Here is a 118,580-nt window from a genome sequence, read left to right on the forward strand (position 1 = left end):
CAGCATATCGCTTAAGCGATCAGTAAATGGCATAAGATCGCTTAAGCGATCATGCTTATTTATACATGATATCGCTTAAGCGATCCAATAAACGATATACCAGACCACTTAAGCAATACACCAGATTTGTCAAGCGACTGTGCAAATGCTTTTTAAAATATTTCAACCCTTAGCACATCAGTTAAGAATAGTTTTTTTCTTGCATTATAGGTAGTTGGCTATTATGAGACATGAGACAAGTTGTTTTGGGTGTTGAATATTTTGGTGAGTGGGTGGAGGAAGAAAGTAGCTGGAAGTGGATTGGGAAGAGCAAAGAAGTTATACCAATTGTTGTGAGCAAAGAGGTTAGTTTTGATGAGTTGATTGATGAAATAATTAGAACAGGTGAATTGAGTTGCTCACGTAGTGATATAGTTGTGAGGTGTGTTTTAAGAAGAGTTCCTCAACATTATAAGGTACCTTCTGCTATATTAAAGTCGAATGAAAGTGTGAAGTTATATATGATTGATGTAGCCGATAATGGTTCGAGGCTGATTTTAAGGGTTTCTTTTGTAGAAAAACCGTTGGAAGTTGGTTCAAAGGAAAGGGATAACGAGGAAGTTGGCGGAGATTTGCCTGGTCTTAATTTGAACTACAAGGGCGACAATGATTTGTTAGTTGAAAAATCAAGAGTAGACGGTGAATTGGGTGGTGAGGAGGACATCGTAGAAGAGGTTGGTCATGGGGGGCAGAATGAAAATATTGAGGAGAAGGACCCCGTACATATGCCCGCGGATGTAGAGATTCCTTTAAATACAAATTATACAGAAGGTGTAGTTTATAAGGAAGAGAACACATTGGCCATTTATGTAGGTTCAGAGGGGGCAATTGCAGGTAGTAGTGAATCAGCTCATGTTTTTACGGATGGATCGGAGTTGCGCATAGGGTATTTATTTGACAACAAAGATGAAGTGGTGAGGAAGCTAAAACTTGTTGCCGAGAGAGGTAATTGTAAGTTCATCACCAAAAAGTCAAATTCATTGGCTGTGACGGTTGCATGTCGTGACTGAAAATGCAAGTGGCGGGTTTATTGTAGAAGGTTAGCGGAGTCGGAAAATTTTATTCTTAGCACATATACTCGTGAGCACACATGGGGTTTGGGACATATTTCAGGTGAGCATCGACAAGCCTCCGTTGATGTTATTGGACAATTTGTCAAAAGTCAGTTCGTTGAAGGGAAAGGTCCATCTCCTAAAGAGATTCAGAGACTTATGCGCACAGAGTTGGGATGTGCTTTTAGTTACTGGAAATGTTAGAAACAGAGACAACATGCACAAGATTTTTTGAGGGGCACGCCAAAGCACGGGTACGCAGTATTAGAAGCGTACCGTTATATGCTTAAGATGACAAACCAAGGTAGCAAGACAGCTTTGAAGTGGGATAAGAATATGATGTTTAAATATTTTTTTGTTACTTACAGTTCTGCTATAAGGGTTTTGTAAACATGAGAAAGGTGTTGGCTGTTGATGGTTGCTTTCTGACGAGAAAGTATGGAGGTACATTGTTGGTGGCCACTGCACAAACAGCGAGAATCACACATATCCTGTTGCATGGTGTGTGGTTGACTCTGAAAATGACAAGTCGTGGACTTGGTTTTTTCAGCAATTACGTATGATAGTGCCTAACAGTGACGAGTTGTGCATAATATCCAATAGGCATAACTCTATAAAGAAAAGGATTGCCACTATTTATCGTGAAGCATATTACGGATTCTGTATGAGGCACCTTGGTGAGAACCTAAAAAAAAAGTTTAAGTGTGCTGGCCTCCTTCAGACATACTACATGGCAGCAAAAGTTTATCGGGTTGATGAGTTCGAGGAGCACTTCCAGCAAATTCGAATTAAGGATGATAGAGTTGCTAAGTATGTTGAGCACGATGTTGGTTTCCAGCGATGGAGTAGAGCTTACTTTCCTGGAAGAAGGTTTGATGTTAACACCACGAACATAGCCGAATCCATAAATTCAAAGTTGTTAATGGAAAGAGAGTTTCTAATAGTTGCACTTTTTGATGCATCCAGAGGACATTGTCACAGTGGTTCCATGAGCGTCGTACGGAGTCAAATAATTTTACTACAACCCTTGTTCCGCCAGCTGAAAAATTATTGCGAGAACGTATGGAACTGTCAAATGCACTGTTTGCTTATCCTCTTAATGCTCAAGAGTTCACTGTTCGCGGCTATGGTCCGGATGCCCTAGTTAACCTTATTAGTAAAACTTGCAGTTGTAAAGTACTTGACATTCAATGTTTACCTTGTCCTCATGCACTAGCAGCATTGAAACACCAATGGAAGCCAGATTTTGGTTCAAGAATTTACATGGAACTTTGCTCCCCTCTTTATATGGCAAATCACTACATGTTAGATTATTCAGAAACGATATATCCAATGCCTCCAGAAGAGCAGTGGGTAGTGCCGCCAGAGTTTGCTGACATTATCATTTATCCGCCATTCAAGAAGACAGCAAAGGGGAGAAAAAGAGTTAAGCGTATTCCATCAGCCTTTGAGGTTCCCCGAAAGATGAATAAGTGCTTAATTTGCAAGCAACCTGACCACAAGAGAAGTAGTTGCCAGAAGCAATCACATGCAGATCCAGAAAATTAGGTTCAAAGAAGGATGAAATTCAGGGAGTTGCCAAGGCCAACCGTTGATGAGTTATTTTTTTCAATTATTGATGTTTTAAATTTTATTGTTACTAATAAATCATTCTTTATATTTCGTATTCTTGTTACATGGCGTAAATATTTGTTGGTGATTTTAGTTTGGAATTAGATTGTCAAATTGAGGAGAAAGTATGGAATTAATATGTGTTGGTAATTTTAGTTTGCCAAAATTCAGGAGAAAAGATGGAAAAGTATGTATTGCCCATGATCGCTTAAGCAACTAAGTATATCGCTTAAGCGACAAAAGGTTTTTCGTACAGGATCGCTTAAGCGATATCATGGATTGTTTAGGCGATCGTGCACCTGGGTAGATATTGATTCTGCCCATCATATGATCGCTTAATTGACTAAGCGAAAAAGAGAAGAATCGCTTAAGCAATATCACGGATCGCTTAAGCGATCATGCACCTGGACAGATATTGATTCTGCCCATCACATGATCGCTATGATCGCTTAAGCGACCCTGTGTAAACGAAGTTCTTTTGACTATTAAACAGATTTTTTGTTCAAATGGTTTTGCAGAGTTACAACTTCGTACATAAAATTGTTAGTTGTTGGCAATAAAGTATTCTTTATTGAACGAATAGTATGGAGCTATAACTGTACAAAACTATCTGCACAAAGAATCCGTTAATTAGTCTTTCAAACTTCGTTTACTCCTTAAGATAATAACTCTTTTAAAATCAGACCGAGAAGAATCTCAAAAGAGTGTAATATTTATCAATGCTCTAAAAATTTCACCGTCTTCTTCTTTATCCATATCTCAACTGTGAAGCCATTTTATTGCTTGAACTCTTAACATATAGGGTTTACGATTCGTTCAGTGGACCATGACCGTTATTATATTTTTATTAAACATATAGTTCTTGTAAGTCTATATCAAACATATATGGTGTAGAATGTTTACGTCTATGTTAAACATATAGGGTTTACGATTCGTTCAGTGGACCATGACCGTTATTATATTTTTATTAAACATATAGTTCTTGTAAGTCTATATCAAACATATATGGTATAGAATGTTTACGTCTATATTAAATATATAGGGTGATCGCTTAAGCGATCGTAAATCTCTTAAGCGACCAAGTGTAAAAAGTTAGAATCGATTAAGCGATATCATAAATACCACCGGATCTCTTAAGCGGCTAAGTGTAAATACACGTGATCGCTGAGAAAATTGACAACAAGAAAAAAAAATACATTTTGTTTTGCATAAACAAAGAAAGAGCGAGAAGTACCTCATGAAGTTTGAAGGGTTGAAGAGAACTAGGTAACCATGCAAACTTAGTGAACATACATTCTTCTTCTTTTCTCGGAACATAAAGATGTTAAGAGTTCGAGTAAGAAAATGACTTGAGAGTTGAGATATGGACGAAGAAGAAGACAATGAATTTTTCAGGGCATTTAATAAATATTATACTCTTTTGAAATTCTTCTCGGTCTGATTGTAAAAGAAAGGAGTAAACTAGGTTTAAAATTTGAATGATTGGTTGTGCAGATGGTTTTGCCGAGTTACAACTGTCTTCCATGTATATTTTTTATTTTGCTATTTGGTACAGTCAAAAAGTGAATTAATTACACTTTTCTTTTGGTGTTGAAATTTCGATAGGTCCAATAGAATGTGAAAATAACACTTGGTCTTTGTTAGTTCGATAGGGGCATTTTATTAAAAGGCCATATGAAGTTCAAATTTAATTAAAAGCCCATGTAGTTTAAAAGTGTTAAGTAAATAGCCTTGTTTTTTTATTAAGGTTTATATATAGGGTTTACGATTTGTTCAGTAGACCATGACCGTTATTATATTTTTATTAAACATATAGTTTTTGTACGTCTATATCAAACATATATGGTGTATAATATTTATGTCTATATTAAATGTATAGTGTGTACGATTCGTTCAATGGAACATGACCGTTATTATATTTTAATTAAACATATAGTTCTTTTACGTCTATATCAAACATATATGGTATAGAATGTTTACGTCTATATCAAACATAAGCCATGATTTGCTTAAGTGATATCTCGCATCTCTTAAGCGATCATGCCTAATTTCCTTTGTATTGTACAATAATCATTCTCAAACTCAAGGGTAGAGATTTAGGTCGAAGAGAACTAGATAACCATGCGAGCTTAGTGAACGTATCTTCTTCTTCTTTCTTCAGAACATAAAGGGTGCGTTTGGTTGAATATTCTTATCCATATTCCCAAAATATTTGTTTGTTTAATTATTTAGTAAATATTAGTTTATATTTTTAATTACTTTTAGACCCCTTAAGTTTATTAATATCATAAATACCCCCAAGAAAAATTTTAAAATTTAACAAATACACCCACACCTACCCACGGTGCCAGATTTCGGCCACCACTGTCGGAATCTAGCCGAAAAAGGGCATTATGACGTAGACCGGTTGGATCTGGTGGGTAGGGTGACGATATTGCCTTTTCCAGCCACATCGACCACGGATCTTATCGGAAAATACCAGATCTACGGCCAGATTTGGCCGTCGACGGCCGTAAAAGTCCAGATCTGGCTGACGTTGTCGATCAACGATGACCATTTCTTTGGCGATCCATGACGGCCACATCTGGCCTTTTCTGGCGAGATCCACTGCGAATCTTGCCAAAAAAGGCCACATCGGCGAGAGTCTGCCTCGGACATGATCTCTTAAGCAATCATTTCCGAGGCAGAATCAAATCTGCCCAGATCTATGATCGCTTAAGCGATCACTTGGTATCACTTAAGCGATTTTTCATTTTTACTCTTGGTCGCTTAAGCGATTTCAGATCGCTTAAGCAATCATTTACGAGGTAGAATCAACATCTACCCAGATCTATGATCGCTTTGATTGCTTAAGTGATTCTTTGCTTTTACTCTTGGTCGCTTAAGCGATTTTAGATCGCTTAAGTGATTTCAGATCGCTTAAGTGATCATTTGAGGAAAATTCTTGGTCGCTTAAGAGATATATGTGGTCGCTCATATATCACTTAAGCGATCATAGGCAAAACAGATTTTTCCTACATTTCTCCTTAATTTTGAAATAATTGTGATTGTGATACATTTCGACCTCACTCATTTTCCTCCCAAATCCGAAAAGAATAAGCAGCAAAATGAAGCCATTTATATCAATCGAATCAATCACAGATCAAAATATAAGTGACATCAATGTAATTGAAAGTTTAAACTTAAAATCATCCATAATAGTGCCAAAACACAATAAATCCTAAGACATTTAACTCCAGTTCTGATTGTAATAAAATTTCCTCCACCTAGACAATTGCAAATAAAAATCCAATTCCAAGTACCATTTTTCCTCTCATTTCCCTTCCATACAATATCATTAACCTCAAATGAAAGAACCTCCCACTTAGAGAAGTTTTCAAATTCTGTATAATCACTGTCTGAGATCATTGTTTGGTACCATGACTTACCAGCAGTCTTGATTGCAGATGCCACCACTTTGAGAAGTTTTTGAATTCTGTATAATCATTGTCTGAGATCATTGTTTGGTACCATGTCTTGCCAACAGTCTTGATTGCAGATGCCGCCACTTCGAGAAGTTTTCGAATTCTGTATAATCACTATCTGAGATCATTATTTGGTACAATGCCTTGCTAGTAGCTTTGATTGCAGATGCCTCCTTCTGGCCACCAGCCTTGATTGTAGATGCCTTACCGGCAGCCTACTCTAACATCCCAAGCCAGTTTGAGAAGTTCATTCTCATTGTTTGCCAGCAACCTGCAAAGTTATTCTGCACACCTGCAGCCACGTCAGCTTTTCTAAATAAATAAAAAAATAAAAAGTTTTTTAAGGCCAATTTGTTAAATGGAAACTTGGGATGTCCGGGGAGTAAAATTTTCTCTCTTCACAAACCCAAGTTATGGAGTGCAAGATTGAGAAGTTCACTGAGTCTGTCTCTTTCGGTAAAGCTTTGTATAAGCATGACACCTACAGCATCAGCACCACAACCCAAGTATCAACATCAACATCAACATCACATAAACTACAAAATTCAAAGTCCAACTTCCATAGCTTTTGATTGGGTTCTGGTCACTCAAAACAGATCCATATGCCCTTGGAAGCACTCAACAGCCCAACGGTCCCGACAGTTGCTCATTGTTTCGTCATTCAAGCCGTCCATCGGGGTGTTGGTCATGTCTAACTGAATAAATTTCAGGGCATATGCCCCACAATCAGCACTACAATAGGAAGAAGACATTAGCATTAGAATCAACTTATAAAACAATTGTATTATGTAAGTTAGTTTTATACAAAATTTACCTTGAATCATTTGTTGGGATGGGAGAGCGCTTGACTGGCCATTTTTCGGTCAGTACTTGATCACCAAAGTGCTCAAACATCCCACTGTCACGCAACAGTCGCAGGAACAACATGGACAGTGGCTCCAACTCGATTTCCAACTGCCTATCTCGACAAATAGTTGGGTTGCAGTCCAGGATCTTCAGCAACCCCTCATCTAGAAGCGTGACGACTTCTATCCAGTGCATTTCCTTGATGTTAATGATGCAGTAAACTCTTTTAACCTTTGCCCAACTGTGGCCATATTTGGGCCTTTTCCCCCGTACATATTGCATCATCCTGTCATCAAACTTAAAATCATCAGAGACGAAGTCCAAGTCTTCTCTGGCCAATCTTTTTCGCTTGGCTCATTTTGTTACACCTCTACCAATGACCTTTTTCATTAAACTGCGATATGTTGTTACTAGCGTTTGGCCAAAGGCCACATCAATAATGACACAATCGGGATACATTAGATCACCATTACTGGTCTGTCGTAGCCGCATCAGTGCCAATACCTCATCAATGTGTTGTATCAAATAAAAACAACATGATAAGTATATAATAGCTCATGGAAAACATAAGCAAAAATAAAGAAAATTAAGTGAAAATAACTCACCGAGTCATCAAGCCAACTGCCCATCGTCAAAATCTTTTCAAACCAATCCCGTGGATAATCCCCAGTCTTACACTTTACATGGGCATCACTTCCAGATTCATTATAATAGGCATAGAAGAGTTTTTTCTTTTCCTCCTCATTGGCCTATACAAATCGACATTTGACTCCATTTTTGCTTACCCACTTCCTCCATTTGTACATCCCTGCTTCCTTAGCCTCCCGCCTCACCCTCCTCTATTATAACTGCCCCACTTCCTCTAGCAACCTCCTTAACCTCCTCCATTTTGGCTTCTTCCTCAATTTGTTTCTTTAGTTTCCTCTTCATTCCATGTGTTACTACGGTGTAAGGCGATTTCACAAACTTGCTCTTTCGGCTCTCTCTCTTTTCAGCCTAGGTTGCACTTCAACCGCCTTCAATACTCCACCAACTTCCTCCTCCACCCTACCAACTTTCTCTACCACCTTATCCATTTTCTCCTTCACATTTTCATCTGCTCTTTCATCTTCTCAAACCTGCCATAAACAGCTGTTGTAAAACTCTCAAACAAACTGTTTATAAGGTCAACCACCTCATTCTCCCGACCCCGATGCCTCGGCAAAGTGGTACTTGTTGTACCGATTTGCTGAGGCATGGAAACCTCTTCCTCCCTTTCCTCCTCCTCCCTCCCGTCGATTGCAGCTTCATCCTCATTGGCGTCAACCATATTCTCAAACAGTGGCCCTGCAACCGCCCTCACATGCGTGACCCCTTCTAGGTCCCACATCAGGCGGTCTATCCCTTTATTGCTTTCATCCTCCAATGGTTGGAAAGATGTGACATAATATTGTTCCGCTTCACCCCCAGTAGCGGTGAGGAAGGGACGGACGACCCCTTGCAATAAGAAACAAAATCAATCAGATTTAAGCGACATTTTAAAGCAAGTGCATATTCAAAAGCTTAATCCTTTAATCTTACTCGATCCGATTGAATTTCAATGTCTATTTGGTCTAATCCCAATGGGTACACTTCTGGACATGCCACCGCAACATCCTAGGAAATGTTTGTCGCACACCTGAAGTCTTCATCCTCCCCCTTGCCTTAGCCAGGACAGGGATGGCCTCATACATCAAAGCCTACATTGTAAAAAAACAATCCATATCATAATTCAAACACATATATTACAAAAAATATAACAAATATCTATTAATATTTACCTGCATTGCCCATGGGAAGCCAAACAAATTGTATGTGCTCGGTCTATTCTTCTCGGCCCATTGGGAGTGTTTTAACACCATGTCTTTTTGTTGCAGGGAGTCCATGGTTCGCTAAAATGATACCTGTCCCCACGGATAAGCATTAAAGAAGTTCAAGTTGCTTGCAAACATCACCGAATCAATATCAACGGCTTTTGTTGAGTCACCAGTCATTAGGATCGAATGTAAGAACAATACCAAGCACAGTTTGAACGTCTCTGAATTTGTAAACTCACCTTCTTCTAACCTGTCCTCTAATTTGTGTCCCTTAATAGACGCTTGCCCCGTCAAAACCTTCTTAGCCAACCTTTTGGCTGCCCAACTCTCCTTTATTCTTTTTTGCTCAACCTCATTTGGCAATTTCCCATATCTTAAGCCAGTCACCAATGCATATTCCATCATCCCGAAACGTAGTGGCTTTCCATCCACCACGAACCACATTTCGTTCTTTTTTTGCTTTTTATTGAGTACAGCAACATATAATGCACTCCCTGCCCCCAGAATGTCTTTTTCCATTTTGTTTCGATATAAAAAAAATGACCGAAACAAGTCTCTTTAAATCTTTCTTCACCATTCCTCACTGCCTTTAAAATCCCCATTATTCTCGTCAAAACTTCCCAACTTGATCTCACTGTCACCCTTACAGGGAAGTACGGTACTGTCTCGCTTACAATCTCCAACCCGTACTCTTTATAGTTTACGCTCCCGAAAATCTACACAATCGATATAAACAAAATCTCAGCAAAAAAATTAAACCAAATCAAATAATAGGCTGCCAACAGACTTTGTAAACAAATAAAAAGTATCATACAATCAATTTAGAAATTAGCTCTGTAAAGAGAGATTATTACATAATTCAGGGGAAAAATAGGAAAAATCTTTTTTGACCGTGATCGCTTAAAGGACATATGAGCGACCACATATATCGCTTAAGTGACCAACAGTTTTCCAAAAATGATCGCTTAAGTGATCACCTTAATCTCGAAAGTGGCCAACAGTAAAAGCGAAGAATCGATTAAGCGATATTAAAGATTGCTTAAGCGATCTTAGATATGGGCAGATGATTTTGCCTCATACAAGATCTCTTAAGCGATCTGAAATCGCTTAAGAGTAAAAGTCATGAATCGCTTAAGCGATATAGAAGATCACTTAAGCGATCTTATATCTGGTCAAATGTTGATTATGCATCGTACAAGATCTCTTAAGCGATCTGAAATCGCTTAAGCAACCAAGAGTAAAAGCGATGAATCGCTTTGGATTGTACGAGGCAGAATAAACATCTGTCCATATCTAAGATCGCTTAAGCAATCTTTTGTATTGCTTAAGCGATTCATCGCTTTTACTCTTAAGCGATCTGAAATCGCTTAAGCGACGAAGAGTAAAAGCTATTAATCTCTTAAGCGATACAAAAGATCGCTTAAGCGATCTTAGATCTGGACAAATGTTCATTATGCCTCAGACATGATCGCTTAAGCGATCCTAAATTGCTTAAGCGACAGTACAGAGCAAACGGATGTTATTTCATGGACTATATCATGCTGGTTATACTCAAATGAGCCAATATACAAAGAAGCATTAATGTTATTTCGGCAAATGCTACGATAAGATGTACAGCCTAATTTCTCATCCAATTGAAAAAAAAACAAGTACAAATACCATTTCTTCAACGGCCTCCTCCTCCTCGCCAGAACTCTCGCCGGACTCCTCCTCGCCTGAACTCTCGCCAGACTCCTCCTCTTGGCCTGAATTCTCGCCGGCCTCCTCCTCCTCTTCAGAACCGTTTTGTGATTGTTCTCTCTTTTGTTGTGCTGCCGTCGTCTCCTCTGCTGGAACACCTTCACTGATCGGATGATCCACTGAAGTAGCCATTGAACTGCTTGAGCCGCCAGACTCTACGATTCGAAATGGCGTTGGATTTTCCTCCTCATTGTGAATGTCAGCCATGGTTTTAAGAAAGTAAGAAGCTTTAGGATTGAATTTGGTGTGAAAATTTGCAGGAATGTGGACTGTAGTCGTCGGAAATTGCACAGAATGCGTTTAGGGTTCAAGAAATAGATTTTTCCTTTAATCAGTTTCGATTAAGCGATTTGAATGGGTGGGGCTCATTTTTTATTTTCAAATTTTAAATAAGTTTCATTAATTATGAGTTGGCCCAGATTTGTTTAAATGTTTTCATTTTCGCCTATTTTACTTGTTTAATCAATATTAACTGCGCCACGTAAGCTTCTCTAAATTAAAAAAAAAAATTAAAAACATTTTCAAGACCATTTTGTTAAATTGAAACTTGGGATGACCGGGGAGTTAAATTTTCTCGCCAGAGTGCCAGTGCCAGTCTTCATCTGTCGATCCGTTTGTGTTCCAAACGCCAGGAATACTATGATCTCAGCCGAAGAGGCTCTTCAAACTGTTCTTAGAGTGGGTCAGCGTCTGCCACCCATTTCTTTGCCACTCCATGAAGCTCCAGGCAAGGTTTTGGCCCAGGATATTCGAGCTCCTGACCCTTTACCTCCTGACCCAGCTTCAGTTAAGGTCGAATCATCTCTTGAATCAACTATTGCCCATTTTTATTTTTGTATAAATCATTAGACATTGATATGCTTATATATTAATGTATTCTTTGTTCAATTCTGAAATTAATATACTTTTTCATCTTTATCTCGGATTTTAATTTTATGCTTTTTATGTTTATATTCTCTGAGTTTGAACATGAACTTTTGATTTTTAGAGCATGAGGGCTATTGGGGAAAGTTGAGTTGAATGGTATTGATTGGATAAAAAATGGTTGTTGCAGGATGGTTATGCAGTAGTTGCGTCAGATGGGCCGGATGAATATCCTGTAATAACTGAATCTAGAGCTGGAAATGATGGAGTTGGTGTGATTGTCACTCCAGGAACTGTTGCATATGTCACAACTGGAGGTTAATATAATACCTATATTTATGATTATAAAATTTTGATCTCTTTTGCTGATTTATAGATGCTACTTCTGTCAATTACAGCCGTGTTGTTTGGGTAATGTCTAGAGTTTGAATAGTGCAATTGAATGTACATCAGTGGTGTTAGTAAGATTTTTAAGAAAATTCGGAGCTTAGCAACTTGTGTAATGACTTCCAACTTTTCATTGCTATTTGTTAGATGCTTGCGATCATTTACAATTGGCTCTTACTAAAGGGCAAGGATACATACTGTAATATGAACTGAGGAAACAAGAAAAATTTAACTGCACTGGGCGTTGAAACTCACCTTTTACGTCTGGATAAGAGGAAGTAATATAAACTGCGTAGAACTATTTTATTTTCACCTTTTTGTGTGTGAACCCAGTGTTAGTCCTAGGGCAACAGAAAACATGGAACTAGTTGTAGTAGCTTTATGTTTTCCCGTCTTTTAATCATTTTTTCAAAGAAGGAAAGGTCTATTAAATGCTTATTTAACTGGCAATAGCTCTCTTTTGTTATTTTTTGGTCACAATTTATTGGATTATTGATTATGTCTCAAATTAGTTATGCCTTTTCCTGTATGGTTCGGTCTTAAGGAGTAAGGTGTTGCAACATGTTATAAGAGCATATTTGACCTATAGTCTTGTATTTGATTGGTAAGTTGTTCTATTTATTCAGTTACAGGTTTGTACACATGTGTTTGGATAGACATTTTGTGTTTGTGTGAATCTGTGTCACAAATCCTGTAATCAAGTTCAGCCATGCAAGCGAGGGGTGTGTTAGAGTTTAGAGACTGTCTTTGGACCCTTCCCAATAATCTTAGGCTTTTTGAGTGAACTGTGTTTTGATATTTGAGAGTTTATATATTTTTCACCCTTTAATTATTTGTTCCTCAAGATGGTATTAGAGTCAAATTAACCAAGAAGTTTTGTATTTGTATTTTTATTTTTACTTTTCCTGATAAGAAACAAAGAAGAGTCCCAATAATGAGAAAATAGCAAAGGAGCCATAAGACATGCATTTTTCACCCATTTTAAGGTTAATTAAGGTTATCTCAATTAAGAAAGCCATTGCTTCCTAACAATTGGAAAGCTTGTATTCTCTTTTAAGGTTAATTTTATTATGCACGTTGATTTTTTTCCCCATTTTTCACCTTTTTTTTTTTCTTACCTTTAGGACCAATTCCTGATGGTGCTGATGCAGTTGTTCAAGTTGAGGACACCGAAGAAATCAAAGATGGTAATGTCAAATTTAGGCGAGTAAGGATATTGGCTAAAACTAGCAAAGGTTTTGATATTCGTCCAGTGGTATGATTCCACTGTTTGATTTTTGTTTTGACATTTATGTTCAGATATTTATGATTTTTTTGCTATTCAATAATAGGCTCATGGCACAAGTAATTGAATTTATATTATTATCATCGATATGTAGAGCATTGTTTATCATTTCCCTTTTCCCATGGTACTAGTAATTGCATTGTTTAAGGCTAAAAGCAATTAATTTGATGCTGGTTATGTTGTCCCTTCTAAGCCATCATAGTCATAAGTTTTTGCTAACAAATAATTCTCAAGTATATGTTGGTAAGAAATATAGTTTTCTAGAATCTGCATATCAGATTTGCAATAATTAATTTGTACAGATATCGTGCCACATCACAAACAATTATCCTTTGGAGTTGGGAAATTTTCTTTTCATGGTTTATCAAGGATTCGATTGCAATCACTAAATAAAATTTAGAGGGAATCACTTGGAAGTGTTTGAGAAGGAAAATGGGGAAGATAAACATCCTTAAAGCCACCTCAAACCTTGTAGATCTAACGTCTCTTAATAGGTTTGTCATTTCTTGGCTTTTAGATGGATTGAAAAGTTATTATAGAATCATTGTTCTAATAAATTCTTGCATTGGCTCAATTTGAGAAGTGCTGAGTGGAAAAAGCTTTTGTCATTGTATCTGGGAACCTTCAATAATCATGATCTTAGGAAGACAATTTGTTTAATGGTTCTTAATAACTTAGAGATAGAAACACAGAAATTGAGGATGGTTTATGCTGTTTTTAGTCCACTATAACGCTTTTTCATTGAGTTTTTGACTTTACCATGTTTAATTTAGATTAGTTAAAGATTCACTATTTTCTATTCCATAATACTTTTTAATTTAAAAGCTCATAACTATTTATTTTGAAGGGATGTGACATTGAGAAAGATGAGATAGTATTACAATCTGGACAAAGAATAGGTGCTTCTGAAATTGGGTTACTTGCTACAGTGGGCGTGACAAATGTGAAGGTATTAAAATATTTCTCTCTTTGTGTTTGATAGATTTGTAATAAACTGAGGGCTAATAATGTCATGCAGGTATATAGAACACCTACTATTGCAGTACTTTCTACAGGAGAAGAACTTGTACATCCAAAGGTTCAGTGTCTAAACCGTGGCCAGGTACCTTTTGTCTCCAATGAACTTTAATGTGTACGTTTTCAGAAGCCTTCTTTTCCTTGGTAAATTCTCAAGTAAGTTCCTCTTCCAATTATTTACGATTGACTATGCTTTTGTTCAGTTTTTGGAGTCTTGACCTTAAGGAGGTCTAAACTAGTGACTATGGTATGTGGCAAATACACATTGGAAGACAAAGGGCTCCTATTTATTTATTTGGTGGGAAAGGAGTTTGGGGGGAGGGATATGTAGGATAATAAATTGCTGGTTGTTTTTTAGGCAAAAGCTGAATATTTGTCAATGTTGAAACCATTCAACATTAAGGTGAAGGCATATGATGTTCCCTTGGCTGTCAATGTCCTCTCCTTTCTCCTCTCTCTTTTATTTATTTATTTTTTTTTCTCTCTCTCTCAAAGCTCGTGCATGGGATGGGGGGTTCTGATTTAAATTTTTTCCCAAGAGTCCTCTTTAAGGAAAACCATTGAAGAAAAATTTACAAGAAAATAGCCTTAAAATTTAGGATTCCAAATCCTGAGATCTTTCAAAAATCAATAACAACATTCTCAAACTAATGAAAGAAGAGAGAATACTCATTAGCTTCCTCATCCTTTGGATTTCTAACTAAGTGAAGACTCCATCCAAAAGAATGCTTATCATATTTAATGCCATCCAATTTATGGATTTTAGCTTTGATTTGGGTCAAGGTTGGCTCATTTCTCTCCTTTGGTTTGTACAGTTTATAATATTTGCATACACACAAATATGACTCTACAATGGTTTATCATTTCTGCAGATTAGGGATTCAAACCATGCAATGATACTGGCAGCAGCAGTGCAAAGTTATTGATCTTGGTATTGCTAGAGACGATGAGGAAGAACTTGAAAAGATCTTGGATAATGCCTTTTCTGCTGGGATTGATATTCTAGTAACTTCTGGTGGTGTTTCCGTGGGAGACAAGGATTTTGTCAAGCCATTGCTTGAAAAGAGAGGGACAGTACATTTCAGCAAGGTGAGATTTGTCCTGTTAATGTTTTCTTCAATCTTTAGAATTTTGACTGAATTCCTAGGCTCAGGACAGGAGAAGCAATTTGTAGTTGGAAGTAGGAGCAAGAAATGTATGATCATGTGCTGAGCTTTAGTAATTGATTCAACTTTACTAGTTTTAGTTGGTATAGACAAAATTTGTGATCATTGTTTGGTGTGGATTGCCTTATCAGGTTTGTATGAAGCCAGGGAAGCCTTTGACATTTGCTGAGATCAGTTTAAAGCCAGTAGAGAATATAATGGTGAATAAAACACTTGCATTTGGTTTAACTGGAAACCCAGTGAGCTGTCTTATATGTTTTCATTCTTCATAGTCCCCACCATTCGCCATCTTTCTGGATGGGAAAACCCTCATCTTTTGAGGTTGTTGAAACTTCCATAATATTATTCTCCTCTCTCTTTCTGCATTTGTACTATCTTAAACTATTATTTATCCATTAATAAATGAAATTCAAAGCAAAATTACAGTTTGAGTGAATACTGTCCTCTTTTTTCTGTACCATGTACAGGGTGCAGGCTCATCTTCTCCAGCCTGTGAAGACAGATAGAGTACGACCAGAATTTCATCGTGCTATTATTAGATGGAAATCCAATGATGGATCAGGCAATCCTGGGTAAGTTGTTTAGCCATGTTTTCCAGCGGCTTGGGATCTGGGTTCCAGGATTGGGATTCAATTGCAACCACCAAGGACCTAAATTCTTCTGTGTTATCTGGGGTGTGAGAGTTGGACCATTTTCACTTTCCTGGTGCATAAACATTACCAATAAAATGTTCTTTAATGTGTTTCAGATTTGTTGCTGAAAGTACTGGCCATCAGATGAGCAGCCGGCTTTTAAGTATGAAATCAGCCAATGCCTTGTTGGAGTTGCCAGCAGGTGGCAGTTTAATTTCTGCTGGAACTTCTGTGTCAGCCATCACAATTTCAGATTTTAGTAGTACTGGTATTATTGAGACTGGCTTAGGATCAGTTTTGGCTTCTACAATGAAAGGAAGCACAACCAAAGAGGCAAGTACAAATGCTTCTGAGGACACTTTCAAAGTAGCTATTCTCACAGTAAGTGATACAGTTGCATCAGGAACTGGGCCTGATCAAAGGTACTAAATCTTTGTGTATGCATGCTCTCTCTCTCCTTTATATCCCTTTTTAATGCTTCCTGTGTATATATATTTATTCATCCATCCAGTTTAGATATGTTATTAAAAAAAAAAAAAAAAAAAAAAAAAGGCATCTGTGTACACCTTTTTGACTCAGTAGGTTTAAAAATCTTTATGGATGCTACAGTGATAGAGCAGAGCTGATGTTCTGCATTATATGAGTTAGATATGGAACAGTATATAGCAAACAGTGGATGATTAGTATCTTTATGTCCTAGGATGACTCAATCTTTCGGATCATCTTCTCTAAGTTGTCCTTAACTGGGAATGCGAAGATCATTACCTAAACTTAATAGCATCTGGATACTCCTTTCTGAATCATTGTTTCAGAAGGGTCACATACTCGATGCCATAGTAAAAAGCCAAGCTGATATTACTCCTTGTTAAAGTGAAACATGGAAAGTACTAAATACTATGCAACAGTATTCTGGAAATAGTATGGCAATCATCAAGTCATCTTGGTGGTGTTCTTTCTTATTTTTGCTTCTATTGTGCTTGTATTACAACTTCTTTGTGAGCATTGGACTATAAATAAACTGACAACACTCTAAAACTATCCCTTTTTGTAATGCTTGACTATTTGAAGAATTGACCAAACTTGAAATCTTTTTGACAGCATTAATGACCATTTTGCTAAAGGCCTTTGGTTGTGTGAGCCATGACCGATTAATTGATTCATGAAAAATGTTGTACACTTCTTAAATTTAATATGCTAGACATGCATAGTTGAACGATGCAAAAACTTTGGTTTAGTTCTGAGTGAACAATGGATTTCCATTTAGTTCAAATTATTAGAAAAATAAGGAAAGTGTCTTCTACTTTTATCTTTCTGTTTCTGCATTTTTTTTTTTTTTTTTTTTTGGGTAAGTAAGCTTTTATAGAAAGGGGGAAAGAATGTACAAAAGGCTTAAAAGATGGTCAACCTACCTCAGGACAAGCCCTGGGTTAGGAGCAAAAGCATGATACTATCTAAGTCTACCCCTAATCTACTTTTTTTCCCATTCTTCTTGTCAAAGAAATGGACCCAAGCGGAGATTAAAGAATACACTGAATCCCACCTACCACAGGACAGGCCCTGGGTTAAGTTCAAAAATATCAAAATACAAAAACCATAGATTGACAAGAAGAATTCCATGACTAAGGATATTAACAAGGTATGGCCCGTTAATGACACAAAGATAAGGCACTAGATCAATACCCCAAGTTTTCCAATTACCAAAGTAGCCTTGTTTAGCATAATCAACCATCGGGATGTCATATAACCAAATCTTACACCACTGAAAACCCATCACATAACAACAAATCATAAAATTAGCTCACATGGGATGTTTTAAAAATAGACATGGGGAGACCCCATTTCTCGGCAAGTCTTCTATTGTAGGTATTCTTTTGATAGTAAATGATATTGAACACATTTAATTTTCAGTGGGCCTAGAGCTGTTTCTGTTGTAAATTCCTCATCAGAAAGGTTAGGTGGAGCAAGGGTAATTGCAACAGCTGTAGTCCCAAATGATGTAGGGAAAATCAAAGATGTTATCCAGAGATGGTCTGATATTGACAGAATGGATCTCATTCTTACCCTCGGTAAGTTTCAGATTGTATTCAGCTAGTTAAATTCTATGGGTGAATTTGTTTTTTGGGTTATCCTGACCTTTTCCTTCTCTTTTTTGAATATATTTTTAACAAGGTGGCACTGGCTTCACCCCAAGAGACGTTACCCCTGAAGCTACAAAAGAGCTGATTCAGAGGGAAACACCTGGTCTTTTGTATGTAATGATGCAAGAGAGTTTAAAGGTACCAACAATATTTTTTGGAAGTTATTAATTTATATTAATACATCATAGCTTGTTGTGTAACAATTTGAAAGTAAAGTCATATATTTGAATTCCAAGTATGGTGCATCATCTATTAGGTTCATCTTTCTAGCCCTTAATGTTTAAACTTTTCTTAAAAAAATTTCAATGCCATTTTTTTTTTCCATTATCTCGAATTGTGATCATTCAATCAGTTTTCCATGAAAGTTTCTTGGCTTCTATGTGTGCAAATCACTGGTCGTTACATCCTGACAGTATGCCTATTTTATTTATGTTGATTTAACCACTTTCTTGGAAGATTTTCTGCATTCTAATAAATCTTCTTCTATTGGTGTATTTTGAGCAGGGCCTTTAGCTAAACCCCTTCATTGTACATTCATTTTAGGCACTGTGCTGCACACCCCTCATTAATTCATGGTCGCTTTCCTCTTTGTTATCATTGTTGAATATATATTTTCTACACTGTTTATTTGGGCTTTTACTGAATGGCGCTCTCATGAGTAAGAATTCTTTCTTCCTTTCTGTTGTCTTAAACAGGTGACACCATTTGCTATGCTCTCGCGCTCTGCTGCAGGGATAAGAGGGTCAACATTGGTAAGCTGCGATATTGTTATGCTATTGTTACCCATAGATATTGTAGTGTGAAGGATGCTCATCATGAGGTCTTCTTTTTTTCCCTCTTTTTTCTGAAAGGCTTTTATAATTGCATTCTATCAGTGACCTGCCATCATTATCTTTTGCCATGTTGTGTATGGTAATTAATTCTAATAAATATTCTGGTCACTGTAGTGAAAGATTATGAAGTTCATGCTGTTGGGGAATTTGTTTGAAGCGCTTTGTTAATAAAGTGAGACTGGTGATTTGAAGGAAATTTAACTTCGAAACCATACTCTGGTGCCTAAAACTTTTCACTATGCCTCAATAACAGCGGCGAACCTTTTTTCTCAAAAGATAGCTATGCAAATACCAGAAAGTAATTTGACCTTATTTTGTCTCTAGCATGGTAAACATCTAGAGCCTTATATATTTGGCTCCTGAGTTTGCTGAATTGATTTCTGAATTTGGTCATGTGGAGTTTTGCTAGAATCATTTTCTGGGAATTAAAATTCCTGTAAAAGCTACATGTGATGCTTTTGTAATGTTACTGTACATATAATCAACATCAATTCTTTAATGTTGCTAATCTGAACATTTTACAATGGCATTCTGCTTATTTTGTGTACTCAGATCATTAACATGCCTGGGAATCCGAATGCGGTTGCTGAATGCATGGAGGCTTTGTTGCCGGCCCTTAAGCATGCATTGAAGCAGATAAAAGGTGACAAGAGAGAGAAACATCCTCGTCATGTCCCGCACGCACAAGCGGCACCAGTGGATACATGGGAGCACAGTTACAAGGTGGCTTCTGGTGGTAACACAGAACATAGTTGTTCTTGTTCCCATTAGCATTTTCTTTGGGAGAAGAAATTCAAATTCTGTAACATTATGTGTAATTTTGGTTCACTTCATATCGTGTGTGATTAAGGATAAGTACTCCATTTTACACATGGGAATTGTAATTTTTCTGTTTTATTATTTTCATTTTCCCCAAAAGTAACAAAAGAATAATAAATTAATAATAATAAATCATGGGTAATTTGTTTAGCCTTTTTTCTTATGTGATTAGAATGTCTTGACACAAGATATGAATAATTTTGAAACTAGATCTGTGATAAATGAATTATTTCAGAGTACTATTAGGCTCCCATATTTTATCTCTTTTGATCCCAATTATTGTTAAATTTTTAAGTACAATTTTATGTTTTATTAAAACTACTTAAAAAGACATAAAGGAATTATACGTATTTAAAAGTTTTATAAGTGAAATGGAGATGAAATTTATGATTTGTAATTGTAAGTTGTTTTGTTAATTTTTCTTTCCTTTTTTATTCTTTTGTACTTTTCTAAAATTTATAAGTTAGTTTGATGTATTCAAATTCTTATACTATTATTTTTTGAATCTTGAAAGTAATATTCATGTGAACGAATTTTATTTTTGAATATCTTTTAATCCGCCTGCTTGAGAATTAGATTAAATGATACATTCAAAACAGGAAGCATAAAAAATATTAAAAATATAAATAAAATAGTATATTTAGAAGTAAATGGAGTTTATAAAAACATTCCATGTGTCAAAACATTTTTATGGGGTAAACTTTTGAAAGATCATATATGAGGGACTAAATACTACACAAAAATGACGTAATTATAAGATTAAGGACCAAAATCATATGATTATTTAATAAGTCCTCCAAAAAATTCATGCCATCTTCGCATAAATATGATCATCACAATAAAAAAATATCATACACTCTAAAGTATTTAATTTTATATGCTTGTGGCATAAAAGACGAACAAATAAATAAAAATAATACTTCTGAGTTTGGGTTGTCCATATATTTTTGGACTGGGCCTAATTTGGCCTTCAGAAATCACCTTGAATCAAATCGTTGCCAATATTCCACAGCGTACCATCTCCAGTTTGCCATATTTGTACTTTCTTAAAAAAATGCAAAAGTTTAATACTTATATAGGAAACGTGAAAACAAGCTTTTATCCGTTCGATAGAATTTGAGATGAGTTTGATTCCTCACCCAATAAGGCCTTATTGAATGGAAGGATTGTTATCTCTTATAAACTAGTAGGCTTGAGCGTGCCTAGTCAGTATGGGACTCCAACATTCTCTCTCACGGTCAAGCCCATATATTGGGTCATGCCTATTGACGAAGGTAGTTATTGGTTCTAACTCCTCACCCGCTGGTCAAACACTCAGCTTAATTGAACTTGGGCTCTGATACCATGATAAAATTTGAGATGGGTCTGACTCCTCACCCAATAAGACTTTATTGGGTGAGGAGTTAGGCCCACATCAAATTCTAACATGGTATCAAAGCCTAGGCTCGGTTGAGTTGAGTGCTTGACCAGCAGGTGAGGAGTTAGAGTCAGCAACTACCTCCATCAACAGGTATGATCTAACATATGGGCTTGACCATGAGGGGGAATATTGGAGTCTCACACCGACTACGCACGCTCAAGCCTATTGGGTTATAAGAGGGGATAATCCTCCCATTCAACAAGGCCTTATTGGGTGAGGAGTCAAGCCCACCTCAAATTCTATCATGGTATCAGAGCCTAGGCTTAGTTGAGCTGAGTGCTTGACCAGCGGGTGAGGAGTTAGAGCCAACAACTACCTCCATCAACAGGCATGACCCAACATATGGGCTTGACCGTGAGGGGGAGTGTTGGAGTCCCACATCGACTAGGCACGCTCAAGCTTATTGGGTTATAAGAGGGGGTAATCCTCCCATTCAACAAGGCCTTATTGGGTGAGGAGTCAGACCCACATCAAATTCTAACATGGTATCAGAACCCAAGTTCAGTTGAGTTGAGCGCTTCACTAGTGGGTGAGGAGTTAGAGCCAGTAACTACCTCCAATAATAGGTATGACTCAACATATGGGCTTGACCGTGAGGGGGAGTGTTAGAGTTCCACATCGACTAGGCACGCTCAAGCCTATTGGGTTATAAGAAGGGGTAATCCTCCCATTCAACAAGGCCTTATTGGTGAGGAGTCAAGCCCACCTCAAATTCTATCATGGTATCAGAGCCTAGGCTCAGTTGAGCCGCGTGCTTGACCAGCAGGTGAGGAGTTAGAGCCAACAACTACCTCCATCAATAGGCATGACCCAACATATGGGCTTAACGTGAAGGGGAGTGTTGGAGTCCCACACCGACTAGGCACGCTCAAGCCTATTGGGTTAAGAGGAGGTAATCCTCCCATTCAATAAGGTCTTATTGGGTGAGGAGTCAGACCCACCTCAAATTCTATCATGGTATCAGAGCCCAGGTTCACTCGCTGGTCAAGAACTCAGCTCAACTGAACCTGGGCTCTGATTCCATGATAGAATTTGATGTGGGCCTGACTCCTCACCCAATAAGGTCTTGTTGAATGGGAGGATTACACCTCTTATAACCCAATAGGCTTGAGCGTGCCTAGTCGATGTGGGACTCCAACATTCTCCCTCACGGTCAAGCCCATATGTTGGGTCATACCTGTTATTGGAGGTAGTTGCTGGCTCTAATTCCTCACTCACTGGTCAAGCGCTTAGTTCAACTGAACCTAGGCTCTGATACCATGATAAAGTGTACTTGAGTAGAACTCACTCCCAAAAGCTAGCTCAAGGGAGGAGGGAGCCCAATCATTTATATACACCATAACAACCTATTATTGGAGCGATGTGGGACAAATTCAACTTCTAACACCCTCCCTCATGCTCGGCGTGCAAAGTCAGGGTCCAAACCCATCATCGCCCCAACCAAGAGGGAAGAGAAACAAATGTGGCTCTGATACCATGATAGAATTTGACAATGGCTTGACTCCTCACCCAATAAGACCTTGTTGAATGGGATGATTGTCCTCTCTTATAAACTAGTAGGCTTGAGCGTGCCTAATTGGTGTGTGACTCCAACACCCTTATTTATTTATCTATTTATTGTATGAATATTAAATTCTTTCCATATATGTTTAGAAAAATACGCAAGAGATTTTTTAACTATGTGTTTGTAGAAATGTCTACCAGTATTAATACAATATAACAGAATAATTCTATTTTATTTTATCTGTACAACTTGACTCTGCCTCTTCATATGACCATTTAATGCACTCACAAGTCACAATATACCATTAATAATACCAGAATAATTCTATTAATTAATAAAAATAAAAACAGAATAATTCTTCAACTATATAAATTGATAGAAAGAATCCATTCTTTACTTTTATCTATTAGTAAACCGTGTTTTTCCTCTGTTTTCTCTGCACTTTTTCAAACTTTCTCCTCCAACAGCTCTTTTGCTCCCAAGATCTCCAACGTCTCTTTCTGATCATTAGGTTTTTTGATCCCAAAGATCCAATCTTATTATACGATATTTTTTTCGCTTAATTTAGAATTTCTTTAGAATTTTTTTTTTTTTTTTTTTTTTTTTTTTTTTTTTTTTTTTTTTTTTTTTTTTTTAATTTGTGCAGGTGAAGCTGTTGTGCGCGTCTGAAGATGACGAATGTTGTGGTGGTAATTTTTATTTGTCAAGTGTTATTTGCTTTGCCTTTATTGAGAAATTGGATAGTTTGCTTTTGTTGGGATTTTAAATATGAAAATTTTATTGTATGTAGGGTGATTCTTTTGGTGATGCCCAGAAAAATGTGTTTGATTTAGGCGCATTTGTGTGGGACTTGACTTTTGAGGAAGATGCAAGTGGGTAAGTTAAGAATTGAGGAAGATGCAAGTGGGCAAGTTAATGCACTCACAATTTAACGGAATAATTCTATTAATTATTAAAAATAAAAACAGAATAATTCTTCAACTAAATAAATTGATAGAAAAGAATTCATTCTTTGCTTTTATTTATTAGTAAACCATGTTTTTCCTCTGTTTTCCCTGCACTCTTTCAAACTTTCTCCTGAGCCTCCAACGGTTCTTTCTAATCTTTGGGTTTTTTGATCCCAAGATCTTTGAGTTTTTTAGTTTTATTTTGGAAGGTTAAGAGTTGTTCAGTTTCGTATTTACGGTTTTGGCTGTGTTATATAATTTTTTTACAGTGAATTAAAATTAGGATGTTAATGAGATGATGAATCAAGGAGGCAATACTCAAACCGTGGCTTCACTTGACCCTAATTTGGTTGAGGTAATTATTTTCTTTTTATATTTATTTCATGGTTTTAATTTGAATGGATGAATTGTGTTGTATAAACCAGTAGAAATCTTGTTTATGTTATTGTTAAATTGATAGCTGGAATATGTTTTGTAGAATTTGTAGCTTTTTATTACGGTTTATATGATCAAAAATAAAATTTGTTGATCATGCAGATAAATCAATTAGAATTAGATTATAATGCATTGTTTCTGCGATTATATGCTTTTCTTAGAATGTAGAATGTAGGGTTTGAATGGGGCACAGGTTTTGAATTGAAGTTTGTTGAGCATTTCTGGGTTATAATAAAGAAGAAGAAAAGCAGTGTGTGGTTATCTTAGCTAGAAGTAAATAGTAGTGGATGTCGATGTAGTAATTTGGTTTTGAGGTTATGATGTTCTTTAGCAAATTTGTAGCATTGTGTAGTAGGAAGGAAAAATTGTTGATTTAGTTGTCTGATTGATTTATAATAGAATTGCAACTCACTCTATCAATGTACTGAAGTTCATAACCTTACTTTTAAATGTTCATCCCTTGTATTTTCGGTTTTTTATTCTAGTGGAGGTGAGCAATAATTATTTGGTTCAGAACTTTAGCCGAATTCAGTTTCTTCTTGGATCCAAGTTGGATATATGAAAAAGGTCGCCTATTTTACATATCTTCAGGTTTCATTTTTCTTAGACTATGTCAAGTTAAAGAGTTCTTGCTTCTGTCTCATGTCTAAGTGAACTCTGCTTATGGATGTAATGCTGTATGAAAATGAGTATAGCTATTTGTTTTCATCGTAAAGGGAGTGGAGCATAATGGAATAAGATGAGTTGTTAACTAAATTAATCCTTGAAAACTACCCGAAACCACTATAAATAGTTACATCCACTCTTCCAACCTAGTAGATTACTTGTATGGATGTTACTGCCCCTCTACCTGATAATTAGCTCCAATAAGTAAACTTATTAAATCTGATTTGCAATTTTTACATTCTTACCAATTTACATGACGACCGCACACTACCTATTTGGTTTAAAAATAGATAATATATGATTAGGCTATTATAACACACAACATTCTTGGTGTATTAATCTTTAAGTAGGACCCTTTTCATTGAGCGCTGTAGGTGGCTTGTTAATATATAATTTGTACTTATTGCATCTTGTTATTAATTTAGTGTTTGTATCCTTATATTCACAGTACATACAAAGCCCTTATATATCTCCAGCTGAGTGACTTTCTTCAGCTTTTGCTATATTTTGTTTGGCTATTATGCTTTCATGTAAATAACATTTTCTTTTATTTTTTTCAGAACCGATATGTTGTTGACGCTAGCCAATCACAGACATCATATCTTCCCTCAACAACTTCATCTGGAGCTGTGTCATGGAATACGCATTGTGTGGATAATCGCTCCATAGAGAATGGGATTCTTCCAAATTCCACTTATCACCATGAGCAGCACACAGAACCACTTGTAAGGAATGTTCAAGATGGAGTAAATTCGACATCTGTAGCAAGTTCATCAAGTTTAGGAGCAATTGTTGTATCACAAGATTACAGTGGCTATACACCGTACCCAAATTCTAGTGATCCATATAGTTATGGAAACACAGGATCCCCAGGTTACTATAGCAACTATCAACAGCAACCTAATGATAAGAGCTTGAAAATACATATTTAGTTAGTGGTTTTTGGGGGATTAATTGTGGGAAATTAGGCTTAATTTGGTAAAATTGCTTAATATTTTCATAATTGCCTTTTACGGGATCACGGGTGTTTTTGAGTGTTTTTTAGTTTACTAGTGCTTAAATGTTATGCTCGAATGAAGAATTATGCTGGCAATGGAATGAGTGACAAGTGGAAACAAACGGATCAAGAATCGGAGTTGAATTGAAGAAGTTATGGAAGTTGAAGTAAAGAGAAAATTCTAGATTACGTTCCAGCTTGCGCATGCTTCGGTATTTTGAGAATATCTTGAGCTGTAGAACTCGGATTAAGATGATTCTTGGACCGTTGGAAAGCTGATTCAAAGGGCTACATTTCATATGTTTACAACTTTTCCAAATTCCATCGTTATCGAGTTCAAAAATCAACATCTTTGAAGAACAGTGGAATGATGCGGGAAGAAGGGCAGCAGCTACTGTGCCGCGGCACACTTTTTCCAGTAGCTACTGTGCCGCGGCACAGTCACAGAAGTTACTAACTTGTTATTCGTTTTTAGGTAAGAGAATAAGGTTAAGGGTTCTAAATCAAATAGAATTAAGGAAAAACAAACCCTAACTCTTGTGGGATATAAATAGAAGTCTTTTAGCATTATTTAAGGGATTCTTTGGTGAGAAGAAAGGGAGAGAAATCTGGAGAGAAGAGAAGTGACAGAAATTCTGGAGCTTTGATTCACAACATAGAGAAGTTTTCCTTATTCTTTTCTTGTAAACTCATGATGAATGTTTTAATAAAGATGATTGTTTCTTTCATGTTTATTATGAACTAAATTTATTCTCGAGGGCTAAGATGTAGCCCAATCTCTTAATTATGTATTGAACTTTGATTGTTAATTTGTATTAATAATTCATTCTAAGTTTTACTATTATTCCTAATGCTTTTGGTTCTTAAGGGCCCAAGAATTGAATGAACCAATGGACTAAGTTGAGATCGAGAGATGATACTTAGTTGGTCTACGGTAGTAAAACCATAGGTTGAGCGAACGCTAGAGATATGTTACTGCGACTTGTGAGGCTTTTGTAAACTCCATAGAGCGTAATGATCCCCAATTGCTTAAATCTGATTAGAGATAATTCGGGTTAGTAATTAGGGGTTAATTTGATAATTGTTCGAGAGAAAGTTATTGGAAATTTAAGGAGTTTGAACTATAAGAAGAGATAAATAAAATTAGCATAAGAGATTGATACATATGAATAAGAGTTGGTGTGAAGTCTATGCCCTAGGTCTAGTCATCTTGTTTTTTACCCAAAGGTTTATTTTAATTGTTCTCTTTTCAGTTTTCTTTTTAAAATTTAATTGTTAATTTAATTTAGGTTTTTCTTGATAAAATTTGGATTGATCAAATAGTGATAGGATAGTTTCATTGGTAATTAATAATAGTAATTCCCTTAGGTTCGATATCCGTAATTTTACACTTTATTACTTGCACGATTTGGTACACTTGCGAAAATCTTCAACACCTAACCATTCATACTCCCAGCCCGTCGGAGCATGTCAAAACACAGGTGCTCCTTATCAGCCAATTTCTTCGTTTCTGAATTCAGGGTCTTATCCTGGTCCTGCAAATTATTCAGGCATTTACTACCATCTTGGTGATTATCAAAAGCTGGAAGTTATCCAAGTAGCGCTTACAATAATCAGACAAACTCATGGAATGAAGACAATTATGAAAATTATAGTTCTCATCAATACTCAAACTACCCTGCAGAGGCAATTGCCAACTTACAATTATGGTACTACAGCTGCGCCTTCACTGCAATATCCACAACAGTACAAGCAATGGAAAGATTTTGAACACGAATCCATTTCGATTCTAGGTAAACAAGCAATTAAACGAATATCCAATCTTATTATACGATTTTTTTTTTTCACTTAATTTTAAAGTTCTTTTGAATTTTTTTTAAAATTTGTGTAGGTGAAGCTGTTGTGCGCGTCTGAAGATGGCGAATGTTGTGGCAAACCAAGTGGTAATTTTTATTTGTGAAGTGTTAATTTCTTTGCCCTTATTGAGAAATTGGATAGTTTGCTTTTGTTGGGATTTTAAATATGAAAAATTTTTTTGTATGTAGGGTGGTTCTTTTGGTGATGCAAATGATGCCCAGAAAAATGTGTTTGATTTGTGTGAGACTTGACTTTTGAGGAAGATGCAAGTGGGTAAGTTAAGAATTGTGGAAGCTTTTTGTATAATTTATGTAGAACTTTGCTCATTGATTTGTTTAAGGTGTGATCTGTGTTTTAGAGAATTTGACTATTCTCAAGTTTTCTTGAATATTTGTGTAAAATTAGTTGGTAAAGTAACTTAAAATAAAGAAATAAATGGTGGGTGATTGTAAGTTCTCTGAGTGAGTTGATTGAGGTGCTAAAATCTTGGAAATAGCTGGAAACTTGAGAGGGTCACCTTTGGAAGCCTTTGTCGGTGACCAAAAGTGTCACTCTCTTTCCATCATGTAGTGATGCTGACTGAATTTAATTTGTAAACCTGGAAAAGAAATAAATTTTCTTTCGTTTTTAGAGATTATTGCTTAGAAGATTCTTACGAAAAAGTTTGTGGGATAGGTCATGGAGAGTGCTTTTAACTGTAAGAGAAGAGTTGTAAACTGTCTTGTATTTTTGTTCAGATCTCTAGGTATTTTATTGTGAAGATGTTTATTGCTGTTGCTATTTTTTGCAGTCCTTGAGTTGACATGGTGTAAGTTTGTACAATAGGCTACATAGATTAGATCTATGAGTTCATATTGCTTCTTGGCTTTTGTCATGATGATTATTGTGTTGAAAACACTCTTGGAAAATTGTGATATCTTGATGTATGATAGAGATAATCTCTGATGTTTGTTAAATCAAGGTTGTCTTGTTCCTCAGAGGTGAAATTTTGCCTTAGTGTCTGAGTATTTGCAGAACAAAGTGATTCAGATGTTAGTATAAAATTAAATTGTTAAATGAGTAACACAGGAAGCGACAGATTGCACTATCTAGTTAATTTTTTTAAGCAATTTGAGAGTACTTATCTGTAAAAAGGAATAAAGTGTCTGGATTACATTTCTGATTATCTGGTAGCTTGGTTTGGAGTCTGCATTCTATATGATCTTCTTGTACTTGCGACATGAAGTTTGTGCACTGCCCTGTCCTTAATATTTTATATTTGTTTCCATAATTTTTCTGCTATACTTCATATTTTATACCTTAATGTTTGTGTCTATGTGTTCATATAGGTAGTTGAAAACATTTTGTCTAAAGGTACAACACTAAGGGAGTACATGAAGGAGGTTGAGACTGATCTACGCCAAGTTGAGTTGGACTCTATTCAGGTTCGTGGTTATTTTTCTTTGCTGAGATGCTTTGTATGTAATGTTGTGGTGTCAATTAATAAGGTCAAGTACTTCAGTTGTTTTATTTTTATTTTTTTAAACAAAAGTACTTCAGTTGTTTTATCTTATGTTTTTATAAAAAATTGTATTGAATCAATTCATGCCTTTGTGCCTTATCTTCGATTTATGTGTTGTCCTATCACTCAGTGAGGGTTATATATAGCTGAGATGCTCTTGAATCATCTTCTTGTATCTTACTTTTATTGTTTTTTCATTTATGAATTATTATTGATTGATGCTAGAACTTTTTCAATGCTGCAGGATTATATTAAAGAAAGTGATAACTTGGTGTCCCTTCATGATCAAATTCATGATGACGATGCCATTTTGTCACAGATGGAGACTCTTCTCAGCGGTTTTCAGGTATGTTAATTCTTGCTGGGCAAGCCAGAAAAAACTTGCATTCGTCTGTCTTGAGATAACATCTTTTATTTGTTCTGTTGATAAAAGGTATTACAATTACACTTTTAAGGAATGTTTAGTATTTACTAGTTGCTAGTTCAATGAATAGTAAAGTTCTGAAGTTCAAGAATTATATTTGTCTGATAACATTATGTATTGTTCCCAATGTTGTGATTTAAAGCTCCTGTTTGACCTTTAGTTCGTAAGTGCTGTATGGAACACTCTCATGTAGTAGTTGATGCTTATTTATATAACTTTGCAACTGAAAAAGTGATAATTATGTTGTGCAATACAGTTAACTATTTTTAGTAGTAGAACCTGTCATGGATTGCAAATTGTTATCAAGTTGAGGAGGAAAGGAGCAAGCGAAAATTTTCTTTGTTGAGTTCTTGACAGGAATCTGTATAACAACGAATGCTGGATGCTAAATTACTTATTGCTGTCATAGCTGTTGAATCATTCCATACAATAAAATTTGGAGGTTAGGGACTCTGTAGGACACACAAAGACATCAGCAATGAGATGCTATTTCTAGAATTGCTTGGTATAAGCTGACAGATCTACTAGCTTCATATTTGCTGCTGCTTTTAAAAATATGGTCTTACTTTCTGTTTATATCACAATGCCCATGACCGGTGGTAAAAGCCTGTTGCAATAGCAAAGGTCACTGCTAAATGTCACATACATGGTTCAAGTTCTGAGAGCATCCACTTACAAAAAAATGCTGAAAAGGACGGTCTACTAATTTAACCCTCCCAGGATATGAATTCATTGGTATCATACATGATACCTGTATGATACCAAAATAATGGTCCTTGATACAGGCATTATTAGCATCTGAGAATCGCACATAAGAAGCTTTATTCATTTATTTGGATAAGAACATTCAAGAATATTTCAAATATTATCCTCTCTCATTCATTCTTCTTTGCTTACATCAATTTATTCAAATTGGTTCCTTGGTGTTGATTTACAGTTTGTTGCTTCGCTTTTCAGTTGTCTTGGTAATGTTGTCTAGTTGTTCTTTGTTTTAGTTGGATCTTGTATGATCAGGAGTACTGACATTTTTAGAAATTTTATTCCAGTCTGAGATTGGTTCTATAAATTCAGACATAAAAATACTCCAGGAGAAGTCAATGGATATGGGTCTGAAGCTGAAGAATCGCAAGGTATGGTTTCTATTGGGGAAGTTTTGTATCCCAGAAAATTCTGCTGTTATCTTAATCTTAATGGAGGCTGTGATGGTTGTCAGGGAGCGACATCCAGTTCTGTTATGATAGACCTCCTATAACCAAAGTTTACAAAAAGAGGAGAAAGGGCAGCATGGGAAATTCACTGGACAGGGGCAGCAAAGGAAATGCAGTTTTAAATCAGTTAGAAAGAATCTCCACGTAAGGGCAGTGCGAAAAGTGTGAGTTCAGCAGTATTTAAGAGAGAACAATTTGTAAGCTGAGGAGGATGAAATCTGGAATCAAGGGAGGCTGCTAGACCCTCGAAGTGCTAGCCAACTTTTAACTTTTCTTTGTCATTTATTTTTGTTGTTGCAGTGTTAACAATNAAGCCAGAAAAAACTTGCATTCGTCTGTCTTGAGATAACATCTTTTATTTGTTCTGTTGATAAAAGGTATTACAATTACACTTTTAAGGAATGTTTAGTATTTACTAGTTGCTAGTTCAATGAATAGTAAAGTTCTGAAGTTCAAGAATTATATTTGTCTGATAACATTATGTATTGTTCCCAATGTTGTGATTTAAATCTCTTGTTTGACCTTTAGTTCGTAAGTGCTGTATGGAACACTCTCATGTAGTAGTTGATGCTTATTTATATAACTTTGCAACTGAAAAAGTGATAATTATGTTGTGCAATACAGTTAACTATTTTTAGTAGTAGAACCTGTCATGGATTGCAAATTGTTATCAAGTTGAGGAGGAAAGGAGCAAGCGAAAATTTTCTTTGTTGAGTTCTTGACAGGAATCTGTATAACAACGAATGCTGGATGCTAAATTACTTATTGCTGTCATAGCTGTTGAATCATTCCATACAATAAAATTTGGAGGTTAGGGACTCTGTAGGACACACAAAGACATCAGCAATGAGATGCTATTTCTAGAATTGCTTGGTATAAGCTGACAGATCTACTAGCTTCATATTTGCTGCTGCTTTTAAAAATATGGTCTTACTTTCTGTTTATATCACAATGCCCATGACCGGTGGTAAAAGCCTGTTGCAATAGCAAAGGTCACTGCTAAATGTCACATACATGGTTCAAGTTCTGAGAGCATCCACTTACAAAAAAATGCTGAAAAGGACGGTCTACTAATTTAACCCTCCCAGGATATGAATTCATTGGTATCATACATGATACCTGTATGATACCAAAATAATGGTCCTTGATACAGGCATTATTAGCATCTGAGAATCGCACATAAGAAGCTTTATTCATTTATTTGGATAAGAACATTCAAGAATATTTCAAATATTATCCTCTCTCATTCATTCTTCTTTGCTTACATCAATTTATTCAAATTGGTTCCTTGGTGTTGATTTACAGTTTGTTGCTTCGCTTTTCAGTTGTCTTGGTAATGTTGTCTAGTTGTTCTTTGTTTTAGTTGGATCTTGTATGATCAGGAGTACTGACATTTTTAGAAATTTTATTCCAGTCTGAGATTGGTTCTATAAATTCAGACATAAAAATACTCCAGGAGAAGTCAATGGATATGGGTCTGAAGCTGAAGAATCGCAAGGTATGGTTTCTATTGGGGAAGTTTTGTATCCCAGAAAATTCTGCTGTTATCTTAATCTCAATGGAGGCTATGATGGTTGTCAAGGAGCAACATCCAGTTCTGTTATTTTAATAAAATTAGTTTTGTCCTCAGACTTTTGTTAATCATATGTGCTCTCTCAGGAAGATGTTGCTCAAAGAATTGTTTTAGGTGGTCTAGCTAAACTTTTCAGTGGGTGGCCTGTCCAGTTGGAAGGAATTTTTCTGTATTGGAAATATTAACCCTTTCCTTCTATTAGTATAATATTTGTGCCTCCCTTTTTCCCTTTTCTTGGTGTGTGTTTGGGGTGCACATGGACGAACTCTATGCCTATGAGTATCATTTTTGAGAATATGCTGCTCGTCAGATAGTTAATTAAGTTACAGCATCAGTAGTTCTACAAAAAGAACTTATGCTTTTGAAGTGCTTTATTAAGAAAGATAATCAATGGGAAGGTTTTGGATTAATTTTGTGCGATTGACATTGATATTTGAATTGTCCTGAGCTTTGTTTGAGCTTTTCATTCTGTTGTATAGTTTTTTTTTTTTTTTCTGATCCTCTAAATGGATCCTAACCTTTGTGGACAATTTGTTCACTCTTCTCTCATTAATGTTTCAACCAATAGTATTCTCTTTGTTTCTTTCTTCTCAGAAAAAAAAAAAAAAAAAAAAATTGTATATTACATCTACATCCAAAAGGTGTTGTTTTTATATGGTAGGATTAATAGAGGGACCTCTTAAGTGTTTTTTTTTTTTTTCTCTTACAATAAATTATTTCATGAGAATTTGTGAAAAAAAGGTGTTGCTTAAATGTTTGTTGCTCATTAAGGGAAATGATTTTTATGCCACTAGGTCAATACTATCATTTTTTTTTCTCATGCATTTCCATCTTCTGAATATATGCAGTAATTGGTTATATATTCTTTGAATAGGTGGCAGAGTCAAAACTAGCAAAATTTGTTGAAGACAGTATAATCCCTCCAAGGATGGTAGATAATTGTTGAAGGAGAGGTATTTTGTTGTTTATTTGGATTCTCATTTAAACATGATGGTTTTATTATTTTATTTTGCAACTGCTCATATGTTTTCTTCCTAAAGGTCTCTTGGGTTAGTGGTGCTCTCTTTACGTGGTCAAAGTTTATGTGTGCAAGTCCTTGTCATGATTCAGCTTTTGATCGATATAGATTTTAATATATCTTTTTCTTGGGAGGGCATGAGTTATAGTAGTTACAAAAGAAATGTATCGTGTTTTACTTATGTCATCATTGGTGTGTTTGTGTGTAAAGGTGATGGAGCGTATCAATAATATTATCTGTCTTCTCACTGAAATTGTGATGTCATCTCTTTAGAGCAGCTAGGTTGGTGAGGATCGTTATCAGTCTTGCATATTCCTGATTTGAGAGTATTTCTGTGCTTTGGTGGGGTAGAAAATCTAAAGTTTCTATTGCGATGTCAGTGCTTGCAACTCTTTGGGTAATATGGATGGAAAAGGATTCTGGAGGATGCAATTATAGGAGAGATTTCCTTCTTGTGGGCAGAGCTTGTCTTTTGATATCTTTATAGGTTTTTTTAACTAAAGAATTTCAGGGTTCTTTATTTTTCATCTTAGGAAAGTGGTGGGCTTTTGTCCAGTAATGTTGGATGCTGAATTGGGTATTGAGATTATAGAGTGGATGCACTTTTTTACCACTGTTGTCTTGTACGTCTTGTGGATCAATGGTTCACCTTACTGTATAGCAAAAAATATTATACTGTATCTTAACCCAAAAAAAAAAAGTTTTACTGGTTACCATATTCGTTAGGAAAAGCTTTACAATACTAATACTTGTTCTTAGGGTTTTCATGAAGTCTATGTACAAGTCTTATCAATTTTAGATGGGATGCGGACCTGAAATTGAAATATAACCAATTGAAGATTGTAAAAGATTGTTTTAGCTCGTCTCTATTTTGGACACTCCTTCCTTTGAACTCTATGATCATCTCTTCTTTTTATAGATATAAAATATTTTGTATACTCCTTTGGTCTGTTTAGTCTTCTTTCTTCTTTGAAGTGCACTAGCCCCTAGAGCTTAAATCATATTTATTGAAAGATCTGAACTTCACTTGTTCCTTTTGGTTCATTTCTTAAATTATAACTCATGATTAGTCAAATTCCATAATTTCACCTTATACATAGATACACACACATATATGTCCTCAAGTATTTCCTTGTTCACCATAAATGTTGCTTTGTTATCCTATTTAATGTGGAAGCTACTGGTTTTCCTTTCCTTCATCATATAACATATTTTCAGTGGAATTTTCATTTAGGTCAACGAGGAGTATATGAGAACACTTGAGATCTTAAGTAAGAAGCTGAAATTTGTTGAAGTGGATCTTATGGTTAAAACTTAAAAAGCCCTTAAAGATGTTAAGAAGGAGCTTAAAAAACTGAGGCAGAAAGCAGTTTCAAAGGTAGTTAAATGGTGTTCCCAGGTGTTCACCCGAGCTTGGTTTAGAATTATGACTTCTCTTATGAAAACAATGATGATAGTTTTGAATAGGGAAGTAAATGATGTTAAATGACCATGCAGTGAACTTTTCTTCACGGCACCTTTGTCTGCTAACAAGGGCACAAGAATTCAATGTGACTATCTTCATCGTTTTGCAGGTTTCTGACTTCATTGTCCAGAAGCTTTATGCATTGAGAAAACCCAAAACAAACATTCAGATCCTTCAGCAGAATGTTCTTCTTAAATACAAGTGAGTTATCTATATGGCACATATATCTTTTTGGTCATGTGTTTGATCATTTTTCAATATCTTGTTTCAACTGTGTTTGGTCCTGCTGGGATGCAAGCTCTCTCTAACATGGTACAGTTTATTTACGTAGCTTTGTAAATGCACATTTAGATATACATACAATCAGACTTAATGCACATTAATCTCTATGGCCAATTCTTTTAAGTTTCTTTTTATAAATTCTTCTTTCTTATAATGCTTAAAATTTATTTATGCATACTGTTGTAATTTAATTGGTTTTTGGTACTTATATCTGCTACGAAATGCCGTAACCATTTTATAGCTGTGTACACTTTTTTTGTAATCTTTTACTTTTCTTACTTTTCTTACTTCTAAACTTCTCTAAGGCATTTGATGAGAGGACTTAACATGATTGCTGAAGTATGGATTTGGTAAGGTTAGGTACATAGTAGTCCAAGTCCTACACTTCTAGTCCTTCTTACATGGGAGATAATACAGACCTATTTAATTTTAATCAAAATCTAACTAAAACAAAACAATGTAACCTTTTGTTGAATAAAAATAATTTTTGGCTTTGGACTTGCATTCTTTGTTTAAGAATGTGGGTGTGGCATCACTTTTTCCTGCTTGCGGAGGACCATGATTGAACATGAAATCTGCTTCTAGTAGCAAGCTGGTTCTCTGCATTACCTTTCTGGACCACATTGTCTGTCACTTCCTCTACTTGTCAACAGGCCCCTTTATCAGACTTAGAAGATGTTGAATTGATTTTATCATTTGGCCTTTAATACATGAATAGATAATTATTAAATTCTTTTCTCATAACTCCCAACATATTCTATTGACAAACTTAATTATTTTTTGTTTCAAATGTAGAGATTTCATTTGTTAATGTTGTGCCACTTTTAATAATCTTTTCCCACGTCCTATGCTTAGGTGTGGTTCATGGGTGAGCAATCACAGATCTCAATGGACATTGACAATGTGAGTTTGCTTTTCCTCTCGTTGGTTCTTGTTAGTGTTTTTTACTTACATGATATATATAATTAATGTCATCTAGTTTATACGTGAATTTTGGGAAACCTTTTTTTTCCTTATTATATTTTAAGTTGGACTATGGGGTACACTAGCAAGTGTGCACGGTGTTTGCTTTTCGTATTAATTTGAAGTAATTTTCCATTCTGAAATAGATTATTTCAGTGACTTTGGAGAACTACCTCGATCTTCAAATGAAACCAGAGGATGGTAAAGAAGCGAGGCAACATTATCAATCTCAGGACCAGTGGGTTCAAAGGGTGCTTAAAGAAGAATCTCATGGGTCATCTTTTCCAGATATGAGTAAGAGGGTTTCTTCTCTCCAGAACCCTGTGATTAAGCCTTATTTGTATTCAACAACGTAAGGCATCATTTTTTACTTCTTGGGTATATATTCTTTATATAAGGAGATTTCTCAAATGTAGTTAACATACTTAGCTTTATATGCCAATTTGACAGTGACACTTTTAAGAGCCCCTCTTACTGGGCCAAAGTTTGCTTGAATAATATTGCCAGGTTGGCTAAGGAAACTACAAGAGTGAAGCGTGTGGTTGAACCCCTTTTCCATCATTTTGATGTAGAAAATCATTGGTCATCAGATACAGGAGTTGCCTGTTCTGTTATATTGTACCTGCAGTCGCTTTTGGAGGAATCAGGTTACATATGGAATCTTAATGCTCCAGCAAGAACCTTAATGCTCCATCTTGCTGCAATTATTTTTTTATTAGTTTTTCTGTGGATATAATTGATATGAACTTTTTTTTTTTGGTTTAATCTCCAGGAGGAAACTCCCACCTGTTGCTATCTATCTTGATCAAGCACTTGGTTCATAAGAATGTTGCCAAGCAATCTCATGTACAGATTCATAATGTTGACATTGCCACACAACTCACACAAAATGCAAAGCTGCAGGCCTCTGTTGCTATCATTGGTGCAATAACTGACTTGATTAAACAGTTACAAAAATGCCTGCAAAATGCAGCTGAATTATCTAATGCTGTGGATGATATGGCTAAATGGAATGCTGATCTTCAATATGCCTTAGAAAATTACATTTCACAGCTCTCAAAGAAGGTTTGCGATTGTTTATGTTTTTTTATTTTTTGAAGTGTGAGTCAAAAATATTTATGCAGGCATGCCATATATGCAACTGTTACACAACTGTTTGTACTTAACAGGTTGGCGATGCAGGACCCAATCTTGATATGATGTCTGGTTTGCTAGAGAATATTTCAAATAATACTCTTATTGCTAGAACAACAATCTCGGCTGTTCATAGGACTGCTCAGATTGTCTCTTCCATCCCAAAGATATCATATATTCATATTACAAGAAGGCAAGTGTACTTGTTGAAATCGCAATATACTGTTCAGTTTTATGAAATTTGAAGAAACATCTAATTTTTGAGGATTTCTGTTTCAAGCTTTTGCTAATGCTCTGTTTCATCAGTTACTCCTAGCAATGGCTCATCCGGACCATGAAACCCGAGTTGGGGCGCATAGTGTATTTTCTGTTGTGCTAATGTCATCTCTGGTTTCCCCTTGGTCAGATCAGGGCAAGGATACTTCACAAGCTGTTTCTAGCATCTTGCCAATCTCTACTTCACAGAAAGTAAGAAGTGGAAGTTTCTCCTTTCAGGATGAAGGTAGGAGGACTGCAGGAGGAAAGTCGGGTACCAGATGTGAATGTGAAACACTCTCATAGTCAGTCATATAGCTTTAAGTGTGCTCTGACTAATGGAAAAACAGTATGAAACCCGAAAATCCAATAATTTTAATTTAAAGAGAGTGTTTTAGAAATTCTATTTAATCATTCACCTGTCTAAATTATTTCCCACAGATAACTTCCTTCCGACTGAGTAGCCATCAAGTGAGTGTTTTGCTTTCATCAATCTGGGTTCAAGCAACATCTGCAGAAAATAACCCTGCAAATTTTGAGGCTATGGCTCACACTTATACCATTGCTTTATTGTTTATGCAATTTAAGGTGATTCATGTTTATTTTATATTCCATTGTCTTTACATTATCTCCTGTGTGTTCCTTTTTCAGATATTTTGAACAAGTGGAACAAATTTTGCATGGTCTCATCATTTTTCTGAGTTTTTATGGCATGCCTGAAGTTTGATAATTATTTTTGTGTACTTTAGTACTGTACTTAACATCTATGGTTATCATTTTGGTGTTGACAGACATCCAGCCACATGGCCTTAGTTCGGTGTTTTCAGCTTGCTTTTTCACTTCGGTGCATCTCTTTGGACCAAGAAGGTAAGTTGCATCTAATGCAAATGGTTTAATTCATTTTTCAACTAAGCCATTTAAGAGAATATTTGTTGGGTACTCTGGATCATCTTGAATGTTTTCTTTTCCCATCCCAGTTATAAAATGGGTAAAATTACATTAATGCTCTATATGACTTTGTAAAAGTTGATAATACAAAAGACATGCGGCTCACCTATAATCAGAATCAGTTTATGCTATTTAACGCCAACGCAAATGTCCATTTAAAACATTTTTCATGATATGATTTGCTGCCCCCTCACCCCCGCCCGCCCACCACCAAGCAGGACCGCCGCCCACTCACTGAGGAGTGAGACCCCCGAATGCGTCTGCGTGGGGGACTTCAAGCCCATGCAAAGTATGAACCATATCCAATAGTTATTACGATTATTATTATTTCAAACGGAGAGCCACCTCTTTTAACTGTGTTTCTTGAGTTGTTCTTTGTTTTAATTGGATCTTGTATGATCAGGAGTTCATGAGTACAAACGTTTTTAGAAATTTTGTTCCAGTCTAAGATTGGTTCTATAAGTTCAGACATAAAAATACTCCAAGAGAAGTCAATGGATATGGGTCTGAAGCTGAAGAATCGCAAGATATGGTTTCTACTGGGGAAGTTTTGTGTCCCAGAAGATTCTGCTGTTATCTTAATCTTAATGGAGGATATGATGGTTGTTAATCTTAATGGAGGACATGATGGTTGTCAAGGAGCGACATCTAGTTCTGTTATTTTAATAAATTACTTTTGTCCTCAGACTTTTGTAAATCATATGTGCTCTCTCAGGCTCAAAGAATTGTTTTCCTAGGAAAAATGGTAAATTTTGAAGAGATTTTGATAAAAAAACAATTGATTATCTGTATAATATATTTGATATTATTAAAGTATAAAATAAAAGTAACCAGCTAAACAATTTTTAAATTAAATGAGTTCAAAATTTTAAAAGTTTAAGAAACTACTACTCATCCTTAATATGGTTTGTTCTCGTTTTGCGAGGGTAAACTTCTGAAAATATTATAGTTGTCTTAGTTATCTTTTATTCTTCTTGTTGTTCATCTCTAACTTTTGAAGTGTGTAAGACTTGATATATTACTTGTCAAGAGCATATTATGGATAGCTTTTCCAAATCAATATGCTTTGTTGGGGAAATTGATGGGATCGGAGAAGGGATGGTGAAAATGGAGTTGTACCAAATCCGCGTCAATTCAACCGAATGCGATTCAATTGGAATCGCACTCGACCAAGTGTGATTCGTCCTAAATCGCACCTGGCCGAGTGTGACTCTAGCCAATTGATGTGAGAAGATTTTGTTTATTGATTTGTGTGAGAAGATTGTGGTGAGAAGGTTGGGTGCAATTTTGATTGATTCGCACCTCATTAGGTGCGATTCCGACCAACTATTTTTTTTTTTTTTTTTTTCAGTTTGTAATTTTTTTTTTTTTGGATGATGTTGTTGTGTGTTGATTTGGATAAGGGTGATGATGTTGTGTGTTGATTTGGATAAGGGTGGATATTTTGTGTGTTGATTTTTGTGAGAAGGTTAGACGCAATTCTGATTGATTCGCACTTGGCCAAGTGTAATTCCACTGCAATCGCTAGTTGAATCGTTGGGTATGGATTTGGATTCAAATAATAAAGGGAATTTTAGTCTTAACAGTAATTATATCATGTCAGTTAACGAATTTTAGCAACGGATCTAAGCGGTGGGTGGGAAAGTGTTGTTTCGCCAAACCTTGGGTGGGAAAAGTTGGTTTCCCTTTAATTGCTGGGTCTAAGTCGCTGCAAATATTTGCGTAGGAGCTTATAGTATTTAATAGTTTTTAAGTCAAAAGAATTTTAATGATATTCTAATTTTCGTTTAACATTACCATTTAATTAGAGTATATTGTGGTTATTGATTTAAAGTAAAGTTAGAATGGATCTATAATTTTTTTGTGGGAGTCCTAATTTCGATTTGGAATAAGCATTTCTTATATAAAATCATGAAAAGAAATATTATTTCCAATTTGTTTTTATGGCTTTTCCATAACTGTTTCTAATCATGAGTTTTTAAGAAAGACAAGAGGTTAAAAAAAAATTAGGAAATTAGAGAAGTTAAAAAAGATTAAAAGGGTAATTTTAGAATAAATTAAAATTTATTTATTTTTCTAATTGATTTTGGGGCTTAAATAACATCACTCTAAAATAATTATATAATGCAAAAAATATAAAAAATAAAAGATAAACAGTTATTTTAAAATTGCTCCAAGTATAATTAATACATATAATTCAATAGTAACTTAATTACAAAATAATGAAATCAAGTAATTAAAACGGGTCAAATAAAATAAAAAATATAGTGATGTGACTGACTAATTGCGAAATTTCAATTAACTGCATCCATAGTAAACTCCAGATCCCGAAATGGAGATTAAAAATCCCATCCATTCATGTGAATTAAATCATAAACAAATACCCCATATTATATATATATCATAACATCCTATTCAACAAGACATAACCATCAGACATCTTCAATTTATAGATTCCAAAATACAAAAAAAAAAAAAATCTACCATTATATAACAGTAGCTTACAACCTACAATGGCAGAATAACAAAAGCCTGGTCTTCTGTAGGCCTTTAGCATGTCTACAAAAAGAGAAATATCCATATTCTTTCTGTTGTGCATGATTTTCCTACGGTTTGATTCGCGTCAACTGTCCGCAAACTATGTCGAGATCGGGCGAACAGGGTCACCCCACACGTCGCTTCCGCGACAGATGACTTGGTCAATAAGTCTATTAGTCACAAGCATGATTACTTTGACTTAAGTATGGGTAAACACCAACTCAGATCCGAATTCCAAGAGATTATGCATGTAATCCACTCATAATCTACTAACTCTCAACCATTGTCATAAGCATGTATAAAAGGGAGACATCACCTCAATTGTTGGGATATAAATAGACAACCCTATCAAAACTCTAGAAAAACACTCGTAAGCAAAGAACATACTTAGTGGAGCATTGTTAGCTCGCTACTACGATTCTCATCTTGTAATCACCCCGTATGTACTGCGAGCATAGGCAATAAAATAAGGCTTGGTTTTAATTTGTCGAACCACTTTAACGTAGTTCTCATCTTGTGATCACCCCGTATGTACTTCGGGCATAGGCAATAAAATAAGGCTTGGTTTTAACCCACCGAACCACTTTAAAAACCTTCTTTGTCTTTCGTTATTTAGCACAAACCCTATTTCTAGCTGATTAATTTTAATCACGCGTACATCCTACCCAGACCTGACTTGGTCGACCGAGTATCTCTGGTTCTTTCGGAAAAACACTCTCTAAAAATAATCATTCTTGGTACTTTAACAGACAACAAACATATTATGGAGCAAACATATTCTGGAAAAACTCATAATATCAACTAACTGATACAGAGCAAAACCAGGTTAACAATTAAGAGTGTGAACAGATCAAATAAAGTTACCAGATCAGAGGTCAGTGGGCGGTTGAGTTGGAAGGAATAAGGCAGTCGAAATTGAAACTGCTTCCTTCTGGTGTATTCTGAAAACTAGCAACCAAATTCTCGACAATGGGACTTCAATCGAATGCCAAGCCCCGTTAGATAGTCATTTTCAACCTGAAAGCATGTTCAGAGTTCTGGAGTTTGGGTTAGAAAAACCATTTATGAAACAAATAGGTCAAGAAGAGATAAATAATAATAAGAATTGCGGCTAAATTAATTCGATCTCGATTCCGTTTCTTCAGCATCGTTGTTACTCCAGTCAGAACCCGTTCTTTCCAATGCATTCGTTTCCACATGGATGCGTTTAACCATGGACATAAGAAATTATCATAATTGTAATGTTATTGCGGTATTTTTCCCTATCAACCAAGAAAAATGACAACTAAATAAAAATTTACTACTCTGAAACACCGGGTCCAAAACAATTGTAATGGTTAGTGATGTAATTAATGAGACCGACGTGATGTGGAAGAATTCATTATACCTTATACTTTCATGTATTGTTCCATGTATTTGTAAGAAATTCCCAGTCACTGTCTCTGACATAGTCAGGCTTCGTGTTCATACCTTGAGCCTTGTCCTCGCATTGCATGTACGCCTTCTTCCAGTCGTAGTTGTAAAAATCAGAAGAATTATACAACAATTTGTACACATTCAACAATCCAAATAAGGGAATGAAATAATCTAAACTAGGAAAGAGTTGATCTAATTTCCTATTCTAAAGATCATATTCCTAAAACATATGATCATATTCCTAAAACGGTTGATTTGTACAACTCAACACTCCCCCTTAAGCTGGGGCATATAAATTATATGCACCAAGCTTGTTACAAATAAATTCAATATGAGGACCCCTAAGTGATTTAGTGAGAATATCTACTAGCTGATCATTTGAGTTGACATGACTAGTGGTGATACAACTAGATAAGATTTTCTCTCTGATAAAATGACAATCAATTTCTATATGCTTAGTCCTCTAGTGAAACACCGGGTTGGAGCCAATATGGAGAGCAGCTTGATTATCACAAAGTAACTTCATCTTTACTACTTCTGTAAACTTCAATTCTTGGATTAGTTGCTTCATCCAAATGAGCTCAGAAGTTGCTAGATCCATTGCACGGTATTCTGCTTCTGCACTCGATCTGGTAACAACATCTTGCTTCTTACTTTTCCAAGATACAAGATTTCCTCCTACAAGAATACAAAAACCTGAAGTGGAACGTCTATCAGATAGAGAACCTACCTAGTCAGCATCAGAATATCTGACAATCTGTGTATGACCCCTGTTTTCATATAATAGTCCTTTGCCTGGTGTGCCGTTGATATATCTTAAAATCCAAATAACTGCATGCCTATGACTGTCACAAGGACACTATAGAAACTGACTAACAATACCAACAGAGAAGGAAATATCAGGTCGTGTAATGGTGAGATAGTTAAGTTTACCAACCAGTCTTCGGTATTTCCCAGCATCTGCAAGAGGCTCCCCCTGTCCAAGTGAGAGCTTTGAATTAGGATCCATAGGAGAGTCTATCGGTCTACAATCTGACATCCCTGTTTCTTCCAGAATATCCATGGCGTATTTTCTTTGAGAAATAACAATACATGAGCTAGATTGAGCCACTTCGATACCAAGGAAGTATTTTAAGTAATCCCAAATCTTTGGTTTGAAAGTGGGGGAACAAGTGTGTCTTCAACTGTTTAATGCCATCCTGATCACTTCCCGTAATAACAATATCATCAACATAGACAATCAGATATATGCATTGCTCTGATGAGTTATGTTTATAGAAAACAGAGTGATCAGACTCACATCGAATCATCCCAAACTCTTGAATGGCATTATTGAGTCGTCCAAACCGGGCACTAGGGGACTGTTTTAAACCATACAGAGAGCGACGAAGTTTACATACCAAGGCAGACTCCCCCTAAGCAACAAAGTCAGGCGGTTGCTCCATATAGATTTCTTCCTGAAGCTCACCATGAAGAAAGGCATTCTTAATGTCTAATTGGTACAGAGGCCAGTGGCGGAGAGCAGCCATTGATAAAAACAAGCGGACATAAGACATCTTAGCCACAGGAGAAAAGGTCTCGTAATAATCCAACCCATAAGTCTGAGTATACCCTTTTGCAACCAACATTGCCTTCAATCGATCAACCTGTCCATCTGGGCCAACCTTGACAGTATAAATCCAATGACAACAAACAGGCGATTGGCCAGGAGGCAAAGGAACTAATTCCTAAGTATTATTATGATGTAAAGTCATCATCTCTTCAACCATAGCTTGACGCCAGTCGGGATCATTCAGTGCCTCACGAACATTAGAAGGAACAGAGCCAGAAGAAATGGTTGACACAAAAGCATAATATGATGGAGATAAGCGGTGATCACTAAGAAAATTATAGATTGGATGATGGTTACGAGTGGACCGCATACCTTTACGAATTGCAATGGGAAATTGGTCTTGAGGAGGTAGGGCCGCAGCAGGAGAGAAATCTGACGTAGGAGGATCAGGAACAAGAGCCTCAGTAACAGGAGCCTTAGGAACATCATCAAGAATAGTGTCAATAGTCTTACTTGGAACAGTAGCATCACCTATAGGAGGAGACTCGCCCATAGGGGTAGGACTTGGAGGAATAGTAACAAACTCTACAGGATGATTATAAGTAGATTCAATGTGGGATATATGAAGGACTGTGGTGATAGAATCATTGTCTGATGTAGAAAAGAAAGGAGAAGACTAAAAAAAGGTAACATTAGTGGACAGAGAGTATTGACGAGTGGATGGAGAATAACACTTATAACCCTTTTGAAGTCTTGAATATCCTAGGAAAATACATTTAGTAAATTTGGTAGACAGTTTGTTGGTACCTGGGGAAAGGATATGGACAACACATGTGCCACCAAAGATACATAGAGGAAGAGAGTGTAACAGTTGATCAGGGAACAAAACAGAATGAGGGACCTGGTTTTGTAGGATAGAAGAAGACATCCTATTAATTAAGAAACATGCAGTTAACACAACGTCTGCCCAGAACCAGAAATGAACCTGATTATGTAAAAGCAGGGTTCGGGTAGTTTCAATCAAATGTCTATTCTTACGCTTAGCAACTCCATTTTGCTGTGGAGTATAAACACAAGAGGATTGATGGAGAATTCCTTGAGATGACATGAATTTGCTAAAAGGAGCAGAAAAATATTCACGAGCAATATCACTTCTTTTGTTTAAAATTTTGTTTATTTTATTTGTTTAATTAAGGCATAGTATATTAGGATTAATTGAGTGCTTACAAATCTCTGTGGGATTGACCCTTGCTTTTGCACACTAGACTATGATAGCGATTTGTGCACTTGCGAGGAATTAAAATTGTTCATCAATAATCTTCCAAAACTAATAGTAATTATTGTTAGTTATATAGTTGGTAATCTAACTATCACCATTTTCTTAGGTATTCTGAGATTATTTGGTAATCTTAATTTTGTTATAATTTTACCCCCAAAGGTGCGTTTGTGTTATATAATGTTTTATTATAGGGGGATGCTATATTAATGGAAAAATATATCACCTTGAAGATTGCTAGGAATGTTTAGGAAATGTGTTTAATTGGTTCGAATACATTGGTGAGTAATATGTTTAGTTGGAAGGATAAATGGGTGGGTATGTTATATAGATTACTAAATTGCCCTTTTAAAATATTAATATAATATTATTTTTTATTATTTTTTTAATAAATTTTTTAACCCCCTACATTTGAAATTTTGCTAAAACACCCCAACCATATAAAACTTTAATTTGTAGCAAAATCACTCACACTCACCACAAGCCACTACCAACAGCCAGCCACTACCACTGGTCACCGCCAGCAGATGATGAAATGGCGCACGACTGGCCGTATATGGCCAGCCGTGTGTCGAAAAAGCCATTTCCAACCATGGATCACAAATCTATGGCCGTTTCACGACCACAAATCTGGCTAAAAAAAAGGCTAGATCTTTGGCCATGAAACAGTGGTTTTTTCATGGCTAGATCTGTGGTCATTTCACAACCACATCTTTGGCCGTGAAATGACCTTGTCGACGCATGATCGGCCAAATCCTGTCGGTCGTGCGCCATTACGATAACTGGTATCGATGGCCGACGATGGTCTTAGGTGACTAGAGGTATTTTGTTAACTTTTAAATTTCTTGTGGCTGTGGTGTTTTAGCTAAATTCTTAAATGTAGGGGGGTTGTGTAATGTTTATTTGGTAGACATTTGAAGACAGTTGTGTCTGAAATGGTATTTAATTAAGAGCAAAATAGGTATAAAAATCAGATTACCTTGTAATTGTTTAATAACAACCCTGGGTGAGGGTATTGGATTACCCCCTACATTACTAACAATAAACACTATTTGTAATAAAGGATACCTGTAATATTTTATTACTTGCAAACCAAACAACGAAATTTTTCAAAATAAACGAAGATTACCCCCGTTATCTTATATGATCCCGATCCAAACGCACCCTACATAATACATTTTTTTAACATTATTACCCTTATTCTGAAAACAATTTACCCAGAACACCCCAGCCACCATCTGACAATTGTAATTTAGTTGCAATTACAATTGTAATCACGATCGATTTGTAGTTTTCATGAACTAGGCCAACCTCAATAGTTCAGATATTATATTTGGGGGCTTGAGCAAACTAACATAAAATGTACTTGACCTTTGTAATTCATCGGCACGATCTTTTTTTTTTTTTTTTGAAACTTACAATACCCATTACAAGTTCAATTGAATTACGAAGGTCAAGCTAATGCTTATTCATTGGTTGCATCAAGATTAATTTTACTGATTTTCTTTTATTTAAACATCTTTTCTGCACTAATCTTTATTGTTCAACATACTTGTTGTCAAGATTAATCGCTTCACTGTTCATGTACTTGAAGAGTAATCAAATTGTCTACTGAAAGTCTGATTTATTTTGCATCTTTTGAAATATGTCCAATGGGTTAACTGAACAATTTTGAATATTTTTCCCCCTCATGGGTACAACTGTCTATTTGTTTTTCCTTTTTCAATCTATATTTTGTTGAATAATTACGGTTTAACAATTCCTCCTATAAAACTACTTTCATTCCTTTCTTCTTCTTCCAATCACTCAATTTTCACAATATTGATCTTACCCATCTGATTATAATATATAAATATACCCTTTTTGGTTGTTTGACATGTGAAATATTTTAGAACTTGTAGAATTGTTCTATCTTGACACATTGGATTGACAAATAGGATTTGTTGTTTAATGAGTCTAATCAAATTGCTTCATCTTGATACATTGAATTTGTATTTATTGCTCCATCTATAATTAATAATTAATAAAAATTATTAGATTTGTATTAATAATAATAATAATAATTTTAGATGTATTGTGTAACTCCCCACTTGAGGTACGTAGTTAAATGTTTATTATTTTGCTCTTAATTGAGTTTGTATGTTGTTAATATTGGTTGGTTGGCCCTTGGTTGAATTGATGTTTTGGTTTGGTTGAGTAATTGCCCTGAAATTGGTTAAGACTTGGTGAATTTTGAGGTTACAGTCTTCGTCGGGGCGAGGAATAGTCTTTGCCGCGGCGACGTAGGCCCTGGATTTCTTCGCCGCGGCGAAGAGCCGGCTGAAAAGTTGGATGAAGTTTCTAGAGAATTTTCCACAGGGGCAAAGTGACCATTCTACCCCTAATTAGCAGGAAAAATGGGGAGTGAAATGCAAGAAAATTTCATGGAGAATGTGTTAGAATTAGGAGTGTGAGTGCAATGAATTAAAGGATAAAGATGGAATTTCTAAGAAAGAGCAAGGGCAAAATGGGAAAGGACGTGTATAATATGAGCTAATAAGGGTTTAGTCTTAGTAAACCCTTCATTCTTCTACTTCCACCGCCATTCCCATTCACCACTTCCTCTCAACTTTTCACTCAATCTTTCAAGGATTTTAGAGGGCTTTTGAGTAGTTTTTGGGTAGAGAGTTAAATCTAAGGCTTCCTAAGGTAAGAATTCTTGCTTTAGCTGTGAAACTTACTTAGTAAAGTATTGAAGTCTTATTATGTTATTGTTTAAAGTTGTAGAGAAAAGATTACCTACCAAAGGAAAAGAAGTGCTAGAGGAGTCACTTACTCACAAGGTAAGTAAATCCAACCCAAGTTGAGATTTAAGAAATCTATTGAGTAGAGATTTATGTTTGCATGTGTATGTTATGTTATTAAGGAATTGAGATGAGATCTGTATTAAGTTAATGGTTGTTGGATATGTTACTTTATGAGAAGTGTTTGATGTGTGAAGAGAGGTTGAAGTTGAGATGAAATTGGAGGAGTATTGCATAAATCTTTTTGGGAGTGTTTTCCTTGACAGGAATTATGGCTATATGAGGAAGTTTTCTCCCATTTTGGATGGTTAAAGAGAGAAGTAGAGTTATGGTTAAAGTAGAGTTTTTGTATGCACATGAGTTGTTTGATGAAATGCTTAAGAAAAGCATGAGTAAGAGTAGAAAACCTTAATTATTGTAACATTGCATATTTGCATTTCATGAGTGCATTAATGAGCATGAGTTATCTATATGCCTTGATTGTGTACTTGAGAAGTAGCTTGAGAAAGAGTAGAGAATTTTGAGAATCAACTACTTTAAGAGTAAAGAGAAAGAGAGAATGAGCACTATAGAATAAAAGAAAGAGAAGTGCTAAAGAAGAGAGTAGAGTAGGTTGTGCGATGGGCAACCCGTAAGTGATGGGTAGAGTATTCCTGCATGTACGCTGCATTGAGAGAGCGGCATGAGTATAAGAGAAAGAAGTGGTATAGCCTGTGAGAGTACATGCGGATGAGGGCTATACCCGAGAGTACCCAAGAGAGAGATTACACTCATATGGCCAAGGGTTCTGAATCCATGCATAACCAAGTCTGATCGGCAGAGAATGAGTAAAGTCACGAGAGTGGTGCCTCCGGTAAGATGGGGCCGTGACATTTGAGTGAGTAGAAGTCACGAGAGTGGGATGAGTTCCCAGCCGTGCCTCCGGTAAGATGGGCCCATGACATTTGAGTGAGTAGAAGTCACAAAGAGTGGGAGTGAGTCCCAGCCGTGCCTCCGATAGGATGTGGCCGTGGCATTCCAATGAGAGGGTTAGTAGAAAAGTGTTGTGAGAAAGAGAAACAGAAAGAGAAAATGAGAGAGTAATGTAAGGAAAGAATTAAGAGATGAGTTACGAGGATAGAGTAGTAGAGGATTTACTTACTGAGTATTATTTGTGCTCATCCCGTTCTTTTCTATGTTTTTACAGGATCTAGGTGAGGGCGCGGTCGGATGGACGTCGGCAGGCGAGGAGAAATAGCTACACTGTCCACCATATTTTTGATGACTTTTGTAATGTATATATTTAATAAAAGAAAAATTTTGGGCCCATCTACTTTTGCTAATATACATGTACTTGTATTATACATATTTTTTTTATGAGGATATGTGTAGTAAGCAGCTATTACATATTGCATTAGCATTCAAAGACTTAACCATTGTGACACTTGGATTGGTATTAAAAACAAGTATACAGGTGCATTGCATGGCATTGTGAATGTTCTGTAGAAATTTCTCACATCCATATTCACTTAATGAAAGATATTAATGAGAGATATTAATAACAATTATAGAGATCTCACATCCACATTCACTTAATGAGAGATTAATAACAATTATACAAGTGCAATGGTATTCCAAAGGTCATATCAACCCAAGCGTCTCTTAATTACATGATTTTCTGTCTCATCTCTCTAATTAAACTCACCCTATCCATTTAACTGCTCAAATATAATCAAAATGTTGGGAGAACGACATGTTCCCACCCAAGGTTCGGCGAAACGATATTTTGCCACCCGTCAGGTTTTAAAATGACACTTTCCTACCCACCGTATGTTCCATCAAGAAAATCTGTTTTCTAACATGTATAAACAGTGTAAAGACAAAACTACCCTTCTCTTTTTTCTTCTTTCCTCTTTGCAAAAAACGCTGCCGATTTGCACCTTACCCTGGAAGCCTGACTTTGCTTTAGGTTCACTAGATTGTGTTACAATATTAACATTACAAGAAGAAACTGATTTTAAAAACAAATCATCCTTTTCAAAGCTACAAATGGTATTAAAATATTTATGTTAAAATGACTGTCGAAGCTTGAACATAGATCTGGATTTTCGGAAATATGAAGCGAAACTTTCATGTGGTATAGTAAGACGATTAGTGCGGTGTTACACCTTTCAAATTCTGAACAAATGACATTATGTTTTCCACTAGTTATTCTGATCAAGATGGAGCTCTTTGAATCATTCTCAAACTAAAAATTTCAAGCAAAAGTTCTCTACTTGAAAAACTATACTAAAATTAGAAAGGGAGATAAAAAGGCAAAACTACTCTCTCCGACATACAACACCTTTAGAGCAACAACGGTCTTCCCTTTCTCAGACAGAATATATAAAAGACTACCAAAATTGGGTGCACAACCCTGTGCATTAGCAGATCAATGCGTCCAAGGGCTTCCTCAACATGGCCTCTCATGAGAAGAGCTTCCAAGACCTTGGCGACCAAATCGCAGCCAGCCAAATCGACGTGGATCTGGTGCGATTCCGTTTTTACCATCACTTCTCTGATCCCATCAATTTCCCCAACAATTCAATAAACAAAAAACAACCCATTTTCCCAAATAACAACGATATAATGCCAGATTTGGGCAATTGGTGGGGGAGGGGAAATGATGAAAGTGATATCATTTAGCAGAGAGAGTAGTGTGTCTTGAATAAGAAGGAGAGAGAGTTAACTTGGCGGATGAACTGAGCATAGGTGAGAGCTTGATCGATAATGGCGTTGATGAGAAAAGTAGTGGAGAGCGGCAGTGGGGTGAGGAAGGAAGCGTTTGAATTCAGGGTGTTTTTTTTCAAAAGTTTGTGTATAAGAGATAAAATGACACAAATACCCTTCATCTGTATTTTAAATTTACCATTCTATCATTTTTTAGTTAAAGTTAACGGACTGTGGGTGCGAAAATGTCGTTTTGAAACTTGATGGGTCGAAAATTGTCGTTTCGCCAAACTTTGGGTTCTCCCCAAAATGTCTCATCTCTCTCCCCTAATGGCAACTCAGCCTTTTACTATCACAACTCACGTCGCCGCTCTATCACCTCCTCCATGCGACACCACAACCACCGCCAGAGCCTTCACAGTCGTCCCACTTCCGGCACTTGCCGGTGAGCTCTTGATTCTCCCACTCCGGTTTAGTAGACGATGTTTCAAGATGTTAAATCCGAGTATGTTGTTTATGAGAGCATCCTCTTTGGAGGGGCTAAAGGTCCGCACAGTTTTTTTTTTAATTTTTTTATAAAAATTAATTTTGTATTAAAAATTTTGTTGCAAAGAACGGTCAAGTTACAGATTTTGACAGCCAAATTTCTACAGACAAGATAGCTAAGACGTCATGCAACTTTCCTGATTGGAGAGCAAGGTTTGGATCTAGATCTATTGACCGGATGATTCAAATCTCTTGATTTTCCGTTTGGTTCTCGAGAAAATTTTGGATTTTCCCGGCAAACGAACGGATTTGTAATTTTTGAATCATATGTTCTTTATTGTTGTGAAATTGAGAATTTCGTCTGTGTTTTTGTGTGATTAGGTGTTTTTCTTTGGAAATTTTTGAAGATGAATCAATTGTATCATCGGAAGAACGCCTTTGGCGCCCGTGAGGAGACGCACGGTTTTGAATTCTCTGATCAGAGGGAGTCTGTTGTTTGTCCGAAGCCACGACGAGTTGGGATTTTGAATTCTCTTTCCTTTTAAACTTTGTTTTTGTTTATTTAGAAATTTCAGTTTTAATGGAATCGTCATTTCATTACAGTCATCCAGTTGGGGTGTCTGATTCAAACGCCGGGGCAGAGCTTCTAGACATCATTCTCACGAAGGTAAGCTTAATTAATTGTTAAGGTTTTATTATGTGAAACGATTAGTTTTTTCATTTGTGATGTATGACTAAGTCTGCAAAGGGTGACGTTTTTAATTGAATATAAATATTTTATGTTTTTATTTGATTGTTTTAAATGTAGGTAATGGGTGAGGCTGATTTTCAGCGTAATAGGGATTTGGAGAAGGTAATTTTCTTTTTTATGTGTATATGTTTCTTTGTAATAAACGTCGTTTCAATTTATTTGTGCTGGATTTTGAAATTTTGTTTGTATGTTGGAAGTTTTTGGTTGATTCGGGTTGTAATTTTTTCCCTCACTCAGCTTCGCTTATTATTATCTTCCAATTCTTCATTTTAATTTCTTATTTTGTCCAATTTTTTTGCAGTTTTCGTGTAGAAGAAGACTCGGGCATGTTCAATCCAGTAACTTCTCATCTTTCTTTGTTGAATGGTTGTACTATGAGTTCAAGATACCCTAATTCATAATTCTTTATGTATAGTGGTTTAAATTATATTTATAACGGTAAAAGTTTTAACCATGAGTCTTTTCTTATTCAACAGTGACAATTGCAGCATGTCGATTGTTGCCCCAATCCTGATTGTTCTTATGATCTCTGCCGGACTTGCTGTGGAGAAATAAGAAAAGGTTTTCAACAGGGACGTATTGAAGAAGAGCTTCCTGAATAGCAGTTAGCTGAAAAAGCAAATGGTCAGGTTACAGATTTTGACAGCCAAATTTCTGCAGACAAGATCACTAAGAAGTCATGCAACTTTCCTGATTAGAGAGAAGAGGCTGATGGTAGAATTCCTTGTCCTCCCAAAGCACATGGAGGTTGTGGTACTTAGATACTTGCACTAAGACACATCTTTGATGCTAATTGGATTGTAAAACTGATTAAGACTGCAGAGGACCTGACTATCAATTATAAGCCGCTGGATATTTTTTCTCAAGGATGTTTTTTGTGCAATCATGTATATTCTGCTGAAAATGGAGTAAAAACTTTTGGAGTTAGGCAGGCAGCTCATAGGGACAACAGTCAGGACAATTATCTCTACTGCCCAACTGCTACTCAAGTGGGAAACAATGAAATCGAGCATTTTCAAATGCATTGGATGAGAGGTGAACCTGTGATAGTTACAAATGTGCTTGAAAAGACTTCTAGTCTTAGTTGGGACCCAATGGTCATGTGGAGGGCTTTTCGAGGGACACCAAAGATTTTAAAAGAGGAGGCTCATAAGGTTAAAGCCGTTGATTGTTTTGATTGGTGTGAGTTATGTGTTCATGTTTTTATATCCCAGAGTTGCAGTACACCTTTCTGTAGTTGCTGACATGTTCCTCTAGAGGCATACCTCCTTACTGGCCCAGTTCCATTACAGGCCAGTATTTTACTTGGTTCATGTATTATTACTTTTAACTTTTTCCTTTTTAATGATAATTGGTTTTGTAAGCTTTAAATCTGCTCTGTATTTTTACTTTCATACTGTTATGTGCCTTCATATGCCTGTTACTTCACTCTAAACCAAAATCACAAGCTTCTCAATACAAAACGAGCATTTAACTTAAATTCTTGACTGAAGAGTTGACATAAATTCTCAACCATTCATTCTGTTTAATCTAATTTTGTATTAAAAATTTTGTTGCAGAGGGTATTGATGTTGCAGCTTCTCATCCATTGATTACAAGCAAAGTTGCCATTGGTTTAGGATCAGTAGTATTGAAGAGTATGTCCTAGATACCTATATTTACCTGTTTTATGTCTATCGTACGGTTGTGTGTATTTAGTATGGTAAAATTTTGCTATTTAGTCTTTTGATTTGTCTATTATTAAATATAATTAAATAGTCATGTATAAGTAGTACTAACAGTAAAATATGGAAGGATATTTTTTTCTGCTGCAGTGGGCATTAGCAGATACTCTTAATGTGCATTGTCCTAAACACATCTCAAAACGGTGGGTTTAGTCTTAGATTATCTTGAACCCTGAGAACTTACTTTGCTGGTGATGACTTTTTGTTGGTTGGTCTACATATATATGGTTTTCCATGAATGACATTCTGAACCTTTATAATATCCTCAGGATTGGTCTCTTGAACTCGAAGAAGTTTTTTCACTTGAAAGGGAAGGAGAATTTGATAAGAATGCTCCTCTGGCATGGTAAGTTGCAATTAATTTACAGAAATTAAAGAGAAAAAACTTTTGCAGTTAATGTGATGTGTTATATTCTACTCCATCTGCTGTAAAAATTCTCCACTCTGCAGGTTCTTGGTTGACTAATTTTGTGGGAATACCTAGCCAAGGACTGAGAATAGCGCATCCTGAAGCACCAGCAACTGGCTATATGGTTCTCTCACTCTCCCATTGTTTGTGTGTGTGTGTGTGTTCATGTGCACTTGTAATGGATGTGTGTGTGTTTGTGTTCAGGTGTATCTGCACTGCAAGACTAATTAACTTTTTAAGAATCTTTCACAATAGTTTGGCAAGGGGATACACTGATAAGAAAAATCCTGAGGGCCTAATGCTTTTTTAGTGAAGTAGCGTTGGGAGAGGTCTACACGGTCAAGAAGGCAGAAGTGAGTTCACCTTCCATTTTACATGTGTATCCTAATTCTTGACGTTTCCCTGCATTGTTAGGTGAGTCTATTGGGTGGTGGTTTTTTTTTTTTTTTTTTTTTTTATTGTGTCACATTTGTCTGTTGAGATATTACACTCATTTATTGTGTTCCCATAACAATTATAACTTATGTATGCTGCTACATCATTTTGTGTGTAATCCTGTATTATAATGGACACATTTTATTTAATCATAAGTTTGGCCCAGTATAATGTGTAGCGTGTGCGAGAAATAATTTCTAATGCATATGTTTCCATACCAGTTCTTTTTCATAGTAATTTCTTTCTGCTCTGTGATTCAATATATGGATAAACCTCAGAAAGATGTGGTTCGTTCTGAACCATGAAAAGGTTAGAAATGTGTTGATGACACGAAATAGTTAGACCAAGGTGGTAGAAATGATTGATATGTGAGTGAAACAGAAGCATTATATAGATGTTTTGAAGTTTTTTTTTTTTTTTTTTTTTTTTTTTTTTTTTTTTTTTTATATCAAGGCCATTTAGTTGTATTACAATTGTTAATCACGATCGATTTGAGGTTTCATGAAATAGGTCAACCTCAATAGTTCAAATATTTATTTGGGGCTTGAGCAACCTAACACAAAATGTACTTGACCTTTGCTTTGTAATTCATTGGCATGTCTTTTTCTTTTTCTGAAACTTATAATACCCATTACAAGTTTATTGGATTACGAAGGTCAAGCTAATGCTTATTCATTGGCTGCTAGACAAAACATGAGATTAAGATTAATTTGCTGATTTTCTTTTATTTAACATCTTTTCTGCACTGATCTTTATTGTTCAACATACTTGCTCCAAGATTAATCGCTTCACAGTTTATGTACTTGAAGATTAACCAAAATGTCTACTGAAAGTCTGATTTTTTTATTTTATTTTCAAGTTTGCATGGATACAACTGTCTATTTGTTTTTCCTTTTTAAAACTATACTTTGTTGAATAATTACAGTTTAACAATTCCTCCTATAAAACTACTTTCATTCCTTTCTTCTTCCAATCACTCAATTTTCACAACATTGATCTTATCCATCTAATTATAGTAAAACTGTGTATGTTATTCAAACTATTAAGATTTTAATAAGGTGTATGTTAACTGATTTTAAAAGAAAATATTTAAAGTTTGAAATTGTAATTCACTAAGCTTTTCTCTCAAATTTTGCTATAAATTGTTACTTTTCATACTAAAGAGATTAAATTTTCATTCTAAATATCAGTCTTCAACTTCACATAATAGTTACACAATCCAAGGGTTTACAAATCTTAAATTAAATGGTGACTGAGAGAATGTTCCTCTAAATTAAAATACTCTCAAAAATTAACCAAATCTTGAAAATAAAGCATAAAAACACATGTCCTCTCACACCATCCTTATAATTACAAAAAACCTATGTGTTCTTTCATACCATCCTTATAATCACAAAAAACCCCCCAAAAACTTCACTTTTATTGTACATATCCTTTTTTAATGCTTCCTGTGTATATATCCTTTTTTAAAAAGCGAAACAAAGAAAAGGCATCTAGGTACACCTTTTTGACTCAGTAGGTTTAAAATCTTTATGGATGCTACAGTGATAGAGCAGAGCTGATGTTCTGCCTTATATGAGTTAGATATGGAACAGTATATAGAAAACAGTGGATGATTAGTATCTTTATGTCCTTGGATGACTCAATCTTTGGGATCATCTTCTCTAAGGTGTCCTTAATTGGGAATGCGAAGATCATTACCTAAACTTAATAGCATCTGGATGCACCTCTCTGAATCATTGTTTCAGAAGGGTCACTTACTTGATGCCATAGTAAAAAGCCAAGCTGATATTACTCCTTGTCAAAGTGAAACATGGAAAGTACTAAATGCTATGCAACAGTATTCTGGAAATAGTATGGCAATCATCAAGTCATCTTGGTGGTGTTCTTTGTTATTTTTGCTTCTATTGTGCTTGTATTAGAACTTCCTTGTGAGCATTGAACTATAAATAAACTGACAACACTTTAGAACTATCCTATTTTGTAATGCTTGACTATTTGAAGAATTGACCAAACTTGAAATCTTTTTGAAAGCATTAATGACCATTTAACTAAAGGCCTTTGGTTGTGTGAGCCATGGCCGATTAACTGATTCATTAAAAATGTTGTACACTTCTTAAATTTAATATGCTAGACATGCATAGTAGAACGATGCAGAAACTTTGGTCTAGTTCTGAGTGAACAATGGATTTCCATTTAGTTCAAATTATTAGAAAAATAAGAAAAATGTTTTCTACCTTTATCTTTCTGTTTCTGCATTGCATTTTGATAGTAAAAGATATTGAACACGTTTAATTTTCAATGGGCCTAGAGTTGTTTCTGTTTTAAATCCTCATCAGAAAGGTTAGGTGGAGCGAGGGTAGTTGCAACAGCTGTAGTTCCCAGATGATGTAGGGAAAATCAAAGATGTTATCCAGAGATGGCATGATATTGATGGAATGGATCTCATCCTTACCCTTGGTAACTTTCAGATTGTATTCAGCTAGTTAAATTCTGTGGGTGAATTTGTTTTTTGGGTTATCCTGACCTTTTCTTTTTCTTTTTTGAATATATTTTGGACAAGGTGGCACTGGCTTCACCCCAAGAGACGTTACCCCTGAAGCTACAAAAAAGTTGATTCAGAGGGAAGCACCTGGTCTTTTGTATGTAATGATCTAAGAGAGTTTAAAGGTACCAACAATATTTTTTGGAAGTTATTAATTTATATTAATACATCATAGCTGCTTGTGTAACTATTTGAACTTTTCTACATATGATTATGTCTTGACTGATAAGAGTGTTTTGTAAGTAACTGTGTAACTGTTGTGGAATTGTCACTTTAACATTGAAGTAATTTTGGGGAAGTTAGTAAAAGTTCAAGCAAAATTTATTTGATTCAAATTACTGATGGTTTAGTCCTTAGCTGTATGCCAACATGCACTCCTTTAATTTACCATGTACTACTGCAAGTTTGAAGTTCAAAATGACTATTTAGATGTGTCTATGTTGTCTTCTCGAATGTCATATCTCCTGTTTGTTTATATTTCAAAGTCTTAACCATTTTTCCAGTTAAGTTTATAAGTATTAATATTTAAATCCGGTAAGAGAATGTAAAGTCATATATTTGAATTCCAAGTATGGTGCATCTTCTGTTAGGTTCATCTTTCCAGGCCTTAATGTTTAAACTTTCTTAAACGTCTAATTTCAATGCCATTTTTTTCCTCATTATCTCGAATTGGGATCATTCAATCAGTTTCCATGAAAGTTTCTTGGCTTCTATGTGTGCAAATCAGTGGTCGTTACATCCTGACAGTATGCCTATCTTATTTATGTTGATCTAACAAATTTCATGGAAGATTTTCTGCATACTAATAAATCTTCTTCTATTGGTGTATTTTGAGTAGGGCCTTTAGCTAAATTCCTGTTTTTTCTGTCCTTCAATGTGTGCAAGGTCAAGACAGGCTGTGAAGCGATACAAAAAGTTGTTGGCAGAGTTATTTTCCCGTAATCAGGTGGATTTATAGCTTGTGTAATGTCACTTGAACTTAGGCTTTGAAAGTATATGAGAATTGCAGTGGTTTAATTGGTCTTGGTAATGTATGTATGGATTAATTTTTAACTTGTTTTGTGTTTCCGAAATGAAGATGGAGTATTGTCCGTAAGATTGGGTTTTTAGTTAAGGTTTGGTTTACTGTGATATTTTAGCCATGTTTCTAGTGGTGTTTTGAAACATGTGAAATTTGTTTTCGTATCATAGAAATGTTTCAAAAAAGTAGAAGGTTCATTGTTGCTTCGGCTGCTAGTAGTAAAAATAAGGTCCATGGATCTTTGAAAGCAAAGGGACAAGATTTTACAAAGCAAAGATTTATTATTGATTTGAGGTATGTATGTCTTAATTGATTTTATTCTTTTCTTTTTCGCCCTAAAACTGAGAGTAAGAAATTAGAAAACGATGAGACAAATTATTGATATAGTTAATTCAATTTTAAGTATTCTTGCACAATATTTCTTCTTCACTTTAAATTATGGATAAGAAAATGCGGTTGTTGGTATTAATACTATGGATAAGAAGTTTTGATATGTATACAACTTTGATTCTTGGAAATTATTGTAGTACAAATGATCACTTCTTTGGATCGTCTATCTGTGTCCTTAAGAAGCCTCTATTGTACAATGTGTTCGGATGGTTTGCAATTTATTGCTTCTAAATACTAGAGACCACCCATGGGAAGCTCTTGTAACGATTCAACCTGTTGCTCTAGACGAATAGGCCACTTCTGTTCTGGAAACAACTTAGCCTAACCAAAGGTCAGACTTTCAAACATTCCCCAAGTCCTCAATCGAGAAAACTTGCTTTAGGGGTGCTCTGCACATGTGGTTGTCAGGAGCTTTCTGGTTACCACTGTCAGATGGTGTTGTCTGCCTGTGACTTTCACGAGGTGGTGCTGGTTTCAGCTGTGTCATTGGTGGAACAAGTTCGAAGTTCCTGATGCTGCGTCTCATAAATATTGGAGGAATGCAATTAGGTGATGATGAACTTTTCGTTACTGGTGTTTGAGGAATGTCTTGCTCATAAACTGGACGAATCCCACACTGTTTCACATAACCTTCAGCATACAATGTACCTCTGGAGAGTATATAAACAGCAGCATGAATGGCTACTACCCCACTTGGCCACTCTTGTTTAAAAAACAGCTTGCTTGAAAAATAGCCCAGCCAAAGGTGGTGATGATCAGACTTCACAGTTTTGGAAGTAGAGATGATGAATTTGAATTTATAATTCCTTGAACCTATGCTTAAATGGCATTGAATTTTTGTTGCATTTCCTCCATGCGAAAAACCAGGAAAATTTAAATACTACAGACAAAGCGAATCCCATGAGTTCATCATGTTTACTGGATAGTAGTTGGGTGTCTACTGAACTCTGATTACTCCAATCACTACACCACTTTGAAATTTCACTTCCAAGAAGACAAATATGAAATTGAAGAGCTTGACATTGAGAAGATCGATAACGAAATTGAGGATCAGAAAAGCGATTCTGCAACATGAGATATATAATGAGTATCAATGATAAGCATGCATAAATGAAAAGAGATGCTGGAAATAAAGATAATGCTACCTGTGGCTTTCCTAAGAGAACTAATTCTGTCACAATCTTTAAAATCAATTAACATAGACATTACTTCTTAATGATCCTACATGATATTTATAAACACACCAGACAAATCTATGTATAGGATGTCCTCAGAGATTGTGAGTATGTGCATACTATGAGCCAAGTCTATTGTTGAGAATGACTACTTTTTGGGCGTACATGCATGTTTTTTTGTTTTTAGTAATATATGTTTGATTATTACTTTTATTCTAAATATATGTAACTGACTACTCATAGACTACAATGATATTGTACTCGGAATAATCAACAGAGAGAGAGGAAAGAGACCTGAAGCCATTGTATCAGCAACATAACTTCCAAGCTTTCTATCTTGCCGCGATTGTCGACCTGTATTGAACAATTAAAAAAATGCAGTGCAATGTATGTACAAGTGCTCTGTTTTAGGGCGGTAGTTAATGTTTCCACATCTAAGGAAGTACAGTTTTCTGCCCCAACAAAAAATAATTTTGGTGGAAGCTCCGGTAAATACTGAAGGCATTGGCAGTTTTTCAGGAATAGCATTTTAAGATTTCCCAATCGTACAATGGAACATGGTACTTCTCTAATTGCAGTACCACTTATATCCAGCTCTTCCAAACTCTCAATTCTCCCCAAATTCTGGGGTAGTTTGTTCAATTTTGAGCAGCCATGAAGATTAAGAATCTTGAGACATTTCAAACGACAGATGTTGCTAGGAAAGCTCACAAGATTTTTGCAATTTCTCAAATTCAATACAATTAGCCCTTTGAGAGCTTCAACAGATGGATGAACCTTCAGCAATCTTGTACAACCTTCAAATTTGAGTTGCCCAAGGTCAGGAAACTCTGTAAAGTCTGGTGTTCTGATAAGCTCATTGAAGTGACTAAAATCAACGGTTTTCAACTTTTTGAAATACTGCAAGTAAGAAATAAAATAATACAAAAAATAGTTAAAACACAGAAAAAAAAAGCATTGCTTCCATAAAAATTTACCATATATGCAAAGAAATCAAAATAGAATACCTTTAGGTCCTCCCAAGGATATTCAATAATGTTGGGAGCAATATTAGGGAAAACACCATTCATTGAGAGTGTAATTTCTTCCTTAGGTTGGTCAGGAGTACTTGTCTGTCTAGGAAGTGCTAGTTTTATCTCTGTTATCAGTGGGAGAAGTTCAAATTTCCTGAAGTTGTGTTTCATAAATACAAGAGAAATGCAATGTGATGATGAACTTCCCACTTCTAGAGTTTCCTCAATAGTGTAACCAGGACCCATATATCCATTGTCTTGCTCGTAAACTAAACGAATCCCACACCCTTTCACTGTGCCAATGGGCATCATTGCACCATTGGATGATACATGAAAGGTAGCATAAACATGTATTTCACCAGTTGGCAAGTTGTTTAAGGGAAACAACTCACTTGACAAATAGGTTAGCCAAATGTGGTCAAAATCAATAGTTGTGAAACCAGGGATGGCAAATTTGAAATTGTAATCCATTGAACCAATGCTTAAGAGACAATTTATGATTATCGGTTCTAATTTATATGGATAACCAAGAACTGCAAATACAGCACACATAGCAAATCCCATGAGTTCATCAAGCCTGTGGGAAGGTACTAGGGTTTCTACTGAATACCAATCACTTGAATCGCTGAACCACTCTGGAATTTTCCTCCGGGAAGACAAAAATGAAATTGAGAAGAATGATTACAAAGATCCTATAACATGAAATTGCGAGCATTACTAATAAGCATGATTATATAATATGTGCCAACTATAACCCATTTATTAATTTTTTATTTTTTATTTTTTTGCCACAATTGCATTCTTACGATAGCATTCAATAGGAAAAATTTGGAAGCGATAAATCTACTTACTAGTTTTAGGGTGTTACAATATCAAGGAGTTAGTGCCATATTTCACATTACTAGTGCTGAAAAGCATAAGCTAATTTATAAATATTTGATTATCACATACTATGTAAACTCAATTGAGACATGCAAATAAACCCTCTAACAATTGTTCAGAGATCACAGCTACGTTTTTTTTCTATAGTTCTCCATATTCTTTTTTTTTTTTGGGTAAATGTATAGTTCTGCATATTCGTCCACTCCTTTCAGTTTTCTCTAGATTTCCTCTCTTCACCTCTTCTCTGAACATTAATTTTAATGTGTGAATCAAATTGGAAATTAAGTTGGTGTAGAAAAAGCACAGAGAGTTTGTGAAAGTGTAAACTATTAGAGGCATCAAGTACTTTTGGGGTGTATATATCCCTGTTAAGTGTGAATCATTTAGTAATTATACTAATATAATGCAGAATTGTTTTTGTACTATAAGATTGATAGTTTTATCCTAAAAGTGAATAAGTGATTACTTGAAGAATGATGCAATTGAAGACCATAATGTTGTAATATTCAAGATTATCTACTCACACACTAATAAAGAGAGAGAAAGAGAGAGATACCTTAAGCCAACGTTTCAGCAATGTAACTTCCAAGCTGTCTATCCTACCATGATTGTCAACCAATTTTGAACAATTGAAAAAATGTAGTGCAATGTGTGCAGAAGTGCTTCGTTTCAGTGCACTAGACAATGTTTCCACGTCCAACAAGGTACAGTTTTCTGCACCAATAAAAATTATTCCTGTAGGAAGCTCTGGCAAAGACTGCAACTTCTGGCACTCTTCCAAGCATAGAATTCTAAGTTTCAAAAGTTGCTTCATGCTTTCCGGTAGACTAAAAATATTGCTTCTGCTTAAATTTAATTCTTCTAACAAGGATAAGGAGCCAATATCATTAGGGATTGCTCCTTCCAAGATATTGCAATCACCAAGATCTAATATTTTTAGAGAGGAGAAAACTGTTAGATGAGGCATTATCAAACACATGGAGTCTATGCATCCACGTAGAGCTAATGTTTTTTAAGGCTCCTCAAGCATACAAGGGAGGATGGTACTTGTCTTATTGAAGTCCCACTTGCATCTAGCTCCTCCAAACACTTGACTTCCCCCAAATTTGGGGGCAATTTGTCTAGTTTTGAGCAGCCATAAAGATTAAGAATCTTCAGAGATTTCAAACCGTAGACATCACAAGGAAAGTTCACAAGGTTTTTACAATGTTTCAAGTTCAATACAATCAGCCTTTTGAGAACTCCAACAGATGGGTGAACCTCGAGCAATCTTGTACAACCTTCAAGATTGAGTCGCTCAAGGTTTGGGACCTTCGTAAATCTGGAGTTCTGATAAGCTTGCAGGAGTGACTGAGATCAATGGCCTTCAACTTCCCAAAAGACTGTAAGAATTAACAAGGAAAAAAAAAAAAACAAAGAAATTAGTAAATAAAAGAATTGGTTTTGTAAGAGAGTAATACTACACATACAACATTTCTTATATAACATTATGTGGTAAAATATGATTAGTTGATTGTAAATTAAAATTAAATTTTTACCCAATCATCTTTTACCACATTATGTTGTATGAGAAATGTTATATGAGAAAGTTATATGTGTAATATTATTCTTATTAAAATTACTATTTATGCAAAGAAAATAATTATGATATGTACCTTTGTGCCATCCCAAAGATACTCAATTTGGCTGTAGCACATATTTAGTTCAAAAAGGTTCTCTGGGTGGCAGCTTGGAGGAAAAGTCTTTGAAGGGTAACCATGCCAATCTAGAATTCGCAACTCATTAGATAGGTATTCAAGGTTCTCAGAAAGCTGAAAGCTAGTAATTTGGAGTAGTCTCAGATTGCTCATGTTTGAAAAGGATTTTCCATTCAAGTATGTAATTCCCTCCTTTGGCTGGTCAAGGATTATACATTCAACAGCATGTGTTCCCCCGAAAAACAAGAAAGGAAAAGAATAAATAGTACAGAGATTACCTAGAGCTATCATTCAACAAAATAATGTTTGTGCTTGTCATGTTTACTATACTATCTTACCGTTTTTTCTTCCAGAACATGATAAATATACTTACATAACCATAATCTGCTCCATTTGCCAGGCTTATGAGGGTGCTTTTCACGAACAATTTCCCAGCCCATTACTTGTAGCAGATCATGCATCCAGAACTTATCATCTGATATGGCTATTAGTGATTTTTCAACAAGTACTGATATTCCAATATGTTAGGACCTTGCTGTTTCGTTCAATCTCTCCTGCTATTCCACCTGCAGAAAACTCATAGGCACTACAATTTCCAGCAACAGATCCACGGCCACAACACACAACACAGTCACTCAATCAAACATTCTGAATATTTTCAATATGTGTATTAATAATCAAGGGTTCAGTACAACTTTCTCAAGAGTATCAAAATGTAAAAGAAAAGATGAATAGAGAATAACAAGGCTGATTTCCAAGAACAGACAGAAGAACACAAAAATAACAATAATCTGCTGGCTTCGAGGGCCAGTACCTCCCCAGTCCCAATTTCCCATTTTTTCTCTGATTCCAACAATATTCCCTGTCATCCTTTTTACGCCTAACTTCATTCTAACAGAATTATTCCAATTCCAATCCAAGGATGCCACCTGTCCCCTGCTTGTTGAGTAGAAAAGTGCCATTTTATTCTCTCTGTCCACGCTTTTTCCTTCTGCTGAAAACATGCACCAGCGGGGTCTCATCATTACCCTCCCCAAGGAGAGCTACCTTGTCCCCAAGGTGGAAGAAAGGAAATTGGCGGTCAATGGAGGTGAAATCCTCCCATGTGTTCTCATATGTGGGTAAGCCCTTCCATTTGATTAAGACTTCCAAAGTAACATTCAACAGTTTTCGCGTACGTAGAATCTCTTCAGGTTCAACTTGCAATACCAAATCCTCGTCAAGTGCTGCGGGAAAGGGTTGTGCAGTAGGCGGTGGGTACTTTGTTTTCTTGAGTTGTGACACATGGAAAACATCATGGATGTGTGTCAAATGGGGTAGATCCAGACGATAGGCCACTGATCCAATCTTTTCTTTAACTTCAAAAGGGTCATAGAAGCGGGGGTTAAGTTTCTCATTGTACCGACGAGCCAAAGAACGAAGTCGGTAGGGTTGCAACTTAAGGTAAACCGAATCTCCCACTTCTAACTGAACTTCTCGTCGCTTTGCATCGGCATAGTGTTTCATTCAGGTTTGGGCTTTGAGGAGATTATCCTATAACTCAGCAAGGATGATATTTTGAGTTTGCAGTTGACAGTTCACTTCGTCAACCGGTGAACCATGATCCAAAAATTTAAGAGGAGTGGGAGGATCACGACCATAAAGTGTTTTAAAAGGAGTCATACCTGTGGAGCTGTTGAAAGCGTATTAAACTAGAACTCGGCCCAAGAGATCCATTTAGGCCATTGGCGAGGCTGGCTACTCACAAAACAGCGAAGGTACGTTTCAATACATCGATTGATCACTTCCGACTGGCCATCAGTTTGAGGGTGGTATACCGAGCTCATGCGAAGTTGCGTGCCCAAGTGTTTAAACAACTCCTTCCAAAAGTGACTGATGAAAACCTAATCGCGATCGGATACAATGGAGCGAGGAAACCCATGTAGCCGGACAATCTCCTTGATAAAAGGGTGGGCAACATCCGTGGCCGTGTAGGGATGCTTAAGGGTCAAGAAGTGGTTGTACTTAGTCAGTCGGTCAACCACGACCAGGATGGTATCGGCACTATTTGTTTTGGGAATCCCGGTGATGAAATCCATAGATATGTCTTCCTAAACCTGCTCAGGAATAGATAGAGGCTGCGGGACTCAAGGGCTGGTATTTATTTTGTTGACAAACTGCACAAGAATCGACAAACTCCTTGATATCTCGTTTCATGCCCTCCCAGTAAACCACACTGCTGAGTCTTTTAAAAGTGCGAAAGAAACCTGAGTGACCCCCAACAGGAGATGAGTGAAACTCATGTAGAAGAAGTGGAATGTGGGCCCCTTTCCTTGGTACAACTAGGCAGCCATTACACAAGAGACGGTGGCCAACTAACGTGAATGATGGGTGGCCATTGGGATCCAACAACAATTTTTGAACAATTCCACACAATTTGTCATCTTGTTGAATAGCATCCTCTAATTCTTCGATACCTGCAAAATAACTGACAAAAAACCCATCGAATTCCATCTGTTCACCTCTTCTAGACAATGCATCAGCTACCCGATTCTCTGCCCCTGGTTTATACTGGATAATAAAATTCAACCCAATCAGTTTAGCAACCCGTTTCTGTTGATCTTCACCTTGTAACCGCTGATCCGTTTGAAAATGGAGGCTTCTTTGGTCTGTCCTAATTATGAAGCGACGCCCCAATAAATAATGTAGCCACTTTTGAACTGCCATCACAATAGCCATTAATTCCTGCTCATAAACCTATTTAAGCTTCGATTGAGATGATAAGCCTTTGCTAAAAAAAGCCAACGGTCTACCCTCTTGCATCAGGACAGCCCCTAACCCACTTCCTAAGGCATCAGTCTCAATGATAAATTCCTTAGTAAAGTCTAGCAAAGCTAACACTGAAACTGAAGTCATTATCCTCTTAAGCTCATCGAAGGCCTTTTAGGCTTCCGAATTCTATTAAAATGCATCTTTCTTAAGTAAACTGGTGAGAGGAATGGCTATTTTCCCGTAATCCTTGACGAACCTTCGGTAGTAATGGGTCAAACCCAGAAATCCTCGTAATGCCCTGATATCCTTGGGAATTGGCCACTGTAAAACACTGTCAATTTTGGAAGGATCAACCGCCACTCCACATGCTGAAATGACATGCCCGAAATATTCTAATTCTCGTTGACTGAAGAAACACTATTTCCGATTGGCAACCAGGTGGTGTTCTTCAAGGGTGCTGAGGGTGATCTCTAAGTGCCGGATATGATCCTCTTTAGTATGGTTGTAAACCAATATGTCATCAAAGAATACCAAACTGAACCGACGTAGAAATGGCCGAAATATGTCATTCATCAAGGCTTGGAAAGTGGCTGGGGCATTAGTCAACCCAAAGGGCATGACTAAGAACTCATAATGCCCTTCGTGTGTCCTAAAAGCCGTTTTGTGGGTGTCCCCATCCTTTACTCAAATCTGGTGGTAGCTCGACTTCAAATCTAGTTTGGAAAAAATGGAAGCTCCTTCTAATTCATCAAACAATTTGTCAACCACTAGGATGGGAAACTTATCCGGAACCGTGATCTTATTAAGAGCCCTATAATCAACACAAAATCGCCAACCGTCGTCTTTTTTTTTTCACCAATAACACTGGGCTAGAAAAGGGGCTAAGGCTGGGCTTAATGATACCGGCAGCTAACATCTCACTCACTAGTTTTTCTATCTCATTTTTTTGGTAGTAGGGATAACGATAGGGTCTAATATTTGGGGGTTGGGAGCCGGGGAGGAGGTTGGAGTGATCTTAGGTCCTTGGCGGCGGTAATCCTGGACGTGAAGAGAAGATTGACTGATACCGAACCAGAATTGGTAGAATGCCGCTGTCCTCTTCAACTTGTGATTCACCTAGCTTCTGCAAATTACCAAATTCCACAAAACACCCATGTCCCTCGCGTTGAATTGTCCGAAGCATAGCTTTTAAGGAAATCAGAGTTTTGCTTAGAGAAGGGTCACCCACAAATTTCACAACTCTATCTTCTAGTTTGAACTTCATTACCTGTGTTTTCCAATCCACCGTTGTCTCCCCCAAAGTTTCCAACCATGCCACACCCAAAAACATATCTGCACTGTTCATCTCAAACGAAAAAAAATTATGTATAATCGAAGTCCCTTGAATGTCCAACCGTACCTCCCTACATTCTCCCTCACATTGCACCCGATATCCATCACCCACACGTACCCCGAAGGTTTGCGTCTGCGTCACTGGTAATCCCAACTTCTCAGTCACACCCTTGCTAATAAAATTATGCGATGCTCCACTGTCAATCAACACTATCACTTCAGCCCCTCTGATTTTTCCCTTTACCTTCATGGTTTTCGGACTTGAGATTCCCACGACTAAACTAATTGAAAGCTTCGCATCATTTGGTAGTTGCTCCTCCACGGTCTCACTCAGATCTGCCCCAACATCATTTGGCTCATCTTGACTCTCGTCCTCCTCAATCAACACGACGTGGAACTACTTGTCCCCACATCGGTGGCCTGGAAAAAATTTCGCGTCACATCGGAAACAAACCCCACGTGCCTTCTTCCTCTGGATCTCAAGTTCTGTCATCTGTTTGAAAGGAAATTCTTTTCTGAAAACTTAGCTGCTCGGTTGCTACTGGACAGAGTTGCTGTTGCTACGTTGACTAGAGTTTGGAGAAAAATGGCTGGTTCTCTCGTTCCATTGGCGGCCTAATTGGGCAGAAAAATTTTGATGTTGGCTGGAGTTTAAATTCGCGCTACCTGAAGGAACCAATGGATTAGAGTTATGTGCAAGCTTTGACCCTTTTTCCTACTGCCAAAATTTTTTTTCCCGATCCACCACTATAGGCCCAATTTACTCTATTAATTCCACTACCCATACTAGACTTAACACCCTTATTTAGCCCATGTTTTAATTCTTCCAAGGCCTAATTTTTTTCTTCTATCTTCTGGGCCAGTTCAATTAGCTGGATAATGGAAGTGGGTTGGCCCAATCTAACCTCAGCTTTTAATTCAGGTTTTAGCCCATTCAGAAACGCAGCCCAAAGTAAATCTTCCTTCTTATCCTTCAATGGTGCTGACAGGGCTTCAAACTTATGGCGGTAGTCCTCCACTATTTCGGTCTACCAGATTCCCATCAACGCCTCATACGGACCACCATCTTGGGATCCTCCGAACTGCTGAAGCAGAGACAGTTTAAACGCTGCCCAAGTCGTGACAGGAGCGCGGATTTCCATCCACTGGAACCAATTTATGGCGTCTCCCTCCAAACACACAGCCACCGTGTTCAGCCTCTCCTCCTCTACCACTTGATACATGTTAAAGTACCTTTCTATCCGGAACAACCACCCATACGGATCCTCTCCGACGAAGACTGGCATCCCGATTTTTCGGCAAGCGTATCCTGGATGATGTCGGCCATCTATTCCATTTTCGTCATTCATATTTGCGTTAGGGTCCCCATTTTCCCCCTCTGTGTTGCCTGTATTGTTTACGGGGTGTTAGAGTCATGAAAGTGACTCTATTTTGGTGATAAAAATACCCCATGTGTGATTAAATTGAAGTATATTGAGACAATTAAAGAATTTATGAATTTATTCACGAAAATCACTTCCTAATATTTTTCTTATGAATTTAACGTGTTTGGAATGATTTTGGAAAGTATATGAGTTGATATTAGGTTGTGGTTTATGGATTAAGGGTGATTTTGTCTCATTTATGCTGTTTAAGGGGTAAAATGTCATGTTTTAAGGGGCTAATTTTGTGATTTTCAATTATGTAGGGACCAAACTGATATTTTGCAATTTGTTCTATAAAAGAAAACAGAAGTTCGTGTGAAAAGGGGCGTTGTTCATCATCTTTTCCGACGACCCTTCGTCTTCCATTTTCGGTGACCTCCGACGACTCTTCGGCTTCCTCGTGCACAGATCGTCGTCATTTCCATCGTCCCGAACCACCACCGTGAATCATGGAACGTAGCCGCGGCGTTTCGTCTTCCACCATCGTGACTGTTCATCTTCCAGGCCAGTTTTGGCCGTTTTCAAGCGAAGTTTCAGCTCCCCAAGGGTCGATCTCCCTTCCCCACGGTCGGATCTATTCGATCTCTCTTCCCTACGGCCGGATCTACACTTCCCTAGCTTCAACCACTGCAAAAACTGCCAGAATCTGCGATTTTGCCGTCGCTCCTCTTCATCTTCCAACCCAGATCCTGCTCATTTCTGGCGACTTCTCACCTCCCTAGGACCTAATCTGAACTCCCCATCACCAGAGCTTTCCATCGGTACCTTCGGATCCCATTTCTACCACCATTTTTCGGAAGACCCGCCGGAAAATTAATGTTTTCCGACGAGTGCGGCTGTTCGTATTTCGAGCTATCCGTTGGTTGTTTTCACCCCTTCTTTGCATCATATCGCTGTCGGTTACCTCCTCTCTGCCATGGTCAGCTTCGTTTCCACCATTTTGGCCTCCGTCATCACCACCATGAGTGGCTAAGTTCCCGATTGTCTGTTACGGCATAGGCGAGATCGGGATTGACTCCACGACTCTCCTCATCATCTCTCGACTAGTTGGATGAGCCCGATTATAGGACATTTGGTAGTATTGTGCTTCGGATTATATTTGTTTTCATTTCATGTTTGATTTCGATACTTTAATATGATTTGAACATAACTTGTGATGAATATTGTTGTCCATTATGATTTAATGTTTTCATAGAACTTGCTGAATGGTAAACGTTGGTTTGAAATTATTAAATGATGAATATTGCTTTTTATTACTTCGCATTGATTGTAATTGAGTTGTGTTCGGGTTTAATTTAATTTCTACTATTGTTGCGTTTATTGTGAAGTTGGTTGATTGGATATTACGTGTTGACAAATTGTATTTGTTAATCGCGTACCAACTAGTGGTATTGTCTTGTAGTGTTTATCGACACTCAATGATAGTCTTTAACCAATCGAAATTGAGTGATAGGGTGAGAAAGGATAGATTATACCTAGAGTGTCGGGAAGCCATTTCATTGATTTACCTTGCCTTGTAGGTTTAGGGGATCGTAGAGAGTGGAGGAGAATTGTGTGAGTCGGTCTCGTGTCGAACCAAAACCGTAACGGAAACATTTTTATTATAAAGTCTTTATTTGTTTTAATTTCACTATTTGATTATTTGCATTTAGTCTATTTAGTTTCATTAATCAATTGCCAATTTCATTTCCGCTACTTAAAATACATTAGGTTGTTAGTCTTGCTCCCTGTGGATTCGATCCTGCTTACCGCTAACTACGGTATTTAGGTTTAATTTTGTGACTGTGACGACTGGTCTAACACGGGGCTCTCTGTTGAACCACCCCTTTCAGCTCTTCTAACTTCTTCTTCATCCTTACGCCTAATCCAAGCTTGGATTTCCAGCAAACAATCTCTCATTGTTCGCATGTCCTTCTCCACAACATCTAATCGTTTTTCCATCCTTGTTCCAACCATTCCCCAAATGTCACCTACTCTGATACCAATTTGTTCGGACCTTGCTATTTCGTTCAATCTCTCTTGCTATTCCACCTGCAGAAAACTCATAGGCACTACAATTTCTAGCAACAGATCCACGGCCACAACACACAACACAGTCACTCAATCAAACATTCTGAATATTTTCAATATGTGTATTAATAATCAAGGGTTCAATACAACTTTCTCAAGAGTATCAAAATTTAAAAGAAAAGATGAATAGAGAATAACAAGGCTGATTTCCCAGAACAGACAAAAGAACACAAAAATAACAATAATCTGCTAGCTTCGAGGGCCAGTACCTCCCCAGTCCCAATTTCCCATTTTTTCTCTGATTCCAACAATATTCCCTGTCACCCTTTTTATGCCCAACTTCATTCTAAAAGAATTATTCCAATTCCAATCCAAGGATGTCACCTGTCCCCTGCTTGTTGAGTAGAAATGTGCCATTTTATCCTCTCTGTCCATGCTTTTTCCTTCTGCTGAAAACATGCACTAGCGGGGTCTCATCACAATATCAGGGTAAAACCCACAAGCATCTAGTATTTCCATTACTCGACCTTTATCCCTCCCTTTCAAGAAGCATGCTATATATAAGAATATTTGCTTTTCTGTGTTCTTTAGTCCATCGTAACTTATTCTAAGTACTCTCAAAATTTCTTCATCAGGATGTTCTTTTAGCCTATCCAAGGCGCTTTTCCATTTGTCAACACTTCTGTCACACAAAAATGATCCCACAACTACAAAAGCTAACGGAAGGCCTTGTGTGTAGTTTATGACATGCTTTGACATCTCAAAATGTTCATGTGTAGGTTGTTTATGTTTGAAAGCCTTCATTTGTAAGAGCTCGTTAGCTTCATCATGATCCAATCCTCCAACCTTATATATATATTGGACTCCATGGCTAATTAGCAAATGTTCATCTCTTGTTGTAATGATGATTCTACTCCCAGATACAAACCAATTAGGTGCAGCAACCAATGCTTTTAGTTGTTCTTGTTTATCAACATCATCAAGAACCAGCAAAACCTTTTTCCGACATAGCCCTCTTATTATCAATTGGATTCCTTTCTGAACATCTCATATATTTGATTTTTTACGGAAAAGTACCTCTGACAGAAGCTGTTCTTGTAAACAAATTAGACCTCTATTTTGAGAGACTTCTCTAACATTGGCAAGAAAGCAAGAACCTTCATATTGATCTGATAGCCAGTCATATACAACTCTAGCAAGTGTAGTTTTACCTATTCCACCCATTCCCACTATGCCAATGAAACCAACATTATTTGATAGTGGCTTTAAGTACTTTATGAATTCCTCAAGACGAGACTCTACTAGGGGTGGGATAATCCGGTTAACCGAACCGGTTTATCCAAATCGAAAACCGGACCAGTTTTGGTTAAAAACCGAATGTAAACCGAACCGAATTTTTAGTTCGGTTACCGGTTAACCGGTTTTCAAATTATCCTTTAATCCTTAAAATTCTTCAATGTTTCATTTAAGTCCCTAAATTCAAATATTTATTATTTTATATATAATAATTTTTTTGCTTTTATATTTAGGGTAAAACCGGTTTTCGGTTAACTGGTTTGAAATTTTTTTCAAACCGAACCGGTTTTTCGTTTTTTGAATTTCACAAACCGAAAACTGAACTGGTTTGTAAAAAAACCTAATTTTTTATTCGGTTTTGGTTCGGTTCGGTTTTCGGATTATTTATCCCACCCCTAGACTCTACTCCAACAAGGTCCTTAGGGACATTAATTGGGAATGGAGTATCCAATTTTTGGGATATCATGTTAACAATTGTTTGGATAATTTCAGATTCATGGCTGCGAAGAACAGTAGATGAAACATATAAGTAAACTATTATGTTGCAGCTGATATACTAAGAGTCATGAGTTACAACATAAAGATTATTATGACTTCTTTAAAGTCAGAAAAATTGAACATTGTACAAGTTTTCTTACAAAATTTGTGCAATAACTAACATGGAAACTAAATTCAACTTTAAAATAGAGATCGTTTCGAATTATTAATGGGTTAACTTTTACTGATCCAATGTTTTGAACCTGAAATATGAAACCAATTTGTATGAAATAGTGACTGTATTAATCTCGATCTATCACTTATTCAATTAAAGTAGGTTGTAAATCATATTTGATTATCCATGCATGCTACTTTGGCTAATGTCTATTTACTTCATACGATTATATTCCCTTCAAAAGGCTTAAGATAAAACAAAAAGAGAATTAATAAGACTGTGCAAGAATTAATAATTTTCAGTATGTGTCCTGCAAATGCCATCCAGAAAGATTAGCTATTTGAGTGACAACTGATCTCCACCTTTCCACCTTTTGCTTATTCTCCCTGAAACTTTCTTCATGTTTATCAAATGCTTTCTTGAAATCTCCGGTCTGATTCCGTACATCAGATGGATTTATATAATAAAAAATTGGCAAAGCAGTATGTTGCTTCTCCTCTATGCACTCAACAATTTTTGCAAGTTCTTCTAGACACCATGTAGAAGAAACATAGTTTTTGGATAAAATTATGATGGAAATCATGGATTTCTCAATTGCACTCAAGAGTTCAGATGAAATTTCCTTTCCTCTCTCAAGTTCTTCATCGTCCCTAAACGTGAAAATCCCCTTTTGATCTAAGGCAACATATAGATGGTCAGTGAAATTCTTTCTAGTATCTTAACCTCTAAAACTCAAGAACACATCGTATTTCCATTTACAATTAGAAGAAGAAAGAAATGAAGAGGCCATTGGAAACTGAGTTCTTTAGCTTTGCTTATTGTTCTGAGAAATGAGAAAAGCTACTTCACTTCCTTTGTTGGTTACTCGGTATTAACTCATCCGATTTTGTTTTTTAGTCAAAAGTCAGAAACCCAGTACCAGTATGAGAGCCAGCTGTACCGCAGACATTATAAAACAGGGATTGTTTTTCTAATATAACCCCTCAACTACTAGGAATAATGAAAAAACCCCTATCGTCTATAGATGACAAAAAATTTCCGTTACTTTAGAGTTTGCTTTTGTGTTGAGCTGTGTGCTACTAAGCTGTGTCTGCTACTTTTTTTTCTCCTTTTTCTTTTTGTTTGCTACTTTGCCTGTTTGCCATTCGCGATCTGCACTCTCTCCAGTCTAGTCCTCGTCCTCCTGTCCTCCATTCGCGATCTCGGATCTCCTTCAAGCTTCAGCTTCAGCGGTTTAGCCTTCAAGTCTTCACTCTTCAAGTCTTCGGTCTGCTACTCTGCTTCAGTGCTTCTTCCTTGCTGTGGCTGGTCTGCTGCAAGTCTTCATTCTTCAACTTCAAGTCTTCAATGGTTCAACCTCTTCAATCATCACCGTCGCTATCTAAAAGTCTGCTTCTTGCTTGCCGTTGTTGGTTTACCGGATTAGTCACTTCAGTTCAGATTTCAGCCGTTGGTGGATTTATATTTGATATTACTTTGAAATACCTTTAATGATGTTTGAACTTTGAACTTTTAAACTCTAGAGTTTACTTTAGAGTTTAGACTTGAGGATTGAATTTGTAAACATAACTTTGATGGTTTTATTATTATTGCAGGGTTGGATGGATGGTTTTTAAATTTTAGTTAGATGAAATCATGAAAAACCTGGATTTCTTTTCCTGTTTTTCGTTTTTGCTGACGTTACCGATCTGACCAACCGGTCAAACTGGTCCAACCGTTCAAACCGAGAACCGGCCATTTGGCTGAGTCGACTCCTGGTTTGGTTTTCAGAACATTGCTAAAAACTAAAAAAAAACTTTAAAATATAGAAAACCTAAAGATTGTTATAATTTTACTAGTGTAATTGTAATAAAATATATTAATAGGGATTGAAAAAGAGCAAAATAAAGAGGGTGAAATAAATTTATTTTATTAATTCTTTTTCTTAATTGAGTTATATATTAAATGAAGGAAATTGACCCAATTTAGATTCTTTCCTCACCAACCCACCTCCCATGGGGACCAATTTTCCAATGTCATGTGTTTTCAAGTTGGACTCGTATAGGTCATGTGTTATTATGTGGACTTGCATGGGTCATATTTCTTTAAGTTGGACTTGCATAGTTGCATAGGCCATATAACAAATTGGTGGAAGGCCATCACTTACAATACTCCTCTGTGGACATCTACTATTGACAAATAATTATATTTAACCTTACTTAGGAAAAACCTAGTAAGATAAAAAATCTAAGTAAATAAATTCAAATCTATAAATGCAACTATAAACTGTAAAGTGGTGTTAGATATAAACAGAGGCTAGCTATCTCATTATCCGCATATAATTGAATACTCTCCTTAGTTGTTTGACACGTGACATATTTTGGAATTCGTAAAATTGTATTATCTTGACACGTTGAATTGACAACTAAGATTTGTTGTTTAATGAGTCTAATTAAATTACTTCATCTTGACAGATTGAATTTATATTTATTATTCTATCTATAATTAATAATTAATGAAAATTTTTAGATCCGTATTAATAATAATAATAATAATTTTAAATGTATTGCATTAGTATTATAAACATTTAACTATTTGGACACTTGGATGTGTATTAATAAATGTATACATATGTAAATTATGTAATGCATTGTGATTGTGAATGTTGTGTAGAAATTTCTCACATCCACATTCACTTAATGAAAGATGTCTTGCCGGTGAGCTCTTGATTCTCCCACTCCGGTTTAGTAGACGACGTTTCAAGATGTTAAATCCGAGTAAGTTGTTTATGAGAGCATCCTCTTTGGAAAGGTTAAAGGTCCGCACCGTTTATTTATTTCATTTATAAAAATAGATTTTGAGAACGGTCAAGTTACAGATTTTGACAGCCAAATTTCTACAGACAAGATAGCTAAGACGTCATGCAACTTTCTTGATTGGAGAGCAAGGTTTGGATCTAGATCTGTTGACCGGATGATTCAAATATCTTGATTTTCCGTTTGGTTCTCGAGAAAATTTTGGATTTTCCCGGCAAACGAACGGATTTGTAATTTTTGAATCATATGTTCTTTGTTGTTGTGAAATTGAGAATTTCGTCTGTGTTTTTGTGTGATTAGGTGTTTTTGTGTGGAAATTTTCTAATTTTTGAAGATGAATCAATTGTATAATCGGAAGAAGGCCCTTGGCGCACGTGAGGAGACGCACGGTTTTGAATTCTCTGATCAGAGGGAGTCTGTTGTTTGTCCGAAGCCACGACGAGTTGGGATTTTGAATTCTCTTTCCTTTTAAACTTTGTTTTTATTTATTTAGAAATTTCAGTTTTAATGGAATCGTCATTTCATTACAATCATCCAGTTGGGGCGTCTGATTCAAACGCCGGGGCAGAGCTTCTAGACATCATTCTCATGAAGGTAAGCTTAATTAATTGTTAAGGTTTTATTATGTGAAATGATTAGTTTTTCATTTGTGATGTATGACTAAGTCTGCAAAGGGTGATGGTTTTGATTGAATATAAATATTTTATGTTTTTATTTGATTGTTTTAAATGTAGGTAATAGGTGAGGCTGATTTTCAGCGTAATAGGGATTTGGTGAAGGTAGTTTTCTTTTTTATGTGTATACGTTTCTTTGTAATAAACGTCGTTTCAATTTATTTGTGGTGGATTTGAAATTTTGTTTGTATGTTGGAAGTTTTTGGTTGATTCGGGTTGTAATTTCTTTCCCTCACTCAGCTTAGCTTCGCTTATTATTATCTTCCAATTCTTCATTTTAATTTCTTATTTTGTCCAATTTTTTTGCAGTTTCTGTGTAGAAGAAGATTCGGGCATGTTCAATCCTGTAACTTCTCATCTTTCTTTGTTGAATGGTTGTATTAAGAGTTCAAGATACCCGAATTCATAATTCTTTATATATAGTGGTTTAAATTATATTTATAATGGTAAAAGTTTTAACCATGAATCTTTTCTTATTCAACAGTGACAATTGCAGCGTGTCGATTGTTAATTTCCACGGAAGCTGCCCCAATCCTGATTGTTCTTATGATCTCTGCCTGACTTGCTGTGCAGAAATAAGAAAAGGTTTTCAACAGGGACGTATTGAAGAAGAGCTTTCTGAATAGCAGTTAGCTGAAAAAGCAAATGGCCAGGTTACAGATTTTGACACCCACATTTCTGCAGAGCTAAGACGTCATGCAACTTTCCTGATTGGAGAGAAGAGGCTGACGGTAGAATTCCTTGTCCTCCCAAAGCACATGGAAGTTGTGGTACGTAGATACTTGCACTAAGACACATCTTTGATGCTAATTGGATTGAAAAACTGATTAAGACTGCAGAGGACCTGACTATCAATTATAAGCCGCTGGATTTTTTTCTCAAGGATGTTTTTTGTGCAATCATGTATATTCTGCTGAAAATGGAGTAAAAACTTTTGGAGTTAGGCAGGCAGCTCATAGGGACAACAGTCGGGACAATCATCTCTACTGCCCAACTGCTACTCAGTTGGGAAACAATGAAATCGAGCATTTACAAATGCATTAGATGAGAGGTGAACCTGTGATAGTTACAAATGTGCTTGAAAAGACTTCTGGTCTTAGTTGGGACCCAATGGTCATGTGGAGTGCTTTTCGAGGGACAAAAAAGATTTTAAAAGAGGAGGCTCGTAAGGTTAAAGCTGTTGATTGTTTTGATTGGTGTGAGGTATGTGTTCATGTTTTTATATCCCAGAGTTGCAGTACACCTTTCTGTAGTTGCTAACATGTTCCTGGTAATGCTCTCCCTCCCTGTTTTCATGACTACTTAGATTTTCAGAATCCAGCAGTTTTTCCTTTTCCCGCGAACGTCTTTCTTCCCTCTCTTCTTTTAGCCACATCAATTCTCTTATCTCATTCAAACACTCCTTCACTCCACCTAAATCCACCTTCATGATCATCATATCCTCCTTCACCAACTTAATTTCCTTCTCCACATTATCCATTCTATTTTCCATCTTAAATTTGACTATTACCCAACCTGGCTCTGATACCAGTTTGATACAGACCTGGGTTTTAATCACACATCCAGCAAATTAAACACTCAACAGTTCCAAGATTGTAACCAACAGAACTAAGTAAATATGTAATAGCTGAAATATATTGATAAAGATGAAGTAGAATATTCAAAGGACTGAAGCAAATAAAGAAATACAGAATAGGAAATAAACCCCAGCTAGCAGTTCGAGGAGCTAGCAACCTCCAGACTAATCTTTTACAAAATAACTGAATGAATGACTCATGCAAATATTCTCCCTTATAAGCACTTTTTGGCCTCCCCTAATCACCTAACAACATGACACGTGCACCTTCCCCTAACTAATTCTTGTTGGCTTGATCTCCCCATGTGGATCTTGGATCTTTTCCCTTACTTGGCGTGATCTTCTCTCCTGCTGGTTGTTACTTGGTTTTATTCCCCCATGTGGACCTTCTCCCTTGCTTGGTGTAACGTTTTGTGATGGGTGGCCTATCAGATTATCTTGAACCCTGAGAACTTACTTTGCTGGTGATGACTTTTTGTTGGTTGGTTTACATATATATGGTTTTTCATGAATGACATTCTGGACCTTTATAATATCCTCAGGATTGGTCTCTTGAACTCGAAGAAGTTTTTTCACTTGAAAGGGAAGGAGAATTTGATAAGAATGCTCCTCTGGCATGGTAAGTTGCAATTAATTTACAGAAATTAAAGAGAAAAAACTTTTGCAGTTAATGTGGTGTTATATTCTACTCCATCTGCTGTAAAAATTCTCCACTCTGCAGGTTCTTGGTTGACTAATTTTGTGGGAATACTTAGCCAAGGATTGAGAATAGCGCATCCTGAAGCACCAGCAACTGGCTATATGGTTCTCTCACTCTCCCACTGTTTGTGTATGTGTGTGTTCATGTGCACTTGTGTGTGTGTGTGTTTGTGTTTCCCAGTGACATCTGCACTGGCAAGCCTAATTAACTTTTTAGAATCTTTCAAATAGGTTGGCAAGGGGATATACTTTGCTGACCTGGTCAGTAAAATGCTCAGTATTGCTACATTGATAAGAAAAATCCTGTGGGCCTAATGCTTTTTAGTGAAGTAGCGTTGGGAGAGGTCACACGGTCAAGAAGGCGGAAGTGAGTTCACTTCCATTTTACATGTGTATCCTAATTCTTGATGTTTCCCTGCATTGTTATGAGTCTATTGGGTGGTGGCTTTTTTTTTTTTTTTTTTTTAATTGTGTCACATTTGTCTGTTGAGATACTACACACTCATTTATTGTTTCCTATAACAATTATAACTTATTTATGCTGCTACCATTTTGTGTGTACCTGTATTATAATGGACACATTTTATTTAATCATAGTTTGGCCCAGTATAATGTGTAGCGGGTGGAAGAAATTTCTAATGCTATGTTTCCATGCCAGTTCTTCTTCATAGTAATTTCTTTCTGCTCTGTGATTCAATATATGGATAAATCTCAGAAAGATGTGTTCGTCTGACCATGAAAAGGTTAGAAATGTGTTGATGACACGAAATAGTTAGACCAAGGTGCTAGAAATTTGATATGTGAGCGAGCAGAAGCATTATATAGATGTTTTGAAGTTTTGAAGTTTTTTTTTTTTTTTTTTTTTTGTATATAAAATGCCATTTAGTTGTAATTACAATTGTAATCACGATTGATTTGGGTTTCATAGAGTAGGCCAACCTCAATAGTTCAAATATTATATTGTGGGCTTGAGCAAACTAACATAAATGTACTTGACCTTTGTAATTCATGGCATGATCTTTTCTTTTTTCTGAAACTTATAATACCCATTACAAGTTTAAGTGGATTTCGAAGGTCAAGCTAATGCTTTCATTGTGCTGCTAGACAAAACATTGAGACTCAGATTAATTTGCTGATTTTCTTTTATTTAAACATCTTTTCTGCACTGATCTTTAGTGTTTCACATACTTGCTGCCAAGATTAATGGCTTCACAGTTTATGTACTTGAAGATTAACCAAAATGTCTACTGAAAGTCTGATTTATTTTATTTTATTTTCAAGTTTTGGCAGATATTAATTTGCATCTTTTGAAATATGTCCAATGGGTTAACTGAACAATTTTGAATCTTTTTGCCCTTCATGGATACAACTGTGTATTTGTTTTTCCTTTTTCAAACTATATTTTGTTGAATAATTACAGTTTAACAATTCCTCCTATAAAACTACTTTCATTCCTTTCTTTCTTCTTCCAATCACTCAATTTTCACAACATTGATCTTATCCATCTAATTGTAGTAAAACTGTGTATGTTATTCAAACTATTAAGATTTTAATAAGGTGTATGTCAACTGATTTTAAAAGAAAATATTTAAGGTTTTGTCATGCTTGAAATTGTAAATCACTAAGCTTTTCTCTCAAATTTTGCTATAAATTGTTACTATTCATACTAAAGAGATTAAATTTTCATTCTAAATATCAGTCTACAACTTCATATAATAGTTACACAGTCCAAGGGTTTACAAATCTTAAATTAAATGGTGAGTGAGAGACTGTTCCTCTAAATTAAAATACTCACAAATTTTTTCCAAATCTTGAAAATAAAGCATAAAAACACATATCCTCTCACACCATGCTTATAATTACAAAAAACCTATGTGTTCTTTCATGCCATCCTTATAATCACAAAAAACCTCCCAAAAACTTCAATTTTATTGTATGGTACTATATGATACCATATCAGGCTTCTTCCCTTTTCGTAATTATTAACCTCGTATCAATTTGCAACATCACCATGCATGTCCCACATGTCCCATGTGCATCTACCAACCCATTTTTTATTATCACAAATTAATAATAACACTTTACACACACATAATCAAAGTGATTTATTTAATTGAGAAAGAGCGACAAAATTTGGCAAGGGGAAGTTGTTTATCTAAAGGGACAAGATGGAGAATGATAAAAGGCAGTTTAGAGATTTGATAGAAGCATTAGATTCTTCCGTGGCCCATCACCATCCCCAATTTCATTTATTTTGTACATTTGCATATTGGTGGATGGAATAGTCTGGGGTGCATTTGGTTTAGTATTTTGGATAGGATTTTGGGATAGTATTAGGTTATTGGATAGGAGAGTATTACGAGGTAAATTTTAAAAATTTGTCAAAAAACCCTTAGGTTTACTAATTTAATTAAAGACCCTAATAGATAAAATGACAAAAATACCCCCACCACCGTTGGAATCTGGTCGAAAATTTTGTTACGGCACAGACTGGTCGGATCTGTGCTGTAACACGTTGTTATGGCCTTTTCCGGCTAGATCCACCATCCGGCCAGATCCATGGTGGATCTAGCCGGAAAAGGCCAGATCTACGGTCTGTTATGGACGTCAATAGCCGAAAAAGGGCAAACGACAGCCAAAGATGTGACCGTCATTTTCGATCAACGACGGCCAAGATTTGGCCATCGCTGAAGGCCATATCTGGCTTTTTCTGACGAGATAAGGCCACATTGATGAACTTCCGGCCATTTCTGGTCGGAAGTTAGGCCGTTGTACAGATTTCGGCTATCACTAACGGTGGTTGCCGGAATCTGACAAGTTGGGTTAATGGGGATGTTTTTGTTAATTTTTAAACTTTTTTTTCAGGAGGTATTTAGTGAAATTAATAAGCTTATGGAGTCTAAAAGTAATTAAAAAAATAAGAAAATATTTTTGGAATAATGTGCTAAACATTATTTAAAGAATAGGATCTAGAATATGGATAAAAATACTAAGCCAAACATAGCCCTGGTTGTCTCTCTCTTTTTCTTTTAACTTTTTTCCTTTCTCATTTACTTTCAAATATACCCACTTGGGTTTCGGGTCCACCGTTGCTAACGCCAGCACACAACATATCTTTCAGGCACGAGGCATCCGCACTCTTCTCTTTAATATTCTTTTATAATTCAAAAAACGCACACACCCCTTAATTCTCTTCTCTTTATTATTCTTTCTCTCCAACGGCTCTTTCTAATCTTTGGGTTTTTTAATCCCAAGATCTTTGGGTTTTTTAGTTTTATTTTGGAAAGTTAAGACTTGTTCAGTTCGTATTTAGGGTTTTGGCTTCGTTATATAATTTTTTTACAGTGAATTAATGTTAGAATGTTAATGAGATGATGAATCAAGGAGGCAATACTCAAACCGTTGCTTCACTTGACCCTAATTTGGCTGAGGTAATTATTCTTCTTTTTATATTTATTCACTTGATTTGGTTGAGGTGATTTGATTGGTGTTGAGACTAGAAGCACTAATCTTTTTTCAAGAGGAAGAGAACCACTGAAGAATCGTACTGCTGTTTCTGCTCTGGGGGATTGGATCAACATTTTCAAGCTTCAATTTTATTTCACTCACTGTGAAATATTCTTTGCCCTGATATTATGGATTATATGTTTAGTTTCTCATTGGATCGCATAGTAAATCAAATGTCAGTTGTGATCTTTGATCACTGATTGTTTGACCTTAGCTTCTTCTCGGGAATATTTCAGAATATATACACTTATGATTCGTATTCCAATTTATTGGATTGGCAATCTTTGTTAGGTTTTGTTTCGTTGCAGTATTATTTAAATTTTTATGTTTTGATTATAATGGATCTAATTCTCCTCAATTGGGCCAATATGGAAACATAGAATGCCTGCTGAAATATATCCTTTCTTGTATTTGTTGCTCTGGTAAAGTAAATACCAAAGAGAAAATAGTAGTAAAGGAAATCTGAGCCTATTTTTCACATACTCAAAAAAATGTGGAGTCTGATAAGATAAAGAATTTGAATTATGCTGTAAACTTGTGTTAATTACTTTTTGCAATGTTTTAGATTTTAACTGGCATCAGGTCAGGTTATAATTTTGCAGTGTGCATGAGAATTGGAATATTGTTGAAAATAGTCTCTTTAGATTTTTTTTTTCCCCTATTATTTCATAGTCGTTTCTGTTTCCTACTTTTTTGGGTGTGCTTGCAGTCACAGAAGTCTGTTTTCAAACTCCTGCTTCCCCACTTTCCCCACCTTATGATTAGATACATCTATTAAACTCTTTGTTTTTTTTCTTAAACTGTCCCTAAATTTATAATTTATTATATCTATGAAAGTTGACAGTTTTGTAAAGAGATGTGAAATGATGATATCTAGGAAATGATGAAATAGGGAAAAAAAAGAAAGAAAGAAAGAAAAAAAGAATGAAGGAAGAAAAGTGATGTGTGGGATATGTCTCCTGTGTATGAAAGAAATGTTTCACTATTTATGAAATCTATCATTATTTGCTGGCAAACGAGGTTCCATGGTTTGAATCTTTTTTTGGTTTCAGGAAATTGATCAACCTGCATTGATTCCGCATATATCTGAAGCCAGCTCCTTAAAGTATACTTATGAGGTCCTTTTCCAGAGCTTACACAAGCTGCTTATGGATACTGCAACTTCTGAGTACCTTTTTGCTCTTCTCCTTGATTTTGTTTTCTAGATGTAAGTGAATGTCAAGTCTGTTGTATGGTTTTTGACTCTTTTGTTCTCTAATTTGCAGGTATCTTTTCTGTGATGACTTCTTCAGGAAGAATCTATATTTTATGAAATTTTCGCAGGTAAAATTTTATAAATAATAAGGTCAAGATATGCACCAGAAGGTGGCACTTGAAGTGAATAATAATCAGCCAATGCCTTGTTGGAGTTGCCAACAGGTGGCAATTTAATTTCTGCTAGAACTTCTGTGTCAGCCATCACAATTTCAGATTTTAGTAGTACTGGTATTATTGAGACTGGCTTAGGATCTGTTTTGGCTTCTACAATGAAAGAAAGCACAACCAAAGAGGCAAGTACAGATGCTTCGTAGGACACTTTCAAAGTAGCTATTCTCACAGTAAGTCATACAGTTGCATCGGCAGCTGGGCCTGATCAAAGGTACTAAATATGTGTATATACGTGCTCTCTGTCTCTCTCTCTTTTATATCCTTTTTTAATGCTTCCTGTGTATATATATTTATTCATCCATCCAGTTTAGATATGTTAAAAAAGCAAAACAAAGAAAAGGCATCTAGGTACACCTTTTTGACTCAGTAGGTTTAAAAATATTTATGGATGCTACAGTGATAGAGCAGAGCTGATGTTCTGCCTTATATGAGTTAGATATGGAACATTATATAGCAAACAGTGGATGATTAGTATCTTTATGTCCTTGGATGACTCAATCTTTGGGATCATCTTCTCTAAGGTGTCCTTAATTGGGAATGCGAAGATCATTACCTAAACTTAATAGCATCTGGATACACCTCTTTGAATCATTGTTTCAGAAGCGTCACTTACTTGATGCCATAGTAAAAAGCCAAGCTGATATTACTCCTTGTCAAAGTGAAACATGGAAAGCACTAAATGCTATGCAACAGTATTCTGGAAATAGTATGGCAATCATCAAGTCATCTTGGTGGTGTTCTTTGTTATTTTTGCTTCTATTGTGCTTGTATTAGAACTTCCTTGTGAGCATTGAACTATAAATAAACTGACAACACTTTAGAACTATCCTTTTTTGTAATGCTTGACTATTTGAAGAATTGACCAAACTTGAAATCTTTTCGAAAGCATTAATGACCATTTAACTAAAGGCCTTTGGTTGTGTGAGCCATGGCCGATTAACTGATTCATGAAAAATGTTGTACACTTCTTAAATTTAAGATGCTAGACATGCATAGTAGAACGATGCAGAAACTTTGGTTTAGTTCTGAGCGAACAATGGATTTCCATTTAGTTCAAATTATTAGAAAAATAAGAAAAATGTCTTCTACTTTTATCTTTCTGTTTCTGCATTGCATTTTGATAGTAAATGATATTGAACACATTTAATTTTCAATGGGCCTAGAGCTGTTTCTGTTTTAAATTCCTCATCAGAAAGGTTAGGTGGAGCAAGGGTAGTTGCAACAGCTGTAGTCCCAGATGATGTAGGGAAAATCAAAGATGTTATCCAGAGATGGTTTGATATTGACGGAATGGATCTCATCCTTACCCTTGGTAACTTTCAGATTGTATTCAGCTAGTTAAATTCTGTGGGTGATTTTGTTTTTTGGGTTATCCTGACCTTTTCCTTTTCTTTTTTGAATATATTTTGAACAAGGTGGCACTGGCTTCACCCCAAGAGACATTACCCCTGAAGCTACAAAAGAGTTGATTCAGAGGGAAGCACCTGGTCTTTTGTATGTAATGATCTAAGAGAGTTTAAAGGTACCAACAATATTTTTTTGGAAGTTATTAATTTATATTAATACATGATAGCTGCTTGTGCAACTATTTGAACTTTTCTACATATGATTATGTCTTGACTGATAAGAGTGTTTTGTAAGTACCTGTGTAACTGTTGTGGAATTGTCACTTTAACATTGAAGTAATTTTGGGGAAGTTAGTAAAAGTTCAAGCAAAATTTATTTGATTCAAATTACTAATGGTTTAGTCCTTAGCTGTATGCCAACATGCACTCCTTTAATTTACCATGTACTACTGCAAGTTTGAAGTTCAAAATGACTATTTAGATGCGTCTATGTTGGCTTCTCGAATGTCATATCTCCTGTTTGCTTATATTTCAAAGTCTTAACCATTTTTCCAGTTAAGTTTATAAGTTTTAATACTTAAATCCAGTAAGAGAAAGTAAAGTCATATATTTGAATTCCAAGTATGGTGCATCTTTCCAGCCCTTAATGTTTAAACTTTTCTTAAAAGTCTAATTTCAATGCCATTTTTTTCCTCATTATCTCGAATTGGGATCATTCAATCAGTTTTCCATGAAAGTTTCTTGGCTTCTATGTGTGCAAATCAGTGGTCGTTACATCCTAACAGTATGCCTATTTTATTTATGTTGATCTAACCAATTTCATGGAAGATTTTCTGCATACTAATAAATCTTCTTCTATTGGTGTATTTTGAGTAGGGCCTTTAGCTAAATTCCTGTTTTTTCTGTCCTTCAATGCGCGCGAGGTCAAGACAGGCTGTGAAGCGATACAAAAAGTTGTTGGCAGAGTTATTTTCCCGTAATCAGGTGGATTTATAGCTTGTGTAATGTCACTTGAACTTAGGCTTTGAAAGTATATGAGAATTGCATTGGTTTAATTGGTCTTGGTAATGTATGTATGGATTAACTTTTAAGTTGTTTTGTGTTTCCGAAATGAAGATGGAGTATTGTCTGTAAGATTGGGTTTTTAGTTAAGGTTTGGTTTACTGTGATATTTTAGCCATGTTTCTAGTGGTGTTTTGAAACATGTGAAATTTGTTTTCGTATCATAGAAACGTTTCAAAAAAGTGGAAGGTTCATTGTTGCTTCGGCTGCTAGTAGTACAAATAAGGTTACTCAGTTACATCGTTAGAAATCTTGTACATTTTAGAAGAGAACTTGAATGCTGGCAATAGAGACGTCAAGAAATATCGAACTTATCACTTTTAGTATCTGCCCTGCTTTTTACAGAATTTCTTTATGCTTCTGATTCACGACCATCCACTCTCAACCTCCTGAGAACAGGAACAATCTTAAAAGGAAAACTGAGGCATTTCATGTGCTTATTTGTATGCAGGATGCTAAACCAATTGATAGAAAAATTGGTAAGCTTTGTGAATATGCTTCGAAAAACCCATTACGAATTCCCAAGGTATGTTTTATCTTCTGGTTGACCCATTACTTTGCATTTTGATGCATACATAAAACTTCCAAACTGACCAAATCAGCCATTTTATCTTTTACTTCAGACTATAATGCATTATTCTTTTAAATGTAAAATGGTTACTAAAGCCACTCTTTTCACCAATCCCTTTCCACTTCTGCCAAACTTTTAGTTACTTTTGCCTTATGCTGATTGTGGCATTTTTTTTTTTCCCCTGTTAGCCTTCTGTGCTATTCTATAATTGCTATACCATAAATTTATCAAGAATGCAATTTGGCAATTTTTTCTTGTTCTTATTTGTCCTGTTTTCACCATTAAAATTATGCATGCCATTGTTAAGTTTCCCTAAAATGCAATTTGGCAATTTTTTCTTGATTATTAATTTGAATATTATCTTTACAAATTCAGGGGTTCTTATGAATAAAAAACATGAGGTTTTATTTGGGGAGGCTAAATTTGTCATATTTGTAAAAAAGTCAAGGCATTTTTTTTTTTTTTTTTTTTTTAGACATTGATCCTTGGGTAGGCGATGGTGATTGAGTGAGTAGGCAAATATCTATTTAATCCTGACGGGGGACATTCTCTAGGAGATAAACTAACACGAGTATATGATTTGCCTATCTTAGTATTATAACATGCTGGTCATTGTATCTAAGTGTACATTATATGAACATCAAGTAAAGTATAAGCGATAGACATAAATAACATTACATCAATAAAACACCTGCTAGTGTTGGAATATTTGTGGGCCTATAATGAAACCTCTTGTTCTCAGTTTTTTATGGATTAAGTGATTCTTTCGGTGCCCTTAGATGCTAGCATCTACTGCCATGTATTTGCTATGATCATGTTTATGGAAAGAATTAGGGTACCAAGAAGCTTGGCAATTTACAGCGATTCTTATGAATTTAAAACATATGATGAATTAGAATATATATTCAATTTCTATTTAATTATTATTTTTTATTTTTTTTTGTGTTCAATTCAATGGTTTATTTCATGTTCTTTTAAATGTTATAAGTCTTGTTTAAATAAAAAGTTAAACGTGTTTGTTGTCTGTCTTCATTTTGTAACTAAATCTAGGTAATGGTTTGTTGTTGTCTTTTATGTTCTCTTAGTAAAAGTAAATGTCCTTTGTATTTTAAGTGAGCTTAAATTTAGCTAGTGATTATGACTTATTTAGTTGCACATTTTTATTTTTGCCCTTCCATTTTGGTATTGAATTATTATACGATGATATCATCTAAAATATGTTGTCTCTGTTGGGTAATGATTGATTTTTAAAGTTTAAAGCTAACAGGAATGAACAACAGTAATATTTAAGGCCTAACATGTCCTTTGATGTGCTCAATTAATTAATTGAGTTGTTATGTGGATCCAACCACAAGCCTTGTGGATACTATTTAAACTAGAATAATATGTTTTGAGTAGATTTTAATCTTGTATTATGTGTTTTGATTGATATAGGTTCCAGTTAAGCACCTTGTCTTTATGGTACATGGCATTGGTAAGAGGTTGGAGAAATCTAATTTGGTTGATGATGTCGACAAATTTCGCCATATCACAGCAAGTCTTGCTGAACAACACCTTCCTACACGCCAACGTGGCACCCAGAGAATTCTTTATATCCCTTGCCAGGTGAATAATAAATTATTTTGTACTTAATTGACTCTCTCTTCTGTATGTAGTTTGATTCCCTTGTGTCAATTACCCATCTCAAGCTGTTTAAAGTATGAAAATGCATAATGTTTGATGTAGTTTTGATGAAATTAGGCTATTTTTTATGTAAAGCTAATATGGACCGGCGAGATTGTAGATGTGTTTGTGGATAGTGTTGTGTATCATAGTTATAATCTCTCTCTTGATTTCTTTCTCTCTCAATCTCTCTTCTGTTTTTGGAAAACTAGAAAATTATGTGATCGTATTGTTAATAGGCTATGTAATGGCTTCATATTCAATGAATGAGGCATGCACATTCTGTATATTATGTAGATGATGAAACATTTTTATATTATGTAGATGATGAAACATTTTTATGGCATTTCAGTATGCCTAGTTTTTATTCAATTTGAGAATTTCTTTTTATGTTTTCTAATTAGAAATGATAACACCATGTCGTTGTGAAGTTTTTAGACCACCCGCACGCAAGGTTTATAAATCAAAAGGCAGGGGTAGGAATAGGCATTAAGGTGCAATGAGGGTTACGTGACAGTGAATGTGGGGAGTGTGGTGAGTTTGTTAGGAGTGTGGAGAGTGGTTATAAGAAAGTACCCGTGGCTGATAAGTGGTTACATAATAGGTGGTTACATAATAGAATAATTAGTATATAGAGAGGAGAGTGTGAGGCAGGTCATTTTTATCAAGGAATATCTTCTTAGGTCTGAGTGGGAGGCCCCTAGCTCCTCAAACTGTTGGGAACCTGTTCTTGAATGAATTTGCTCTGTCAAGGGATAATTCAATCCTAATTGATACTATTTTAATTCCTTTCAGATTGTGTATATTTTTGTTATTGTGTTGTGTTGCGGCTGTGGTTTGATTTGTTTTTCAGGGGAGTTCCATCAATTTGGTATTAGAGCTAGGCTGAGGAATTGTCAAATCGAAGATGGAGAACAGAATGGAAAATATGGAAAAAGAGATGAAATTGGTGAAGAAGGACATGAGCTCAGTGAAGACTAATGTCGGTAGCCTTAAAGAGTACCTGACCGAGATGAGAGAGTTAATGAGGATGAGGGAAGAGAGGGATGAAAAACGTTATCACCAAAAGGAGAAGACACCGTCGTCCTCCGAGAATCATGATTCTGGTGTTGTCCGAGAACAGCGGTGAGAAACTAATGGAGATAGTGGGAAAGAGGAGAAGAAAGGCAAGAAACTTGAGCTTCCAATCTTCCATGGAGAGTATCCATTTGGGTGGACATTCCGAGCAGATCGCTACTTTGCCATTTACAGATATGGATCATCGGAGATGGTTGAAGCCGCCGCTGTGTGTATGGAGGGCAGGGCATTGAACTGGTACCAATGGGTTGAAGGGCGAGAACCTTTCAAGTCGTGGGGAGAGTTTAAGGCAGCTTTAATTGTGAGATTCCGTTCGTCGTTCCAAGGTTTTGCACACGAAGCTCTGGTGGCGCTGAAGCAAACTTCCATGGTGACTGAATATAGGGAAGAGTTTGAGTCCCATACGGCATCGTTGAAGGATTTGGGTGAAGAATTGTTGATGAGTCTTTATCAATGGGCTCAAAGAGGAGATTAGAGCTGAGTTGAGACTGGTGAGGCCCAACTCTCTTCAAGATGTGATTGAACAGGCCCATCGGGTGGAGGAAAAGAACTGGGTCCTTGAAAGATGTCAGCCCAAAATTTTTAAAACCCAAGGAGCAAATGAACATTACACAAGAGTGTCCAGCAGCCCAGACCTGACCTGACCTGACCCGCGTGGTGACCCAATTCAACAAAACCACCAAATCCCATTCACGTTGCGTCATCTCGCACACTAGAAAGGAGAGAGAGAGCACCGGAGATTGGAGCTTCAAGCGTCAGAGGGGGAACTGGCGGAAATTTTCGGCGACTTTCAGAGGCCGATATCTAGTATAAGAGGAAAAGCGGACTTTGTTTTCGTTGTGATGAAAAGTTCAGCCCCAATCACCGCTATAAGAGTAAATCATTACAAATTCTGTTGGCTTGGGAAGACGATGACTTTGAGAAGGATGAATCTCCACTGGAAAGTGAAGAAATTTCCAACCCGGAAGGTAATGCTTTAGCTCTGTCCATGAATTCCATTGTGGGTATAACTTCGGACAAAACTTTGAAGGTTAAGGGGCAAATTGGGAACACGGATGTGGTGGTGTTGGTTGACAGTGGGGCGTCCCATAATTTTCTTTCACATGAGTTGGTGTGTAGGCTTGGCATTTCAGTTGAAAAAGGGAAGTTGTTTGGAGTGATGGTGGGCAATGGGGTCACAGTTAAGGGGGAAGGGGTGTGTCGACAGGTTCCTCTGGAGGTACAAGGGATCCGAATTAGGCAGGATTTCTTTCCTTTTGAGTTAGGAGGTGCTAATGTTGTGTTGGGTGTTACATGGCTAAGTTCTTTAGGAGATGTGTGCCAATTGGAAGAAGTTGACCATGAAATTTGAGGTGGATGGGGTCAGAGTCAGTTTACAAGGAGACCCATCTCTAGTGAAGTCAGTGGTTTCCCTTAAATCCATATTACGATCCATTAATAACACAGTGGGTGGGTTTTTGGTGGAATGCTGTTCGATTGAGGGAAGTATAATGTCTAAGGGAGAGGATGTCAATCCTAGAGTTCAAGCAGTGTTGGATCAGTATATACGCCTTTTTGACTAGCCTTCCAAGCTTCCTCCACATCGTACTCACGATCACGCCATAACCCTTAAAGAAGGTGCCCTAGCCCCTAACATTAGACCCTATAGGTACCTTTATTTCCAAAAAAAATGAAATTGAAAAGTTGGTGGAAGAGATGTTTGTGGCCCGGATTATCCAGCCTAGTACTAGCCCATACGCCAGTCCGGTGTTGTTAGTTAAAAAAAAAAAAAAAAAAAAAAAAAAAAAAAAGACGGAAGTAGGAGGTTTTGCATTGACTACAGAGCTCTCAACGAAATAACAATTCCCCACAAGTTTCCCATTCCTACCATTGAGGAGTTGTTGGATGAGTTGGCGGGGGCGACCATATTCTCTAAGTTGGACTTTAGGTTCGGGTACCACCAAATCAGGATCAAAGAAGGCAATATTCCCAAAACAGCTTTTCGAACAGATGAGGGGCACTATGAGTTCCCTGTCATGTCGTTCGGCTTGACCAATGCTCCCTCCACGTTTCAGTCACTAATGAACACCATGCAGAAGTTTGTGCTGGTTTTTTTTTTACGATATTCTTATCTACAACCCTGACTTGGAGTCCCATATAATACAACTTCGGCAAGCTCTTCGAATATTGGACGATAATGAATTGGTAGTGAATTTTATAAAGTGTTTGTTCGTGCAATAGAAACTTGAATATTTGGGTCACCTAATTTTGGCTAACAAGGTGGAGGCCGACCCCCAGAAAATTGCAGCTATGGTTTCATGGCCAAAGCCAACTAATGTGAAAAGCCTACACAGATTTTTGGGACTAATGAGGTATTACCGCAGATTTGTTAAGGGGTATGGAAGCATAGCCCAACTACTCAAGAGATTGTTAAAGAAAAACTCTTTTAGTTGGGGTCTAGAGGCCCAACAGGCCTTTGAATCATGAAGGAGGCTATGACTTCTGTTCCAGTTCTTGCAGCTCCTGATTTCAACACTCCTTTTGAGATACACACAGATGCCTCGGGCCAAGGCGTGGGGGCAGTATTAGTTCAACAAGCAAGACCCATAACTTACTTAAGTAAGGCTTTTTCACCTCAAGCTAAACAAAAATCGGTCTATGAAAGAGAGTTAGTGGCCATCGTCTTTGCCGTGCACAAATGGAGTCCTTACTTATTAGGTAGGAAGCTTATCATTAGAACAGATCGGAGAAGTCTCCAATTTCTCAAGGATCAGCAGATTAAGACTCCGGAACAGCAGAAATGGTTGTCCACATTAATGGGGTTTTCGTTTGACATTCATTATTGGCCGGGAACCACTAATAAGGTGGCTGATGCATTATCCAGACGAGATGAGGAACCAGAATTGACCTCTCTATTGGTGATCCAGTTTGCGGAGTGTGAGGACTTGGCAAATGAAGCCCAACTGGACCCCAAGCTTAAGCACTTGATTTTGGATCCCAACAGTCGACCCAACTACAAACTCTGCCATGGCTGTTTATTGTACAAAGACAGGTTGGTTTTGCCTAAGGGCTCACGGTTTGTTCTTAAATTAACAACTGAATTTCATTCAAGTCCATCAGGGGGTCATTTCGGATTCTTTCGGACATACAAAAGGGTTGCAAATGTGGCTTATTGGGTAGGCATTAAGAAGGATGTCCAAGATTTTGTTAAAACTTGCTCCATATGTCAAGTTAACAAGCATTCAGCTCTGAAACCTGCGGGGCTACTTCAGCCACTTCCTATTCCATCTTAGGCATTTGATGAATTGACAATGGACTTTATTGGTGGCCTTCCAAGGGCTAAGGGGTTCGATAGCATCCTGGTGGTAGTTGATAGATTGACTAAATATGGCCACTTCCTTCTCTTATCACACCCTTATACCGCCGAAGAGGTGGCCTTAGTGTTCATGAAAGAGATTGTGAAACTTCATGGTTTTCCAAAGTCCATCATTTCTGACAGGGACAGACTTTTTATGAGCCAATTCTGGTAAGAAATCTTTAGAGTTTCGGGGACAGCTTTGAAATTTAGCTTCGCTTACCATCCCCAAGCGGATGGAGAATCCGAAGTGGTGAATAGGTGCTTAGAGGCATACCTCCGTTGTTTCTGCAGTTCATAGCCCCGTCAACGACCAAATTGGTTGTCTTGGGCTGAGTTTTGGTATAACACGACATATCATCGGTCAACCAAGATGACACCCTTCAAAGCCTTATACGGTCATGACCCTCTGACTCTTCTTAAGTTCACCAATTATCCCTCCCAGGTGGACGATGTGAAACACCAGATTTGTGAGCGCAATGCCATCCTCCAGGAACTCAAACACAACCTGGAAGTGGCACAAGTTCACATGAAAGAACAGGCAGACCGCCACTGACGGGATATCCAATTTTCTCTAGGTGATCATGTTTACCTTAGGCTCCAGACCTACAAATTTAAGTCCCTGGCCACACGGTTGAATGAAAAACTTAGCCCTAGGTTTTATGGACCTTTCTGAGTACTGGAGAAAATCGGTCAGGTTGCCTACAAGCTGGAACTTCCCACTACAGCTCGTATTCATCCATTTTTTCATGTGTCCCAGTTGAAGCACAGCTTGCATAGCTCAGTAGCTGTTCAATCTCTGCCCTCTTTTCTTACGGACGACCTGGAACTTCTGGTTCAACCTGCGGAAGTCCTGGATCTGCGCACCCTTATTGATGGTTCCACAGAAGTTCTCATCCGTTGGCACAATCTGCCTTCCTTTGATGCTACCTGGGAATCCTTTGATGCAATCAACAGTTAATTTCCTTACTTCCACCTTGAGGACAAGGTGGCTCTTGGTATTGTTAGACCACCCATACGCAAGGTTTATAAATCAAAAGGCAGGGGTAGGAATAGGCATTAAGGTGCAATGAGGGTGACGTGACAGTTAATGTGGAGAGTGTGGTGAGTTTGTTAGAAGTGTGGAGAGTGGTTATAAGAAAGTACACGCGGCTGATAAGTGGTTACAGAATAGAAGGTTATAGAATAGAATAATTAGTATATAGAGAGGAGAGTGAAGTAGGTCATTTTTATCCAGGAATATCTTCTTAGGACTGATTGGGAGGCCCCCAGCTCCTCGAACTGCTGGGAACCTGTTCTTGAATGAATTTGCTATGTCAAGGGATAATTCAATCCTGATTAATACTATTTTAATTCCTTTCAGATTGTGCATATTTTTGTTATTGTGTTGTGTTGCGGCTGTGGTTTGGTTTGTTTTTCAGGGGAGTTCCATTAGAAGTATATCTCTTATTTGTCTATTTTTACAGATATACCATCATGTCGTCACTTATTCTTAATTGCTTACTTTTTGTCATGTGGAAATTTGTAATTTTTTTCCATCAGGAATGATTTTTACTTTGGACAATTCTCATAAATTTTTAGTCTACTGCCATCAGTTTGGAATCATTTAAAAGAGTCATGTAATATTGAACTTGATTTCTGTCAAAATCAGTATCTCAGGAAGGATTGAATTTATCTTGTCAATCTGAAATGATACGAAACAGTATTGGGTTCGGGCTCCTGAAATGATTTGGTAATCATTATAAACCGGCTGGATATCAGTGATTTGCTACTTAATTTTGGTACTTAACTAAATATTCTCTCTTTTGTTTTCTGATATTGTTGTCATTTTGTATGCTGAAGTGTGTATTCTCAATCACTTTATATTTGTTTCCATAGCAAAATCTTCTCTTTTTCTTTCTTATATTGGTGCTATTCGGTACATTGAAGTGTGTTTCTTATGCCACTGTATTTGTGTTACAGTGGAGAAAACGTTTGAAGCTCAGTTGCGAAACTGCAGTTGAAAAGATTACTTTAGATGGTGTATGGGGTTTGCATGTCATGCTGAGTGCAACAGTTCATGATGTGTTATACTACATGAGCCCCATCCACTGTCAGGATATTATCAACTCGGTACTGTTTATCTTGTTTCCAATTTCTCACCTTCTCTTCTTTCATTTCTATTTCCCAATGTCTAAGCTGTTTCATTATTCAACTATAAAGCTTCTTTCAATCCAGGTTCCTTGTTTAAAATGACATTTTTCTGCACAGGTTCATGATAGTCTTTCTAAAGCTTTAGACCATAATTAGATGGGTTGTTTTGTAGTAGTGGATACCTGATCCACTATCTAAGTTTTGCCAAAGCAGTATACGTCTAAGTTTCCTATCAAAAAAAGTTTTAAAATTGCTTCTCATCCTATGCACACTAAACTGGAACATTGGTCTGTTGGAGATATCTTGAGCATAGACAGTCACATCTTGAGCATAGACAGCCAAAGCAACCCATTTCTGAGAAACTTGAACCTATGCTAGATGATGAACCAAAGAGTTATACCCCTTATATTAAGTACGCAAAGCTCGAATTCAAGGTCAGAAACGGAACTTCTTACGAGCTCTAAATTTAAGATGGTGAATCTTGTTACTGATTTGACATTAATTCTTACATATCAGGTTCACACATTATTTGCTGTTGGATCACCTCTTGGTGTCTTCCTTGCCCTCTGAAATATCCGTATTGGAATAGGTAATCCTCAATACACTTGTATGATTGAAATTTTGATGAGTGAATATTCTCACTGTTGCGACATGACATTCAGAGAAGTATTTTGTATATTTGTAAATATTTATATCATTTGGCCGTGGGTGTGGATAATGAAGTATACTTTTGTTCCTCACGGTTTTGAGAAATGCTTTCATCTTTAGAATCTCATTAGATCTTTGTTGAAGTTTAAAGGCTTTCACGTTTTCGTTATTGGACTTGATTTTACATCAATTTGAGTGGGAAATTCAGGGTAAATTATGCTTAGTTAGAAGAATTTCTTTTCATTACTTTGCTGGTAATGCACCATCAACTTTTCAAGCGCTGATGAATGCTATTTTTAAACCTGTTTTGAGGAAATTTGTGCTGGTTTGCTTCGATGATATTCTGATTTATAGTCCTGATCTTGATTCCCATGTGATCCATCTTGAACAAGCCCTTAAGATTCTACAAGACAACGAATTGGTAATGAACAGGAAGGAGTGTCTGTTCGGTCAGCAGAAACTAGACTACTTAGGCCATATAATTTCAGCGCAGGGAGTAGAAGCAGATCCACACAAGATCGAGGCAATGGTTAAGTGGCCTGTTCCGACCAATGTGAAAGGTTTACGGGGGGTTTTTAGGCCTCACGAGGTATTACAAGAGATTTGTCAAGGGATATGGCAGTATTGCACAACCACTTACTGATTTGCTTAAAAAAGATGCATTTCGTTGGAATGAGGGAGCTCAAATGGCATTTGATAGACTCAAGGAAGCTATGACTACAGTTCCAATCTTAGCAGTCCCGAACTTTGCACTTCCCTTTGCAATACAGACTGATGCTTCAGGTCATGGAATGTGCGCAGTTCTGGTCCAGCAGTCAAGACCCTTAGCTTACCTAAGCAAAGCCTTTTCACCACAAGCACAATAGAAGTCCTTATATGAAATGGGAACTAATGGCCATCGTTTTTGCAGTGCATAAGTGGAGTCCGTATTTATTGGGCAAACGATTCATCATCAAAACTGACCAAAGGAGTCTACAATTTCTCACTGACCAGCGAATTAAAACGCCTGAACAACAAAAGTGGCTGTCCAAACTAATGGGGTTCTCTTTCGACATTCACTAGTAACCGAGAAAAACAAACATGGTAGCATATGCTTTGTCATGAAGAGGGGAGGGACCAGATTTGAATACCATCTCAGTAGTATAGGTTACAGAGTACAATGATCTAGCCAATGAAGCACAACAAGATCTCAAGTTACAACCTATCATTTAGGACCTTCTCTTTGACCCTAACAGCCGCCCACACTACAGACTTAGGCAGGGGTGTCTTTTGTACAAAAACAGAATTGTTTTACCAAAAGGTTCCAGATTCATAGCTAAACTTTTGACAGAATTTCATTCCAACCCAGGTGGAGGGCATTCGGGGTTTTTCAGGACTTACAAATGGGTGGCAAACATTGTTTATTGGGAAGGGATAAGGCAAGATGTTCAAGAGTTTGTAAAGGCTTGCACTATTTGCCAAGTCAATAAGTATTCAGCCCTCAAGCCAGCCGGGCTTCTATAGCCTTTGCCTATACTGGAGCAAGTCTTTAACCACTTGACGATGGATTTTACTGGAGGTTTAACACGAGCGAAGGGGCTCGATAGTATCCTTGCGGTGGTTGATCGGCTCACTAAATACGCCCACTTTATCTTTTCGTCTCATCCTTTTAGTGTAAAGGAGGTTGCTATGATATTCATGAGGGAAATTGTTAAGCTCTACGGTTTTTCCAAGTCCATAGTTTTAGACCGAGATCGACTCTTTATGAGCCATTTCTGGCAGGAAATCTTCAGAGCAGTAGGGACCTCTCTCAAGTTCAGTTCCGCATACCACCCACAAACGGATGGCCAAACCGAAGTGGTCAATCGGTGTTTAGAGGCCTATCTGCGATGCTTCTGCAGTTCCTAGCCTAAACAGTGGCCAAATTTGCTCTCTTGGGCGGGATTTTGGTACAACACAACTTACCATCGATCCACGAAAATGACATCATTCAAGGCCCTTTATGGCAAAGACCCCCAGAGACCCCCCACTCTTTCTCAAGATGACCGATTACCCTTAGTGGAAGACGTGAACCAGCAGCTCCTTCGCCGCAATGCCATCATAAATGAACTTAAACATCACCTGGAATCTGCTCAAGGACACATGAAAGAACAGGCTGATAAACATTGCAGAGACATCAGTTTCTCTCTGGGAGATTTTGTGTACCTCAAACTTCAACCCTACAGGTTCAGGTCGTTAGCTAGGAAACTGAATGAGAAACTCAGTCCTAGGTTCTATGGACCATTTAAAGTGGTGGATAGAATTGGTCTGACAGCTTACAAATTGTCTCTACCCTCCACTGTCTGTATTCATCTGGTGTTCCATGTGTCCCAGCTCAAACCCAGCTTACACAACTCCGTTTCAGTTCAGCCACTCCCCACTTTTCTCACCGAAGAGATGGAACTCCAGGTTCAACCACAATCAGTCCTGGCAACGCAGTTCCTACTCGATGGCACCAAAGAGGTCCTCATTCAATTCTGCCCTCCTTTGAAGCTACATGGGAGTCTTTCGATGTCATCAACACACAATTCTCTCAATTTCACCTTGAGGACAAGGTGGCTCTCCTTAGAGAGAAGGGGGGGGGGGGGGGGGGGGGGGGGGGGGGGGGGGGGGGGGGGTGGCGTACTAAGGGGTAATGAGTGTGAGTGAGAGTTTGTTACAGTTTGTTACGGGATTCTGCATGCATGTGGCTGGATAGAATAAAGTTGTTAGAGTAAGGGTAGTATAGGAAGTATTTGGGTATAAATAGCTAGGGAGTGGTAAAGGAGGGATCAAGTTATTACAGATAGGCATTTTGGGAGGCTTCCAGCTCCTTGAATTGCTGGGAATTGTTCTGTGGTCACTTATCTTGTTACTGCTATTTCATTCAGTTTATAATACTAACTATCAGTTTAATCCGATTGAGTGTTATTTCGATTCTGCTGCTTGTGTTTGGATTGTGTTAATTGATCAGGTGGCTCCATCACTTTATATTTGTTACCCCTACCCTGATTTTTTTTGTTCTTTTGTTGGCAGCTTGTCCACCGGTGTAACTCATGTTGTTCCAATACATATTATCAGTTTCTTATAAGAAAAATCACCATCTGTTTATTCGGACTTTTTTTGTATATGTGAACAAAGTTTAATGAGAAACTTGATGTGAACATTTTAAATGTCTATCAGGTAATAGTAAAGGTAAAATAAACAAAAATCAAGAATATTGGAAAAAAGAGTTTAGTCTTTTGCTATTTCTCCCTATTTCTTTTCTCTCTCTCTCTCTCTCTCTCTCTTTTTTTGCTCTCTTACAAGTTTATGGTTTTTTCTTCCTAATGTCCCACCTCTGCTGACATCCTCTTGTTAAATCAAATTAAAAAATATTTATTTGGTTCAAAGTTTGCACATTCAAGTATTTTATTAAATGCCACAAAGTCTTGCACAAGGTGAAAAGAATCCAGTAACTCATGTTACACATGCGTTTGCTCATTTCTTGACTCAGAACAAAACCAATGTGACTATGATTATTTTGAATGCTTTATTTTCTTTTGAATGACATGTATAGTTTTATATGTTTTTTTTCTTTTCTATTTTTGTCTTTAATATTTTATAAATGTGGAAAGTATTATGGATGTGGTGTTGTGGTTTCTTACACACAGTAGAACCACTTGTTTGTAAAGAGTTCCTCACCGTACGTCCAGTTATTATCCCTTACCATAGAGGTGGAAAGAGGCTGCATATATGGGTTCCAGGTAAGCTCCCTATAGCACCACAAAATCAAGGTTTTAAAATTTTTCCTCTCTCTCTCTTTGTGGAGCATTTTTTGTTTAAAAGAATTTTTCGCACTTTCTAATACGTCCTTATATATGTGAGTTAGGAATTTACTTAAGATGTAGCTGCTCATTCTCAGGTAATAGTGGACCAATTCAACTCTGTAAGGCTGGGTTCTGATACTATTCATTGTCAGTTTCTCTTTTCAACTTCTTCAAAGGCATATTTCTTTTTTATTTTTCAGTTTTTGGGCTTATCTTGTTTCTTTATACTTACTATAGAGCATGATGGTCAGGCTTTTCATTTCTCAACTTTGTAATATTATGCTACATGTTTATGAACTGAGCTTTATTGGATTATGCTTTCACTCTCCTGCTCAGACTAATTAATAATGTCAATATATACATACATAGCGAATATACAATGACCAGTTTGAATTTAGAGTTAAGTATTGTATTTGCTTCAGAATCAAGACTCATTTTTGTTCTTTATATCTCCCTCAGAAGTTAAAATTATGTTTCTGAGAATAACTTTTATGATGATTAAATTCATTACAGGTTCAACTTTGTTCGGTGTAGCTCTTTTTTTACTTAACCCAGACTGACCATACTCGTCAGAGTGTCATTTTTTCCCCCCTCAATTTGAACTAAATATTATGTTTGTATCTAAGGGTGGTTTTTTTTGTTCACTGTTGGAGAATTTAATTTTGTTGAAATTCCGACTCAGTAGCTATTCATTTATATATGTTTCTATGTATATATAACATCGATGTATCAATTTAATATTAGTTGACCTTTAGTTCTGAAGTTTAGCCAGAATTATCATGTACATGTTTTGGTCTTTGGTTTCTGATCATGTGTGAGTATTGAAGCTCTGAGTTTTATGCTATTGAAACAAGCTAAAGTACTTACAGTTTGTCAATCGAAAAATGCAGATGCCCTAGAAGGTTTTATTGCTTTTCTGTTTCTTCATGTTGTCCTCCTTTTGCACATATGAGTAACAATGGCTGAAGGGACCCACCATTCTTGTACTTAGGGTTCCCCTCCATTGTTCAGTAGTAAAAAAAATAATATTAAAAGTAAACAACAAAGCCCTGATCCCATAAATGAAATTTCACTTAATCTATGCTGATTTCTTTTCCATATTTTTTGAATGCACTCAACAATCTTTTTGTGTATATTGCAGTGGCAGAAAATGCCGAAGAAAGAGAAGAAAGATCATATGGTGTTATAATGATGGAGAGGCTAACTGGAAGTGCAGAAGGATGGATAGATCACATGCTTCAGGTTTGTAGTGCAGTTCGATGCTTGCATTTACTGCTATATCATGTTATTGCTAATTGTTGAGTGTCTATACCACTGTTATTAAGGCTTTTAAGTTGATACCTACTACCCTCCATTGATGCCTATAATTAGTCATAAATTTGACCCATCATTTTCCCTCCTGAAGGTCTTAATGTTTAATATTGATTAGCCCTTTTGAAGAGTTTATAATCTTAGTTTAAGGATGTCTTCCCTTCACAAAATTTAGAAGAAAAGAAACGAGTTTATAAAGGCAACTAATTGCAATACTGTTGTCCTGTGAAACTATGTCTCAGGGGCTTTCCAAATTCCTATGTATAAAGGTAACTACTTGCAATATTGTTGTCCTGTGAAACTATATCTCAGGAGCTTTTTAAATTCCTATGTATTGTTATCATCAGAATGTCATAGCTCCACTTTCATAGATGAATTATGTATCTGAAGCCCCTGGGAGTTATTTTGATGGGCTATGAGGGTAGTTGGGATTTGGGGATGTCTCGTTGTTTGTCAGTCCTTAGCTTCGTAGCCTCTGCCACCATCAATTTGCAAAATACCATGTGAACATAAATATTTGCCAATTGCCATGAGAAGAATGTTCAAATGGTGATGGACACAGTATATGATGCTTATTAAGTACATCGAGGATATGGAGTTTCCACTGTCGAACATTTTGCCTGAATGGTTCATTGTTTATTAATAATAGACATGATATTTTACTTTTGTTTTACATATCGTCACTGCTAGCTCATTTGTGGACTTCTTCTAATGTTCATATTGATAATGTAGGATAAAACATTTGAACATCCTTATTTACAAGCCATTGGATTACATACGTAAGTACTTTCTACGATGAACCAAAATATTTTATCGTTTATAGACTACTAGGCTGTATTCAGTCTTCTTCTATACATTTTGATAACTCCATACTTTTTACCCAACGAAATGTGGTATCTCAATAGTTCCCTCAAGGAAGCTTGTCATGCATTTTTGAGACTTATATGAAGCATATTTGATTACATATTTGACATTTATCTTTCTGAGAAACGTGGAGCATATAATGTGTTAGAGTTTATGGTTGTAATCATAGAAAAGCCAGAATTAGTCAGTATAAAAGAGTATTCTGAAGTTGTTATATATAGTTCATTGAATGGGGATATATATATTTTTTTTCCAACTCCCCAATCTCATAACATTTTACACTTGTCACTTGGTGGAAGCGAGATAAAATTTAGCTCTAAGACAACACCTACCAGCTAAGCTAATTGGCCTTGAAGCAGCTGCACTCTGTTGCATCTGGATGGCATTTGAATTTGCATTGTGACCATCACATGGTCTTGAAGGCTTCTTTAAACAAGGAGCATAAAAATTGTTTTTCATTAGAAAGTAGAAAAATTACCCTTTCTACTTTTTGTGCTTGCATTGTGTTAATCATACGAACTCATTAACCTTGCTTCTTATTAGCATTCATGTATAATTATTTTGTATGTTTGAAGAAGAAAGTAACCCTGGGTAGAATAATTAAACCAATTCAGCTTAAACGTTTTTAAAACAACAGCACTTGACCCTATCTGTTTATAACTTTATACTATATGGCTGTGTAGCTTCAGTTTTCATGTGATATTGCTTAATTTTGCTGAATACATGTGCTTTTGCATGCGTAATATATATTTTTTATATAATTTGAGTCTCTGTGTACAGAAATTATTGGAGGGATTACGACACCGCCTTTTTCATAGTGAAACACTTGTATCAAGATGTACTCGAAGACCTGCATCTTCAAGTAAAGGCAACTCAAAGACCGAGAGTGCTTCCATCGGTTGGTCTGATCAAAGAGAGACAGCAGAAGAAAAACTTCCTCTGACATTCTCCGACAGAATGATGGTTAGAAACTTCTCATTGAATAAATTAAAAATAATTTCACAATTTTTATTTCTAACATCTAAAGTCCCAACACAGGATAGGACGCCTTCTCTCCCTCTCTTATTTTTATTTCCGGGGGTAAACATTTTCTTTGAAATTTAAGCTTAATTTTTGTTTATTTTATTCATAGTTTTATCAATCCGTAGTTGCTTTTTTTTTTTCCATCTAATCAATGCTTGCTATTCCTTGAACACCATTCAATTTCTGCCAAATATTAAACAAACTGGTTTCTGGGTTTTGTTTAAATTCTTCCATTGTGTATTTCTTATGAATTTTGTGTCTGTAAATGGGTTCTAAAATTTTTTAACATCTCATGTTCTTTTCAAAATGTTCAGCATCTGTTTGTGGAATAACTTCAATGAAATTTTGAATGTATTTATCTTTGGTAAAGGAATGAAAAAGCTCAATTCAATCCCTGTGAATCGATTTTTTTTAATTTTTAATTTTTTATTTTATGCATTAGTGTATCTGATTATTTATGATTTGTAATGTGACTACAACTTAATTCATTTTGTTTTAACTTGATTCTACTTGATGTTTTGATGGTTTGCAAGCTGTGAGGCCTAGATTGGTCAGTCAAGTAAGTTGTGTTTGTTTTGTAATTTTGGTGGTGTATACTTTCTTGATGTTTTCTTGGATTATAGTTTATCTATGTGCAATTGTCTTGGTTAGGATCTTGTGAGAAATGTTGTTGGTTATTGCTTTACATAAAAGGGTAGTAGCAGGCAGTATCAATACCCGCGATCTAGACTCTTGGATCGTGGACTAAGGGTTGATTGAATGATGATCTAAAGGTCTGGGCAGGGGGCGATTTTACCTCCCAGTAGCATAAATTAATCGTGGTTTGACGAATTTTATGCATGTCTTCTTTTGTATGATTCTATGTGCATCTTGAAATATTGTATTTTCATGTTTGTTTGTGAAACTAGGATTGTGTTTGTGGTCTTAAAATATCTTCTAACTTATTGATGAATTTGTAGATATGTTGCTACATCTGGCTATATTTTTTGTTTCATGCTATAATTTCTGTTACTACTTGTCAAATCATTCCTTTCCCCGGGCTTTGCAAGACTTGTTTTGTTACTGTATTTATTTTTTCAACTTTTTCTGTTTAGAAGATTTTTTGGTTTTGCTTACGAAACTTACCATTTTTTGTTGTTCCAGAGTAGAAGGAAATAGCATAATAGCTTAAATTCATTTCTTATTAATTTTGCCAAGCAGAATTTCATTCGATCCATTCATTGTGAAAAAGGGAACTAAAGGTCCCAATATCGCATTTTACTATAAACTATCAAATTATACTCTTCAAATCTCTAATATTACAGGAAATAAATGATCTTTAGTGCATTTGATTGGATTAGTATCATTGTATATGTTCATGCAAAGCGTGCTCAGGGCTTCAAGGCATAGCATTGGCAACGATGATTTGCATGGTAGTGCCAAGGCATGAAACTGGTGGGATAGAAATGCGATGGAAAGTACATATTTATAAAATTAATTTATTAATGCAATCTTTTTCCTCATTAATCGTAAAAAAACATCTCTTTTAATTAATTTTTACAAAATCTCTCTCTCCCGTAATCCTACCTTCCATTTACTTAAAAGTTTTTGATAAATAATCTTTTTCCCTTTTAGTAAATGAAAAAAAAAAAAAATCCTTGAATATTAATTTGTAGCGATTTTTTTAGCTTTTTTTTTTTTTTTTTCATTTTTCAATATTTTATATTATTTTAGTTTTTTAGCATTGATGAGTAACATTGTATGATTAAACTATAAAGTTTTGTATGAGGATATATGATAAAAAGAGTTTGAGAATATTAAAGATTAATAAAAATAAATAAAATGATGACTTTGATAATTTGGTGAGTGTGGTCACACTTTGAGTACAATAATTTAATTTAACGTAGTTTATACATATATTTGAATGATGGTCCAAAAATAATATGAGTGACTTATTTTATTAATTTAATTTGTTTAAGGATACTTTTAAACGATTTGATTACTTTGATAAGCTTATTAATTAAACAAAAGCCTTGAGAATAAAATATGGAAGAGAGATTTAGTAAAATTAATTACGAGAGAGGTTTTTACAATAAATAAAGAAAAAGATTTAAGAAATATGAGAGCGATAATTTATATAAATTAATGTATATATAATTTTCAGCTCATTCTTATCCTTATCTTGCCTATAGATCAGTTTGTATGCACTTCAACTAATTTATTAAGACTTAGAATTATTGATAGAATAAAAGCTATAATGACCATCAAGTGTTGGTTAACGACTAATTTTTCTTTAATCTAAAGGACATAAACTTGTGTTAAATAAGAGGGGATGCGGAACCTTCCCCGCTATATATATAGTGTTCAATAGCTTATAAATTGTGTAAAAAAGAAATGGGTTGCCGCATTCTTAGTTATGGGAATTTTGTAACAAGCAATGTTTTAAAACCCAATCCAGGGTGAAACCCGGCAAAGCTTCTGGGTCCTAGGTTGACTAGTTTAACCGGTTTGATCGCTGGTCAAACCAGTTGACAAAAAAATTTAAAATTTAGCATATACCTCTAAAAATTATGTTAAGTCCCTAAAAGTTTAAAATTTATCAAAAACAACCCAATTGCAAATCAACCGGCGACGACACCTTAGATGCAACCCTAATTATTCCTTGAGCCCATTTCTATCAAAATATACTTAAGATCTAGTCGAAATAGATTTGATTTCAGCTAGATCTCACCGACGTCAACGTTAGCATTCCAGGCTAGATCCCATTGATTCCGGCAACAACCACCCTCTCCATCACCCCAGAATTACTCCTCTTTCCCTCTCGACCAAAACCCACCTCACCTCACCCCCGTTAACCTCGTCAATCGTTGGATCGTTGGAAAAATCTCATCGTTGTCGCTACTAGTTTTGTTCGATTTCCGATCGATTTACTCACCGAAAATCAAATCTTTCACCACCATTACATTCACCGGAAATTGCTCTTCAAAAGCCCCAACATTCTGACAGTTAATTATTTGCCGATCATCACCGAAAATCCTAGGGTATTGGGTGAATATGAAAAAATTAAACTCGGCCCGTTGAAGCTTTTGAGTCCCGGTTCAACCGGTTGGGCTGAACTGGGTTTTAAAACATTGGTAACAAGTAAAAGATCAATGGGACTATGTCTTCCTATTAAATTAATCTCATTACAACAACATCCATCGGTAAAACATTAAACATCAAATGTGTTAATGTGGTTAAACATCACTACTCTCCTGTAGTCTCAAATGAAAAATAAAGCATAAATTTTTTTTTTTTTTTTTTTTTAATCGTCATATCATGCCTTAACCAACATCTCAACCCTTATTCCATATAACAATACTAATTAACTGGAACTTCCTTCACCATTTTCATCACCAGACTTACTCTCTCCAGCAGGCAGTTTTGCTCGGAATAACCTGACACTAGCCCACAGAAGACCAAGAATGATAGTATTTTTAAGGACATGTACACTCGCACCTTTGTAAAGAGACCTAACACCCTCTGTTTTCAAGATTTGAGAAAATGCATGCAATGAACTCTTGTACTTGATAGCTTCTCATTATCATTTTACAATGTAAAGTATCCAATGGGTATGTAACCAACTGAAACAAAAGTTTGAATCCCATTTATGAGTACTCGAAACAAATCGTATCAATTGTATGTACCTGCGTACATTCATATCTCAGGGGATAAAGAATATAAAGAGATGCACCTACTGAAAAACTGATTGTTGCGACCAATCTCTTCAGGTAGTCACTTTTGTCTGGCTTATGCTTTAAAGGTCTCTCCAAATAAGATTCAGTAGCTGTTTTTTGAGCCCCTTTTTACATTTAATTTTAAAATATCAGGCCAGGATTCAGTGACATTAACCAATCAACAACGAATCTTTTTGCAAGCTCATGATTTCAAAATCGGGCAGATGCTCGTTAATGATTCAATATGAAGACAAATAAGATTAAAGGAAACTTATAAGTAAGCAAAAAAAAAAAAAAAAACCTTAAAAGATAGGAATTCAAGGATTTGTATAGTGTTGCCCCTCCAAAAAGAAATGACACTTTCATTTCTCAATGTTATAAGAAATCGACTGATCTTTATAATCTCATTCTGGCACTCGATCAAGAGTTTCAATCGCTCAATTGGGGCAGTTGCCATCCTTTTGAGAAGCCCCATCTTTATGATAAAATCATCGTTGCCTTTCTCTTATGGGACTTCTAAAAAACCTGTTGACATTATTGGTGTTATAGAAGAGATGAAGCACTACCTTGACATGCTTGATTTAGAATGGGTAAACTCCCCTTAACATAAGCAAATGCACCACAAAAAAATTTATCAAACTTCAGGCATCCCATAAAAACTTAAAAAAAAATGATGAGACCATGCAAAATCTGTTCCACTTTTTCAAAATATCTGAAAAAGGAACACAGAGGAGATAAAAGTAAAAATAATGGAAAATAACATAAACATGAATCACCTTAAATCGCGTAAACAATAAAGCAATGTTATAAGTGTGAGCCATAGCCTCAAAATTTGCAGGGTTATTTTCTGCAGATGTTGCTTGAACCCAGATTTATGAAAGCAAAAGACTCACTTGATGGCTACTCAGTCGGAAGGGAGTTATCTGTGGAAAATAATTTAGACAGGTAGATGATTAAACATAATTACTAAAACACTCTTTAAATAAAAATTATAGGATTTTGGGGTTTCATACTGTTTTTCCATCAGTCAGAGCACGCTTAAAGTATATGACTGACTATGAGAGTGTTTCACATCACATTTGGTGCCCGACTTTCCTCCTATAGTCCTCCATCCATTAGTTATTCTTTTTCTTTACCTTCATCTTGAATGGAGAAACTTCCACTTCTTACTTTCTGTGATGCAGAGACTGGCAAGATGCTAGAAACAACTTGTGAAGTATCCTTGCCCTGATCTGACCCCAAGGGGAGACCCAAGATGGCATAGCACAACAGAAACTACACTATGCGCCCCAACTCGGGTTTCATGGTCTGGATGAGCCATTGCTAGGAGTAACTGATGGAACAGAGCATCAGGAAAAGCCTGAAACAGAAATCCTCAAAAATTAGATGTTTCTCCAAATTTCTTAAAACTGAACAGTATATTTTAATTCCAAATTTCTTAAAACTGAACACTATTTAATCAAGTCAATTAATGCACCAATGATAGCAACAAAGGCCTGTAGCTTCACATTTTGTGCGAGTTGTGTGGCAACGTCCACAATATGAATCTGTACACGAGGTTGTTTGGCAACATTCTTATGATCCAAGTGTTTGATCAAGATATATAGCAACAGGTGGGAGTTTACTCCTGGAGATTAAACCAAAAAAAAAAAAAAAAATCATATCAATTATATCCACAGAAAATAATTGCAATAAGATGGAGCATTAAGATTCCATATGTAACCTAATTCCTCCAAAAGCAACTGCAGATACAATATAACAGAACAGGCAACTCCTGTATCTGATGACCCATGATTTTCTACATCAAAATGATGGAAAAGGGGTTTGAGCACACGCCTCACTGTTGTAGCTTCCTTAGCCAACCTGGCTTATATTATTCAAGCAAACTTTGGACCCATAATGGGGGCTCTTGGAAATGTCACTGTAAAATTGGCATAAAAAGCTAAGTATGTTAACTACATTTAAGAAATCTCCTTATATAAGGAATATATACCCAAGAAGTAAAAAATGATGCCTTACGTTGCTGAATACATATCAGGATTAGTCACAGGGTTCTGGAGAGAAGAAACCCTCTTACTCATATCTGGAAAAGATGAGCCGTGAGATTCTTCTCTTGAACCCACTGGTCCTGAGATTGAGAATGTTGCCTCGCTTCCTTACCATCCTCTGGTTTCATTTGAAGATCGAGGTAGTTCTCCAATACTTCAAATTAATATGAAAAGCAAACATTGTACACTTACTAGTGTACCTCATAGTCCAAAATATAATAAGGAAAAAAAATGTTTCCCAAAATTCACGTATAAACTAGATGACATTAATTACATACATCACGTAAGTAAAAAACACTAATAAGAACCAACAAGAGGAAAAGCAAACTCACATTGTCAAAGTCCATTGAGATATGTGATTGCTCACCCATGAACCACACCTAAGCATAGGAAGCGGGAAATGATTATTAAAAGTAGCATAACATTAACAAATGAAATCTCTACATTTGAACCAAAAAATAATTAAGTTTGTCAATAGAATATGTTGGAGTTATGAGAAAAGAATTTAATAATTATCTATTCATGTATTAAAGGCCAACTGATAAAATCAATTCAACATCTTCTAAGTCTGATAAAGGGCCTGTTGACAAGTAGAAGAAGTGACAGACAATGTGGTCCAGAAAGGTAATGCAGAGAACCAACTTGCCACTAGAAGCAGATTTCATGTTCGATCAGTGTCTCCCGCAAGCAGGAAAAAGTGATGCCACACCTAGATTCTTAAACAAGGAATGCGAGTCAAAAGCCAAAAATTATTCTTATTCACAAAAAGGTTAGCTTGTCTTGTTTTAGTTAGATTTTAATTAAAATTAATTAGGTCTTTATTATCTCCCATGTAAGGACTAGGAAGTGTAGGACTTAAACTACTATGTACCTAACCTTACCAAATCCATACTTCAGCAATCATGTTAAGTCCTCTCATCAAATGTCTTAGAGAAGTTTAGAAGTAAAAAAAGGCAAAAGATTACAAAAAAAGTGTACACAGCTAACAAATGGTTACGGCATTTCGCAGCAGATATAAGTACCAAAAACCAATTAAATTACAACAGTCTGCATAAATAGATTTTAAGCATCATAAGAAAGAAGAAATTATAAAAAGAACTGGCCATAAAGATTAACGTCCATTAAGTCTGATTGTATGTGTATCTAAATGTGCATTACAAAGCTAGGTAAATAAACTGTACCATGTTAGAGAGAGCTTGCATTCCAGCAGGAATGTGCATTAAGTCTGTGCATTCACAAAGTAATACACTAGGTAAATAAAATGTACCATGTTTGCGAGAGTTTGCATTCCAGCTGAACGTAGGCATAGAGCTGTTTCATCATCTCCCACTTCTTGAGCCAATTGACAAAGTTTAGGAATGAGACCTCCTAAGTTGAACATGTATGTACTATCCATCTACTCTCAATTCAATAAGTCATTATTAGTTCATAAACATAATAAATATCATGTTTACAGTTTCTACTATTTGGTAGATGTAATTTAGTGCCTACAAATGAATTATCCTACACTGAGCACATCAAACGTATTTAACAGATTTCAAGCCATCACATTTTTGGAGAGCCCCATCATTGCTCCCACTCCTTGTAAAATGTAACTAAAAAGTTCATTAATGGGATGGCAGATTATTTTCAAATGTCTTTTATTAGTGCGCTCCCAAATCTAACATGTATTACTTAAGCAATCAAGTTGAAATATGTCAAAATTAATCTCATGGCTCTAACTTCACTTTATATCCATTGCGCACCTGACCATTAATAAAATCAACAAGAATACTGCAAGCCAGAATCCGCATTTCGTCCTGTCGAGTTTGCTCCAAAAGAGTCCGAACAATCCCTAATAAACTACTGGCAAATAATGGCCTGCAAGAACAGTGAACTCTAGCAAATGTCCTCATAATGAAGAAAGAGCTTGCATATTCAAATAGGACAGAAAAATTGCAGAAATAAAACAATGATGCAATATAACTGTGAAATCAAGCAACAAAAGAATAAACAATCAATTTATGAGATATCATAAATATCAAAGTTCCTTCCACATATTTGAGGAAGAGAAGAACTATAAAAGACTCCCTACACTTATAGTAAAATGTACATTCAATTGTTGTGACTTGTATTATAATGCTTCCCTCTGTTCTTAGATCCAGTCCATATCTAAGAAGGGAAAAAAAAAAAAAACTAAGAAAGAGAAAACAAAGCAATAGAAATAATGACAATGCCTAAAGAAAATAGAGAAAAAGAGCAATTCATAAATCCCAGAACCATACTTTTTTACTTACATACCAGATACAAGCAAGAAATGTAAACATACTAGAAGTAAAATCAATATATTCTTTTTTGGCTAAGGAACTATAAAATTACACTAATATGTGCACCTGGTGTCCACTAAATCAGCACAAAAAACCTGATTGGAGTATCAAAAGCTAAACAAAATCTAGAATAAATTTGTGATTTTAAATCTAATTTTAGAGCTGGTACACCAAATATAGTACATCTAGGAAATCCACCAGCCACAAATAAAAAGGGAAAATGTACTTCTAATACCATATAATAAACATTATCATAGGTGACAAGAACATATCTTCAGTATACTTAGTTTTCCTACATTAGCTTGCTTTCAATCTTATTTCCCTCTTCTAACAAGGATATTAAATCATTGATTATGCCTTTAGAGAAAGTATAATCATCGACATTAAAGAAACACAAACATAAAAGCAGCCTCCTTCAAAATGGAGTAATGTTTAAAGCAAGAAATTCATAATAATGGGTGTGTTTGTTTTATTATTGTGGGCAGGATTTTTTAAAAAGTTGAGTTGGGTGGTTATTACAAGGTGGGATTTTAAAATTAATAAAGACACCCCCTAAGTTTGTTAATTTAGCTAAACACCTCTACAATAAAACATTGAAAATTAACAAAAACATCCCCACCCACCCATTAAATGCTGACAGCCGACCATCACCGCCGGAGGGTGGCCAGCAATCTCCGTAATGGCGCAAGAACGGTTAAATCTGGCTGATTGTGTGCCGATATAGCCTTTTTCGACTAGATCCATCGTGAATCTGGTCAGAAAATGCCAGATCTACGGCTAGATCTTGCCAGAAAAGGCCAGATTTGATCACGTTTGGTCGTCAACGACGGCCAAAGATATAGTGTCTTTGGCCGTCGTTGATCTATATCTTTGGCCATCGTTGACGACCAGCTACAGCCAAAGACCGACCGGATCTGGCAGGTAGTGCGCCATTACCCCAAATTCTAACCACCTTCTGACAATGGTGGTCAAAATCTGACAAATGTGGATGGATGGATTTCTAAACTTTTTTTCGCAGGGTGTTTAGTTAAATTAACAAACCTAGGAGGTTTAAAAATAGTTGAATATAATAGAATTGAATTTTTAGAATAAAGAAACAAATATGTATTTTGGGTAGGCTAGGTAAGAAATAAAGAAACAAACACAACCAATATCTTCATGTTTCTTGACAATAAAAGTATATGCATTTTTTGAAGGCAGGTAAAAGTACATTCCTTGGTAACTACACATGTAAATATTAGGCACAATTAGACCTGAGTCATGCTGTATCCATTAATGTCTACAACACCAATTTTTTAATTCAAGGAGTAACATAAAAAGTTAGAGACGAACAAGAAGAAGAATAAAAGATAACTAAGTAACAACTATAATATTTTCAGAAGTTTACCCTCGCAAAACAAGAACAAACTATATTAAGGATGAGTAGTAGTTTCTCAAACTTATAAAATTTGAACTCATTTAAGTTAAAAATTGTTTAGCTGATTACTTTTATTTTATACTTTAATAATATCAAATATTTTATATAGATAATCAATTTTTTTTTTTTTTTTAATCAAAATCTCTTCAAAAGTTACCACTTTTCCTATGAAAACAATTCCTTGAGCCTGAGAGAACACATATGATAAACAACAGTTTGAGGACAAAACTAATTTATTAATAAAACAGAACTAGATGTCACTCCTTGACAACCATCATATCCTCCATTAAGATTAAGATAACAGAAGAATCTTCTGGGACACAAAACTTCCCCAATAGAAACCATATCTTGCGATTCTTCAGCTTCAGACCCATATCCATTGATTTCTCCTGGAGTATTTTTATGTTTGAACTTATAGAACCAATCTCAAACTGGAACAAAATTTCTAAAAATGTTAGTACTCCTCATCATACAAGATCCAATTAAAACAAAGAACAACTCAAGAAACACAGTTAAAAGAGGTGGCTCTCCCTTTGAAATAATAATAACTGTTGGATATAATTCATACTTTACATGGGGTCCCCTACGCAGACGCATTCGAGGGTCTTGCTCACCAATGACCCCGGGGGGGGTGGGCAGGGGGGAGGGTGAGTTGGTTATACGTAGTTTCCTACATGAGCTTGCTTTCAATCTTCTTGTCCTCTTCTAACAAGGATATTAAATCTTTCATGCCTTTAGCGAAAGTATAATCATTGATATTAAAGAAACAAAAACATAAAAGCACCATAAATCCTTGTAACATCTTCGCTCTAGCTGATCAGTAATTTGTGCAGACAAGATACTGAAAGATTAAGAATAGAATTGGATGGTTAAATCAAAACAAAACCATATACTATGAGATAATTTTGGATCCAGATGTTGTTTAGATCTCAAACATAAATCTTTATATTTCACCCAAGTTAGTATCCTCAGCATAATAGTTTTTATTCATTTGGATGAAATTGGAACCAGAATCACTTGTGAGAACGAAATTTGAATTCTTGATAAATTTATTGTATAGCAGTTATAGAATGGCACATAAGGCTAACAGAGAGAAAAAAAGGGCCACAATCAGAATAAGGCAAAAGTAACTAAAAGTTTGGCAGAAGTGGAAAGGGATTAGTGAAAAGAGTAGCTTTAGTAACCATTTTACTTTTAAAAAAAATAATGCATTTTAGTCTGAAGTAAAAGATAAAATGGCTGATTTGCTCAGTCTGGAAGTTTTATGTATGCATCAACATGCAAAGTAATGGGTCAACCAGAAGGTAAAACATACCTTGGGAATTCGTAATGGGTTTTTCAAAGCATATTCACAAAGCTTAACAATTTTTCTATCATTTGGTTCAGCATCCTGCATACAAATAAGCACATGAAATGCCTCAGTTTTCTTTTTAAGATTGTTCCTGTTTTCAGGAGACTGAGAGTGGAGGGGTGTGAATCAGAAGCCATAAAGAAATTCTGTAAAAGGCAAGGCAGATACTAAAAGTGATAAGTTCAATATTTCTTGACGTCTCTATTGCCAGCATTCAAGTTCTACTCTAAAATGTATAAGACTTCTAACGATGTAACTGAGTAACCTTATTTGTACTACTAGCAGCCGAAGCAACAATAAACCAACATTTCTATGATACGAAAACAAATTTCACATGTTTCAAAACACCACTAGAAACATAGCTAAAATATCAAAGCAAACCAAACCTTAACTAAAAACCCATCTTACGGACAATACTCCATCTTCTTTCCGGAAACACAAAACAAGTTAAAAATTAATTCATACATCCATTAGCAAGACCAATTAAACCAATGCAATTCTCACATACTTTCAAAGCTTAGGTTCAAGTGACATTACACAAGCCATAAATCCACCTGATTACGGGGAAATAACTCTGCCAGCAACTTGTTGTATCGCTCCATAGGCTGTCTTGAACTCGCACGCATTGAAGGACAGAAACAATAGAGGTTACCTCAAACAGGTACAACCCGTCTCGACATAACCCCTTTTTTCTATGGATGTTAAAACCCCTCCTCTGCAATTCAAAAAAAAATAACTCCATATTAATAATCTGATGGAACCACCTGTTCAGTTAACTAAATCCAACCACAAAACACAAGAGTAGAAATGAAAGTAACACAACCTGATAAAACTGAATGTTATTACTGTATACTGAAAGAAATAGCAACATCAAGAAAGAGTGACCACAAATCAATCCCCAACAATTCGAAGAGCTGGGAGCCTCCTAAAATACCTATAAGAATTTACTTGATATCTCCTTTACCACTCTGTAGCTATTTATACCCAAATACTTACTATACTAACCTTACTCTAACAAACTTTATTCTATCCAGCCACTTGCATGCAGAATCCCGTAACAAACTCTCACTCACACTCATTACCCTTTAGTACTCTTTTTACGACCCCTCGACTTATAGACCATACTAACGGGAGGTGGTCTATCAATACCCCCCCTAGGAGAGCAACCTTATCCTCAAGGTGGAATTGAGAGAATTGTATGTTGATGACGTCGAAAGACTCCCATGTAGCTTCACAGCAAGGCAGATCCTTCCATTGAATGAGGACCTCTTTGGTGCCATCGAATAGGGACTACACTGCTAGGACTGATTGTGGGTAAACCTGAAGTTCCATATCTTCGGTGAGAAAAGTGGGAAGTGGCTGAACTGGAACGGAGTTGTGTAGGCTGCGTTTGAGCTGAGTGGATGAATACGAGTAGTGGAGGGTAGAGCCAGTTTGAAAGCTATCAGACCAATTTTGTCCACTACCTCAAATGGCCCATAAAACCGAGGACTGAGTTTCTCATTCAATTTCCTGGCTAACGATCTAAACCTGTAGGGCTGAAGTTTGAGGTAAACAAAATCTCCCGGAGAGAAGCTGATATCTCTGCAATGTTTATCAGCCTGCTCTTTCATGTGTCCTTGAGTAGATTCCAAGTGATGTTTAAGTTCATCTATGATGGCACTGAGGTGAAGGAGCTGTTGGTTCACGTCTTCAACTGAGGAGGGGTAATCGGTCAACTTGAGAAGGAGTGCTGAGTCTCTACCATAAAGGGCCTTGAAGGGCGTCATTTTAGTGGACCGATGGTACATTGTGTTGTACCAAAATTTCGCCCAAGAAAGCCAATTTGGCCACTGTTTAGGCTAGGAACTGCAGAAACATCTCAAATATGCCTCTAAACACCGATTGACCACTTCGGTTTGACCATCTGTTTGTGGGTGATATGCAGAATTGAACTTGAGAGAAGTCTTCGCTGCTTTGAAGATTTCCTACCAAAATTGGCTCATAAAGAGTCGATCTCGGTCTGAAACTATAGACTTGGGAAATCCATGGAGCTAAACAATTTCCTTCATGAATGTCGTAGCAACCTCCTTCGCACTAAAAAGGTGAGACAAGAGGATAAAGCGTTTGTATTTGGTGAGCCGATCAACCACCACGAGAATACTATCGAACCCCTTGGCTCGTGGTAAACCTCCAATAAAATCCATCGTCAAGTCGTCAAAGACTTTCTCAAGTATAGGCAAAGGCTGTAAAACCCCGGCTGGCTTGAGGGCTGAATACTTATTGACTTGGCAAATAATGTAGGTCTTTACAAACTCTTGAACATCTTGCCTTATCCCTTCCTAATAAACAATGTTTGCCACTTGTTTGTAAGTCTTGAAAAACCCCGAATGCCCTCCACCTGGGCTAGAATGAAATTCTACCAATTAAAAATAGCATTCATTAGGGCTTGAAAAATTGATGGCGCATTAGTCAGGCCAAATGACATAACTAGGAACTCATAGTGACCGTCATGAGTTTGGAAGGCCGTTTTGTGAATATCCTCCTCCTTCAATCAAATCTGGTGGTATCCAGATCGTAAATCAATCTTTGAAAAAAAAAAAAACAGCCCCAACTAATTCATCTAACAACTCCTCGATAGTGGGTATGGGGAACTTATCAGGGATAATTATCTCATTGAGTGCCCTATAATCAACACAAAACCTTCAACTCCCATCTTTCTTCTTGAATAGTAACACTGGGCTAGCAAAAAAGTTGGTCTAGGCTGAATGATCCCTGCTACCAACATTTCTCCCACCATATTCTCTATTTCATTTTTCTGGAAATAAGGATATCTATAGGGCCGTATATTGGGTGGTCGAGCTCCCTCTTGTAGGACTATGGCATGGTCATGCTGTCTGTGTGGGGGTAGTTTAGTGGGTTGGTCAAACAATTGGATATACCCTTCCATCAATGATACAATCCTAGGGTCGGTGGGCTCTCCGTTTTGTTCTGGCACACATTCAGTAGAGAAAAATTCGACTAAATAGCCTCCTTCGGTGGAATATAGTGACCATAATATGGCTTTTAGAGACACCACCGTCTTAACCAGGGATGGATCTCGCTGTAGGCTCACCCTTCTGCCTCCCAACTCAAATTTCATTGTTAGGTTCTTCCAATTTGCGCAGACATCTCCCAATGAACTCAACCACGTCACCCCTAACACCACATCAGCTCCCCCCAAAGCAAAAGGGAAAAAATCTTTGGTAATCTTAATGCCTTAGACCTCCAGTTGCACTCCCCTACAAACACCTTCTCCTCTCACCGTGACACCATTACCTACCATCACCCCAAACCTTTTTCCTTTTTCAATTCGCATGCCCAGTTTGCACACCAAGTCGTGTGAAATAAAATTGTGGGATGCCCCACTGTCAACCAACACAATAACCCCCACCCCCTTCAATCTCTCCCTTAATTTTCAGAGTCTTGTTAGAGGTGATTCCGACGATAGAGTTCATGGACAAAGCTAGAGGGTTACCTTTAGTAGTGGGTTCTTCATCATTGTCTGGTGGTGTTTCACCCTTCTCTAGATCATCATCTTCCCATGCCAACAAGATCTGCAGAGATTTGTCCCTACATCGGCGGTTAGGGCTGAACTTTTCATCACACCTAAAACAAAGCCCCTTCTCCTTTCTAAGTTGAATTTCCGCTTCAGTTAACCTTCGGAAATTTTCCCCTCTGGAGCTCCAAGTTGTCATCGCCGATGGAATATCCCTTCTGTTGGTAGAACGATTTGACGAAGAATGGGTCTCGCCTGAAATTTTAGTAGTATTGGACCACCAACCGGGTCACCCAACCTCTGGGCTTGGAGAGACCCGTGAGTACCCTTCAATTTTTACATGATGGGCTTTAGTCCTTTTGGGCCTAATTTTATCCAGCACCCAGTTTTTTTCTTTAACTCGATGGGCCTGTTCCATCACTTCACCTAGATCTTTGGATTGTATGAGATGCAATTCAGCTCTGATTTCTTCCTTCAATCCATTGACGAAGATGCCCATTAGCATCTCTTCTCCCAATTTCTTCAATGGAGCTGTATGTGCTTCAAACTCTTCGCGATACTCCGTCACCGATAAAGTTTGTCTCAGTGCTACCAGTGCCTCATTAGCTGTCCCTTGAAAAGATGGTCTGAATCTAGCAATTAAGGCGGCTTTGAAATCCTTCCAATTCTGGACAGGTCTTCGAGATTCAAGCCATTGATACTAGTTTAAGGCTCTTCCTTCCATGCACATGGCGACGACCTCCACCATCTTCGTTTCTTCGTATCGATTAATGGCGAAATATCTGTCAGCCTTGAAAGTCCAACCAAAAGGATCATCTCCGTTAAAAATAGGTTGCTTAAGTTTGAGAATTTTTTTGTCGTCCTTCCTGTTATCCCTACTATGATTTCGTTCATATCCCTTATCTCCGTCGGAACTCTAATTGTCTGGAGTTACAGACATTTTCTCCTTCTCCTGATAACGTTTATCCTCCTTTTCCTCCCTTAATCGCATCAATTCTCGCATCTCAGTTAAGTACTCCTTGACGCTACCTAGGTCGATCTTCATCATACCCATATTTCCATCACAGTTCTCATTTCCTTTTCCACATTTTCCATTCTGTTCTCCATTTTGGATTTTACCATTACCCAACCTAGCTCTGATACCAAGTTGATGGAACCACCTGTTCAATTAACTCAATCCAACCACAAAACACAAGAGCAGAAATGAAAGTAACACACAACCTGATAAAACTGAATGTTATTACAGTATATTGAAAGAAATAGCAACATCAAGAAAGAGTGACCACAGATCAATCCCCAACAATTCAAGGAGCTGGGAGCCTCCCAAAATACCTATAAGAATTTACTTGATGCCTCCTTTACCACTCTCTAACTATTTATACCCAAATACTTACTATACTAACCTTACTCTAACAAACTTTATTCTATCCAGCCACTTGCATGCAAAATCCCGTAACAAACTATCACTCACACTCACACTCAATATCCCTTAGTACTCTTTTTATGACCCCTCAACTTATCAACCATATTAAAAGGAGGTGGTCTATCATAATCCTTCACTTTGCACATTGAATCAAATCAAAAGCTACACAACAAAGCTCTTATCTACTCATTGAATTAAAACCTAAATTCTCTAAACATTTTGGAATTTACTCATCAACCGACAAGCTCAAATCCACTAACAATTCCAAAAAAATACCAAATTAAAAATTTTAAAACCCCATTTGAATTAATCAGATTTGGAAGTGTTTGAATAAACCCAAATGAGATTTTTAAGCTTTAATTGATTCAAATCATGAAAATGTCAAAAACCAATAAAGAATTTAAGGTTTGGAAGCTAAGAAATAAACAAATAAACTACAATAAATAGAACTGGATGTCGCTCCTTGACACAACCATCATATCCTCCAATAAAATTAAGATAACAACAGAATCTTCTGGGATACAAAACTTCCCCAATAGAAACCATACCTTACGATTCTTCAACTTCAAACCCATATCCATCGACTTCTTCTGGAGTATTTTTATGTCTAAACTTATAGACCCAACTTCAGACTGAAACAAAATTTCTAAAAATGTTACTACTCCTGATCATACAAGATCCAATTAAAACAAAGAACAACTCAATAAACACAGTAAAATGAGGTGGCTCTCCCTTT

At 36.4% G+C, this 118,580-nt stretch overlaps 8 protein-coding genes, 4 long non-coding RNA genes and 1 pseudogene across 13 annotated transcripts; 10 read left to right on the top strand and 3 right to left on the bottom strand.

Moving 5' to 3' along the window:
- Positions 1-11,192: 11,192 nt before the first annotated feature.
- Positions 11,193-19,820, top strand: LOC116130598 (molybdopterin biosynthesis protein CNX1-like). The gene is given in 15 exon segments (XM_031416321.1): positions 11,193-11,379; positions 11,642-11,768; positions 12,963-13,093; positions 13,971-14,072; positions 14,142-14,225; positions 15,013-15,041; positions 15,043-15,229; positions 15,438-15,567; positions 15,570-15,627; positions 15,774-15,878; positions 16,055-16,360; positions 17,847-18,004; positions 18,108-18,214; positions 18,772-18,828; positions 19,462-19,820. Coding segments are annotated over 15 exon segments (1,953 nt in total). The 5' UTR covers positions 11,193-11,226; the 3' UTR covers positions 19,681-19,820.
- A 3,673-nt stretch (positions 19,821-23,493) lies between these two features.
- On the top strand, positions 23,494-25,805 carry LOC116130660 (SAC3 family protein A-like). The gene is made up of 4 exons (XM_031416387.1): positions 23,494-23,528; positions 23,883-23,954; positions 25,261-25,612; positions 25,780-25,805. The coding sequence occupies exons 2-4, from the start codon at positions 23,895-23,897 to the stop codon at positions 25,803-25,805; spliced, it is 438 nt and encodes a 145-aa protein (XP_031272247.1). The 5' UTR covers positions 23,494-23,528; positions 23,883-23,894.
- A 1,611-nt stretch (positions 25,806-27,416) lies between these two features.
- Positions 27,417-27,797, top strand: LOC116130546. Its single transcript, XR_004128071.1, has 3 exons — positions 27,417-27,490; positions 27,589-27,640; positions 27,743-27,797. It is a non-coding gene; the product is annotated as an uncharacterized LOC116130546 (long non-coding RNA).
- Positions 27,798-29,180: 1,383 nt separating this feature from the next.
- LOC116130661 (vacuolar protein sorting-associated protein 52 A-like) lies at positions 29,181-30,717 on the top strand. Its single transcript, XM_031416388.1, has 2 exons — positions 29,181-29,401; positions 30,526-30,717. Exons 1-2 carry the CDS (start codon positions 29,207-29,209, stop codon positions 30,715-30,717), a joined length of 387 nt encoding a protein of 128 aa, XP_031272248.1. The 5' UTR covers positions 29,181-29,206.
- A 4,263-nt stretch (positions 30,718-34,980) lies between these two features.
- On the top strand, positions 34,981-37,438 carry LOC116130662. The gene is made up of 7 exons (XM_031416389.1): positions 34,981-35,055; positions 35,881-35,928; positions 36,135-36,328; positions 36,418-36,635; positions 36,761-37,053; positions 37,158-37,315; positions 37,429-37,438. Exons 1-7 carry the CDS (start codon positions 34,981-34,983, stop codon positions 37,436-37,438), a joined length of 996 nt encoding a protein of 331 aa, XP_031272249.1.
- Positions 37,439-37,440: 2 nt separating this feature from the next.
- Positions 37,441-38,920, top strand: LOC116130663. The gene is made up of 5 exons (XM_031416390.1): positions 37,441-37,523; positions 37,618-37,726; positions 37,819-37,965; positions 38,169-38,244; positions 38,769-38,920. Exons 1-5 carry the CDS (start codon positions 37,441-37,443, stop codon positions 38,771-38,773), a joined length of 420 nt encoding a protein of 139 aa, XP_031272250.1. The 3' UTR covers positions 38,774-38,920.
- Positions 38,921-42,742: 3,822 nt separating this feature from the next.
- On the bottom strand, positions 42,743-43,342 carry LOC116130664 (uncharacterized mitochondrial protein AtMg00810-like). The gene is made up of 2 exons (XM_031416391.1): positions 43,157-43,342; positions 42,743-43,009 (listed from the first exon to the last, which is right to left on the bottom strand). Exons 1-2 carry the CDS (start codon positions 43,340-43,342, stop codon positions 42,743-42,745), a joined length of 453 nt encoding a protein of 150 aa, XP_031272251.1.
- Positions 43,343-51,262: 7,920 nt separating this feature from the next.
- On the top strand, positions 51,263-52,140 carry LOC116130545. The gene is made up of 4 exons (XR_004128070.1): positions 51,263-51,277; positions 51,446-51,579; positions 51,668-51,731; positions 52,117-52,140. It is a non-coding gene; the product is annotated as an uncharacterized LOC116130545 (long non-coding RNA).
- Positions 52,141-71,085: 18,945 nt separating this feature from the next.
- Positions 71,086-71,847, bottom strand: LOC116130665 (TMV resistance protein N-like). Its single transcript, XM_031416392.1, has 2 exons — positions 71,701-71,847; positions 71,086-71,619 (listed from the first exon to the last, which is right to left on the bottom strand). The coding sequence occupies exons 1-2, from the start codon at positions 71,845-71,847 to the stop codon at positions 71,086-71,088; spliced, it is 681 nt and encodes a 226-aa protein (XP_031272252.1).
- A 6,164-nt stretch (positions 71,848-78,011) lies between these two features.
- On the top strand, positions 78,012-83,071 carry LOC116130544 (poly [ADP-ribose] polymerase 2-A-like). 2 transcript variants are annotated; one of them, XM_031416272.1, is made up of 3 exons: positions 78,024-78,235; positions 78,338-78,420; positions 78,547-78,653. In XM_031416272.1, exons 1-3 carry the CDS (start codon positions 78,124-78,126, stop codon positions 78,628-78,630), a joined length of 279 nt encoding a protein of 92 aa, XP_031272132.1. In that variant the 5' UTR covers positions 78,024-78,123; the 3' UTR covers positions 78,631-78,653. The 2 variants fall into 2 exon arrangements, 1 of the variants encoding a protein (XP_031272132.1); XR_004128069.1 differs by lacking the exons at positions 78,338-78,420; positions 78,547-78,653 and adding an exon at positions 82,875-83,071 and having other exon boundaries at positions 78,012-78,235.
- Positions 83,072-84,410: 1,339 nt separating this feature from the next.
- On the top strand, positions 84,411-87,733 carry LOC116130629. The gene is made up of 5 exons (XR_004128091.1): positions 84,411-84,562; positions 84,666-84,772; positions 85,473-85,580; positions 86,110-86,184; positions 87,664-87,733. It is a non-coding gene; the product is annotated as an uncharacterized LOC116130629 (long non-coding RNA).
- A 12,031-nt stretch (positions 87,734-99,764) lies between these two features.
- Positions 99,765-101,028, top strand: LOC116130551. The gene is made up of 3 exons (XR_004128074.1): positions 99,765-99,791; positions 100,031-100,131; positions 100,933-101,028. It is a non-coding gene; the product is annotated as an uncharacterized LOC116130551 (long non-coding RNA).
- Positions 101,029-106,423: 5,395 nt separating this feature from the next.
- On the bottom strand, positions 106,424-114,673 carry LOC116130666 (annotated as a pseudogene).
- Between the last annotated feature and the right edge of the window lie 3,907 nt (positions 114,674-118,580).

The sequence above is a fragment of the Pistacia vera genome, unplaced genomic scaffold (genome assembly GCF_008641045.1).
Source record: "Pistacia vera cultivar Batoury unplaced genomic scaffold, PisVer_v2 Contig223, whole genome shotgun sequence".
Classification (NCBI taxonomy): domain Eukaryota; kingdom Viridiplantae; phylum Streptophyta; class Magnoliopsida; order Sapindales; family Anacardiaceae; genus Pistacia; species Pistacia vera.

Bases quoted from the DNA above. Each gene is read 5' to 3' on its own strand.
- LOC116130660 (XM_031416387.1), top strand. From the start codon at position 23,895: ATGATGAATCAAGGAGGCAATACTCAAACCGTGGCTTCACTTGACCCT. The intron at 23,955-25,260 runs GTAATTATTTTC...TATTTTTTTCAG, and splicing joins TTGACCCTAATTTGGTTGAG to AACCGATATGTTGTTGACGC. The intron at 25,613-25,779 runs GCTTGAAAATAC...GCTCGAATGAAG, and splicing joins ACAGCAACCTAATGATAAGA to AATTATGCTGGCAATGGAAT.
- LOC116130661 (XM_031416388.1), top strand. From the start codon at position 29,207: ATGCTCTTGAATCATCTTCTTGTATCTTACTTTTATTGTTTTTTCATT. The intron at 29,402-30,525 runs GTATGTTAATTC...ATTTTATTCCAG, and splicing joins CTCTTCTCAGCGGTTTTCAG to TCTGAGATTGGTTCTATAAA.
- LOC116130662 (XM_031416389.1), top strand. From the start codon at position 34,981: ATGTGTTTGATCATTTTTCAATATCTTGTTTCAACTGTGTTTGGTCCT. The intron at 35,929-36,134 runs GTGAGTTTGCTT...ATTCTGAAATAG, and splicing joins TCTCAATGGACATTGACAAT to ATTATTTCAGTGACTTTGGA. The intron at 37,054-37,157 runs GTTTGCGATTGT...TGTACTTAACAG, and splicing joins TTTCACAGCTCTCAAAGAAG to GTTGGCGATGCAGGACCCAA.
- LOC116130663 (XM_031416390.1), top strand. From the start codon at position 37,441: ATGGCTCATCCGGACCATGAAACCCGAGTTGGGGCGCATAGTGTATTT. The intron at 37,727-37,818 runs GTATGAAACCCG...TATTTCCCACAG, and splicing joins CTCTGACTAATGGAAAAACA to ATAACTTCCTTCCGACTGAG. The intron at 37,966-38,168 runs GTGATTCATGTT...TGGTGTTGACAG, and splicing joins TATTGTTTATGCAATTTAAG to ACATCCAGCCACATGGCCTT.
- LOC116130664 (XM_031416391.1), bottom strand. From the start codon at position 43,342: ATGGATATTCTGGAAGAAACAGGGATGTCAGATTGTAGACCGATAGAC. The intron at 43,010-43,156 runs GTTAGTCAGTTT...GATGCTGACTAG, and splicing joins TTTCCTTCTCTGTTGGTATT to GTAGGTTCTCTATCTGATAG.
- LOC116130665 (XM_031416392.1), bottom strand. From the start codon at position 71,847: ATGGGTGGAATAGGTAAAACTACACTTGCTAGAGTTGTATATGACTGG. The intron at 71,620-71,700 runs GTACTTTTCCGT...TGTCGGAAAAAG, and splicing joins AAGAACAGCTTCTGTCAGAG to GTTTTGCTGGTTCTTGATGA.
- LOC116130544 (XM_031416272.1), top strand. From the start codon at position 78,124: ATGAATGACATTCTGGACCTTTATAATATCCTCAGGATTGGTCTCTTG. The intron at 78,236-78,337 runs GTAAGTTGCAAT...TCCACTCTGCAG, and splicing joins AAGAATGCTCCTCTGGCATG to GTTCTTGGTTGACTAATTTT. The intron at 78,421-78,546 runs GTTCTCTCACTC...TCTTTCAAATAG, and splicing joins CACCAGCAACTGGCTATATG to GTTGGCAAGGGGATATACTT.